At 45.6% G+C, this 139335-nt stretch overlaps 51 non-coding genes across 51 annotated transcripts; 12 read left to right on the plus strand and 39 right to left on the minus strand.

The window, feature by feature from the left end:
• Positions 1-1075: 1075 nt before the first annotated feature.
• trnag-gcc (transfer RNA glycine (anticodon GCC)) lies at positions 1076-1146 on the plus strand. Its single transcript has one exon. It is a non-coding gene; the product is annotated as a tRNA-Gly (tRNA).
• A 1183-nt stretch (positions 1147-2329) lies between these two features.
• trnap-agg (transfer RNA proline (anticodon AGG)) lies at positions 2330-2401 on the minus strand. The gene has a single exon. It is a non-coding gene; the product is annotated as a tRNA-Pro (tRNA).
• A 1958-nt stretch (positions 2402-4359) lies between these two features.
• Positions 4360-4430, plus strand: trnag-gcc (transfer RNA glycine (anticodon GCC)). Its single transcript has one exon. It is a non-coding gene; the product is annotated as a tRNA-Gly (tRNA).
• A 1191-nt stretch (positions 4431-5621) lies between these two features.
• On the minus strand, positions 5622-5693 carry trnap-ugg (transfer RNA proline (anticodon UGG)). The gene has a single exon. It is a non-coding gene; the product is annotated as a tRNA-Pro (tRNA).
• A 3404-nt stretch (positions 5694-9097) lies between these two features.
• Positions 9098-9169, minus strand: trnap-ugg (transfer RNA proline (anticodon UGG)). The gene has a single exon. It is a non-coding gene; the product is annotated as a tRNA-Pro (tRNA).
• Positions 9170-12591: 3422 nt separating this feature from the next.
• Positions 12592-12663, minus strand: trnap-ugg (transfer RNA proline (anticodon UGG)). The gene has a single exon. It is a non-coding gene; the product is annotated as a tRNA-Pro (tRNA).
• Positions 12664-14821: 2158 nt separating this feature from the next.
• trnag-gcc (transfer RNA glycine (anticodon GCC)) lies at positions 14822-14892 on the plus strand. The gene has a single exon. It is a non-coding gene; the product is annotated as a tRNA-Gly (tRNA).
• A 1183-nt stretch (positions 14893-16075) lies between these two features.
• Positions 16076-16147, minus strand: trnap-agg (transfer RNA proline (anticodon AGG)). The gene has a single exon. It is a non-coding gene; the product is annotated as a tRNA-Pro (tRNA).
• A 3277-nt stretch (positions 16148-19424) lies between these two features.
• trnap-agg (transfer RNA proline (anticodon AGG)) lies at positions 19425-19496 on the minus strand. Its single transcript has one exon. It is a non-coding gene; the product is annotated as a tRNA-Pro (tRNA).
• A 1954-nt stretch (positions 19497-21450) lies between these two features.
• Positions 21451-21521, plus strand: trnag-gcc (transfer RNA glycine (anticodon GCC)). Its single transcript has one exon. It is a non-coding gene; the product is annotated as a tRNA-Gly (tRNA).
• A 1192-nt stretch (positions 21522-22713) lies between these two features.
• Positions 22714-22785, minus strand: trnap-ugg (transfer RNA proline (anticodon UGG)). The gene has a single exon. It is a non-coding gene; the product is annotated as a tRNA-Pro (tRNA).
• A 3412-nt stretch (positions 22786-26197) lies between these two features.
• Positions 26198-26269, minus strand: trnap-ugg (transfer RNA proline (anticodon UGG)). Its single transcript has one exon. It is a non-coding gene; the product is annotated as a tRNA-Pro (tRNA).
• Positions 26270-29691: 3422 nt separating this feature from the next.
• On the minus strand, positions 29692-29763 carry trnap-ugg (transfer RNA proline (anticodon UGG)). Its single transcript has one exon. It is a non-coding gene; the product is annotated as a tRNA-Pro (tRNA).
• Positions 29764-31921: 2158 nt separating this feature from the next.
• On the plus strand, positions 31922-31992 carry trnag-gcc (transfer RNA glycine (anticodon GCC)). The gene has a single exon. It is a non-coding gene; the product is annotated as a tRNA-Gly (tRNA).
• A 1183-nt stretch (positions 31993-33175) lies between these two features.
• Positions 33176-33247, minus strand: trnap-agg (transfer RNA proline (anticodon AGG)). Its single transcript has one exon. It is a non-coding gene; the product is annotated as a tRNA-Pro (tRNA).
• A 3277-nt stretch (positions 33248-36524) lies between these two features.
• trnap-agg (transfer RNA proline (anticodon AGG)) lies at positions 36525-36596 on the minus strand. Its single transcript has one exon. It is a non-coding gene; the product is annotated as a tRNA-Pro (tRNA).
• A 1954-nt stretch (positions 36597-38550) lies between these two features.
• On the plus strand, positions 38551-38621 carry trnag-gcc (transfer RNA glycine (anticodon GCC)). Its single transcript has one exon. It is a non-coding gene; the product is annotated as a tRNA-Gly (tRNA).
• Positions 38622-39813: 1192 nt separating this feature from the next.
• On the minus strand, positions 39814-39885 carry trnap-ugg (transfer RNA proline (anticodon UGG)). The gene has a single exon. It is a non-coding gene; the product is annotated as a tRNA-Pro (tRNA).
• A 3418-nt stretch (positions 39886-43303) lies between these two features.
• trnap-ugg (transfer RNA proline (anticodon UGG)) lies at positions 43304-43375 on the minus strand. The gene has a single exon. It is a non-coding gene; the product is annotated as a tRNA-Pro (tRNA).
• A 2039-nt stretch (positions 43376-45414) lies between these two features.
• Positions 45415-45485, plus strand: trnag-gcc (transfer RNA glycine (anticodon GCC)). The gene has a single exon. It is a non-coding gene; the product is annotated as a tRNA-Gly (tRNA).
• Positions 45486-46668: 1183 nt separating this feature from the next.
• On the minus strand, positions 46669-46740 carry trnap-agg (transfer RNA proline (anticodon AGG)). The gene has a single exon. It is a non-coding gene; the product is annotated as a tRNA-Pro (tRNA).
• A 3293-nt stretch (positions 46741-50033) lies between these two features.
• On the minus strand, positions 50034-50105 carry trnap-ugg (transfer RNA proline (anticodon UGG)). Its single transcript has one exon. It is a non-coding gene; the product is annotated as a tRNA-Pro (tRNA).
• Positions 50106-53513: 3408 nt separating this feature from the next.
• Positions 53514-53585, minus strand: trnap-ugg (transfer RNA proline (anticodon UGG)). Its single transcript has one exon. It is a non-coding gene; the product is annotated as a tRNA-Pro (tRNA).
• A 2027-nt stretch (positions 53586-55612) lies between these two features.
• Positions 55613-55683, plus strand: trnag-gcc (transfer RNA glycine (anticodon GCC)). Its single transcript has one exon. It is a non-coding gene; the product is annotated as a tRNA-Gly (tRNA).
• A 1183-nt stretch (positions 55684-56866) lies between these two features.
• trnap-agg (transfer RNA proline (anticodon AGG)) lies at positions 56867-56938 on the minus strand. Its single transcript has one exon. It is a non-coding gene; the product is annotated as a tRNA-Pro (tRNA).
• A 3285-nt stretch (positions 56939-60223) lies between these two features.
• trnap-agg (transfer RNA proline (anticodon AGG)) lies at positions 60224-60295 on the minus strand. The gene has a single exon. It is a non-coding gene; the product is annotated as a tRNA-Pro (tRNA).
• A 3298-nt stretch (positions 60296-63593) lies between these two features.
• Positions 63594-63665, minus strand: trnap-ugg (transfer RNA proline (anticodon UGG)). Its single transcript has one exon. It is a non-coding gene; the product is annotated as a tRNA-Pro (tRNA).
• Positions 63666-66856: 3191 nt separating this feature from the next.
• Positions 66857-66928, minus strand: trnap-ugg (transfer RNA proline (anticodon UGG)). Its single transcript has one exon. It is a non-coding gene; the product is annotated as a tRNA-Pro (tRNA).
• Positions 66929-69078: 2150 nt separating this feature from the next.
• On the plus strand, positions 69079-69149 carry trnag-gcc (transfer RNA glycine (anticodon GCC)). Its single transcript has one exon. It is a non-coding gene; the product is annotated as a tRNA-Gly (tRNA).
• Positions 69150-70332: 1183 nt separating this feature from the next.
• On the minus strand, positions 70333-70404 carry trnap-agg (transfer RNA proline (anticodon AGG)). Its single transcript has one exon. It is a non-coding gene; the product is annotated as a tRNA-Pro (tRNA).
• A 3294-nt stretch (positions 70405-73698) lies between these two features.
• trnap-ugg (transfer RNA proline (anticodon UGG)) lies at positions 73699-73770 on the minus strand. Its single transcript has one exon. It is a non-coding gene; the product is annotated as a tRNA-Pro (tRNA).
• A 3182-nt stretch (positions 73771-76952) lies between these two features.
• trnap-agg (transfer RNA proline (anticodon AGG)) lies at positions 76953-77024 on the minus strand. The gene has a single exon. It is a non-coding gene; the product is annotated as a tRNA-Pro (tRNA).
• Positions 77025-78978: 1954 nt separating this feature from the next.
• trnag-gcc (transfer RNA glycine (anticodon GCC)) lies at positions 78979-79049 on the plus strand. Its single transcript has one exon. It is a non-coding gene; the product is annotated as a tRNA-Gly (tRNA).
• Positions 79050-80241: 1192 nt separating this feature from the next.
• On the minus strand, positions 80242-80313 carry trnap-ugg (transfer RNA proline (anticodon UGG)). Its single transcript has one exon. It is a non-coding gene; the product is annotated as a tRNA-Pro (tRNA).
• Positions 80314-83737: 3424 nt separating this feature from the next.
• On the minus strand, positions 83738-83809 carry trnap-ugg (transfer RNA proline (anticodon UGG)). Its single transcript has one exon. It is a non-coding gene; the product is annotated as a tRNA-Pro (tRNA).
• A 2043-nt stretch (positions 83810-85852) lies between these two features.
• On the plus strand, positions 85853-85923 carry trnag-gcc (transfer RNA glycine (anticodon GCC)). The gene has a single exon. It is a non-coding gene; the product is annotated as a tRNA-Gly (tRNA).
• Positions 85924-87115: 1192 nt separating this feature from the next.
• On the minus strand, positions 87116-87187 carry trnap-ugg (transfer RNA proline (anticodon UGG)). Its single transcript has one exon. It is a non-coding gene; the product is annotated as a tRNA-Pro (tRNA).
• A 6983-nt stretch (positions 87188-94170) lies between these two features.
• trnap-ugg (transfer RNA proline (anticodon UGG)) lies at positions 94171-94242 on the minus strand. Its single transcript has one exon. It is a non-coding gene; the product is annotated as a tRNA-Pro (tRNA).
• A 3286-nt stretch (positions 94243-97528) lies between these two features.
• Positions 97529-97600, minus strand: trnap-agg (transfer RNA proline (anticodon AGG)). Its single transcript has one exon. It is a non-coding gene; the product is annotated as a tRNA-Pro (tRNA).
• A 3292-nt stretch (positions 97601-100892) lies between these two features.
• On the minus strand, positions 100893-100964 carry trnap-ugg (transfer RNA proline (anticodon UGG)). Its single transcript has one exon. It is a non-coding gene; the product is annotated as a tRNA-Pro (tRNA).
• Positions 100965-104155: 3191 nt separating this feature from the next.
• trnap-ugg (transfer RNA proline (anticodon UGG)) lies at positions 104156-104227 on the minus strand. The gene has a single exon. It is a non-coding gene; the product is annotated as a tRNA-Pro (tRNA).
• A 2146-nt stretch (positions 104228-106373) lies between these two features.
• Positions 106374-106444, plus strand: trnag-gcc (transfer RNA glycine (anticodon GCC)). Its single transcript has one exon. It is a non-coding gene; the product is annotated as a tRNA-Gly (tRNA).
• Positions 106445-107627: 1183 nt separating this feature from the next.
• On the minus strand, positions 107628-107699 carry trnap-agg (transfer RNA proline (anticodon AGG)). The gene has a single exon. It is a non-coding gene; the product is annotated as a tRNA-Pro (tRNA).
• A 3296-nt stretch (positions 107700-110995) lies between these two features.
• trnap-ugg (transfer RNA proline (anticodon UGG)) lies at positions 110996-111067 on the minus strand. Its single transcript has one exon. It is a non-coding gene; the product is annotated as a tRNA-Pro (tRNA).
• A 3190-nt stretch (positions 111068-114257) lies between these two features.
• On the minus strand, positions 114258-114329 carry trnap-ugg (transfer RNA proline (anticodon UGG)). Its single transcript has one exon. It is a non-coding gene; the product is annotated as a tRNA-Pro (tRNA).
• Positions 114330-117520: 3191 nt separating this feature from the next.
• trnap-ugg (transfer RNA proline (anticodon UGG)) lies at positions 117521-117592 on the minus strand. The gene has a single exon. It is a non-coding gene; the product is annotated as a tRNA-Pro (tRNA).
• Positions 117593-120783: 3191 nt separating this feature from the next.
• trnap-ugg (transfer RNA proline (anticodon UGG)) lies at positions 120784-120855 on the minus strand. Its single transcript has one exon. It is a non-coding gene; the product is annotated as a tRNA-Pro (tRNA).
• Positions 120856-124046: 3191 nt separating this feature from the next.
• On the minus strand, positions 124047-124118 carry trnap-ugg (transfer RNA proline (anticodon UGG)). The gene has a single exon. It is a non-coding gene; the product is annotated as a tRNA-Pro (tRNA).
• Positions 124119-127309: 3191 nt separating this feature from the next.
• On the minus strand, positions 127310-127381 carry trnap-ugg (transfer RNA proline (anticodon UGG)). The gene has a single exon. It is a non-coding gene; the product is annotated as a tRNA-Pro (tRNA).
• Positions 127382-130565: 3184 nt separating this feature from the next.
• On the minus strand, positions 130566-130637 carry trnap-agg (transfer RNA proline (anticodon AGG)). The gene has a single exon. It is a non-coding gene; the product is annotated as a tRNA-Pro (tRNA).
• Positions 130638-137190: 6553 nt separating this feature from the next.
• Positions 137191-137262, minus strand: trnap-ugg (transfer RNA proline (anticodon UGG)). Its single transcript has one exon. It is a non-coding gene; the product is annotated as a tRNA-Pro (tRNA).
• Positions 137263-139335: the final 2073 nt, after the last annotated feature.

Here is a 139335-nt window from a genome sequence, read left to right on the forward strand (position 1 = left end):
AAGCCGAATAGGAGCACCTCTTCCGCCCGGGCAGGAGCGGAGCGTGAGGCTGTCAGTTATGAATGAATAAATATATAAATGAAGAATGCCACCTTTCATTTCACTGTCATGATCCGTGCCTGTCATGCCGCGTGTGTTTTTGTTTTTTCAGCTGTGTGGGCATTCCTCCAGCGATCGTCTCGCGCCATGCCGTCAGCTGCTGCGAGACGCGCTGATTACACTGACTATATTGTGATTATAATAAATATCTTTGTATCACCACCTTTTTTCCCGTGTCTGCGTTTGGAGAGTCCTGCTCAACCCTCCAGCTCTGCTGGAGGATCATAACATTCACAGGGCACACCGGACGGCGTACCAGCAGGTAAAAGTCGAAGTAATTAAATAAATACAAAAAGAAGTAATTGAATAAATACGAAAATAATGGCTGGGGAATAAAAAATAAGTTTTAATAATAATTTGTTTTTTTTTGTTATAACATGAATTTCACACTCTCTCTCTCTACCCATATATATATATATATATATATATATATATATATATTTATTTATTTATTTTTAAGCATTTTTGAAGGTGCGCCGCTACTTCGCGGATTTTCAGTTTTCGCGGGTGGTCTCGGTCCCCATTAACCGCGATAACCGGGGTATTACTGTATACCCGTAGTCCAACAAGCCAAAGTGCTTGCCACAAAGTATCGAAATCAGTTAACTTTATTGATTGTAGTCATAATTAATGTCAAGTGGTGGTGTTCCAACTATCAGAATCGCCACAGCTTAGTCTCATAATACTCAAATTTGGTATCTCACTGTAACATTATCAAACGTAATTAGGGTTTTCTCAATGTATTAATACAGGCGCGTATTATCGCAATGTATTGTTGGGGATCGTTCGTGCATCTTCCAGTATTTAATCGTTTCTGCAGAGTGATCTTACCGTTAAAGAAATGTATCGTTCACTTGATGCATTGCATACATGGCAAGAACGCTACATTTTAAGAAGGAAAAAACATGCATTATCAGGGCCAGATAAAACGTTTTCTATGGTGGACGTCTCTATTCTATTGGACAAGAACTATTAAGCATTGGTTGTTCAGTGGTAGAATTCTCGCTTGCCATGCGTGAGGCCCGAGTTCAATTCCCGGCCAATGCAATATGTTAGGCTGCGTGGTTACGCGTCAATTGCTATCATAATGTGTTGTCAGGCAGCGCCATCCCTGGTCTGTTCTCACCTGCGAATATGCCTTGTGTCATAACAACTATGTCTGCGGTCACCCTCATTATTGGGGGCGGGCATACAAAACTGTCTACCAGTTTTTAGAATATCAATAACATCCCATTTTCTAATGTGGAGACCCTAGGCTATTTGTCAGAACCTGCTGATGTTTTTACAAATCCGCTTTTTGGCCTAATTTTAGCAATTGCTTTTAATCAGGAGGTTTTTTCTTTTTAGTTGCAGTAAATTATTGCAAGTTCTGTTAATGGGACTGATCAAATACAAGGTTGGACGTGCTTTAAAAGGATACTGATGGACGGGGACGCAGGACGATTATTCTATAAAGTAGAAAGTATGCAGATCGGGGATTTTCATTTAATTCTGATGAAAAGGAGAGAGTGGATGACACCCCGAGTCTTAACCTGACCAGAGGTGGAAACTGAGGTATTGTCAAGTGTCATGGGAAAAACTGTCACTTTTGGCTTGAGAGGACTTGGTACCTATCTGTAGGATTTCAGTTTTATCATTGTTAAGTTGCAGAAAATTGGATGAGAACCAATAATAAATTTCGGGGAAGCAGTCAATAAATGGAGGAACCCGGAATAATGGCAGTTGATTATGTGGAGAGGTAGAGCTGAGTGTCATCTGCATAACAGTGGGAGTGTAGGTTTAGTTTGTGAAATATCTTGACAAGAGGTAGGGTATAGATAAAGAATGTCATGGAGTCTGTTCAGGAGGATGGTTTTAGAAATTGTATCGCAAGCTGCTATCAGATCAAAGAGGGTGAGAATGGTGATTAGGCCAGAGTCGGTTGCCGGTGATTTTGATCAGTGTTGTTTCTGTACTGTGGAGGGGTGGAAACTAGAGTAGAAATGTTCTAAGAGGTTGTAGGAGCTGATTTTGGACTGTAGCTAGGTAGCTAATGTCATTTCCAAGATTTTTGAAAAAAATGCGCGATTGGACCTAGGTTATTGAAATTATAAGGAACTCAAGCATTTTTTTGGGAGTACTCGGGGTACAGTCTCAGTTTTGTTGTTTCATGTTAGTTTTTCCACCATCTCCCTGTATAGATTTGCATCAAAATTATGAGTTGACTAAGCGACGATACCGACACTGAGATGGGCTCGTCCGGGATTTGAACCCGGGACCTCTCGCACCCTAAGCGAGAATCATACCCCTAGACCAACGAGCCACGTTTAGCTGGGTAACTGACTGTTGGCCGCAAGCCTTCATCGACACTAAGACCCCGGATTTGAACCTGGAACCTCTCCCAACCAACCCTGAATTTACACTTAGAACCTGTTTGGATTTGAACGAGAAACCACTCACAACCATACCCAGAGCCCAATGAGCCACCTCCAATTGATGACATGCTCGTACCAGCGAAGAACCATTCCTATCAGTACGGAAGATTCAGGTGAACTCAAAGTAATCCAGTGTAATGATGGTCTTGTTTTGGATTTGAAAGAGGGTCCTCAGTGAGAATTACAGTAATACCCCGCTACTTCGCGGTTCACCTTTCGCGGCTTCAGTGCTTCGCGGGTCTAAAAAATATTCGGAGGCATTGTAGTTTCGCCGAGCGGCACGAGGGGGCGCTGGAGCGGTTAGACGGCCGGCGTGCGCCGAAGAGGAGAGTGGACGAAGAAGAGAGTGGACGAAGAAGAGAGTGGACGAAGAAGAGCAAGTTCCCCCGGACACGATTGGTGGCGACGTTTCGCGCGGTTCGGACCGTACCAGAGTTCCGGCCGGCGTGCGTGGCAGTTAAGCCGTAGAGGAGCACCTTCCCCGAGCACGGGCGGTGTCAATCGGCCCCTAAGTTTAACCGAATGGAAGCTCCGGAGGAGGAGGGCATGCTCGCGTCACAGTAAGCCGTAGTGGAGCACCTTCCCCGGGCACGGGCGGTGTCAAGCGGCCCCTAAGTTTAACCGAATGGAAGCTCCGGAGGAGGAGGGCATGCTCGCGTCACAGCAAGCCGAAGAGGAGCACCGTCCCCGGGCACGGGCGGTTCCAAGCGGCCCCTAAGTTTAACCGAATGGAAGCTCCGGAGGAGGAGCGCATGCTCGCGTCACAGTAAGCCGAATAGGAGCACCTCTTCCGCCCGGGCAGGAGCGGAGCGTGAGGCTGTCAGTTATGAATGAATAAATATATAAATGAAGAATGCCACCTTTCATTTCACTGTCATGATCCGTGCCTGTCATGCCGCGTGTGATTTTGTTTTTTCAGCTGTGTGGGCGTTCCTCCAGCGATCTTCTCGCGCCATGCCGTCAGCTGCTGCGAGACGCGCTGATTACACTGACTATATTGTGATTATAATAAATATCTTTCTATCACCACCTTTTTTCCCGTGTCTGCGTTTGGAGAGTCCTGCTCAATCCTCCAGCTCTGCTGGAGGATCATAACATTCACAGGGCACACCGGATGGCGTACCAGCAGGTAAAAGTCGAAGTAATTAAATAAATACAAAAAGAAGTAATTGAATAAATACGAAAATAATGGCTGGGGAATAAAAAAGAAGTTTTAATAATAATTTGTTTTTTTTTTGTTATAACATGAATTTCACTCTCTCTCTCTCTACCCATATATATATATATATATATATATATATATTTATTTATTTTATTTTTTTTATTTAAGCATTTTTGAAGGTGCGCCGCTACTTCGCGGATTTTCAGTTTTCGCGGGTGGTCTCGGTCCCCATTAACCGCGATAACCGGGGTATTACTGTATACCCGTAGTCCAACGAGCCAAAGTGCTTGCCACAAAGTATCGAAATCAGTTAACTTTATTGATTGTAGTCATAATTAAAGTCAAGTGGTGGTGTTCCAACTATCAGAATCGCCACAGCTTAGTCTCATAATACTCAAATTTGGTATCTCACTGTAACATTATCAAACGTAATTAGGGTTTTCTCAATGTATTAATACAGGCGCGTATTATCGCAATGTATTGTTGGGGATCGTTCGTGCATCTTCCAGTATTTAATCGTTTCTGCAGAGTGATCTTACCGTTAAAGAAATGTATCGTTCACTTGATGCATTGCATACATGGCAAGAACGCTACATTTTAAGAAGGAAAAAACATGCATTATCAGGGCCAGATAAAACGTTTTCTATGGTGGACGTCTCTATTCTATTGGACAAGAAGTACTAAGCATTGGTTGTTCAGTGGTAGAATTCTCGCTTGCCATGCGTGAGGCCCGAGTTCAATTCCCGGCCAATGCAATATGTTAGGCTGCGTGGTTACGTGTCAATTGCTATCATAATGTGTTGTCAGGCAGCGCCATCCCTGGTCTGTTCTCACCTGCGAATATGCCTTGTGTCATAACAACTATGTCTGCGGTCACCCTCATTAATGGGGACGGGGATACAAAACTGTCTACCAGTTTTTAGAATATCAATAACATTCCATTTTCTCATGTGGAGACCCTAGGCTATTTGTCAGAACCTGCTGATGTTTTTACAAATCCGCTTTTTGGCCTAATTTTAGCAATTGCTTTTAATCAGGAGGTTTTTTCTTTTTAGTTGCAGTAAATTATTGCAAGTTCTGTTAATGGGACTGATCAAATACAAGGTTGGACGTGCTTTAAAAAGATACTGATGGACGGGGACGCAGGACGATTATTCTATAAAGTAGAAAGTATGCAGATCGGGGATTTTCATTTAATTCTGATGAAAAGGAGAGAGTGGATGACACCCCGAGTCTTAACCTGACCAGAGGGGGAAACTGAGGTATTGTCAAGTGTCATTGGAAAAACTGTCACTTTTGGCTTGAGTGGACTTGGTACCTATCTGTAGGATTTCAGTTTTATCATGGTTAAGTTGCAGAAAATTGGATGAGAACCAATAATACATTTCGGGGAAGCAGTCAATAAATGGAGGAACCCGGAATAATGGCAGTTGATTATGTGGAGAGGTAGAGCTGAGTGTCATCTGCATAACAGTGGGAGTGTAGGTTTAGTTTGTGAAATATCTTGACAAGAGGTAGGGTATAGATAACTTATGTCTAGGAGTCTGTTCAGGAGGATGGTTTTAGAAATTGTATCGCAAGCTGCTATCAGATCAAAGAGGGTGAGAATGGTGATTAGGCCAGAGTCGGTTGCCGGTGATTTTGATCAGTGTTGTTTCTGTACTGTGGAGGGGTGGAAACTAGAGTAGAAATGTTCTAAGAGGTTGTAGGAGCTGATTTTGGACTGTAGCTAGGTAGCTAATGTCATTTCCAAGATTTTTGAAAAAAATGCGCGATTGGACCAAGGTTATTGAAATTATAAGGAACTCAAGCATTTTTTTGGGAGTACTCGGGGTACAGTCTCAGTTTTGTTGTTTCATGTTAGTTTTTCCACCATCTTCCTGTATAGATTTGCATCAAAATTATAAGTTGACTAAGAGACTGGGCGACCATACCGACACTGAGATGGGCACGTCCGGGATTTGAACCCGGGACCTCTCGCACCCAAAGCGAGAATCATACCCCTAGACCAACGAGCCACGTTTAGCTGGGTAACTGACTGTTGGCCGCAAGCCTTCATCGACACTAAGACCCCGGATTTGAACCTGGAACCTCTCCCAACCAACCCTGAATTTACACTAAGAACCTGTTTGGATTTGAACGAGAAACCACTCACAACCATACCCAGAGCCAAATGAGCCACCTCCAATTGATGACATGCTCGTACCAGCGAAGAACCATTCCTATCAGTACGGAAGATTCAGGTGAACTCAAAGTAATCCAGTGTAATGATGGTCTTGTTTTGGATTTGAAAGAGGGTGCTCAGTGAGAATTACAGTAATACCCCGCTACTTCGCGGTTCACCTTTCGCGGCTTCAGTGCTTCGCGGGTCTAAAAAATATTCGGAGGCATTGTAGTATCGCCGAGCGGCACGAGGGGGCGCTGGAGCGGTTAGACGGCCGGCGTGCGCCGAAGAGGAGAGTGGACGAAGAAGAGAGTGGACGAAGAAGAGAGTGGACGAAGAAGAGCAAGTTCCCCCGGACACGATTGGTGGCGACGTTTCGCGCGGTTCGGACCGTACCAGTGTTCCGGCCGGCGTGAGTGGCAGTTAAGCCGTAGAGGAGCACCTTCCCCGAGCACGGGCGGTGTCAATCGGCCCCTAAGTTTAACCGAATGGAAGCTCCGGAGGAGGAGGGCACGCTCGCGTCACAGTAAGCCGTAGTGGAGCACCTTCCCCGGGCACGGGCGGTTCCAAGCGGCCCCTAAGTTTAACCGAATGGAAGCTCCGGAGGAGGAGGGCATGCTCGTGTCACAGTAAGCCGTAGAGGAGCACCTTCCCCGGGCACGGGCGGTTCCAAGCGGCCCCTAAGTTTAACCGAATGGAAGCTCCGGAGGAGGAGGGCATGCTCGCGTCACAGTAAGCCGAAGAGGAGTACCGTCCCCGGGCACGGGCGGTTCCAAGCGGCCACTAAGTTTAACCGAATGGAAGCTCCGGAGGAGGAGCGCATGCTCGCGTCACAGTAAGCCGAAGAGGAGCACCTTCCCCGGGAACGGGCGGTTCCAAGCGGCCCCTAAGTTTAACCGAATGGAAGCTCCGGAGGAGGAGGGCGGGCGTGTGTCACAGTTAAGCCGAATAGGAGCACCTCTTCCGCCCGGGCAGGAGCGGAGCGTGAGGCTGTCAGTTATGAATGAATACATAAATAAATGAAGAATGCCACCTTTCATTTCACTGTCATGATCCGTGCCTGTCATGCCGCGTGTGTTTTTGTTTTTTCAGATGTGTGGGCGTTCCTCCAGCGATCGTCTCGCGCCATGCCGTCAGCTGCTGCGAGACGCGCTGATTACACTGACTATATTGTGATTATAATAAATATCTTTGTATCACCACCTTTTTTCCCGTGTCTGCGTTTGGAGAGTCCTGCTCAACCCTCCAGCTCTGCTGGAGGATCATAACATTCACAGGGCACACCGGACGGCGTACCAGCAGGTAAAAGTCGAAGTAATTAAATAAATACAAAAAGAAGTAATTGAATAAATACGAAAATAATGGCTGGGGAATAAAAAATAAGTTTTAATAATAATTTGTTTTTTTTTGTTATAACATGAATTTCACACTCTCTCTCTCTACCCATATATATATATATATTTATTTATTTATTTTTAAGCATTTTTGAAGGTGCGCTGCTACTTCGCGGATTTTCAGTTTTCGCGGGTGGTCTCGGTCCCCATTAACCGCGATAACCGGGGTATTACTGTATACCCGTAGTCCAACGAGCCAAAGTGCTTGCCACAAAGTATCGAAATCAGTTAACTTTATAGATTGTAGTCATAATTAAAGTCAAGTGGTGGTGTTCCAACTATCAGAATCGCCACAGCTTAGTCTCATAATACTCAAATTTGGTATCTCACTGTAACATTATCAAACGTAATAAGGGTTTTCTCAATGTATTAATACAGGCGTGTATTATCGCAATGTATTGTTGGGGATCGTTCGTGCATCTTCCAGTATTTAATCGTTTCTGCAGAGTGATCTTACCGTTAAAGAAATGTATCGTTCACTTGATGCATTGCATACATGGCAAGAACGCTACATTTTAAGAAGGAAAAAACATGCATTATCAGGGCCAGATAAAACGTTTTCTATGGTGGACGTCTCTATTCTATTGGACAAGAAGTACTAATCATTGGTTGTTCAGTGGTAGAATTCTCGCTTGCCATCCGTGAGGCCCGAGTTCAATTCCCGGCCAATGCAATATGTTAGGCTGCGTGGTTACGCGTCAATTGCTATCATAATGTGTTGTCAGGCAGCGCCATCCCTGGTCTGTTCTCACCTGCGAATATGCCTTGTGTCATAACAACTATGTCTGCGGTCACCCTCATTAATGGGGACGGGGATACAAAACTGTCTACCAGTTTTTAGAATATCAATAACATTCCATTTTCTCATGTGGAGACCCTAGGCTATTTGTCAGAACCTGCTGATGTTTTTACAAATCCGCTTTTTGGCCTAATTTTAGCAATTGCTTTTAATCAGGAGGTTTTTTCTTTTTAGTTGCAGTAAATTATTGCAAGTTCTGTTAATGGGACTGATCAAATACAAGGTTGGACGTGCTTTAAAAAGATACTGATGGACGGGGACGCAGGACGATTATTCTATAAAGTAGAAAGTATGCAGATCGGGGATTTTCATTTAATTCTGATGAAAAGGAGAGAGTGGATGACACCCCGAGTCTTAACCTGACCAGAGGGGGAAACTGAGGTATTGTCAAGTGTCATGGGAAAAACTGTCACTTTTGGCTTGAGTGGACTTGGTACCTATCTGTAGGATTTCAGTTTTATCATGGTTAAGTTGCAGAAAATTGGATGAGAACCAATAATACATTTCGGGGAAGCAGTCAATAAATGGAGGAACCCGGAATAATGGCAGTTGATTATGTGGAGAGGTAGAGCTGAGTGTCATCTGCATAACAGTGGGAGTGTAGGTTTAGTTTGTGAAATATCTTGACAAGAGGTAGGGTATAGATAACTTATGTCTAGGAGTCTGTTCAGGAGGATGGTTTTAGAAATTGTATCGCAAGCTGCTATCAGATCAAAGAGGGTGAGAATGGTGATTAGGCCAGAGTCGGTTGCCGGTGATTTTGATCAGTGTTGTTTCTGTACTGTGGAGGGGTGGAAACTAGAGTAGAAATGTTCTAAGAGGTTGTAGGAGCTGATTTTGGACTGTAGCTAGGTAGCTAATGTCATTTCCAAGATTTTTGAAAAAAATGCGCGATTGGACCAAGGTTATTGAAATTATAAGGAACTCAAGCATTTTTTTGGGAGTACTCGGGGTACAGTCTCAGTTTTGTTGTTTCATGTTAGTTTTTCCACCATCTTCCTGTATAGATTTGCATCAAAATTATAAGTTGACTAAGAGACTGGGCGACCATACCGACACTGAGATGGGCACGTCCGGGATTTGAACCCGGGACCTCTCGCACCCAAAGCGAGAATCATACCCCTAGACCAACGAGCCACGTTTAGCTGGGTAACTGACTGTTGGCCGCAAGCCTTCATCGACACTAAGACCCCGGATTTGAACCTGGAACCTCTCCCAACCAACCCTGAATTTACACTAAGAACCTGTTTGGATTTGAACGAGAAACCACTCACAACCATACCCAGAGCCAAATGAGCCACCTCCAATTGATGACATGCTCGTACCAGCGAAGAACCATTCCTATCAGTACGGAAGATTCAGGTGAACTCAAAGTAATCCAGTGTAATGATGGTCTTGTTTTGGATTTGAAAGAGGGTGCTCAGTGAGAATTACAGTAATACCCCGCTACTTCGCGGTTCACCTTTCGCGGCTTCAGTGCTTCGCGGGTCTAAAAAATATTCGGAGGCATTGTAGTATCGCCGAGCGGCACGAGGGGGCGCTGGAGCGGTTAGACGGCCGGCGTGCGCCGAAGAGGAGAGTGGACGAAGAAGAGAGTGGACGAAGAAGAGAGTGGACGAAGAAGAGCAAGTTCCCCCGGACACGATTGGTGGCGACGTTTCGCGCGGTTCGGACCGTACCAGAGTTCCGGCCGGCGTGAGTGGCAGTTAAGCCGTAGAGGAGCACCTTCCCCGAGCACGGGCGGTGTCAATCGGCCCCTAAGTTTAACCGAATGGAAGCTCCGGAGGAGGAGGGCACGCTCGCGTCACAGTAAGCCGTAGTGGAGCACCTTCCCCGGGCACGGGCGGTTCCAAGCGGCCCCTAAGTTTAACCGAATGGAAGCTCCGGAGGAGGAGGGCATGCTCGTGTCACAGTAAGCCGTAGAGGAGCACCTTCCCCGGGCACGGGCGGTTCCAAGCGGCCCCTAAGTTTAACCGAATGGAAGCTCCGGAGGAGGAGGGCATGCTCGCGTCACAGTAAGCCGAAGAGGAGTACCGTCCCCGGGCACGGGCGGTTCCAAGCGGCCACTAAGTTTAACCGAATGGAAGCTCCGGAGGAGGAGCGCATGCTCGCGTCACAGTAAGCCGAAGAGGAGCACCTTCCCCGGGAACGGGCGGTTCCAAGCGGCCCCTAAGTTTAACCGAATGGAAGCTCCGGAGGAGGAGGGCGGGCGTGTGTCACAGTTAAGCCGAATAGGAGCACCTCTTCCGCCCGGGCAGGAGCGGAGCGTGAGGCTGTCAGTTATGAATGAATACATAAATAAATGAAGAATGCCACCTTTCATTTCACTGTCATGATCCGTGCCTGTCATGCCGCGTGTGTTTTTGTTTTTTCAGATGTGTGGGCGTTCCTCCAGCGATCGTCTCGCGCCATGCCGTCAGCTGCTGCGAGACGCGCTGATTACACTGACTATATTGTGATTATAATAAATATCTTTGTATCACCACCTTTTTTCCCGTGTCTGCGTTTGGAGAGTCCTGCTCAACCCTCCAGCTCTGCTGGAGGATCATAACATTCACAGGGCACACCGGACGGCGTACCAGCAGGTAAAAGTCGAAGTAATTAAATAAATACAAAAAGAAGTAATTGAATAAATACGAAAATAATGGCTGGGGAATAAAAAATAAGTTTTAATAATAATTTTTTTTTTTTTGTTATAACATGAATTTCACACTCTCTCTCTCTACCCATATATATATATATATATATATATATATATATATTTATTTATTTATTTTTAAGCATTTTTGAAGGTGCGCCGCTACTTCGCGGATTTTCAGTTTTCGCGGGTGGTCTCGGTCCCCATTAACCGCGATAACCGGGGTATTACTGTATACCCGTAGTCCAACGAGCCAAAGTGCTTGCCACAAAGTATCGAAATCAGTTAACTTTATAGATTGTAGTCATAATTAAAGTCAAGTGGTGGTGTTCCAACTATCAGAATCGCCACAGCTTATTCTCATAATACTCAAATTTGGTATCTCACTGTAACATTATCAAACTTAATAAGGGTTTTCTCAATGTATTAATACAGGCGTGTATTATCGCAATGTATTGTTGGGGATCGTTCGTGCATCTTCCAGTATTTAATCGTTTCTGCAGAGTGATCTTACCGTTAAAGAAATGTATCGTTCACTTGATGCATTGCATACATGGCAAGAACGCTACATTTTAAGAAGGAAAAAACATGCATTATCAGGGCCAGATAAAACGTTTTCTATGGTGGACGTCTCTATTCTATTGGACAAGAAGTACTAATCATTGTTTGTTCAGTGGTAGAATTCTCGCTTGCCATCCGTGAGGCCCGAGTTCAATTCCCGGCCAATGCAATATGTTAGGCTGCGTGGTTACGCGTCAATTGCTATCATAATGTGTTGTCAGGCAGCGCCATCCCTGGTCTGTTCTCACCTGCGAATATGCCTTGTGTCGTAACAACTATGTCTGCGGTCACCCTCATTATTGGGGGCGGGGATACAAAACTGTCTACCAGTTTTTGGAATATCAATAACATTCCATTTTCTAATGTGGAGCCCCGAGGCTATTTGTCAGAACCTGCTGATGTTTTTACAAATCCGCTTTTTGGCCTAATTTTAGCAATTGCTTTTAATCAGGAGGTTTTTTCTTTTTAGTTGCAGTAAATTATTGCAAGTTCTGTTAATGGGACTGATCAAATACAAGGTTGGACGTGCTTTAAAAGGATACTGATGGACGGGGACGCAGGACGATTATTCTATAAAGTAGAAAGTATGCAGATCGGGGATTTTCATTTAATTCTGATGAAAAGGAGAGAGTGGATGACACCCCGAGTCTTAACCTGACCAGAGGGGGAAACTGAGGTATTGTCAAGTGTCATGGGAAAAACTGTCACTTTTGGCTTGAGTGGACTTGGTACCTATCTGTAGGATTTCAGTTTTATCATGGTTAAGTTGCAGAAAATTGGATGAGAACCAATAATACATTTCGGGGAAGCAGTCAATAAATGGAGGAACCCGGAATAATGGCAGTTGATTATGTGGAGAGGTAGAGCTGAGTGTCATCTGCATAACAGTGGGAGTGTAGGTTTAGTTTGTGAAATATCTTGACAAGAGGTAGGGTATAGATAACTTATGTCTAGGAGTCTGTTCAGGAGGATGGTTTTAGAAATTGTATCGCAAGCTGCTATCAGATCAAAGAGGGTGAGAATGGTGATTAGGCCAGAGTCGGTTGCCGGTGATTTTGATCAGTGTTGTTTCTGTACTGTGGAGGGGTGGAAACTAGAGTAGAAATGTTCTAAGAGGTTGTAGGAGCTGATTTTGGACTGTAGCTAGGTAGCTAATGTCATTTCCAAGATTTTTGAAAAAAATGCGCGATTGGACCAAGGTTATTGAAATTATAAGGAACTCAAGCATTTTTTTGGGAGTACTCGGGGTACAGTCTCAGTTTTGTTGTTTCATGTTAGTTTTTCCACCATCTTCCTGTATAGATTTGCATCAAAATTATAAGTTGACTAAGAGACTGGGCGACCATACCGACACTGAGATGGGCACGTCCGGGATTTGAACCCGGGACCTCTCGCACCCAAAGCGAGAATCATACCCCTAGACCAACGAGCCACGTTTAGCTGGGTAACTGACTGTTGGCCGCAAGCCTTCATCGACACTAAGACCCCGGATTTGAACCTGGAACCTCTCCCAACCAACCCTGAATTTACACTAAGAACCTGTTTGGATTTGAACGAGAAACCACTCACAACCATACCCAGAGCCAAATGAGCCACCTCCAATTGATGACATGCTCGTACCAGCGAAGAACCATTCCTATCAGTACGGAAGATTCAGGTGAACTCAAAGTAATCCAGTGTAATGATGGTCTTGTTTTGGATTTGAAAGAGGGTGCTCAGTGAGAATTACAGTAATACCCCGCTACTTCGCGGTTCACCTTTCGCGGCTTCAGTGCTTCGCGGGTCTAAAAAATATTCGGAGGCATTGTAGTATCGCCGAGCGGCACGAGGGGGCGCTGGAGCGGTTAGACGGCCGGCGTGCGCCGAAGAGGAGAGTGGACGAAGAAGAGAGTGGACGAAGAAGAGAGTGGACGAAGAAGAGCAAGTTCCCCCGGACACGATTGGTGGCGACGTTTCGCGCGGTTCGGACCGTACCAGAGTTCCGGCCGGCGTGCGTGGCAGTTAAGCCGTAGAGGAGCACCTTCCCCGAGCACGGGCGGTGTCAATCGGCCCCTAAGTTTAACCGAATGGAAGCTCCGGAGGAGGAGGGCACGCTCGCGTCACAGTAAGCCGTAGTGGAGCACCTTCCCCGGGCACGGGCGGTTCCAAGCGGCCCCTAAGTTTAACCGAATGGAAGCTCCGGAGGAGGAGGGCATGCTCGTGTCACAGTAAGCCGTAGAGGAGCACCTTCCCCGGGCACGGGCGGTTCCAAGCGGCCCCTAAGTTTAACCGAATGGAAGCTCCGGAGGAGGAGGGCATGCTCGCGTCACAGTAAGCCGAAGAGGAGCACCGTCCCCGGGCACGGGCGGTTCCAAGCGGCCACTAAGTTTAACCGAATGGAAGCTCCGGAGGAGGAGCGCATGCTCGCGTCACAGTAAGCCGAAGAGGAGCACCTTCCCCGGGAACGGGCGGTTCCAAGCGGCCCCTAAGTTTAACCGAATGGAAGCTCCGGAGGAGGAGGGCGGGCGTGTGTCACAGTTAAGCCGAATAGGAGCACCTCTTCCGCCCGGGCAGGAGCGGAGCGTGAGGCTGTCAGTTATGAATGAATACATAAATAAATGAAGAATGCCACCTTTCATTTCACTGTCATGATCCGTGCCTGTCATGCCGCGTGTGTTTTTGTTTTTTCAGATGTGTGGGCGTTCCTCCAGCGATCGTCTCGCGCCATGCCGTCAGCTGCTGCGAGACGCGCTGATTACACTGACTATATTGTGATTATAATAAATATCTTTGTATCACCACCTTTTTTCCCGTGTCTGCGTTTGGAGAGTCCTGCTCAACCCTCCAGCTCTGCTGGAGGATCATAACATTCACAGGGCACACCGGACGGCGTACCAGCAGGTAAAAGTCGAAGTAATTAAATAAATACAAAAAGAAGTAATTGAATAAATACGAAAATAATGGCTGGGGAATAAAAAATAAGTTTTAATAATAATTTTTTTTTTTGTTATAACATGAATTTCACTCTCTCTCTCTCTACCCATATATATATATATATATATATATATATATTTATTTTATTTTTTTTATTTAAGCATTTTTGAAGGTGCGCCGCTACTTCGCGGATTTTCAGTTTTCGCGGGTGGTCTCGGTCCCCATTAACCGCGATAACCGGGGTATTACTGTATACCCGTAGTCCAACAAGCCAAAGTGCTTGCCACAAAGTATCGAAATCAGTTAACTTTATTGATTGTAGTCATAATTAATGTCAAGTGGTGGTGTTCCAACTATCAGAATCGCCACAGCTTAGTCTCATAATACTCAAATTTGGTATCTCACTGTAACATTATCAAACGTAATTAGGGTTTTCTCAATGTATTAATACAGGCGCGTATTATCGCAATGTATTGTTGGGGATCGTTCGTGCATCTTCCAGTATTTAATCGTTTCTGCAGAGTGATCTTACCGTTAAAGAAATGTATCGTTCACTTGATGCATTGCATACATGGCAAGAACGCTACATTTTAAGAAGGAAAAAACATGCATTATCAGGGCCAGATAAAACGTTTTCTATGGTGGACGTCTCTATTCTATTGGACAAGAACTATTAAGCATTGGTTGTTCAGTGGTAGAATTCTCGCTTGCCATGCGTGAGGCCCGAGTTCAATTCCCGGCCAATGCAATATGTTAGGCTGCGTGGTTACGCGTCAATTGCTATCATAATGTGTTGTCAGGCAGCGCCATCCCTGGTCTGTTCTCACCTGCGAATATGCCTTGTGTCATAACAACTATGTCTGCGGTCACCCTCATTATTGGGGGCGGGCATACAAAACTGTCTACCAGTTTTTAGAATATCAATAACATCCCATTTTCTAATGTGGAGACCCTAGGCTATTTGTCAGAACCTGCTGATGTTTTTACAAATCCGCTTTTTGGCCTAATTTTAGCAATTGCTTTTAATCAGGAGGTTTTTTCTTTTTAGTTGCAGTAAATTATTGCAAGTTCTGTTAATGGGACTGATCAAATACAAGGTTGGACGTGCTTTAAAAGGATACTGATGGACGGGGACGCAGGACGATTATTCTATAAAGTAGAAAGTATGCAGATCGGGGATTTTCATTTAATTCTGATGAAAAGGAGAGAGTGGATGACACCCCGAGTCTTAACCTGACCAGAGGTGGAAACTGAGGTATTGTCAAGTGTCATGGGAAAAACTGTCACTTTTGGTTTGAGAGGACTTGGTACCTATCTGTAGGATTTCAGTTTTATCATTGTTAAGTTGCAGAAAATTGGATGAGAACCAATAATAAATTTCGGGGAAGCAGTCAATAAATGGAGGAACCCGGAATAATGGCAGTTGATTATGTGGAGAGGTAGAGCTGAGTGTCATCTGCATAACAGTGGGAGTGTAGGTTTAGTTTGTGAAATATCTTGACAAGAGGTAGGGTATAGATAAAGAATGTCATGGAGTCTGTTCAGGAGGATGGTTTTAGAAATTGTATCGCAAGCTGCTATCAGATCAAAGAGGGTGAGAATGGTGATTAGGCCAGAGTCGGTTGCCGGTGATTTTGATCAGTGTTGTTTCTGTACTGTGGAGGGGTGGAAACTAGAGTAGAAATGTTCTAAGAGGTTGTAGGAGCTGATTTTGGACTGTAGCTAGGTAGCTAATGTCATTTCCAAGATTTTTGAAAAAAATGCGCGATTGGACCAAGGTTATTGAAATAATAAGGAACTCAAGCATTTTTTTGGGAGTGCTCGGGGTACAGTCTCAGTTTTGTTGTTTCATGTTAGTTTTTCCACCATCTCCCTGTATAGATTTGCATCAAAATTATGAGTTGACTAAGCGACCATACCGACTCTGAGATGGGCTCGTCCGGGATTTGAACCCGGGACCTCTCGCACCCTAAGCGAGAATCATACCCCTAGACCAACGAGCCACATTTAGCTGGGTAACTGACTGTTGGCCGCAAGCCTTCATCGACACTAAGACCCCGGATTTGAACCTGGAACCTCTCCCAACCAACCCTGAATTTACACTAAGAACCTGTTTGGATTTGAACGAGAAACCACTCACAACCATACCCAGAGCCAAATGAGCCACCTCCAATTGATGACATGCTCGTACCAGCGAAGAACCATTCCTATCAGTACGGAAGATTCAGGTGAACTCAAAGTAATCCAGTGTAATGATGGTCTTGTTTTGGATTTGAAAGAGGGTCCTCAGTGAGAATTACAGTAATACCCCGCTACTTCGCGGTTCACCTTTCGCGGCTTCAGTGCTTCGCGGGTCTAAAAAATATTCGGAGGCATTGTAGTTTCGCCGAGCGGCACGAGGGGGCGCTGGAGCGGTTAGACGGCCGGCGTGCGCCGAAGAGGAGAGTGGACGAAGAAGAGAGTGGACGAAGAAGAGCAAGTTCCCCCGGACACGATTGGTGGCGACGTTTCGCGCGGTTCGGACCGTACCAGAGTTCCGGCCGGCGTGCGTGGCAGTTAAGCCGTAGAGGAGCACCTTCCCCGAGCACGGGCGGTGTCAATCGGCCCCTAGGTTTAACCGAATGGAAGCTCCGGAGGAGGAGGGCATGCTCGCGTCACAGTAAGCCGTAGTGGAGCACCTTCCCCGGGCACGGGCGGTTCCAAGCGGCCCCTAAGTTTAACCGAATGGAAGCTCCGGAGGAGGAGGGCATGCTCGTGTCACAGTAAGCCGTAGAGGAGCACCTTCCCCGGGCACGGGCGGTTCCAAGCGGCCCCTAAGTTTAACCGAATGGAAGCTCCGGAGGAGGAGGGCATGCTCGCGTCACAGTAAGCCGAAGAGGAGCACCGTCCCCGGGCACGGGCGGTTCCAAGCGGCCCCTAAGTTTAACCGAATGGAAGCTCCGGAGGAGGAGGGCGGGCGTGTGTCACAGTTAAGCCGAATAGGAGCACCTCTTCCGCCCGGGCAGGAGCGGAGCGTGAGGCTGTCAGTTATGAATGAATAAATAAATAAATGAAGAATGCCACCTTTCATTTCACTGTCATGATCCGTGCCTGTCATGCCGCGTGTGTTTTTGTTTTTTCAGCTGTGTGGGCGTTCCTCCAGCGATCTTCTCGCGCCATGCCGTCAGCTGCTGCGAGACGCGCTGATTACACTGACTATATTGTGATTATAATAAATATCTTTCTATCACCACCTTTTTTCCCGTGTCTGCGTTTGGAGAGTCCTGCTCAACCCTCCAGCTCTGCTGGAGGATCATAACATTCACAGGCCACACCGGACGGCGTACCAGCAGGTAAAAGTCGAAGTAATTAAATAAATACAAAAAGAAGTAATTGAATAAATACGAAAATATTGGCTGGGGAATAAAAAATAAGTTTTAATAATAATTTGTTTTTTTTTGTTATAACATGAATTTCACACTCTCTCTCTCTACCCATATATATATATATATTTATTTATTTATTTTTAAGCATTTTTGAAGGTGCGCTGCTACTCCGCGGATTTTCAGTTTTCGCGGGTGGTCTCGGTCCCCATTAACCGCGATAACCGGGGTATTACTGTATACCCGTAGTCCAACGAGCCAAAGTGCTTGCCACAAAGTATCGAAATCAGTTAACTTTATAGATTGTAGTCATAATTAAAGTCAAGTGGTGGTGTTCCAACTATCAGAATCGCCACAGCTTAGTCTCATAATACTCAAATTTGGTATCTCACTGTAACATTATCAAACGTAATAAGGGTTTTCTCAATGTATTAATACAGGCGTGTATTATCGCAATGTATTGTTGGGGATCGTTCGTGCATCTTCCAGTATTTAATCGTTTCTGCAGAGTGATCTTACCGTTAAAGAAATGTATCGTTCACTTGATGCATTGCATACATGGCAAGAACGCTACATTTTAAGAAGGAAAAAACATGCATTATCAGGGCCAGATAAAACGTTTTCTATGGTGGACGTCTCTATTCTATTGGACAAGAAGTACTAATCATTGGTTGTTCAGTGGTAGAATTCTCGCTTGCCATCCGTGAGGCCCGAGTTCAATTCCCGGCCAATGCAATATGTTAGGCTGCGTGGTTACGCGTCAATTGCTATCATAATGTGTTGTCAGGCAGCGCCATCCCTGGTCTGTTCTCACCTGCGAATATGCCTTGTGTCGTAACAACTATGTCTGCGGTCACCCTCATTATTGGGGGCGGGGATACAAAACTGTCTACCAGTTTTTGGAATATCAATAACATTCCATTTTCTAATGTGGAGACCCTAGGCTATTTGTCAGAACCTGCTGATGTTTTTACAAATCCGCTTTTTGGCCAAATTTTAGCAATTGCTTTTAATCAGGAGGTTTTTTTTTTTTAGTTGCAGTAAATTATTGCAAGTTCTTTTAATGGGACTGATCAAATACAAGGTTGGACGTGCTTTAAAAGGATACTGATGGACGGGGACGCAGGACGATTATTCTATAAAGTAGAAAGTATGCAGATCGGGGATTTTCATTTAATTCTGATGAAAAGGAGAGAGTGGATGACACCCCGAGTCTTAACCTGACCAGAGGGGGAAACTGAGGTATTGTCAAGTGTTATGGGAAAAACTGTCACTTTTGGCTTGAGTGGACTTGGTACCTATCTGTAGGATTTCAGTTTTATCATGGTTAAGTTGCAGAAAATTGGATGAGAACCAATAATACATTTCGGGGAAGCAGTCAATAAATGGAGGAACCCGGAATAATGGCAGTTGATTATGTGGAGAGGTAGAGCTGAGTGTCATCTGCATAACAGTGGGAGTGTAGGTTTAGTTTGTGAAATATCTTGACAAGAGGTAGGGTATAGATAAAGAATGTCATGGAGTCTGTTCAGGAGGATGGTTTTAGAAATTGTATCGCAAGCTGCTATCAGATCAAAGAGGGTGAGAATGGTGATTAGGCCAGAGTCGGTTGCCGGTGATTTTGATCAGTGTTGTTTCTGTACTGTGGAGGGGTGGAAACTAGAGTAGAAATGTTCTAAGAGGTTGTAGGAGCTGATTTTGGACTGTAGCTAGGTAGCTAATGTCATTTCCAAGATTTTTGAAAAAAATGCGCGATTGGACCAAGGTTATTGAAATAATAAGGAACTCAAGCATTTTTTTGGGAGTGCTCGGGGTACAGTCTCAGTTTTGTTGTTTCATGTTAGTTTTTCCACCATCTCCCTGTATAGATTTGCATCAAAATTATGAGTTGACTAAGCGACCATACCGACTCTGAGATGGGCTCGTCCGGGATTTGAACCCGGGACCTCTCGCACCCTAAGCGAGAATCATACCCCTAGACCAACGAGCCACATTTAGCTGGGTAACTGACTGTTGGCCGCAAGCCTTCATCGACACTAAGACCCCGGATTTGAACCTGGAACCTCTCCCAACCAACCCTGAATTTACACTAAGAACCTGTTTGGATTTGAACGAGAAACCACTCACAACCATACCCAGAGCCAAATGAGCCACCTCCAATTGATGACATGCTCGTACCAGCGAAGAACCATTCCTATCAGTACGGAAGATTCAGGTGAACTCAAAGTAATCCAGTGTAATGATGGTCTTGTTTTGGATTTGAAAGAGGGTCCTCAGTGAGAATTACAGTAATACCCCACTACTTCGCGGTTCACCTTTCGCGGCTTCAGTGCTTCGCGGGTCTAAAAAATATTCGGAGGCATTGTAGTTTCGCCGAGCGGCACGAGGGAGCGCTGGAGCGGTTAGACGGCCGGCGTGCGCCGAAGAGGAGAGTGGACGAAGAAGAGAGTGGACGAAGAAGAGAGTGGACGAAGAAGAGCAAGTTCCCCCGGACACGATTGGTGGCGACGTTTTGCGCGGTTCGGACCGTACCAGAGTTCCGGCCGGCGTGCGTGGCAGTTAAGCCGTAGAGGAGCACCTTCCCCGAGCACGGGCGGTGTCAATCGGCCCCTAAGTTTAACCGAATGGAAGCTCCGGAGGAGGAGGGCATGCTCGCGTCACAGTAAGCCGTAGTGGAGCACCTTCCCCGGGCACGGGCGGTGTCAAGCGGCCCCTAAGTTTAACCGAATGGAAGCTCCGGAGGAGGAGGGCATGCTCGCGTCACAGTAAGCCGAAGAGGAGCACCGTCCCCGGGCACGGGCGGTTCCAAGCGGCCCCTAAGTTTAACCGAATGGAAGCTCCGGAGGAGGGGCGCATGCTCGCGTCACAGTAAGCCGAATAGGAGCACCTCTTCCGCCCGGGCAGGAGCGGAGCGTGAGGCTGTCAGTTATGAATGAATAAATATATAAATGAAGAATGCCACCTTTCATTTCACTGTCATGATCCGTGCCTGTCATGCCGCGTGTGATTTTGTTTTTTCAGCTGTGTGGGCGTTCCTCCAGCGATCTTCTCGCGCCATGCCGTCAGCTGCTGCGAGACGCGCTGATTACACTGACTATATTGTGATTATAATAAATATCTTTCTATCACCACCTTTTTTCCCGTGTCTGCGTTTGGAGAGTCCTGCTCAATCCTCCAGCTCTGCTGGAGGATCACAACATTCACAGGGCACACCGGATGGCGTACCAGCAGGTAAAAGTCGAAGTAATTAAATAAATACAAAAAGAAGTAATTGAATAAATACGAAAATAATGGCTGGGGAATAAAAAAGAAGTTTTAATAATAATTTGTTTTTTTTTTGTTATAACATGAATTTCACTCTCTCTCTCTCTACCCATATATATATATATATATATATATATATATTTATTTTATTTTTTTTATTTAAGCATTTTTGAAGGTGCGCCGCTACTTCGCGGATTTTCAGTTTTCGCGGGTGGTCTCGGTCCCCATTAACCGCGATAACCGGGGTATTACTGTATACCCGTAGTCCAACGAGCCAAAGTGCTTGCCACAAAGTATCGAAATCAGTTAACTTTATTGATTGTAGTCATAATTAAAGTCAAGTGGTGGTGTTCCAACTATCAGAATCGCCACAGCTTAGTCTCATAATACTCAAATTTGGTATCTCACTGTAACATTATCAAACGTAATTAGGGTTTTCTCAATGTATTAATACAGGCGCGTATTATCGCAATGTATTGTTGGGGATCGTTCGTGCATCTTCCAGTATTTAATCGTTTCTGCAGAGTGATCTTACCGTGAAAGAAATGTATCGTTCACTTGATGCATTGCATACATGGCAAGAACGCTACATTTTAAGAAGGAAAAAACATGCATTATCAGGGCCAGATAAAACGTTTTCTATGGTGGACGTCTCTATTCTATTGGACAAGAAGTACTAAGCATTGGTTGTTCAGTGGTAGAATTCTCGCTTGCCATGCGTGAGGCCCGAGTTCAATTCCCGGCCAATGCAATATGTTAGGCTGCGTGGTTAAGTGTCAATTGCTATCATAATGTGTTGTCAGGCAGCGCCATCCCTGGTCTGTTCTCACCTGCGAATATGCCTTGTGTCATAACAACTATGTCTGCGGTCACCCTCATTAATGGGGACGGGGATACAAAACTGTCTACCAGTTTTTAGAATATCAATAACATTCCATTTTCTAATGTGGAGACCCTAGGCTATTTGTCAGAACCTGCTGATGTTTTTACAAATCCGCTTTTTGGCCTAATTTTAGCAATTGCTTTTAATCAGGAGGTTTTTTTTTTTTTAGTTGCAGTAAATTATTGCAAGTTCTGTTAATGGGACTGATCAAATACAAGGTTGGACGTGCTTTAAAAAGATACTGATGGACGGGGACGCAGGACGATTATTCTATAAAGTAGAAAGTATGCAGATCGGGGATTTTCATTTAATTCTGATGAAAAGGAGAGAGTGGATGACACCCCGAGTCTTAACCTGACCAGAGGGGGAAACTGAGGTATTGTCAAGTGTCATGGGAAAAACTGTCACTTTTGGCTTGAGTGGACTTGGTACCTATCTGTAGGATTTCAGTTTTATCATGGTTAAGTTGCAGAAAATTGGATGAGAACCAATAATACATTTCGGGGAAGCAGTCAATAAATGGAGGAACCCGGAATAATGGCAGTTGATTATGTGGAGAGGTAGAGCTGAGTGTCATCTGCATAACAGTGGGAGTGTAGGTTTAGTTTGTGAAATATCTTGACAAGAGGTAGGGTATAGATAACTTATGTCTAGGAGTCTGTTCAGGAGGATGGTTTTAGAAATTGTATCGCAAGCTGCTATCAGATCAAAGAGGGTGAGAATGGTGATTAGGCCAGAGTCGGTTGCCGGTGATTTTGATCAGTGTTGTTTCTGTACTGTGGAGGGGTGGAAACTAGAGTAGAAATGTTCTAAGAGGTTGTAGGAGCTGATTTTGGACTGTAGCTAGGTAGCTAATGTCATTTCCAAGATTTTTGAAAAAAATGCGCGATTGGACCAAGGTTATTGAAATTATAAGGAACTCAAGCATTTTTTTGGGAGTACTCGGGGTACAGTCTCAGTTTTGTTGTTTCATGTTAGTTTTTCCACCATCTTCCTGTATAGATTTGCATCAAAATTATAAGTTGACTAAGAGACTGGGCGACCATACCGACACTGAGATGGGCACGTCCGGGATTTGAACCCGGGACCTCTCGCACCCAAAGCGAGAATCATACCCCTAGACCAACGAGCCACGTTTAGCTGGGTAACTGACTGTTGGCCGCAAGCCTTCATCGACACTAAGACCCCGGATTTGAACCTGGAACCTCTCCCAACCAACCCTGAATTTACACTAAGAACCTGTTTGGATTTGAACGAGAAACCACTCACAACCATACCCAGAGCCAAATGAGCCACCTCCAATTGATGACATGCTCGTACCAGCGAAGAACCATTCCTATCAGTACGGAAGATTCAGGTGAACTCAAAGTAATCCAGTGTAATGATGGTCTTGTTTTGGATTTGAAAGAGGGTGCTCAGTGAGAATTACAGTAATACCCCGCTACTTCGCGGTTCACCTTTCGCGGCTTCAGTGCTTCGCGGGTCTAAAAAATATTCGGAGGCATTGTAGTATCGCCGAGCGGCACGAGGGGGCGCTGGAGCGGTTAGACGGCCGGCGTGCGCCGAAGAGGAGAGTGGACGAAGAAGAGAGTGGACGAAGAAGAGAGTGGACGAAGAAGAGCAAGTTCCCCCGGACACGATTGGTGGCGACGTTTCGCGCGGTTCGGACCGTACCAGTGTTCCGGCCGGCGTGAGTGGCAGTTAAGCCGTAGAGGAGCACCTTCCCCGAGCACGGGCGGTGTCAATCGGCCCCTAAGTTTAACCGAATGGAAGCTCCGGAGGAGGAGGGCACGCTCGCGTCACAGTAAGCCGTAGTGGAGCACCTTCCCCGGGCACGGGCGGTTCCAAGCGGCCCCTAAGTTTAACCGAATGGAAGCTCCGGAGGAGGAGGGCATGCTCGTGTCACAGTAAGCCGTAGAGGAGCACCTTCCCCGGGCACGGGCGGTTCCAAGCGGCCCCTAAGTTTAACCGAATGGAAGCTCCGGAGGAGGAGGGCATGCTCGCGTCACAGTAAGCCGAAGAGGAGTACCGTCCCCGGGCACGGGCGGTTCCAAGCGGCCACTAAGTTTAACCGAATGGAAGCTCCGGAGGAGGAGCGCATGCTCGCGTCACAGTAAGCCGAAGAGGAGCACCTTCCCCGGGAACGGGCGGTTCCAAGCGGCCCCTAAGTTTAACCGAATGGAAGCTCCGGAGGAGGAGGGCGGGCGTGTGTCACAGTTAAGCCGAATAGGAGCACCTCTTCCGCCCGGGCAGGAGCGGAGCGTGAGGCTGTCAGTTATGAATGAATACATAAATAAATGAAGAATGCCACCTTTCATTTCACTGTCATGATCCGTGCCTGTCATGCCGCGTGTGTTTTTGTTTTTTCAGATGTGTGGGCGTTCCTCCAGCGATCGTCTCGCGCCATGCCGTCAGCTGCTGCGAGACGCGCTGATTACACTGACTATATTGTGATTATAATAAATATCTTTGTATCACCACCTTTTTTCCCGTGTCTGCGTTTGGAGAGTCCTGCTCAACCCTCCAGCTCTGCTGGAGGATCATAACATTCACAGGGCACACCGGACGGCGTACCAGCAGGTAAAAGTCGAAGTAATTAAATAAATACAAAAAGAAGTAATTGAATAAATACGAAAATAATGGCTGGGGAATAAAAAATAAGTTTTAATAATAATTTGTTTTTTTTTGTTATAACATGAATTTCACACTCTCTCTCTCTACCCATATATATATATATATATATATATTTATTTATTTATTTTTAAGCATTTTTGAAGGTGCGCTGCTACTTCGCGGATTTTCAGTTTTCGCGGGTGGTCTCGGTCCCCATTAACCGCGATAACCGGGGTATTACTGTATACCCGTAGTCCAACGAGCCAAAGTGCTTGCCACAAAGTATCGAAATCAGTTAACTTTATAGATTGTAGTCATAATTAAAGTCAAGTGGTGGTGTTCCAACTATCAGAATCGCCACAGCTTAGTCTCATAATACTCAAATTTGGTATCTCACTGTAACATTATCAAACGTAATAAGGGTTTTCTCAATGTATTAATACAGGCGTGTATTATCGCAATGTATTGTTGGGGATCGTTCGTGCATCTTCCAGTATTTAATCGTTTCTGCAGAGTGATCTTACCGTTAAAGAAATGTATCGTTCACTTGATGCATTGCATACATGGCAAGAACGCTACATTTTAAGAAGGAAAAAACATGCATTATCAGGGCCAGATAAAACGTTTTCTATGGTGGACGTCTCTATTCTATTGGACAAGAAGTACTAATCATTGGTTGTTCAGTGGTAGAATTCTCGCTTGCCATCCGTGAGGCCCGAGTTCAATTCCCGGCCAATGCAATATGTTAGGCTGCGTGGTTACGCGTCAATTGCTATCATAATGTGTTGTCAGGCAGCGCCATCCCTGGTCTGTTCTCACCTGCGAATATGCCTTGTGTCATAACAACTATGTCTGCGGTCACCCTCATTAATGGGGACGGGGATACAAAACTGTCTACCAGTTTTTAGAATATCAATAACATTCCATTTTCTCATGTGGAGACCCTAGGCTATTTGTCAGAACCTGCTGATGTTTTTACAAATCCGCTTTTTGGCCTAATTTTAGCAATTGCTTTTAATCAGGAGGTTTTTTCTTTTTAGTTGCAGTAAATTATTGCAAGTTCTGTTAATGGGACTGATCAAATACAAGGTTGGACGTGCTTTAAAAAGATACTGATGGACGGGGACGCAGGACGATTATTCTATAAAGTAGAAAGTATGCAGATCGGGGATTTTCATTTAATTCTGATGAAAAGGAGAGAGTGGATGACACCCCGAGTCTTAACCTGACCAGAGGGGGAAACTGAGGTATTGTCAAGTGTCATGGGAAAAACTGTCACTTTTGGCTTGAGTGGACTTGGTACCTATCTGTAGGATTTCAGTTTTATCATGGTTAAGTTGCAGAAAATTGGATGAGAACCAATAATACATTTCGGGGAAGCAGTCAATAAATGGAGGAACCCGGAATAATGGCAGTTGATTATGTGGAGAGGTAGAGCTGAGTGTCATCTGCATAACAGTGGGAGTGTAGGTTTAGTTTGTGAAATATCTTGACAAGAGGTAGGGTATAGATAACTTATGTCTAGGAGTCTGTTCAGGAGGATGGTTTTAGAAATTGTATCGCAAGCTGCTATCAGATCAAAGAGGGTGAGAATGGTGATTAGGCCAGAGTCGGTTGCCGGTGATTTTGATCAGTGTTGTTTCTGTACTGTGGAGGGGTGGAAACTAGAGTAGAAATGTTCTAAGAGGTTGTAGGAGCTGATTTTGGACTGTAGCTAGGTAGCTAATGTCATTTCCAAGATTTTTGAAAAAAATGCGCGATTGGACCAAGGTTATTGAAATTATAAGGAACTCAAGCATTTTTTTGGGAGTACTCGGGGTACAGTCTCAGTTTTGTTGTTTCATGTTAGTTTTTCCACCATCTTCCTGTATAGATTTGCATCAAAATTATAAGTTGACTAAGAGACTGGGCGACCATACCGACACTGAGATGGGCACGTCCGGGATTTGAACCCGGGACCTCTCGCACCCAAAGCGAGAATCATACCCCTAGACCAACGAGCCACGTTTAGCTGGGTAACTGACTGTTGGCCGCAAGCCTTCATCGACACTAAGACCCCGGATTTGAACCTGGAACCTCTCCCAACCAACCCTGAATTTACACTAAGAACCTGTTTGGATTTGAACGAGAAACCACTCACAACCATACCCAGAGCCAAATGAGCCACCTCCAATTGATGACATGCTCGTACCAGCGAAGAACCATTCCTATCAGTACGGAAGATTCAGGTGAACTCAAAGTAATCCAGTGTAATGATGGTCTTGTTTTGGATTTGAAAGAGGGTGCTCAGTGAGAATTACAGTAATACCCCGCTACTTCGCGGTTCACCTTTCGCGGCTTCAGTGCTTCGCGGGTCTAAAAAATATTCGGAGGCATTGTAGTATCGCCGAGCGGCACGAGGGGGCGCTGGAGCGGTTAGACGGCCGGCGTGCGCCGAAGAGGAGAGTGGACGAAGAAGAGAGTGGACGAAGAAGAGAGTGGACGAAGAAGAGCAAGTTCCCCCGGACACGATTGGTGGCGACGTTTCGCGCGGTTCGGACCGTACCAGAGTTCCGGCCGGCGTGAGTGGCAGTTAAGCCGTAGAGGAGCACCTTCCCCGAGCACGGGCGGTGTCAATCGGCCCCTAAGTTTAACCGAATGGAAGCTCCGGAGGAGGAGGGCACGCTCGCGTCACAGTAAGCCGTAGTGGAGCACCTTCCCCGGGCACGGGCGGTTCCAAGCGGCCCCTAAGTTTAACCGAATGGAAGCTCCGGAGGAGGAGGGCATGCTCGTGTCACAGTAAGCCGTAGAGGAGCACCTTCCCCGGGCACGGGCGGTTCCAAGCGGCCCCTAAGTTTAACCGAATGGAAGCTCCGGAGGAGGAGGGCATGCTCGCGTCACAGTAAGCCGAAGAGGAGTACCGTCCCCGGGCACGGGCGGTTCCAAGCGGCCACTAAGTTTAACCGAATGGAAGCTCCGGAGGAGGAGCGCATGCTCGCGTCACAGTAAGCCGAAGAGGAGCACCTTCCCCGGGAACGGGCGGTTCCAAGCGGCCCCTAAGTTTAACCGAATGGAAGCTCCGGAGGAGGAGGGCGGGCGTGTGTCACAGTTAAGCCGAATAGGAGCACCTCTTCCGCCCGGGCAGGAGCGGAGCGTGAGGCTGTCAGTTATGAATGAATACATAAATAAATGAAGAATGCCACCTTTCATTTCACTGTCATGATCCGTGCCTGTCATGCCGCGTGTGTTTTTGTTTTTTCAGATGTGTGGGCGTTCCTCCAGCGATCGTCTCGCGCCATGCCGTCAGCTGCTGCGAGACGCGCTGATTACACTGACTATATTGTGATTATAATAAATATCTTTGTATCACCACCTTTTTTCCCGTGTCTGCGTTTGGAGAGTCCTGCTCAACCCTCCAGCTCTGCTGGAGGATCATAACATTCACAGGGCACACCGGACGGCGTACCAGCAGGTAAAAGTCGAAGTAATTAAATAAATACAAAAAGAAGTAATTGAATAAATACGAAAATAATGGCTGGGGAATAAAAAATAAGTTTTAATAATAATTTTTTTTTTTTTGTTATAACATGAATTTCACACTCTCTCTCTCTACCCATATATATATATATATATATATATATATATATATTTATTTATTTATTTTTAAGCATTTTTGAAGGTGCGCCGCTACTTCGCGGATTTTCAGTTTTCGCGGGTGGTCTCGGTCCCCATTAACCGCGATAACCGGGGTATTACTGTATACCCGTAGTCCAACGAGCCAAAGTGCTTGCCACAAAGTATCGAAATCAGTTAACTTTATAGATTGTAGTCATAATTAAAGTCAAGTGGTGGTGTTCCAACTATCAGAATCGCCACAGCTTATTCTCATAATACTCAAATTTGGTATCTCACTGTAACATTATCAAACTTAATAAGGGTTTTCTCAATGTATTAATACAGGCGTGTATTATCGCAATGTATTGTTGGGGATCGTTCGTGCATCTTCCAGTATTTAATCGTTTCTGCAGAGTGATCTTACCGTTAAAGAAATGTATCGTTCACTTGATGCATTGCATACATGGCAAGAACGCTACATTTTAAGAAGGAAAAAACATGCATTATCAGGGCCAGATAAAACGTTTTCTATGGTGGACGTCTCTATTCTATTGGACAAGAAGTACTAATCATTGTTTGTTCAGTGGTAGAATTCTCGCTTGCCATCCGTGAGGCCCGAGTTCAATTCCCGGCCAATGCAATATGTTAGGCTGCGTGGTTACGCGTCAATTGCTATCATAATGTGTTGTCAGGCAGCGCCATCCCTGGTCTGTTCTCACCTGCGAATATGCCTTGTGTCGTAACAACTATGTCTGCGGTCACCCTCATTATTGGGGGCGGGGATACAAAACTGTCTACCAGTTTTTGGAATATCAATAACATTCCATTTTCTAATGTGGAGCCCCGAGGCTATTTGTCAGAACCTGCTGATGTTTTTACAAATCCGCTTTTTGGCCTAATTTTAGCAATTGCTTTTAATCAGGAGGTTTTTTCTTTTTAGTTGCAGTAAATTATTGCAAGTTCTGTTAATGGGACTGATCAAATACAAGGTTGGACGTGCTTTAAAAGGATACTGATGGACGGGGACGCAGGACGATTATTCTATAAAGTAGAAAGTATGCAGATCGGGGATTTTCATTTAATTCTGATGAAAAGGAGAGAGTGGATGACACCCCGAGTCTTAACCTGACCAGAGGGGGAAACTGAGGTATTGTCAAGTGTCATGGGAAAAACTGTCACTTTTGGCTTGAGTGGACTTGGTACCTATCTGTAGGATTTCAGTTTTATCATGGTTAAGTTGCAGAAAATTGGATGAGAACCAATAATACATTTCGGGGAAGCAGTCAATAAATGGAGGAACCCGGAATAATGGCAGTTGATTATGTGGAGAGGTAGAGCTGAGTGTCATCTGCATAACAGTGGGAGTGTAGGTTTAGTTTGTGAAATATCTTGACAAGAGGTAGGGTATAGATAACTTATGTCTAGGAGTCTGTTCAGGAGGATGGTTTTAGAAATTGTATCGCAAGCTGCTATCAGATCAAAGAGGGTGAGAATGGTGATTAGGCCAGAGTCGGTTGCCGGTGATTTTGATCAGTGTTGTTTCTGTACTGTGGAGGGGTGGAAACTAGAGTAGAAATGTTCTAAGAGGTTGTAGGAGCTGATTTTGGACTGTAGCTAGGTAGCTAATGTCATTTCCAAGATTTTTGAAAAAAATGCGCGATTGGACCAAGGTTATTGAAATTATAAGGAACTCAAGCATTTTTTTGGGAGTACTCGGGGTACAGTCTCAGTTTTGTTGTTTCATGTTAGTTTTTCCACCATCTTCCTGTATAGATTTGCATCAAAATTATAAGTTGACTAAGAGACTGGGCGACCATACCGACACTGAGATGGGCACGTCCGGGATTTGAACCCGGGACCTCTCGCACCCAAAGCGAGAATCATACCCCTAGACCAACGAGCCACGTTTAGCTGGGTAACTGACTGTTGGCCGCAAGCCTTCATCGACACTAAGACCCCGGATTTGAACCTGGAACCTCTCCCAACCAACCCTGAATTTACACTAAGAACCTGTTTGGATTTGAACGAGAAACCACTCACAACCATACCCAGAGCCAAATGAGCCACCTCCAATTGATGACATGCTCGTACCAGCGAAGAACCATTCCTATCAGTACGGAAGATTCAGGTGAACTCAAAGTAATCCAGTGTAATGATGGTCTTGTTTTGGATTTGAAAGAGGGTGCTCAGTGAGAATTACAGTAATACCCCGCTACTTCGCGGTTCACCTTTCGCGGCTTCAGTGCTTCGCGGGTCTAAAAAATATTCGGAGGCATTGTAGTATCGCCGAGCGGCACGAGGGGGCGCTGGAGCGGTTAGACGGCCGGCGTGCGCCGAAGAGGAGAGTGGACGAAGAAGAGAGTGGACGAAGAAGAGAGTGGACGAAGAAGAGCAAGTTCCCCCGGACACGATTGGTGGCGACGTTTCGCGCGGTTCGGACCGTACCAGAGTTCCGGCCGGCGTGCGTGGCAGTTAAGCCGTAGAGGAGCACCTTCCCCGAGCACGGGCGGTGTCAATCGGCCCCTAAGTTTAACCGAATGGAAGCTCCGGAGGAGGAGGGCACGCTCGCGTCACAGTAAGCCGTAGTGGAGCACCTTCCCCGGGCACGGGCGGTTCCAAGCGGCCCCTAAGTTTAACCGAATGGAAGCTCCGGAGGAGGAGGGCATGCTCGTGTCACAGTAAGCCGTAGAGGAGCACCTTCCCCGGGCACGGGCGGTTCCAAGCGGCCCCTAAGTTTAACCGAATGGAAGCTCCGGAGGAGGAGGGCATGCTCGCGTCACAGTAAGCCGAAGAGGAGCACCGTCCCCGGGCACGGGCGGTTCCAAGCGGCCACTAAGTTTAACCGAATGGAAGCTCCGGAGGAGGAGCGCATGCTCGCGTCACAGTAAGCCGAAGAGGAGCACCTTCCCCGGGAACGGGCGGTTCCAAGCGGCCCCTAAGTTTAACCGAATGGAAGCTCCGGAGGAGGAGGGCGGGCGTGTGTCACAGTTAAGCCGAATAGGAGCACCTCTTCCGCCCGGGCAGGAGCGGAGCGTGAGGCTGTCAGTTATGAATGAATACATAAATAAATGAAGAATGCCACCTTTCATTTCACTGTCATGATCCGTGCCTGTCATGCCGCGTGTGTTTTTGTTTTTTCAGATGTGTGGGCGTTCCTCCAGCGATCGTCTCGCGCCATGCCGTCAGCTGCTGCGAGACGCGCTGATTACACTGAATATATTGTGATTATAATAAATATCTTTGTATCACCACCTTTTTTCCCGTGTCTGCGTTTGGAGAGTCCTGCTCAACCCTCCAGCTCTGCTGGAGGATCATAACATTCACAGGGCACACCGGACGGCGTACCAGCAGGTAAAAGTCGAAGTAATTAAATAAATACAAAAAGAAGTAATTGAATAAATACGAAAATAATGGCTGGGGAATAAAAAATAAGTTTTAATAATAATTTTTTTTTTTGTTATAACATGAATTTCACTCTCTCTCTCTCTACCCATATATATATATATATATATATATATATATTTATTTTATTTTTTTTATTTAAGCATTTTTGAAGGTGCGCCGCTACTTCGCGGATTTTCAGTTTTCGCGGGTGGTCTCGGTCCCCATTAACCGCGATAACCGGGGTATTACTGTATACCCGTAGTCCAACAAGCCAAAGTGCTTGCCACAAAGTATCGAAATCAGTTAACTTTATTGATTGTAGTCATAATTAATGTCAAGTGGTGGTGTTCCAACTATCAGAATCGCCACAGCTTAGTCTCATAATACTCAAATTTGGTATCTCACTGTAACATTATCAAACGTAATTAGGGTTTTCTCAATGTATTAATACAGGCGCGTATTATCGCAATGTATTGTTGGGGATCGTTCGTGCATCTTCCAGTATTTAATCGTTTCTGCAGAGTGATCTTACCGTTAAAGAAATGTATCGTTCACTTGATGCATTGCATACATGGCAAGAACGCTACATTTTAAGAAGGAAAAAACATGCATTATCAGGGCCAGATAAAACGTTTTCTATGGTGGACGTCTCTATTCTATTGGACAAGAACTATTAAGCATTGGTTGTTCAGTGGTAGAATTCTCGCTTGCCATGCGTGAGGCCCGAGTTCAATTCCCGGCCAATGCAATATGTTAGGCTGCGTGGTTACGCGTCAATTGCTATCATAATGTGTTGTCAGGCAGCGCCATCCCTGGTCTGTTCTCACCTGCGAATATGCCTTGTGTCATAACAACTATGTCTGCGGTCACCCTCATTATTGGGGGCGGGCATACAAAACTGTCTACCAGTTTTTAGAATATCAATAACATCCCATTTTCTAATGTGGAGACCCTAGGCTATTTGTCAGAACCTGCTGATGTTTTTACAAATCCGCTTTTTGGCCTAATTTTAGCAATTGCTTTTAATCAGGAGGTTTTTTCTTTTTAGTTGCAGTAAATTATTGCAAGTTCTGTTAATGGGACTGATCAAATACAAGGTTGGACGTGCTTTAAAAGGATACTGATGGACGGGGACGCAGGACGATTATTCTATAAAGTAGAAAGTATGCAGATCGGGGATTTTCATTTAATTCTGATGAAAAGGAGAGAGTGGATGACACCCCGAGTCTTAACCTGACCAGAGGTGGAAACTGAGGTATTGTCAAGTGTCATGGGAAAAACTGTCACTTTTGGTTTGAGAGGACTTGGTACCTATCTGTAGGATTTCAGTTTTATCATTGTTAAGTTGCAGAAAATTGGATGAGAACCAATAATAAATTTCGGGGAAGCAGTCAATAAATGGAGGAACCCGGAATAATGGCAGTTGATTATGTGGAGAGGTAGAGCTGAGTGTCATCTGCATAACAGTGGGAGTGTAGGTTTAGTTTGTGAAATATCTTGACAAGAGGTAGGGTATAGATAAAGAATGTCATGGAGTCTGTTCAGGAGGATGGTTTTAGAAATTGTATCGCAAGCTGCTATCAGATCAAAGAGGGTGAGAATGGTGATTAGGCCAGAGTCGGTTGCCGGTGATTTTGATCAGTGTTGTTTCTGTACTGTGGAGGGGTGGAAACTAGAGTAGAAATGTTCTAAGAGGTTGTAGGAGCTGATTTTGGACTGTAGCTAGGTAGCTAATGTCATTTCCAAGATTTTTGAAAAAAATGCGCGATTGGACCAAGGTTATTGAAATAATAAGGAACTCAAGCATTTTTTTGGGAGTGCTCGGGGTACAGTCTCAGTTTTGTTGTTTCATGTTAGTTTTTCCACCATCTCCCTGTATAGATTTGCATCAAAATTATGAGTTGACTAAGCGACCATACCGACTCTGAGATGGGCTCGTCCGGGATTTGAACCCGGGACCTCTCGCACCCTAAGCGAGAATCATACCCCTAGACCAACGAGCCACATTTAGCTGGGTAACTGACTGTTGGCCGCAAGCCTTCATCGACACTAAGACCCCGGATTTGAACCTGGAACCTCTCCCAACCAACCCTGAATTTACACTAAGAACCTGTTTGGATTTGAACGAGAAACCACTCACAACCATACCCAGAGCCAAATGAGCCACCTCCAATTGATGACATGCTCGTACCAGCGAAGAACCATTCCTATCAGTACGGAAGATTCAGGTGAACTCAAAGTAATCCAGTGTAATGATGGTCTTGTTTTGGATTTGAAAGAGGGTCCTCAGTGAGAATTACAGTAATACCCCGCTACTTCGCGGTTCACCTTTCGCGGCTTCAGTGCTTCGCGGGTCTAAAAAATATTCGGAGGCATTGTAGTTTCGCCGAGCGGCACGAGGGGGCGCTGGAGCGGTTAGACGGCCGGCGTGCGCCGAAGAGGAGAGTGGACGAAGAAGAGAGTGGACGAAGAAGAGCAAGTTCCCCCGGACACGATTGGTGGCGACGTTTCGCGCGGTTCGGACCGTACCAGAGTTCCGGCCGGCGTGCGTGGCAGTTAAGCCGTAGAGGAGCACCTTCCCCGAGCACGGGCGGTGTCAATCGGCCCCTAGGTTTAACCGAATGGAAGCTCCGGAGGAGGAGGGCATGCTCGCGTCACAGTAAGCCGTAGTGGAGCACCTTCCCCGGGCACGGGCGGTTCCAAGCGGCCCCTAAGTTTAACCGAATGGAAGCTCCGGAGGAGGAGGGCATGCTCGTGTCACAGTAAGCCGTAGAGGAGCACCTTCCCCGGGCACGGGCGGTTCCAAGCGGCCCCTAAGTTTAACCGAATGGAAGCTCCGGAGGAGGAGGGCATGCTCGCGTCACAGTAAGCCGAAGAGGAGCACCGTCCCCGGGCACGGGCGGTTCCAAGCGGCCCCTAAGTTTAACCGAATGGAAGCTCCGGAGGAGGAGGGCGGGCGTGTGTCACAGTTAAGCCGAATAGGAGCACCTCTTCCGCCCGGGCAGGAGCGGAGCGTGAGGCTGTCAGTTATGAATGAATAAATAAATAAATGAAGAATGCCACCTTTCATTTCACTGTCATGATCCGTGCCTGTCATGCCGCGTGTGTTTTTGTTTTTTCAGCTGTGTGGGCGTTCCTCCAGCGATCTTCTCGCGCCATGCCGTCAGCTGCTGCGAGACGCGCTGATTACACTGACTATATTGTGATTATAATAAATATCTTTCTATCACCACCTTTTTTCCCGTGTCTGCGTTTGGAGAGTCCTGCTCAACCCTCCAGCTCTGCTGGAGGATCATAACATTCACAGGCCACACCGGACGGCGTACCAGCAGGTAAAAGTCGAAGTAATTAAATAAATACAAAAAGAAGTAATTGAATAAATACGAAAATATTGGCTGGGGAATAAAAAATAAGTTTTAATAATAATTTGTTTTTTTTTGTTATAACATGAATTTCACACTCTCTCTCTCTACCCATATATATATATATATTTATTTATTTATTTTTAAGCATTTTTGAAGGTGCGCTGCTACTCCGCGGATTTTCAGTTTTCGCGGGTGGTCTCGGTCCCCATTAACCGCGATAACCGGGGTATTACTGTATACCCGTAGTCCAACGAGCCAAAGTGCTTGCCACAAAGTATCGAAATCAGTTAACTTTATAGATTGTAGTCATAATTAAAGTCAAGTGGTGGTGTTCCAACTATCAGAATCGCCACAGCTTAGTCTCATAATACTCAAATTTGGTATCTCACTGTAACATTATCAAACGTAATAAGGGTTTTCTCAATGTATTAATACAGGCGTGTATTATCGCAATGTATTGTTGGGGATCGTTCGTGCATCTTCCAGTATTTAATCGTTTCTGCAGAGTGATCTTACCGTTAAAGAAATGTATCGTTCACTTGATGCATTGCATACATGGCAAGAACGCTACATTTTAAGAAGGAAAAAACATGCATTATCAGGGCCAGATAAAACGTTTTCTATGGTGGACGTCTCTATTCTATTGGACAAGAAGTACTAATCATTGGTTGTTCAGTGGTAGAATTCTCGCTTGCCATCCGTGAGGCCCGAGTTCAATTCCCGGCCAATGCAATATGTTAGGCTGCGTGGTTACGCGTCAATTGCTATCATAATGTGTTGTCAGGCAGCGCCATCCCTGGTCTGTTCTCACCTGCGAATATGCCTTGTGTCGTAACAACTATGTCTGCGGTCACCCTCATTATTGGGGGCGGGGATACAAAACTGTCTACCAGTTTTTGGAATATCAATAACATTCCATTTTCTAATGTGGAGACCCTAGGCTATTTGTCAGAACCTGCTGATGTTTTTACAAATCCGCTTTTTGGCCAAATTTTAGCAATTGCTTTTAATCAGGAGGTTTTTTTTTTTTAGTTGCAGTAAATTATTGCAAGTTCTTTTAATGGGACTGATCAAATACAAGGTTGGACGTGCTTTAAAAGGATACTGATGGACGGGGACGCAGGACGATTATTCTATAAAGTAGAAAGTATGCAGATCGGGGATTTTCATTTAATTCTGATGAAAAGGAGAGAGTGGATGACACCCCGAGTCTTAACCTGACCAGAGGGGGAAACTGAGGTATTGTCAAGTGTTATGGGAAAAACTGTCACTTTTGGCTTGAGTGGACTTGGTACCTATCTGTAGGATTTCAGTTTTATCATGGTTAAGTTGCAGAAAATTGGATGAGAACCAATAATACATTTCGGGGAAGCAGTCAATAAATGGAGGAACCCGGAATAATGGCAGTTGATTATGTGGAGAGGTAGAGCTGAGTGTCATCTGCATAACAGTGGGAGTGTAGGTTTAGTTTGTGAAATATCTTGACAAGAGGTAGGGTATAGATAAAGAATGTCATGGAGTCTGTTCAGGAGGATGGTTTTAGAAATTGTATCGCAAGCTGCTATCAGATCAAAGAGGGTGAGAATGGTGATTAGGCCAGAGTCGGTTGCCGGTGATTTTGATCAGTGTTGTTTCTGTACTGTGGAGGGGTGGAAACTAGAGTAGAAATGTTCTAAGAGGTTGTAGGAGCTGATTTTGGACTGTAGCTAGGTAGCTAATGTCATTTCCAAGATTTTTGAAAAAAATGCGCGATTGGACCAAGGTTATTGAAATAATAAGGAACTCAAGCATTTTTTTGGGAGTGCTCGGGGTACAGTCTCAGTTTTGTTGTTTCATGTTAGTTTTTCCACCATCTCCCTGTATAGATTTGCATCAAAATTATGAGTTGACTAAGCGACCATACCGACTCTGAGATGGGCTCGTCCGGGATTTGAACCCGGGACCTCTCGCACCCTAAGCGAGAATCATACCCCTAGACCAACGAGCCACATTTAGCTGGGTAACTGACTGTTGGCCGCAAGCCTTCATCGACACTAAGACCCCGGATTTGAACCTGGAACCTCTCCCAACCAACCCTGAATTTACACTAAGAACCTGTTTGGATTTGAACGAGAAACCACTCACAACCATACCCAGAGCCAAATGAGCCACCTCCAATTGATGACATGCTCGTACCAGCGAAGAACCATTCCTATCAGTACGGAAGATTCAGGTGAACTCAAAGTAATCCAGTGTAATGATGGTCTTGTTTTGGATTTGAAAGAGGGTCCTCAGTGAGAATTACAGTAATACCCCACTACTTCGCGGTTCACCTTTCGCGGCTTCAGTGCTTCGCGGGTCTAAAAAATATTCGGAGGCATTGTAGTTTCGCCGAGCGGCACGAGGGAGCGCTGGAGCGGTTAGACGGCCGGCGTGCGCCGAAGAGGAGAGTGGACGAAGAAGAGAGTGGACGAAGAAGAGAGTGGACGAAGAAGAGCAAGTTCCCCCGGACACGATTGGTGGCGACGTTTTGCGCGGTTCGGACCGTACCAGAGTTCCGGCCGGCGTGCGTGGCAGTTAAGCCGTAGAGGAGCACCTTCCCCGAGCACGGGCGGTGTCAATCGGCCCCTAAGTTTAACCGAATGGAAGCTCCGGAGGAGGAGGGCATGCTCGCGTCACAGTAAGCCGTAGTGGAGCACCTTCCCCGGGCACGGGCGGTGTCAAGCGGCCCCTAAGTTTAACCGAATGGAAGCTCCGGAGGAGGAGGGCATGCTCGCGTCACAGTAAGCCGAAGAGGAGCACCGTCCCCGGGCACGGGCGGTTCCAAGCGGCCCCTAAGTTTAACCGAATGGAAGCTCCGGAGGAGGGGCGCATGCTCGCGTCACAGTAAGCCGAATAGGAGCACCTCTTCCGCCCGGGCAGGAGCGGAGCGTGAGGCTGTCAGTTATGAATGAATAAATATATAAATGAAGAATGCCACCTTTCATTTCACTGTCATGATCCGTGCCTGTCATGCCGCGTGTGATTTTGTTTTTTCAGCTGTGTGGGCGTTCCTCCAGCGATCTTCTCGCGCCATGCCGTCAGCTGCTGCGAGACGCGCTGATTACACTGACTATATTGTGATTATAATAAATATCTTTCTATCACCACCTTTTTTCCCGTGTCTGCGTTTGGAGAGTCCTGCTCAATCCTCCAGCTCTGCTGGAGGATCACAACATTCACAGGGCACACCGGATGGCGTACCAGCAGGTAAAAGTCGAAGTAATTAAATAAATACAAAAAGAAGTAATTGAATAAATACGAAAATAATGGCTGGGGAATAAAAAAGAAGTTTTAATAATAATTTGTTTTTTTTTTGTTATAACATGAATTTCACTCTCTCTCTCTCTACCCATATATATATATATATATATATATATATATTTATTTTATTTTTTTTATTTAAGCATTTTTGAAGGTGCGCCGCTACTTCGCGGATTTTCAGTTTTCGCGGGTGGTCTCGGTCCCCATTAACCGCGATAACCGGGGTATTACTGTATACCCGTAGTCCAACGAGCCAAAGTGCTTGCCACAAAGTATCGAAATCAGTTAACTTTATTGATTGTAGTCATAATTAAAGTCAAGTGGTGGTGTTCCAACTATCAGAATCGCCACAGCTTAGTCTCATAATACTCAAATTTGGTATCTCACTGTAACATTATCAAACGTAATTAGGGTTTTCTCAATGTATTAATACAGGCGCGTATTATCGCAATGTATTGTTGGGGATCGTTCGTGCATCTTCCAGTATTTAATCGTTTCTGCAGAGTGATCTTACCGTGAAAGAAATGTATCGTTCACTTGATGCATTGCATACATGGCAAGAACGCTACATTTTAAGAAGGAAAAAACATGCATTATCAGGGCCAGATAAAACGTTTTCTATGGTGGACGTCTCTATTCTATTGGACAAGAAGTACTAAGCATTGGTTGTTCAGTGGTAGAATTCTCGCTTGCCATGCGTGAGGCCCGAGTTCAATTCCCGGCCAATGCAATATGTTAGGCTGCGTGGTTAAGTGTCAATTGCTATCATAATGTGTTGTCAGGCAGCGCCATCCCTGGTCTGTTCTCACCTGCGAATATGCCTTGTGTCATAACAACTATGTCTGCGGTCACCCTCATTAATGGGGACGGGGATACAAAACTGTCTACCAGTTTTTAGAATATCAATAACATTCCATTTTCTAATGTGGAGACCCTAGGCTATTTGTCAGAACCTGCTGATGTTTTTACAAATCCGCTTTTTGGCCTAATTTTAGCAATTGCTTTTAATCAGGAGGTTTTTTTTTTTTTAGTTGCAGTAAATTATTGCAAGTTCTGTTAATGGGACTGATCAAATACAAGGTTGGACGTGCTTTAAAAAGATACTGATGGACGGGGACGCAGGACGATTATTCTATAAAGTAGAAAGTATGCAGATCGGGGATTTTCATTTAATTCTGATGAAAAGGAGAGAGTGGATGACACCCCGAGTCTTAACCTGACCAGAGGGGGAAACTGAGGTATTGTCAAGTGTCATGGGAAAAACTGTCACTTTTGGCTTGAGTGGACTTGGTACCTATCTGTAGGATTTCAGTTTTATCATGGTTAAGTTGCAGAAAATTGGATGAGAACCAATAATACATTTCGGGGAAGCAGTCAATAAATGGAGGAACCCGGAATAATGGCAGTTGATTATGTGGAGAGGTAGAGCTGAGTGTCATCTGCATAACAGTGGGAGTGTAGGTTTAGTTTGTGAAATATCTTGACAAGAGGTAGGGTATAGATAACTTATGTCTAGGAGTCTGTTCAGGAGGATGGTTTTAGAAATTGTATCGCAAGCTGCTATCAGATCAAAGAGGGTGAGAATGGTGATTAGGCCAGAGTCGGTTGCCGGTGATTTTGATCAGTGTTGTTTCTGTACTGTGGAGGGGTGGAAACTAGAGTAGAAATGTTCTAAGAGGTTGTAGGAGCTGATTTTGGACTGTAGCTAGGTAGCTAATGTCATTTCCAAGATTTTTGAAAAAAATGCGCGATTGGACCAAGGTTATTGAAATTATAAGGAACTCAAGCATTTTTTTGGGAGTACTCGGGGTACAGTCTCAGTTTTGTTGTTTCATGTTAGTTTTTCCACCATCTTCCTGTATAGATTTGCATCAAAATTATAAGTTGACTAAGAGACTGGGCGACCATACCGACACTGAGATGGGCACGTCCGGGATTTGAACCCGGGACCTCTCGCACCCAAAGCGAGAATCATACCCCTAGACCAACGAGCCACGTTTAGCTGGGTAACTGACTGTTGGCCGCAAGCCTTCATCGACACTAAGACCCCGGATTTGAACCTGGAACCTCTCCCAACCAACCCTGAATTTACACTAAGAACCTGTTTGGATTTGAACGAGAAACCACTCACAACCATACCCAGAGCCAAATGAGCCACCTCCAATTGATGACATGCTCGTACCAGCGAAGAACCATTCCTATCAGTACGGAAGATTCAGGTGAACTCAAAGTAATCCAGTGTAATGATGGTCTTGTTTTGGATTTGAAAGAGGGTGCTCAGTGAGAATTACAGTAATACCCCGCTACTTCGCGGTTCACCTTTCGCGGCTTCAGTGCTTCGCGGGTCTAAAAAATATTCGGAGGCATTGTAGTATCGCCGAGCGGCACGAGGGGGCGCTGGAGCGGTTAGACGGCCGGCGTGCGCCGAAGAGGAGAGTGGACGAAGAAGAGAGTGGACGAAGAAGAGAGTGGACGAAGAAGAGCAAGTTCCCCCGGACACGATTGGTGGCGACGTTTCGCGCGGTTCGGACCGTACCAGAGTTCCGGCCGGCGTGCGTGGCAGTTAAGCCGTAGAGGAGCACCTTCCCCGAGCACGGGCGGTGTCAATCGGCCCCTAAGTTTAACCGAATGGAAGCTCCGGAGGAGGAGGGCACGCTCGCGTCACAGTAAGCCGTAGTGGAGCACCTTCCCCGGGCACGGGCGGTTCCAAGCGGCCCCTAAGTTTAACCGAATGGAAGCTCCGGAGGAGGAGGGCATGCTCGTGTCACAGTAAGCCGTAGAGGAGCACCTTCCCCGGGCACGGGCGGTTCCAAGCGGCCCCTAAGTTTAACCGAATGGAAGCTCCGGAGGAGGAGGGCATGCTCGCGTCACAGTAAGCCGAAGAGGAGCACCGTCCCCGGGCACGGGCGGTTCCAAGCGGCCACTAAGTTTAACCGAATGGAAGCTCCGGAGGAGGAGCGCATGCTCGCGTCACAGTAAGCCGAAGAGGAGCACCTTCCCCGGGAACGGGCGGTTCCAAGCGGCCCCTAAGTTTAACCGAATGGAAGCTCCGGAGGAGGAGGGCGGGCGTGTGTCACAGTTAAGCCGAATAGGAGCACCTCTTCCGCCCGGGCAGGAGCGGAGCGTGAGGCTGTCAGTTATGAATGAATACATAAATAAATGAAGAATGCCACCTTTCATTTCACTGTCATGATCCGTGCCTGTCATGCCGCGTGTGTTTTTGTTTTTTCAGATGTGTGGGCGTTCCTCCAGCGATCGTCTCGCGCCATGCCGTCAGCTGCTGCGAGACGCGCTGATTACACTGACTATATTGTGATTATAATAAATATCTTTGTATCACCACCTTTTTTCCCGTGTCTGCGTTTGGAGAGTCCTGCTCAACCCTCCAGCTCTGCTGGAGGATCATAACATTCACAGGGCACACCGGACGGCGTACCAGCAGGTAAAAGTCGAAGTAATTAAATAAATACAAAAAGAAGTAATTGAATAAATACGAAAATAATGGCTGGGGAATAAAAAATAAGTTTTAATAATAATTTTTTTTTTTTCGTTATAACATGAATTTCACACTCTCTCTCTCTACCCATATATATATATATATATATATATATATATTTATTTATTTATTTTTAAGCATTTTTGAAGGTGCGCCGCTACTTCGCGGATTTTCAGTTTTCGCGGGTGGTCTCGGTCCCCATTAACCGCGATAACCGGGGTATTACTGTATACCCGTAGTCCAACGAGCCAAAGTGCTTGCCACAAAGTATCGAAATCAGTTAACTTTATAGATTGTAGTCATAATTAAAGTCAAGTGGTGGTGTTCCAACTATCAGAATCGCCACAGCTTATTCTCATAATACTCAAATTTGGTATCTCACTGTAACATTATCAAACGTAATAAGGGTTTTCTCAATGTATTAATACAGGCGTGTATTATCGCAATGTATTGTTGGGGATCGTTCGTGCATCTTCCAGTATTTAATCGTTTCTGCAGAGGGATCTTACCGTTAAAGAAATGTATCGTTCACTTGATGCATTGCATACATGGCAAGAACGCTACATTTTAAGAAGGAAAAAACATGCATTATCAGGGCCAGATAAAACGTTTTCTATGGTGGACGTCTCTATTCTATTGGACAAGAAGTACTAATCATTGTTTGTTCAGTGGTAGAATTCTCGCTTGCCATCCGTGAGGCCCGAGTTCAATTCCCGGCCAATGCAATATGTTAGGCTGCGTGGTTACGCGTCAATTGCTATCATAATGTGTTGTCAGGCAGCGCCATCCCTGGTCTGTTCTCACCTGCGAATATGCCTTGTGTCGTAACAACTATGTCTGCGGTCACCCTCATTATTGGGGGCGGGGATACAAAACTGTCTACCAGTTTTTGGAATATCAATAACATTCCATTTTCTAATGTGGAGCCCCGAGGCTATTTGTCAGAACCTGCTGATGTTTTTACAAATCCGCTTTTTGGCCTAATTTTAGCAATTGCTTTTAATCAGGAGGTTTTTTCTTTTTAGTTGCAGTAAATTATTGCAAGTTCTGTTAATGGGACTGATCAAATACAAGGTTGGACGTGCTTTAAAAGGATACTGATGGACGGGGACGCAGGACGATTATTCTATAAAGTAGAAAGTATGCAGATCGGGGATTTTCATTTAATTCTGATGAAAAGGAGAGAGTGGATGACACCCCGAGTCTTAACCTGACCAGAGGGGGAAACTGAGGTATTGTCAAGTGTCATGGGAAAAACTGTCACTTTTGGCTTGAGTGGACTTGGTACCTATCTGTAGGATTTCAGTTTTATCATGGTTAAGTTGCAGAAAATTGGATGAGAACCAATAATACATTTCGGGGAAGCAGTCAATAAATGGAGGAACCCGGAATAATGGCAGTTGATTATGTGGAGAGGTAGAGCTGAGTGTCATCTGCATAACAGTGGGAGTGTAGGTTTAGTTTGTGAAATATCTTGACAAGAGGTAGGGTATAGATAAAGAATGTCATGGAGTCTGTTCAGGAGGATGGTTTTAGAAATTGTATCGCAAGCTGCTATCAGATCAAAGAGGGTGAGAATGGTGATTAGGCCAGAGTCGGTTGCCGGTGATTTTGATCAGTGTTGTTTCTGTACTGTGGAGGGGTGGAAACTAGAGTAGAAATGTTCTAAGAGGTTGTAGGAGCTGATTTTGGACTGTAGCTAGGTAGCTAATGTCATTTCCAAGATTTTTTAAAAAAATGTGCGATTGGACCAAGGTTATTGAAATTATAAGGAACTCAAGCATTTTTTGGGGAGTATTCAGGGTACAGTCTCAGTTTTGTTGTTTCATGTTAGTTTTTCCAGCATCTCCCTGTATAGATTTGCATCAAAATTATAAGTTGACTAAGAGACTGGGCGACCATACCGACACTGAGATGGGCTCGTCCGGGATTTGAACCCCGGACCTCTCGCACCCAAAGCGAGAATCATACCCCTAGACCAACGAGCCACGTTTAACTAGTTAACTGCCTGTTGGCCGCAAGCCTTCATCGACACTAAGACCCCGGATTTGAACCTGGAACCTCTCCCAACCAACCCTGAATTTACACTAAGAACCTGTTTGGATTTGAACGAGAAACCACTCACAACCATACCCAGAGCCCAATGAGCCACCTCCAATTGATGACATGCTCGTACCAGCGAAGAACCATTCCTATCAGTACGGAAGATTCAGGTGAACTCAAAGTAATCCAGTGTAATGATGGTCTTGTTTTGGATTTGAAAAAGGGTCCTCAGTGAGAATTATAGTAATACCCCGCTACTTCGCGGTTCACCTTTCGCGGCTTCAGTGCTTCGCGGGTCTAAAAAATATTCGGGGGCATTGTAGTCTCGCCGAGCGGTACGAGAGGGCGCTGGAGCGGTTATACGGCCGGCGTGCGCCGAAGAGGAGAGTGGACGAAGAAGAGAGTGGACGAACAAGAGCAAGTTCCCCCGGACACGATTGGTGGCGACGTTTCGCGCGGTTCGGACCGTACCAGAGTTCCGGCCGGCGTGCGTGGCAGTTAAGCCGTAGAGGAGCACCTTCCCCGAGCACGGGCGGTGTCAATCGGCCCCTAAGTTTAACCGAATGGAAGCTCCGGAGGAGGAGTGCATGCTCGCGTCACAGTAAGCCGTAGAGGAGCACCTTCCCCGGGCACAGGCGGTTCCAAGCGGCCCCTAAGTTTAATCGAATGGAAGCTCCGGAGGAGGAGGGCATGCTCGCGTCACAGTAAGCCGTAGAGGAGCACCTTCCCCGGGCACGGGCGGTTCCAAGCGGCCCCTAAGTTTAACCGAATGGAAGCTCCGGAGTCGGAGGGCATGCTCGCGTCACAGTAAGCCGAAGAGGAGCACCTTGCCCGGGCACGGGCGGTTCCAAGCGGCCCCTAAGTTTAACCGAACGGAAGCTCCGGAGGAGGAGGGCAGGCGTGTGTCACAGTTAAGCCGAATAGGAGCACCTCTTCCGCCCGGGCAGGAGCGGAGCGTGAGGCTGTCAGTTATGAATGAATAAATAAATAAATGAATAATGCCACATTTCATTTCACTGTCATGATCCGTGCCTGTCATGCCGCGTGTGTTTTTGTTTTTTCAGCTGTGTGGGCGTTCCTCCAGCGGTCGTCTCGCGCCATGCCGTCAGCTGCTGCGAGACGCGCTGATTACACTGACTATATTGTGATTATAATAAATATCTTTGTATAACCACCTTTTTTCCCGTGTCTGCGTTTGGAGAGTCCTGCTCATTCCTCCAGCTCTGCTGGAGGATCATAACATTCACAGGGCACACCGGACGGTGTACCAGCAGGTAAAAGTCGAAGTAATTAAATAAATACAAAAAGAAGTAATTGAATAAATACGAAAATAATGGCTGGGGAATAAAAAATAAGTTTTAATAATAATTTTTTTTTTTGTTATAACATGAATTTCACTCTCTCTCTCTCTACCCATATATATATATATATATATATATATATATTTATTTTATTTTTTTTATTTAAGCATTTTTGAAGGTGCGCCGCTACTTCGCGGATTTTCAGTTTTCGCGGGTGGTCTCGGTCCCCATTAACCGCGATAACCGGGGTATTACTGTATACCCGTAGTCCAACAAGCCAAAGTGCTTGCCACAAAGTATCGAAATCAGTTAACTTTATTGATTGTAGTCATAATTAATGTCAAGTGGTGGTGTTCCAACTATCAGAATCGCCACAGCTTAGTCTCATAATACTCAAATTTGGTATCTCACTGTAACATTATCAAACGTAATTAGGGTTTTCTCAATGTATTAATACAGGCGCGTATTATCGCAATGTATTGTTGGGGATCGTTCGTGCATCTTCCAGTATTTAATCGTTTCTGCAGAGTGATCTTACCGTTAAAGAAATGTATCGTTCACTTGATGCATTGCATACATGGCAAGAACGCTACATTTTAAGAAGGAAAAAACATGCATTATCAGGGCCAGATAAAACGTTTTCTATGGTGGACGTCTCTATTCTATTGGACAAGAACTATTAAGCATTGGTTGTTCAGTGGTAGAATTCTCGCTTGCCATGCGTGAGGCCCGAGTTCAATTCCCGGCCAATGCAATATGTTAGGCTGCGTGGTTACGCGTCAATTGCTATCATAATGTGTTGTCAGGCAGCGCCATCCCTGGTCTGTTCTCACCTGCGAATATGCCTTGTGTCATAACAACTATGTCTGCGGTCACCCTCATTATTGGGGGCGGGCATACAAAACTGTCTACCAGTTTTTAGAATATCAATAACATCCCATTTTCTAATGTGGAGACCCTAGGCTATTTGTCAGAACCTGCTGATGTTTTTACAAATCCGCTTTTTGGCCTAATTTTAGCAATTGCTTTTAATCAGGAGGTTTTTTCTTTTTAGTTGCAGTAAATTATTGCAAGTTCTGTTAATGGGACTGATCAAATACAAGGTTGGACGTGCTTTAAAAGGATACTGATGGACGGGGACGCAGGACGATTATTCTATAAAGTAGAAAGTATGCAGATCGGGGATTTTCAATTAATTCTGATGAAAAGGAGAGAGTGGATGACACCCCGAGTCTTAACCTGACCAGAGGGGGAAACTGAGGTATTGTCAAGTGTCATGGGAAAAACTGTCACTTTTGGCTTGAGTGGACTTGGTACCTATCTGTAGGATTTCAGTTTTATCATGGTTAAGTTGCAGAAAATTGGATGAGAACCAATAATAAATTTCGGGGAAGCAGTCAATAAATGGAGGAACCCGGAATAATGGCAGTTGATTATGTGGAGAGGTAGAGCTGAGTGTCATCTGCATAACAGTGGGAGTGTAGGTTTAGTTTGTGAAATATCTTGACAAGAGGTAGGGTATAGATAAAGAATGTCATGGAGTCTGTTCAGGAGGATGGTTTTAGAAATTGTATCGCAAGCTGCTATCAGATCAAAGAGGGTGAGAATGGTGATTAGGCCAGAGTCGGTTGCCGGTGATTTTGATCAGTGTTGTTTCTGTACTGTGGAGGGGTGGAAACTAGAGTAGAAATGTTCTAAGAGGTTGTAGGAGCTGATTTTGGACTGTAGCTAGGTAGCTAATGTCATTTCCAAGATTTTTGAAAAAAATGCGCGATTGGACCAAGGTTATTGAAATAATAAGGAACTCAAGCATTTTTTTGGGAGTGCTCGGGGTACAGTCTCAGTTTTGTTGTTTCATGTTAGTTTTTCCACCATCTCCCTGTATAGATTTGCATCAAAATTATGAGTTGACTAAGCGACCATACCGACTCTGAGATGGGCTCGTCCGGGATTTGAACCCGGGACCTCTCGCACCCTAAGCGAGAATCATACCCCTAGACCAACGAGCCACATTTAGCTGGGTAACTGACTGTTGGCCGCAAGCCTTCATCGACACTAAGACCCCGGATTTGAACCTGGAACCTCTCCCAACCAACCCTGAATTTACACTAAGAACCTGTTTGGATTTGAACGAGAAACCACTCACAACCATACCCAGAGCCAAATGAGCCACCTCCAATTGATGACATGCTCGTACCAGCGAAGAACCATTCCTATCAGTACGGAAGATTCAGGTGAACTCAAAGTAATCCAGTGTAATGATGGTCTTGTTTTGGATTTGAAAGAGGGTCCTCAGTGAGAATTACAGTAATACCCCGCTACTTCGCGGTTCACCTTTCGCGGCTTCAGTGCTTCGCGGGTCTAAAAAATATTCGGAGGCATTGTAGTTTCGCCGAGCGGCACGAGGGGGCGCTGGAGCGGTTAGACGGCCGGCGTGCGCCGAAGAGGAGAGTGGACGAAGAAGAGAGTGGACGAAGAAGAGCAAGTTCCCCCGGACACGATTGGTGGCGACGTTTCGCGCGGTTCGGACCGTACCAGAGTTCCGGCCGGCGTGCGTGGCAGTTAAGCCGTAGAGGAGCACCTTCCCCGAGCACGGGCGGTGTCAATCGGCCCCTAGGTTTAACCGAATGGAAGCTCCGGAGGAGGAGGGCATGCTCGCGTCACAGTAAGCCGTAGTGGAGCACCTTCCCCGGGCACGGGCGGTTCCAAGCGGCCCCTAAGTTTAACCGAATGGAAGCTCCGGAGGAGGAGGGCATGCTCGTGTCACAGTAAGCCGTAGAGGAGCACCTTCCCCGGGCACGGGCGGTTCCAAGCGGCCCCTAAGTTTAACCGAATGGAAGCTCCGGAGGAGGAGGGCATGCTCGCGTCACAGTAAGCCGAAGAGGAGCACCGTCCCCGGGCACGGGCGGTTCCAAGCGGCCCCTAAGTTTAACCGAATGGAAGCTCCGGAGGAGGAGGGCGGGCGTGTGTCACAGTTAAGCCGAATAGGAGCACCTCTTCCGCCCGGGCAGGAGCGGAGCGTGAGGCTGTCAGTTATGAATGAATAAATAAATAAATGAAGAATGCCACCTTTCATTTCACTGTCATGATCCGTGCCTGTCATGCCGCGTGTGTTTTTGTTTTTTCAGCTGTGTGGGCGTTCCTCCAGCGATCTTCTCGCGCCATGCCGTCAGCTGCTGCGAGACGCGCTGATTACACTGACTATATTGTGATTATAATAAATATCTTTCTATCACCACCTTTTTTCCCGTGTCTGCGTTTGGAGAGTCCTGCTCAACCCTCCAGCTCTGCTGGAGGATCATAACATTCACAGGCCACACCGGACGGCGTACCAGCAGGTAAAAGTCGAAGTAATTAAATAAATACAAAAAGAAGTAATTGAATAAATACGAAAATATTGGCTGGGGAATAAAAAATAAGTTTTAATAATAATTTGGTTTTTTTTGTTATAACATGAATTTCACACTCTCTCTCTCTACCCATATATATATATATATATATATATTTATTTATTTATTTTTAAGCATTTTTGAAGGTGCGCTGCTACTTCGCGGATTTTCAGTTTTCGCGGGTGGTCTCGGTCCCCATTAACCGCGATAACCGGGGTATTACTGTATACCCGTAGTCCAACGAGCCAAAGTGCTTGCCACAAAGTATCGAAATCAGTTAACTTTATAGATTGTAGTCATAATTAAAGTCAAGTGGTGGTGTTCCAACTATCAGAATCGCCACAGCTTAGTCTCATAATACTCAAATTTGGTATCTCACTGTAACATTATCAAACGTAATAAGGGTTTTCTCAATGTATTAATACAGGCGTGTATTATCGCAATGTATTGTTGGGGATCGTTCGTGCATCTTCCAGTATTTAATCGTTTCTGCAGAGTGATCTTACCGTTAAAGAAATGTATCGTTCACTTGATGCATTGCATACATGGCAAGAACGCTACATTTTAAGAAGGAAAAAACATGCATTATCAGGGCCAGATAAAACGTTTTCTATGGTGGACGTCTCTATTCTATTGGACAAGAAGTACTAATCATTGGTTGTTCAGTGGTAGAATTCTCGCTTGCCATCCGTGAGGCCCGAGTTCAATTCCCGGCCAATGCAATATGTTAGGCTGCGTGGTTACGCGTCAATTGCTATCATAATGTGTTGTCAGGCAGCGCCATCCCTGGTCTGTTCTCACCTGCGAATATGCCTTGTGTCGTAACAACTATGTCTGCGGTCACCCTCATTATTGGGGGCGGGGATACAAAACTGTCTACCAGTTTTTGGAATATCAATAACATTCCATTTTCTAATGTGGAGACCCTAGGCTATTTGTCAGAACCTGCTGATGTTTTTACAAATCCGCTTTTTGGCCAAATTTTAGCAATTGCTTTTAATCAGGAGGTTTTTTTTTTTTAGTTGCAGTAAATTATTGCAAGTTCTTTTAATGGGACTGATCAAATACAAGGTTGGACGTGCTTTAAAAGGATACTGATGGACGGGGACGCAGGACGATTATTCTATAAAGTAGAAAGTATGCAGATCGGGGATTTTCATTTAATTCTGATGAAAAGGAGAGAGTGGATGACACCCCGAGTCTTAACCTGACCAGAGGGGGAAACTGAGGTATTGTCAAGTGTTATGGGAAAAACTGTCACTTTTGGCTTGAGTGGACTTGGTACCTATCTGTAGGATTTCAGTTTTATCATGGTTAAGTTGCAGAAAATTGGATGAGAACCAATAATACATTTCGGGGAAGCAGTCAATAAATGGAGGAACCCGGAATAATGGCAGTTGATTATGTGGAGAGGTAGAGCTGAGTGTCATCTGCATAACAGTGGGAGTGTAGGTTTAGTTTGTGAAATATCTTGACAAGAGGTAGGGTATAGATAACTTATGTCTAGGAGTCTGTTCAGGAGGATGGTTTTAGAAATTGTATCGCAAGCTGCTATCAGATCAAAGAGGGTGAGAATGGTGATTAGGCCAGAGTCGGTTGCCGGTGATTTTGATCAGTGTTGTTTCTGTACTGTGGAGGGGTGGAAACTAGAGTAGAAATGTTCTAAGAGGTTGTAGGAGCTGATTTTGGACTGTAGCTAGGTAGCTAATGTCATTTCCAAGATTTTTGAAAAAAATGCGCGATTGGACCAAGGTTATTGAAATTATAAGGAACTCAAGCATTTTTTTGGGAGTACTCGGGGTACAGTCTCAGTTTTGTTGTTTCATGTTAGTTTTTCCACCATCTTCCTGTATAGATTTGCATCAAAATTATAAGTTGACTAAGAGACTGGGCGACCATACCGACACTGAGATGGGCACGTCCGGGATTTGAACCCGGGACCTCTCGCACCCAAAGCGAGAATCATACCCCTAGACCAACGAGCCACGTTTAGCTGGGTAACTGACTGTTGGCCGCAAGCCTTCATCGACACTAAGACCCCGGATTTGAACCTGGAACCTCTCCCAACCAACCCTGAATTTACACTAAGAACCTGTTTGGATTTGAACGAGAAACCACTCACAACCATACCCAGAGCCAAATGAGCCACCTCCAATTGATGACATGCTCGTACCAGCGAAGAACCATTCCTATCAGTACGGAAGATTCAGGTGAACTCAAAGTAATCCAGTGTAATGATGGTCTTGTTTTGGATTTGAAAGAGGGTGCTCAGTGAGAATTACAGTAATACCCCGCTACTTCGCGGTTCACCTTTCGCGGCTTCAGTGCTTCGCGGGTCTAAAAAATATTCGGAGGCATTGTAGTATCGCCGAGCGGCACGAGGGGGCGCTGGAGCGGTTAGACGGCCGGCGTGCGCCGAAGAGGAGAGTGGACGAAGAAGAGAGTGGACGAAGAAGAGAGTGGACGAAGAAGAGCAAGTTCCCCCGGACACGATTGGTGGCGACGTTTCGCGCGGTTCGGACCGTACCAGAGTTCCGGCCGGCGTGCGTGGCAGTTAAGCCGTAGAGGAGCACCTTCCCCGAGCACGGGCGGTGTCAATCGGCCCCTAAGTTTAACCGAATGGAAGCTCCGGAGGAGGAGGGCACGCTCGCGTCACAGTAAGCCGTAGTGGAGCACCTTCCCCGGGCACGGGCGGTTCCAAGCGGCCCCTAAGTTTAACCGAATGGAAGCTCCGGAGGAGGAGGGCATGCTCGTGTCACAGTAAGCCGTAGAGGAGCACCTTCCCCGGGCACGGGCGGTTCCAAGCGGCCCCTAAGTTTAACCGAATGGAAGCTCCGGAGGAGGAGGGCATGCTCGCGTCACAGTAAGCCGAAGAGGAGCACCGTCCCCGGGCACGGGCGGTTCCAAGCGGCCACTAAGTTTAACCGAATGGAAGCTCCGGAGGAGGAGCGCATGCTCGCGTCACAGTAAGCCGAAGAGGAGCACCTTCCCCGGGAACGGGCGGTTCCAAGCGGCCCCTAAGTTTAACCGAATGGAAGCTCCGGAGGAGGAGGGCGGGCGTGTGTCACAGTTAAGCCGAATAGGAGCACCTCTTCCGCCCGGGCAGGAGCGGAGCGTGAGGCTGTCAGTTATGAATGAATACATAAATAAATGAAGAATGCCACCTTTCATTTCACTGTCATGATCCGTGCCTGTCATGCCGCGTGTGTTTTTGTTTTTTCAGATGTGTGGGCGTTCCTCCAGCGATCGTCTCGCGCCATGCCGTCAGCTGCTGCGAGACGCGCTGATTACACTGACTATATTGTGATTATAATAAATATCTTTGTATCACCACCTTTTTTCCCGTGTCTGCGTTTGGAGAGTCCTGCTCAACCCTCCAGCTCTGCTGGAGGATCATAACATTCACAGGGCACACCGGACGGCGTACCAGCAGGTAAAAGTCGAAGTAATTAAATAAATACAAAAAGAAGTAATTGAATAAATACGAAAATAATGGCTGGGGAATAAAAAATAAGTTTTAATAATAATTTTTTTTTTTTTGTTATAACATGAATTTCACACTCTCTCTCTCTACCCATATATATATATATATATATTTATTTATTTATTTTTAAGCATTTTTGAAGGTGCGCCGCTACTTCGCGGATTTTCAGTTTTCGCGGGTGGTCTCGGTCCCCATTAACCGCGATAACCGGGGTATTACTGTATACCCGTAGTCCAACGAGCCAAAGTGCTTGCCACAAAGTATCGAAATCAGTTAACTTTATAGATTGTAGTCATAATTAAAGTCAAGTGGTGGTGTTCCAACTATCAGAATCGCCACAGCTTATTCTCATAATACTCAAATTTGGTATCTCACTGTAACATTATCAAACGTAATAAGGGTTTTCTCAATGTATTAATACAGGCGTGTATTATCGCAATGTATTGTTGGGGATCGTTCGTGCATCTTCCAGTATTTAATCGTTTCTGCAGAGGGATCTTACCGTTAAAGAAATGTATCGTTCACTTGATGCATTGCATACATGGCAAGAACGCTACATTTTAAGAAGGAAAAAACATGCATTATCAGGGCCAGATAAAACGTTTTCTATGGTGGACGTCTCTATTCTATTGGACAAGAAGTACTAATCATTGTTTGTTCAGTGGTAGAATTCTCGCTTGCCATCCGTGAGGCCCGAGTTCAATTCCCGGCCAATGCAATATGTTAGGCTGCGTGGTTACGCGTCAATTGCTATCATAATGTGTTGTCAGGCAGCGCCATCCCTGGTCTGTTCTCACCTGCGAATATGCCTTGTGTCGTAACAACTATGTCTGCGGTCACCCTCATTATTGGGGGCGGGGATACAAAACTGTCTACCAGTTTTTGGAATATCAATAACATTCCATTTTCTAATGTGGAGCCCCGAGGCTATTTGTCAGAACCTGCTGATGTTTTTACAAATCCGCTTTTTGGCCTAATTTTAGCAATTGCTTTTAATCAGGAGGTTTTTTCTTTTTAGTTGCAGTAAATTATTGCAAGTTCTGTTAATGGGACTGATCAAATACAAGGTTGGACGTGCTTTAAAAGGATACTGATGGACGGGGACGCAGGACGATTATTCTATAAAGTAGAAAGTATGCAGATCGGGGATTTTCATTTAATTCTGATGAAAAGGAGAGAGTGGATGACACCCCGAGTCTTAACCTGACCAGAGGGGGAAACTGAGGTATTGTCAAGTGTCATGGGAAAAACTGTCACTTTTGGCTTGAGTGGACTTGGTACCTATCTGTAGGATTTCAGTTTTATCATGGTTAAGTTGCAGAAAATTGGATGAGAACCAATAATACATTTCGGGGAAGCAGTCAATAAATGGAGGAACCCGGAATAATGGCAGTTGATTATGTGGAGAGGTAGAGCTGAGTGTCATCTGCATAACAGTGGGAGTGTAGGTTTAGTTTGTGAAATATCTTGACAAGAGGTAGGGTATAGATAAAGAATGTCATGGAGTCTGTTCAGGAGGATGGTTTTAGAAATTGTATCGCAAGCTGCTATCAGATCAAAGAGGGTGAGAATGGTGATTAGGCCAGAGTCGGTTGCCGGTGATTTTGATCAGTGTTGTTTCTGTACTGTGGAGGGGTGGAAACTAGAGTAGAAATGTTCTAAGAGGTTGTAGGAGCTGATTTTGGACTGTAGCTAGGTAGCTAATGTCATTTCCAAGATTTTTTAAAAAAATGTGCGATTGGACCAAGGTTATTGAAATTATAAGGAACTCAAGCATTTTTTGGGGAGTATTCAGGGTACAGTCTCAGTTTTGTTGTTTCATGTTAGTTTTTCCAGCATCTCCCTGTATAGATTTGCATCAAAATTATAAGTTGACTAAGAGACTGGGCGACCATACCGACACTGAGATGGGCTCGTCCGGGATTTGAACCCCGGACCTCTCGCACCCAAAGCGAGAATCATACCCCTAGACCAACGAGCCACGTTTAACTAGTTAACTGCCTGTTGGCCGCAAGCCTTCATCGACACTAAGACCCCGGATTTGAACCTGGAACCTCTCCCAACCAACCCTGAATTTACACTAAGAACCTGTTTGGATTTGAACGAGAAACCACTCACAACCATACCCAGAGCCCAATGAGCCACCTCCAATTGATGACATGCTCGTACCAGCGAAGAACCATTCCTATCAGTACGGAAGATTCAGGTGAACTCAAAGTAATCCAGTGTAATGATGGTCTTGTTTTGGATTTGAAAAAGGGTCCTCAGTGAGAATTATAGTAATACCCCGCTACTTCGCGGTTCACCTTTCGCGGCTTCAGTGCTTCGCGGGTCTAAAAAATATTCGGGGGCATTGTAGTCTCGCCGAGCGGTACGAGAGGGCGCTGGAGCGGTTATACGGCCGGCGTGCGCCGAAGAGGAGAGTGGACGAAGAAGAGAGTGGACGAACAAGAGCAAGTTCCCCCGGACACGATTGGTGGCGACGTTTCGCGCGGTTCGGACCGTACCAGAGTTCCGGCCGGCGTGCGTGGCAGTTAAGCCGTAGAGGAGCACCTTCCCCGAGCACGGGCGGTGTCAATCGGCCCCTAAGTTTAACCGAATGGAAGCTCCGGAGGAGGAGTGCATGCTCGCGTCACAGTAAGCCGTAGAGGAGCACCTTCCCCGGGCACAGGCGGTTCCAAGCGGCCCCTAAGTTTAATCGAATGGAAGCTCCGGAGGAGGAGGGCATGCTCGCGTCACAGTAAGCCGTAGAGGAGCACCTTCCCCGGGCACGGGCGGTTCCAAGCGGCCCCTAAGTTTAACCGAATGGAAGCTCCGGAGTCGGAGGGCATGCTCGCGTCACAGTAAGCCGAAGAGGAGCACCTTGCCCGGGCACGGGCGGTTCCAAGCGGCCCCTAAGTTTAACCGAACGGAAGCTCCGGAGGAGGAGGGCAGGCGTGTGTCACAGTTAAGCCGAATAGGAGCACCTCTTCCGCCCGGGCAGGAGCGGAGCGTGAGGCTGTCAGTTATGAATGAATAAATAAATAAATGAAGAATGCCACCTTTCATTTCACTGTCATGATCCGTGCCTGTCATGCCGCGTGTGTTTTTGTTTTTTCAGCTGTGTGGGCGTTCCTCCAGCGGTCGTCTCGCGCCATGCCGTCAGCTGCTGCGAGACGCGCTGATTACACTGACTATATTGTGATTATAATAAATATCTTTGTATAACCACCTTTTTTCCCGTGTCTGCGTTTGGAGAGTCCTGCTCATTCCTCCCGCTCTGCTGGAGGATCATAACATTCACAGGGCACACCGGACGGTGTACCAGCAGGTAAAAGTCGAAGTAATTAAATAAATACAAAAAGAAGTAATTGAATAAATACGAAAATAATGGCTGGGGAATAAAAAATAAGTTTTAATAATAATTTTTTTTTTTGTTATAACATGAATTTCACTCTCTCTCTCTCTACCCATATATATATATATATATTTATTTTATTTTTTTTATTTAAGCATTTTTGAAGGTGCGCCGCTACTTCGCGGATTTTCAGTTTTCGCGGGTGGTCTCGGTCCCCATTAACCGCGATAACCGGGGTATTACTGTATACCCGTAGTCCAACAAGCCAAAGTGCTTGCCACAAAGTATCGAAATCAGTTAACTTTATTGATTGTAGTCATAATTAATGTCAAGTGGTGGTGTTCCAACTATCAGAATCGCCACAGCTTAGTCTCATAATACTCAAATTTGGTATCTCACTGTAACATTATCAAACGTAATTAGGGTTTTCTCAATGTATTAATACAGGCGCGTATTATCGCAATGTATTGTTGGGGATCGTTCGTGCATCTTCCAGTATTTAATCGTTTCTGCAGAGTGATCTTACCGTTAAAGAAATGTATCGTTCACTTGATGCATTGCATACATGGCAAGAACGCTACATTTTAAGAAGGAAAAAACATGCATTATCAGGGCCAGATAAAACGTTTTCTATGGTGGACGTCTCTATTCTATTGGACAAGAACTATTAAGCATTGGTTGTTCAGTGGTAGAATTCTCGCTTGCCATGCGTGAGGCCCGAGTTCAATTCCCGGCCAATGCAATATGTTAGGCTGCGTGGTTACGCGTCAATTGCTATCATAATGTGTTGTCAGGCAGCGCCATCCCTGGTCTGTTCTCACCTGCGAATATGCCTTGTGTCATAACAACTATGTCTGCGGTCACCCTCATTATTGGGGGCGGGCATACAAAACTGTCTACCAGTTTTTAGAATATCAATAACATCCCATTTTCTAATGTGGAGACCCTAGGCTATTTGTCAGAACCTGCTGATGTTTTTACAAATCCGCTTTTTGGCCTAATTTTAGCAATTGCTTTTAATCAGGAGGTTTTTTCTTTTTAGTTGCAGTAAATTATTGCAAGTTCTGTTAATGGGACTGATCAAATACAAGGTTGGACGTGCTTTAAAAGGATACTGATGGACGGGGACGCAGGACGATTATTCTATAAAGTAGAAAGTATGCAGATCGGGGATTTTCATTTAATTCTGATGAAAAGGAGAGAGTGGATGACACCCCGAGTCTTAACCTGACCAGAGGTGGAAACTGAGGTATTGTCAAGTGTCATGGGAAAAACTGTCACTTTTGGTTTGAGAGGACTTGGTACCTATCTGTAGGATTTCAGTTTTATCATTGTTAAGTTGCAGAAAATTGGATGAGAACCAATAATAAATTTCGGGGAAGCAGTCAATAAATGGAGGAACCCGGAATAATGGCAGTTGATTATGTGGAGAGGTAGAGCTGAGTGTCATCTGCATAACAGTGGGAGTGTAGGTTTAGTTTGTGAAATATCTTGACAAGAGGTAGGGTATAGATAAAGAATGTCATGGAGTCTGTTCAGGAGGATGGTTTTAGAAATTGTATCGCAAGCTGCTATCAGATCAAAGAGGGTGAGAATGGTGATTAGGCCAGAGTCGGTTGCCGGTGATTTTGATCAGTGTTGTTTCTGTACTGTGGAGGGGTGGAAACTAGAGTAGAAATGTTCTAAGAGGTTGTAGGAGCTGATTTTGGACTGTAGCTAGGTAGCTAATGTCATTTCCAAGATTTTTGAAAAAAATGCGCGATTGGACCAAGGTTATTGAAATAATAAGGAACTCAAGCATTTTTTTGGGAGTGCTCGGGGTACAGTCTCAGTTTTGTTGTTTCATGTTAGTTTTTCCACCATCTCCCTGTATAGATTTGCATCAAAATTATGAGTTGACTAAGCGACCATACCGACTCTGAGATGGGCTCGTCCGGGATTTGAACCCGGGACCTCTCGCACCCTAAGCGAGAATCATACCCCTAGACCAACGAGCCACATTTAGCTGGGTAACTGACTGTTGGCCGCAAGCCTTCATCGACACTAAGACCCCGGATTTGAACCTGGAACCTCTCCCAACCAACCCTGAATTTACACTAAGAACCTGTTTGGATTTGAACGAGAAACCACTCACAACCATACCCAGAGCCAAATGAGCCACCTCCAATTGATGACATGCTCGTACCAGCGAAGAACCATTCCTATCAGTACGGAAGATTCAGGTGAACTCAAAGTAATCCAGTGTAATGATGGTCTTGTTTTGGATTTGAAAGAGGGTCCTCAGTGAGAATTACAGTAATACCCCGCTACTTCGCGGTTCACCTTTCGCGGCTTCAGTGCTTCGCGGGTCTAAAAAATATTCGGAGGCATTGTAGTTTCGCCGAGCGGCACGAGGGGGCGCTGGAGCGGTTAGACGACCGGCGTGCGCCGAAGAGGAGAGTGGACGAAGAAGAGAGTGGACGAAGAAGAGCAAGTTCCCCCGGACACGATTGGTGGCGACGTTTCGCGCGGTTCGGACCGTACCAGAGTTCCGGCCGGCGTGCGTGGCAGTTAAGCCGTAGAGGAGCACCTTCCCCGAGCACGGGCGGTGTCAATCGGCCCCTAGGTTTAACCGAATGGAAGCTCCGGAGGAGGAGGGCATGCTCGCGTCACAGTAAGCCGTAGTGGAGCACCTTCCCCGGGCACGGGCGGTTCCAAGCGGCCCCTAAGTTTAACCGAATGGAAGCTCCGGAGGAGGAGGGCATGCTCGTGTCACAGTAAGCCGTAGAGGAGCACCTTCCCCGGGCACGGGCGGTTCCAAGCGGCCCCTAAGTTTAACCGAATGGAAGCTCCGGAGGAGGAGGGCATGCTCGCGTCACAGTAAGCCGAAGAGGAGCACCGTCCCCGGGCACGGGCGGTTCCAAGCGGCCCCTAAGTTTAACCGAATGGAAGCTCCGGAGGAGGAGGGCGGGCGTGTGTCACAGTTAAGCCGAATAGGAGCACCTCTTCCGCCCGGGCAGGAGCGGAGCGTGAGGCTGTCAGTTATGAATGAATAAATAAATAAATGAAGAATGCCACCTTTCATTTCACTGTCATGATCCGTGCCTGTCATGCCGCGTGTGTTTTTGTTTTTTCAGCTGTGTGGGCGTTCCTCCAGCGATCTTCTCGCGCCATGCCGTCAGCTGCTGCGAGACGCGCTGATTACACTGACTATATTGTGATTATAATAAATATCTTTCTATCACCACCTTTTTTCCCGTGTCTGCGTTTGGAGAGTCCTGCTCAACCCTCCAGCTCTGCTGGAGGATCATAACATTCACAGGCCACACCGGACGGCGTACCAGCAGGTAAAAGTCGAAGTAATTAAATAAATACAAAAAGAAGTAATTGAATAAATACGAAAATATTGGCTGGGGAATAAAAAATAAGTTTTAATAATAATTTGTTTTTTTTTGTTATAACATGAATTTCACACTCTCTCTCTCTACCCATATATATATATATATATATATATTTATTTATTTATTTTTAAGCATTTTTGAAGGTGCGCTGCTACTTCGCGGATTTTCAGTTTTCGCGGGTGGTCTCGGTCCCCATTAACCGCGATAACCGGGGTATTACTGTATACCCGTAGTCCAACGAGCCAAAGTGCTTGCCACAAAGTATCGAAATCAGTTAACTTTATAGATTGTAGTCATAATTAAAGTCAAGTGGTGGTGTTCCAACTATCAGAATCGCCACAGCTTAGTCTCATAATACTCAAATTTGGTATCTCACTGTAACATTATCAAACGTAATAAGGGTTTTCTCAATGTATTAATACAGGCGTGTATTATCGCAATGTATTGTTGGGGATCGTTCGTGCATCTTCCAGTATTTAATCGTTTCTGCAGAGTGATCTTACCGTTAAAGAAATGTATCGTTCACTTGATGCATTGCATACATGGCAAGAACGCTACATTTTAAGAAGGAAAAAACATGCATTATCAGGGCCAGATAAAACGTTTTCTATGGTGGACGTCTCTATTCTATTGGACAAGAAGTACTAATCATTGGTTGTTCAGTGGTAGAATTCTCGCTTGCCATCCGTGAGGCCCGAGTTCAATTCCCGGCCAATGCAATATGTTAGGCTGCGTGGTTACGCGTCAATTGCTATCATAATGTGTTGTCAGGCAGCGCCATCCCTGGTCTGTTCTCACCTGCGAATATGCCTTGTGTCGTAACAACTATGTCTGCGGTCACCCTCATTATTGGGGGCGGGGATACAAAACTGTCTACCAGTTTTTGGAATATCAATAACATTCCATTTTCTAATGTGGAGACCCTAGGCTATTTGTCAGAACCTGCTGATGTTTTTACAAATCCGCTTTTTGGCCAAATTTTAGCAATTGCTTTTAATCAGGAGGTTTTTTTTTTTTAGTTGCAGTAAATTATTGCAAGTTCTTTTAATGGGACTGATCAAATACAAGGTTGGACGTGCTTTAAAAGGATACTGATGGACGGGGACGCAGGACGATTATTCTATAAAGTAGAAAGTATGCAGATCGGGGATTTTCATTTAATTCTGATGAAAAGGAGAGAGTGGATGACACCCCGAGTCTTAACCTGACCAGAGGGGGAAACTGAGGTATTGTCAAGTGTTATGGGAAAAACTGTCACTTTTGGCTTGAGTGGACTTGGTACCTATCTGTAGGATTTCAGTTTTATCATGGTTAAGTTGCAGAAAATTGGATGAGAACCAATAATACATTTCGGGGAAGCAGTCAATAAATGGAGGAACCCGGAATAATGGCAGTTGATTATGTGGAGAGGTAGAGCTGAGTGTCATCTGCATAACAGTGGGAGTGTAGGTTTAGTTTGTGAAATATCTTGACAAGAGGTAGGGTATAGATAAAGAATGTCATGGAGTCTGTTCAGGAGGATGGTTTTAGAAATTGTATCGCAAGCTGCTATCAGATCAAAGAGGGTGAGAATGGTGATTAGGCCAGAGTCGGTTGCCGGTGATTTTGATCAGTGTTGTTTCTGTACTGTGGAGGGGTGGAAACTAGAGTAGAAATGTTCTAAGAGGTTGTAGGAGCTGATTTTGGACTGTAGCTAGGTAGCTAATGTCATTTCCAAGATTTTTGAAAAAAATGCGCGATTGGACCAAGGTTATTGAAATAATAAGGAACTCAAGCATTTTTTTGGGAGTGCTCGGGGTACAGTCTCAGTTTTGTTGTTTCATGTTAGTTTTTCCACCATCTCCCTGTATAGATTTGCATCAAAATTATGAGTTGACTAAGCGACCATACCGACTCTGAGATGGGCTCGTCCGGGATTTGAACCCGGGACCTCTCGCACCCTAAGCGAGAATCATACCCCTAGACCAACGAGCCACATTTAGCTGGGTAACTGACTGTTGGCCGCAAGCCTTCATCGACACTAAGACCCCGGATTTGAACCTGGAACCTCTCCCAACCAACCCTGAATTTACACTAAGAACCTGTTTGGATTTGAACGAGAAACCACTCACAACCATACCCAGAGCCAAATGAGCCACCTCCAATTGATGACATGCTCGTACCAGCGAAGAACCATTCCTATCAGTACGGAAGATTCAGGTGAACTCAAAGTAATCCAGTGTAATGATGGTCTTGTTTTGGATTTGAAAGAGGGTCCTCAGTGAGAATTACAGTAATACCCCGCTACTTCGCGGTTCACCTTTCGCGGCTTCAGTGCTTCGCGGGTCTAAAAAATATTCGGAGGCATTGTAGTTTCGCCGAGCGGCACGAGGGGGCGCTGGAGCGGTTAGACGGCCGGCGTGCGCCGAAGAGGAGAGTGGACGAAGAAGAGAGTGGACGAAGAAGAGCAAGTTCCCCCGGACACGATTGGTGGCGACGTTTCGCGCGGTTCGGACCGTACCAGAGTTCCGGCCGGCGTGCGTGGCAGTTAAGCCGTAGAGGAGCACCTTCCCCGAGCACGGGCGGTGTCAATCGGCCCCTAGGTTTAACCGAATGGAAGCTCCGGAGGAGGAGGGCATGCTCGCGTCACAGTAAGCCGTAGTGGAGCACCTTCCCCGGGCACGGGCGGTTCCAAGCGGCCCCTAAGTTTAACCGAATGGAAGCTCCGGAGGGGGAGGGCATGCTCGTGTCACAGTAAGCCGTAGAGGAGCACCTTCCCCGGGCACGGGCGGTTCCAAGCGGCCCCTAAGTTTAACCGAATGGAAGCTCCGGAGGAGGAGGGCATGCTCGCGTCACAGTAAGCCGAAGAGGAGCACCGTCCCCGGGCACGGGCGGTTCCAAGCGGCCCCTAAGTTTAACCGAATGGAAGCTCCGGAGGAGGAGGGCGGGCGTGTGTCACAGTTAAGCCGAATAGGAGCACCTCTTCCGCCCGGGCAGGAGCGGAGCGTGAGGCTGTCAGTTATGAATGAATAAATAAATAAATGAAGAATGCCACCTTTCATTTCACTGTCATGATCCGTGCCTGTCATGCCGCGTGTGTTTTTGTTTTTTCAGCTGTGTGGGCGTTCCTCCAGCGATCTTCTCGCGCCATGCCGTCAGCTGCTGCGAGACGCGCTGATTACACTGACTATATTGTGATTATAATAAATATCTTTCTATCACCACCTTTTTTCCCGTGTCTGCGTTTGGAGAGTCCTGCTCAACCCTCCAGCTCTGCTGGAGGATCATAACATTCACAGGCCACACCGGACGGCGTACCAGCAGGTAAAAGTCGAAGTAATTAAATAAATACAAAAAGAAGTAATTGAATAAATACGAAAATATTGGCTGGGGAATAAAAAATAAGTTTTAATAATAATTTGGTTTTTTTTGTTATAACATGAATTTCACACTCTCTCTCTCTACCCATATATATATATATATATATATATATATATTTATTTATTTATTTTTAAGCATTTTTGAAGGTGCGCTGCTACTTCGCGGATTTTCAGTTTTCGCGGGTGGTCTCGGTCCCCATTAACCGCGATAACCGGGGTATTACTGTATACCCGTAGTCCAACGAGCCAAAGTGCTTGCCACAAAGTATCGAAATCAGTTAACTTTATAGATTGTAGTCATAATTAAAGTCAAGTGGTGGTGTTCCAACTATCAGAATCGCCACAGCTTAGTCTCATAATACTCAAATTTGGTATCTCACTGTAACATTATCAAACGTAATAAGGGTTTTCTCAATGTATTAATACAGGCGTGTATTATCGCAATGTATTGTTGGGGATCGTTCGTGCATCTTCCAGTATTTAATCGTTTCTGCAGAGTGATCTTACCGTTAAAGAAATGTATCGTTCACTTGATGCATTGCATACATGGCAAGAACGCTACATTTTAAGAAGGAAAAAACATGCATTATCAGGGCCAGATAAAACGTTTTCTATGGTGGACGTCTCTATTCTATTGGACAAGAAGTACTAATCATTGGTTGTTCAGTGGTAGAATTCTCGCTTGCCATCCGTGAGGCCCGAGTTCAAATCCCGGCCAATGCAATATGTTAGGCTGCGTGGTTACGCGTCAATTGCTATCATAATGTGTTGTCAGGCAGCGCCATCCCTGGTCTGTTCTCACCTGCGAATATGCCTTGTGTCGTAACAACTATGTCTGCGGTCACCCTCATTATTGGGGGCGGGGATACAAAACTGTCTACCAGTTTTTGGAATATCAATAACATTCCATTTTCTAATGTGGAGACCCTAGGCTATTTGTCAGAACCTGCTGATGTTTTTACAAATCCGCTTTTTGGCCAAATTTTAGCAATTGCTTTTAATCAGGAGGTTTTTTTTTTTAGTTGCAGTAAATTATTGCAAGTTCTGTTAATGGGACTGATCAAATACAAGGTTGGACGTGCTTTAAAAGGATACTGATGGACGGGGACGCAGGACGATTATTCTATAAAGTAGAAAGTATGCAGATCGGGGATTTTCATTTAATTCTGATGAAAAGGAGAGAGTGGATGACACCCCGAGTCTTAACCTGACCAGAGGGGGAAACTGAGGTATTGTCAAGTGTCATGGGAAAAACTGTCACTTTTGGCTTGAGTGGACTTGGTACCTATCTGTAGGATTTCAGTTTTATCATGGTTAAGTTGCAGAAAATTGGATGAGAACCAATAATACATTTCGGGGAAGCAGTCAATAAATGGAGGAACCCGGAATAATGGCAGTTGATTATGTGGAGAGGTAGAGCTGAGTGTCATCTGCATAACAGTGGGAGTGTAGGTTTAGTTTGTGAAATATCTTGACAAGAGGTAGGGTATAGATAAAGAATGTCATGGAGTCTGTTCAGGAGGATGGTTTTTGAAATTGTATCGCAAGCTGCTATCAGATCAAAGAGGGTGAGAATGGTGATTAGGCCAGAGTCGGTTGCCGGTGATTTTGATCTGTGTTGTTTCTGTACTGTGGAGGGGTGGAAACTAGAGTAGAAATGTTCTAAGAGGTTGTAGGAGCTGATTTTGGACTGTAGCTAGGTAGCTAATGTAATTTCCAAGATTTTTGAAAAAAATGTGCGATTGGACCAAGGTTATTGAAATTATAAGGAACTCAAGCATTTTTTTGGGAGTATTCAGGGTACAGTCTCAGTTTTGTTGTTTCATGTTAGTTTTTCCAGCATCTCCCTGTATAGATTTGCATCAAAATTATAAGCTGACTAAGAGACTGGGCGACCATACCGACACTGAGATGGGCTCGTCCAGGATTTGAACCCGGGACCTCTCGCACCCAAAGCGAGAATCATACCCCTAGACCAACGAGCCACGTTTAGCTGGCTAACTGACTGTTGGCCGCAAGCCTTCATCGACACTAAGACCCCGGAATTGAACCTGGAACCTCTCCCAACCAACCCTGAATTTACACTAAGAACCTGTTTGGATTTGAACGAGAAACCACTCACAACCATACCCAGAGCCAAATGAGCCACCTCCAATTGATGACATGCTCGTACCAGCGAAGAACCATTCCTATCAGTACGGAAGATTCAGGTGAACTCAAAGTAATCCAGTGTAATGATGGTCTTGTTTTGGATTTGAAAGAGGGTCCTCAGTGAGAATTACAGTAATACCCCGCTACTTCGCGGTTCACCTTTCGCGGCTTCAGTGCTTCGCGGGTCTAAAAAATATTCGGAGGCATTGTAGTTTCGCCGAGCGGCACGAGGGGGCGCTGGAGCGGTTAGACGGCCGGCGTGCGCCGAAGAGGAGAGTGGACGAAGAAGAGAGTGGACGAAGAAGAGCAAGTTCCCCCGGACACGATTGGTGGCGACGTTTCGCGCGGTTCGGACCGTACCAGAGTTCCGGCCGGCGTGCGTGGCAGTTAAGCCGTAGAGGAGCACCTTCCCCGAGCACGGGCGGTGTCAATCGGCCCCTAAGTTTAACCGAATGGAAGCTCCGGAGGAGGAGGGCATGCTCGCGTCACAGTAAGCCGTAGTGGAGCACCTTCCCCGGGCACGGGCGGTGTCAAGCGGCCCCTAAGTTTAACCGAATGGAAGCTCCGGAGGAGGAGGGCATGCTCGCGTCACAGTAAGCCGAAGAGGAGCACCGTCCCCGGGCACGGGCGGTTCCAAGCGGCCCCTAAGTTTAACCGAATGGAAGCTCCGGAGGAGGAGCGCATGCTCGCGTCACAGTAAGCCGAATAGGAGCACCTCTTCCGCCCGGGCAGGAGCGGAGCGTGAGGCTGTCAGTTATGAATGAATAAATATATAAATGAAGAATGCCACCTTTCATTTCACTGTCATGATCCGTGCCTGTCATGCCGCGTGTGTTTTTGTTTTTTCAGCTGTGTGGGCGTTCCTCCAGCGATCTTCTCGCGCCATGCCGTCAGCTGCTGCGAGACGCGCTGATTACACTGACTATATTGTGATTATAATAAATATCTTTCTATCACCACCTTTTTCCCCGTGTCTGCGTTTGGAGAGTCCTGCTCAATCCTCCAGCTCTGCTGGAGGATCATAACATTCACAGGGCACACCGGATGGCATACCAGCAGGTAAAAGTCGAAGTAATTAAATAAATACAAAAAGAAGTAATTGAATAAATACGAAAATAATGGCTGGGGAATAAAAAATAAGTTTTAATAATAATTTGTTTTTTTTTTGTTATAACATGAATTTCACTCTCTCTCTCTCTACCCATATATATATATATATATATATTTATTTTATTTTTTTTATTTAAGCATTTTTGAAGGTGCGCCGCTACTTCGCGGATTTTCAGTTTTCGCGGGTGGTCTCGGTCCCCATTAACCGCGATAACCGGGGTATTACTGTATACCCGTAGTCCAACGAGCCAAAGTGCTTGCCACAAAGTATCGAAATCAGTTAACTTTATAGATTGTAGTCATAATTAAAGTCAAGTGGTGGTGTTCCAACTATCAGAATCGCCACAGCTTAGTCTCATAATACTCAAATTTGGTATCTCACTGTAACATTATCAAACGTAATTAGGGTTTTCTCAATGTATTAATACAGGCGTGTATTATCGCAATGTATTGTTGGGGATCGTTCGTGCATCTTCCAGTATTTAATCGTTTCTGCAGAGTGATCTTACCGTTAAAGAAATGTATCGTTCACTTGATGCATTGCATACATGGCAAGAACGCTACATTTTAAGAAGGAAAAAACATGCATTATCAGGGCCAGATAAAACGTTTTCTATGGTGGACGTCTCTATTCTATTGGACAAGAAGTACTAATCATTGGTTGTTCAGTGGTAGAATTCTCGCTTGCAATGCGTGAGGCCCGAGTTCAATTCCCGGCCAATGCAATATGTTAGGCTGCGTGGTTACGCGTCAATTGCTATCATAATGTGTTGTCAGGCAGCGCCATCCCTGGTCTGTTCTCACCTGCGAATATTCCTTGTGTCATAACAACTATGTCTGCGGTCACCCTCATTATTGGGGGTGGGGATACAAAACTGTCTACCAGTTTTTGGAATATCAATAACATTCCATTTTCTAATGTGGAGACCCTAGGCTATTTGTCAGAACCTGCTGATGTTTTTACAAATCCGCTTTTTGGCCAAATTTTAGCAATTGCTTTTAATCAGGAGGTTTTTTTTTTTAGTTGCAGTAAATTATTGCAAGTTCTGTTAATGGGACTGATCAAATACAAGGTTGGACGTGCTTTAAAAGAATACTGATGGACGGGGACGCAGGACGATTATTCTATAAAGTAGAAAGTATGCAGATCGGGGATTTTCATTTAATTCTAATGAAAAGGAGAGAGTGGATGACACCCCGAGTCTTAACCTGACCAGAGGGGGAAACTGAGGTATTGTCAAGTGTCATGGGAAAAACTGTCACTTTTGGCTTGAGTGGACTTGGTACCTATCTGTAGGATTTCAGTTTTATCATGGTGAAGTTGCAGAAAATTGGATGAGAACCAATAATACATTTCGGGGAAGCAGTCAATAAATGGAGGAACCCGGAATAATGGCAGTTGATTATGTGGAGAGGTAGAGCTGAGTGTCATCTGCATAACAGTGGGAGTGTAGGTTTAGTTTGTGAAATATCTTGACAAGAGGTAGGGTATAGATAAAGAATGTCATGGAGTCTGTTCAGGAGGATGGTTTTAGAAATTGTATCGCAAGCTGCTATCAGATCAAAGAGGGTGAGAATGGTGATTAGGCCAGAGTTGGTTGCCGGTGATTTTGATCAGTGTTGTTTCTGTACTGTGGAGGGGTGGAAACTAGAGTAGAAATGTTCTAAGAGGTTGTAGGAGCTGATTTTGGACTGTAGCTAGGTAGCTAATGTCATTTCCAAGATTTTTGAAAAAAATGTGCGATTGGACCAAGGTTATTGAAATTATAAGGAACTCAATTATTTTTTTGGGAGTATTCAGGGTACAGTCTCAGTTTTGTTGTTTCATGTTAGTTTTTCAAGGATCTCCCTGTATAGATTTGCATCAAAATTATAAGTTGACTAAGAGACTGGGCGACCATACCGACACTGAGATGGGCTCGTCCGGGATTTGAACCCGGGATCTCTCGCACCCAAAGCGAGAATCATACCCCTAGACCAACGAGCCACGTTTAACTGGTTAACTGCCTGTTGGCCGCAAGCCTTCATCGACACTAAGACCCCGGATTTGAACCTGGAACCTCTCCCAACCAACCCTGAATTTACACTAAGAACCTGTTTGGATTTGAACGAGAAACCACTCACAACCATACCCAGAGCCCAATGAGCCACCTCCAATTGATGACACGCTCGTACCAGCGAAGAACCATTCCTATCAGTACGGAAGATTCAGGTGAACTCAAAATAATCCAGTGTAATGATGGTCTTGTTTTGGATTTGAAAGAGGGTCCTCAGTGAGAATTACAGTAATACCCCACTACTTCGCGGTTCACCTTTCGCGGCTTCAGTGCTTCGCGGGTCTAAAAAATATTCGGAGGCATTGTAGTTTCGCCGAGCGGCACGAGGGGGCGCTGGAGCGGTTAGACGGCCGGCGTGCGCCGAAGAGGAGAGTGGACGAAGAAGAGAGTGGACGAAGAATAGCAAGTTCCCCCGGACACGATTGTTGGCGACGTTTCGCGCGGTTCGGACCGTACCAGAGTTCCGGCCGGCGTGCGTGGCAGTTAAGCCGTAGAGGAGCACCTTCCCCGAGCACGGGCGGTGTCAATCGGCCCCTAAGTTTAACCGAATGGAAGCTCCGGAGGAGGAGGGCATGCTCGCGTCACATTAAGCCGTAGAGGAGCACCTTTCCCGGGCACGGGCGGTGTCAATCGGCCCCTAAGTTTAACCGAATGGAAGCTCCGGAGGAGGAGGGCATGCTCGCGTCACAGTAAGCCGTAGAGGAGCACCTTTCCCGGGCACGGGCGGTTCCAAGCGGCCCCTAAGTTTAACCGAACGGAAGCTCCGGAGGAGGAGGGCATGCTCGCGTCACAGTAAGCCGTAGAGGAGCACCTTCCCCGGGCACGGGCGGTTCCAAGCGGCCCCTAAGTTTAACCGAATGGAAGCTCCGGAGGCGGAGGGCATGCTCGCGTCACAGTAAGCCGAAGAGGAGCACCTTCCCCGGGCACGGGCGGTTCCAAGCGGCCCCTAAGTTTAACCGAACGGAAGCTCCGGAGGAGGAGGGCAGGCGTGTGTCACAGTTAAGCCGAATAGGAGCACCTCTTCCGCCCGGGCAGGAGCGGAGCGTGAGGCTGTCAGTTATGAATGAATAAATAAATAAATGAATAATGCCACATTTCATTTCACTGTCATGATCCGTGCCTGTCATGCCGCGTGTGTTTTTGTTTTTTCAGCTGTGTGGGCGTTCCTCCAGCGGTCGTCTCGCGCCATGCCTTCAGCTGCTGCGAGACGCGCTGATTACACTGACTATATTGTGATTATAATAAATATCTTTGTATAACCACCTTTTTTCCCGTGTCTGCGTTTGGAGAGTCCTGCTCATTCCTCCAGCTCTGCTGGAGGATCATAACATTCACAGGGCACACCGGACGGTGTACCAGCAGGTAAAAGTCGAAGTAATTAAATAAATACAAAAAGAAGTAATTGAATAAATACGAAAATAATGGCTGGGGAATAAAAAATAAGTTTTAATAATATTTTTTTTTTTTGTTATAACATGAATTTCACTCTCTCTCTCTCTACCCATATATATATATATATATATATATATATATATATATATTTTTTTTTTTTTTTTTATTTAAGCATTTTTGAAGGTGCGCCGCTACTTCGCGGATTTTCAGTTTTCGCGGGTGGTCTCGGTCCCCATTAACCGCGATAACCGGGGTATTACTGTATACCCGTAGTCCAACAAGCCAAAGTGCTTGCCACAAAATATCGAAATCAGTTAACTTCATTGATTGTAGTCATAATTAATGTCAAGTGGTGGTGTTCCAACTATCAGAATCGCCACAGCTTAGTCTCATAATACTCAAATTTGGTATCTCACTGTAACATTATCAAACGTAATTAGGGTTTTCTCAATGTATTAATACAGGCGCGTATTATCGCAATGTATTGTTGGGGATCGTTCGTGCATCTTCCAGTATTTAATCGTTTCTGCAGAGTGATCTTACCGTTAAAGAAATGTATCGTTCACTTGATGCATTGCATACATGGCAAGAACGCTACATTTTAAGAAGGAAAAAACATGCATTATCAGGGCCAGATAAAACGTTTTCTATGGTGGACGTCTCTATTCTATTGGACAAGAACTATTAAGCATTGGTTGTTCAGTGGTAGAATTCTCGCTTGCCATGCGTGAGGCCCGAGTTCAATTCCCGGCCAATGCAATATGTTAGGCTGCGTGGTTACGCGTCAATTGCTATCATAATGTGTTGTCAGGCAGCGCCATCCCTGGTCTGTTCTCACCTGCGAATATGCCTTGTGTCATAACAACTATGTCTGCGGTCACCCTCATTATTGGGGGCGGGCATACAAAACTGTCTACCAGTTTTTAGAATATCAATAACATCCCATTTTCTAATGTGGAGACCCTAGGCTATTTGTCAGAACCTGCTGATGTTTTTACAAATCCGCTTTTTGGCCTAATTTTAGCAATTGCTTTTAATCAGGAGGTTTTTTCTTTTTAGTTGCAGTAAATTATTGCAAGTTCTGTTAATGGGACTGATCAAATACAAGGTTGGACGTGCTTTAAAAGGATACTGATGGACGGGGACGCAGGACGATTATTCTATAAAGTAGAAAGTATGCAGATCGGGGATTTTCATTTAATTCTGATGAAAAGGAGAGAGTGGATGACACCCCGAGTCTTAACCTGACCAGAGGTGGAAACTGAGGTATTGTCAAGTGTCATGGGAAAAACTGTCACTTTTGGTTTGAGAGGACTTGGTACCTATCTGTAGGATTTCAGTTTTATCATTGTTAAGTTGCAGAAAATTGGATGAGAACCAATAATAAATTTCGGGGAAGCAGTCAATAAATGGAGGAACCCGGAATAATGGCAGTTGATTATGTGGAGAGGTAGAGCTGAGTGTCATCTGCATAACAGTGGGAGTGTAGGTTTAGTTTGTGAAATATCTTGACAAGAGGTAGGGTATAGATAAAGAATGTCATGGAGTCTGTTCAGGAGGATGGTTTTAGAAATTGTATCGCAAGCTGCTATCAGATCAAAGAGGGTGAGAATGGTGATTAGGCCAGAGTCGGTTGCCGGTGATTTTGATCAGTGTTGTTTCTGTACTGTGGAGGGGTGGAAACTAGAGTAGAAATGTTCTAAGAGGTTGTAGGAGCTGATTTTGGACTGTAGCTAGGTAGCTAATGTCATTTCCAAGATTTTTGAAAAAAATGCGCGATTGGACCAAGGTTATTGAAATAATAAGGAACTCAAGCATTTTTTTGGGAGTGCTCGGGGTACAGTCTCAGTTTTGTTGTTTCATGTTAGTTTTTCCACCATCTCCCTGTATAGATTTGCATCAAAATTATGAGTTGACTAAGCGACCATACCGACTCTGAGATGGGCTCGTCCGGGATTTGAACCCGGGACCTCTCGCACCCTAAGCGAGAATCATACCCCTAGACCAACGAGCCACATTTAGCTGGGTAACTGACTGTTGGCCGCAAGCCTTCATCGACACTAAGACCCCGGATTTGAACCTGGAACCTCTCCCAACCAACCCTGAATTTACACTAAGAACCTGTTTGGATTTGAACGAGAAACCACTCACAACCATACCCAGAGCCAAATGAGCCACCTCCAATTGATGACATGCTCGTACCAGCGAAGAACCATTCCTATCAGTACGGAAGATTCAGGTGAACTCAAAGTAATCCAGTGTAATGATGGTCTTGTTTTGGATTTGAAAGAGGGTCCTCAGTGAGAATTACAGTAATACCCCGCTACTTCGCGGTTCACCTTTCGCGGCTTCAGTGCTTCGCGGGTCTAAAAAATATTCGGAGGCATTGTAGTTTCGCCGAGCGGCACGAGGGGGCGCTGGAGCGGTTAGACGGCCGGCGTGCGCCGAAGAGGAGAGTGGACGAAGAAGAGAGTGGACGAAGAAGAGCAAGTTCCCCCGGACACGATTGGTGGCGACGTTTCGCGCGGTTCGGACCGTACCAGAGTTCCGGCCGGCGTGCGTGGCAGTTAAGCCGTAGAGGAGCACCTTCCCCGAGCACGGGCGGTGTCAATCGGCCCCTAGGTTTAACCGAATGGAAGCTCCGGAGGAGGAGGGCATGCTCGCGTCACAGTAAGCCGTAGTGGAGCACCTTCCCCGGGCACGGGCGGTTCCAAGCGGCCCCTAAGTTTAACCGAATGGAAGCTCCGGAGGAGGAGGGCATGCTCGTGTCACAGTAAGCCGTAGAGGAGCACCTTCCCCGGGCACGGGCGGTTCCAAGCGGCCCCTAAGTTTAACCGAATGGAAGCTCCGGAGGAGGAGGGCATGCTCGCGTCACAGTAAGCCGAAGAGGAGCACCGTCCCCGGGCACGGGCGGTTCCAAGCGGCCCCTAAGTTTAACCGAATGGAAGCTCCGGAGGAGGAGGGCGGGCGTGTGTCACAGTAAAGCCGAATAGGAGCACCTCTTCCGCCCGGGCAGGAGCGGAGCGTGAGGCTGTCAGTTATGAATGAATAAATAAATAAATGAAGAATGCCACCTTTCATTTCACTGTCATGATCCGTGCCTGTCATGCCGCGTGTGTTTTTGTTTTTTCAGCTGTGTGGGCGTTCCTCCAGCGATCTTCTCGCGCCATGCCGTCAGCTGCTGCGAGACGCGCTGATTACACTGACTATATTGTGATTATAATAAATATCTTTCTATCACCACCTTTTTTCCCGTGTCTGCGTTTGGAGAGTCCTGCTCAACCCTCCAGCTCTGCTGGAGGATCATAACATTCACAGGCCACACCGGACGGCGTACCAGCAGGTAAAAGTCGAAGTAATTAAATAAATACAAAAAGAAATAATTGAATAAATACGAAAATATTGGCTGGGGAATAAAAAATAAGTTTTAATAATAATTTGGTTTTTTTTGTTATAACATGAATTTCACACTCTCTCTCTCTACCCATATATATATATATATATATATTTATTTATTTATTTATTTTTAAGCATTTTTGAAGGTGCGCTGCTACTTCGCGGATTTTCAGTTTTCGCGGGTGGTCTCGGTCCCCATTAACCGCGATAACCGGGGTATTACTGTATACCCGTAGTCCAACGAGCCAAAGTGCTTGCCACAAAGTATCGAAATCAGTTAACTTTATAGATTGTAGTCATAATTAAAGTCAAGTGGTGGTGTTCCAACTATCAGAATCGCCACAGCTTAGTCTCATAATACTCAAATTTGGTATCTCACTGTAACATTATCAAACGTAATAAGGGTTTTCTCAATGTATTAATACAGGCGTGTATTATCGCAATGTATTGTTGGGGATCGTTCGTGTATCTTCCAGTGTTTAATCGTTTCTGCAGAGTGATCTTACCGTTAAAGAAATGTATCGTTCACTTGATGCATTGCATACATCGCAAGAACGCTACATTTTAAGAAGGAAAAAACATGCATTATCAGGGCCAGATAAAACGTTTTCTATGGTGGACGTCTCTATTCTATTGGACAAGAAGTACTAATCATTGGTTGTTCAGTGGTAGAATTCTCGCTTGCCATGCGTGAGGCCTGAGTTCAATTCCCGGCCAATGCAATATGTTAGGCTGCGTGGTTACGTGTCAATTGCTATCACAATGTGTTGTCAGGCAGCGCCATCCCTGGTCTGTTCTCACCTGCGAATATGCCTTGTGTCATAACAACTATGTCTGCGGTCACCCTCATTATTGGGGGCGGGGATACAAAACTGTCTACCAGTTTTTAGAATATCAATAACATTCCATTTTCTAATGTGGAGACCCTAGGCTATTTGTCAGAACCTGCTGATGTTTTTACAAATCCGCTTTTTGGCCAAATTTTAGCAATTGCTTTTAATCAGGAGGTTTTTTTTTTTAGTTGCAGTAAATTATTGCAAGTTCTGTTAATGGGACTGATCAAATACAAGGTTGGACGTGCTTTAAAAGGATACTGATGGACGGGGACGCAGGACGATTATTCTATAAAGTAGAAAGTATGCAGATCGGGGATTTTCATTTAATTCTGATGAAAAGGAGAGAGTGGATGACACCCCGAGTCTTAACCTGACCAGAGGGGGAAACTGAGGTATTGTCAAGTGTCATGGGAAAAACTGTCACTTTTGGCTTGAGTGGACTTGGTACCTATCTGTAGGATTTCAGTTTTATCATGGTTAAGTTGCAGAAAATTGGATGAGAACCAATAATACATTTCGGGGAAGCAGTCAATAAATGGAGGAACCCGGAATAATGGCAGTTGATTATGTGGAGAGGTAGAGCTGAGTGTCATCTGCATAACAGTGGGAGTGTAGGTTTAGTTTGTGAAATATCTTGACAAGAGGTAGGGTATAGATAAAGAATGTCATGGAGTCTGTTCAGGAGGATGGTTTTAGAAATTGTATCGCAAGCTGCTATCAGATCAAAGAGGGTGAGAATGGTGATTAGGCCAGAGTCGGTTGCCGGTGATTTTGATCTGTGTTGTTTCTGTACTGTGGAGGGGTGGAAACTAGAGTAGAAATGTTCTAAGAGGTTGTAGGAGCTGATTTTGGACTGTAGCTAGGTAGCTAATGTAATTTCCAAGATTTTTGAAAAAAATGTGCGATTGGACCAAGGTTATTGAAATTATAAGGAACTCAAGCATTTTTTTGGGAGTATTCAGGGTACAGTCTCAGTTTTGTTGTTTCATGTTAGTTTTTCCAGCATCTCCCTGTATAGATTTGCATCAAAATTATAAGCTGACTAAGAGACTGGGCGACCATACCGACACTGAGACGGGCTCGTCCAGGATTTGAACCCGGGACCTCTCGCACCCAAAGCGAGAATCATACCCCTAGACCAACGAGCCACGTTTAGCTGGCTAACTGACTGTTGGCCGCAAGCCTTCATCGACACTAAGACCCCGGATTTGAACCTGGAACCTCTCCCAACCAACCCTGAATTTACACTAAGAACCTGTTTGGATTTGAACGAGAAACCACTCACAACCATACCCAGAGCCAAATGAGCCACCTCCAATTGATGACATGCTCGTACCAGCGAAGAACCATTCCTATCAGTACGGAAGATTCAGGTGAACTCAAAGTAATCCAGTGTAATGATGGTCTTGTTTTGGATTTGAAAGAGGGTCCTCAGTGAGAATTACAGTAATACCCCGCTACTTCGCGGTTCACCTTTCGCGGCTTCAGTGCTTCGCGGGTCTAAAAAATATTCGGAGGCATTGTAGTTTCGCCGAGCGGCACGAGGGGGCGCTGGAGCGGTTAGACGGCCGGCGTGCGCCGAAGAGGAGAGTGGACGAAGAAGAGAGTGGACGAAGAAGAGCAAGTTCCCCCGGACACGATTGGTGGCGACGTTTCGCGCGGTTCGGACCGTACCAGAGTTCCGGCCGGCGTGCGTGGCAGTTAAGCCGTAGAGGAGCACCTTCCCCGAGCACGGGCGGTGTCAATCGGCCCCTAAGTTTAACCGAATGGAAGCTCCGGAGGAGGAGGGCATGCTCGCGTCACAGTAAGCCGTAGTGGAGCACCTTCCCCGGGCACGGGCGGTGTCAAGCGGCCCCTAAGTTTAACCGAATGGAAGCTCCGGAGGAGGAGGGCATGCTCGCGTCACAGTAAGCCGAAGAGGAGCACCGTCCCCGGGCACGGGCGGTTCCAAGCGGCCCCTAAGTTTAACCGAATGGAAGCTCCGGAGGAGGAGCGCATGCTCGCGTCACAGTAAGCCGAATAGGAGCACCTCTTCCGCCCGGGCAGGAGCGGAGCGTGAGGCTGTCAGTTATGAATGAATAAATATATAAATGAAGAATGCCACCTTTCATTTCACTGTCATGATCCGTGCCTGTCATGCCGCGTGTGTTTTTGTTTTTTCAGCTGTGTGGGCGTTCCTCCAGCGATCTTCTCGCGCCATGCCGTCAGCTGCTGCGAGACGCGCTGATTACACTGACTATATTGTGATTATAATAAATATCTTTCTATCACCACCTTTTTTCCCGTGTCTGCGTTTGGAGAGTCCTGCTCAACCCTCCAGCTCTGCTGGAGGATCATAACATTCACAGGGCACACCGGACGGCGTACCAGCAGGTAAAAGTCGAAGTAATTAAATAAATACAAAAATAAGTAATTGAATAAATACGAAAATAATGGCTGGGGAATAAAAAATAAGTTTTAATAATAATTTGTTTTTTTTTGTTATAACATGAATTTCACACTCTCTCTCTCTACCCATATATATATATATATATATATATATTTATTTATTTATTTTTAAGCATTTTTGAAGGTGCGCCGCTACTTCGCGGATTTTCAGTTTTCGCGGGTGGTCTCGGTCCCCATTAACCGCTATAACCGGGGTATTACTGTATACCCGTAGTCCAACGAGCCAAAGTGCTTGCCACAAAGTATCGAAATCAGTTAACTTTATTGATTGTAGTCATAATTAAAGTCAAGTGGTGGTGTTCCAACTATCAGAATCGCCACAGTTTAGTCTCATAATAATCAAATTTGGTATCTCACTGTAACATTATCAAACGTAATTAGGGTTTTCTCAATGTATTAATACAGGCGCGTATTATCGCAATGTATTGTTGGGGATCGTTCGTGCATCTTCCAGTATTTAATCGTTTCTGCAGAGTGATCTTACCGTTAAAGAAATGTATCGTTCACTTGATGCATTGCATACATGGCAAGAACGCTACATTTTAAGAAGGAAAAAACATGCATTATCAGGGCCAGATAAAACGTTTTCTATGGTGGACGTCTCTATTCTATTGGACAAGAAGTACTAAACATTGGTTGTTCAGTGGTAGAATTCTCGCTTGCCTTGCGTGAGGCCCGAGTTCAATTCCCGGCCAATGCAATATGTTAGGCTGCGTGGTTACGCGTCAATTGCTATCATAATGTGTTGTCAGGCAGCGCCATCCCTGGTCTGTTCTCACCTGCGAATATGCCTTGTGTCGTAACAACTATGTCTGCGGTCACCCTCATTATTGGGGGCGGGGATACAAAACTGTCTACCAGTTTTTGGAATATCAATAACATTCCATTTTCTAATGTGGAGACCCTAGGCTATTTGTCAGAACCTGCTGATGTTTTTACAAATCCGCTTTTTGGCCTAATTTTAGCAATTGCTTTTAATCAGGAGGTTTTTTTTTTTAGTTGCAGTAAATTATTGCAAGTTCTGTTAATGGGACTGATCAAATACAAGGTTGGACGTGCTTTAAAAGGATACTGATGGACGGGGACGCAGGACGATTATTCTATAAAGTAGAAAGTATGCAGATCGGGGATTTTCATTTAATTCTGATGAAAAGGAGAGAGTGGATGACACCCCGAGTCTTAACCTGACCAGAGGGGGAAACTGAGGTATTGTCAAGTGTCATGGGAAAAACTGTCACTTTTGGCTTGAGTGGACTTGGTACCGATCTGTAGGATTTCAGTTTTATCATGGTTAAGTTGCAGAAAATTGGATGAGAACCAATAATACATTTCGGGGAAGCAGTCAATAAATGGAGGAACCCGGAATAATGGCAGTTGATTATGTGGAGAGGTAGAGCTGAGTGTCATCTGCATAACAGTGGGAGTGTAGGTTTAGTTTGTGAAATATCTTGACAAGAGGTAGGGTATAGATAAAGAATGTCTTGGAGTCTGTTCAGGAGGATGGTTTTAGAAATTGTATCGCAAGCTGCTATCAGATCAAAGAGGGTGAGAATGGTGATTAGGCCAGAGTCGGTTGCCGGTGATTTTGATCAGTGTTGTTTCTGTACTGTGGAGGGGTGGAAACTAGAGTAGAAATGTTCTAAGAGGTTGTAGGAGCTGATTTTGGACTGTAGCTAGGTAGCTAATGTCATTTCCAAGATTTTTGAAAAAAATGCGCGATTGGACCTAGGTTATTGAAATTATAAGGAACTCAAGCATTTTTTTGGGAGTACTCGGGTTACAGTCTCAGTTTTGTTGTTTCATGTTAGTTTTTCCACCATCTCCCTGTATAGATTTGCATCAAAATTATGAGTTGACTAAGCGACCATACCGACACTGAGATGGGCTCGTCCGGGATTTGAACCCGGGACCTCTCGCACCCTAAGCGAGAATCATACCCCTAGACCAACGAGCCACGTTTAGCTGGGTAACTGACTGTTGGCCGCAAGCCTTCATCGACACTAAGACCCCGGATCTGAACCTGGAACCTCTCCCAACCAACCCTGAATTTACACTTAGAACCTGTTTGGATTTGAACGAGAAACCACTCACAACCATACCCAGAGCCCAATGAGCCACCTCCAATTGATGACATGCTCGTACCAGCGAAGAACCATTCCTATCAGTACGGAAGATTCAGGTGAACTCAAAGTAATCCAGTGTAATGATGGTCTTGTTTTGGATTTGAAAGAGGGTCCTCAGTGAGAATTACAGTAATACCCCGCTACTTCGCGGTTCACCTTTCGCGGCTTCAGTGCTTCGCGGGTCTAAAAAATATTCGGAGGCATTGTAGTTTCGCCGAGCGGCACGAGGGGGCGCTGGAGCGGTTAGACGGCCGGCGTGCGCCGAAGAGGAGAGTGGACGAAGAAGAGAGTGGACGAAGAAGAGAGTGGACGAAGAAGAGCAAGTTCCCCCGGACACGATTGGTGGCGACGTTTTGCGCGGTTCGGACCGTACCAGAGTTCCGGCCGGCGTGCGTGGCAGTTAAGCCGTAGAGGAGCACCTTCCCCGAGCACGGGCGGTGTCAATCGGCCCCTAAGTTTAACCGAATGGAAGCTCCGGAGGAGGAGGGCATGCTCGCGTCACAGTAAGCCGTAGTGGAGCACCTTCCCCGGGCACGGGCGGTGTCAAGCGGCCCCTAAGTTTAACCGAATGGAAGCTCCGGAGGAGGAGGGCATGCTCGCGTCACAGTAAGCCGAAGAGGAGCACCGTCCCCGGGCACGGGCGGTTCCAAGCGGCCCCTAAGTTTAACCGAATGGAAGCTCCGGAGGAGGAGCGCATGCTCGCGTCACAGTAAGCCGAATAGGAGCACCTCTTCCGCCCGGGCAGGAGCGGAGCGTGAGGCTGTCAGTTATGAATGAATAAATATATAAATGAAGAATGCCACCTTTCATTTCACTGTCATGATCCGTGCCTGTCATGCCGCGTGTGATTTTGTTTTTTCAGCTGTGTGGGCGTTCCTCCAGCGATCTTCTCGCGCCATGCCGTCAGCTGCTGCGAGACGCGCTGATTACACTGACTATATTGTGATTATAATAAATATCTTTCTATCACCACCTTTTTTCCCGTGTCTGCGTTTGGAGAGTCCTGCTCAATCCTCCAGCTCTGCTGGAGGATCACAACATTCACAGGGCACACCGGATGGCGTACCAGCAGGTAAAAGTCGAAGTAATTAAATAAATACAAAAAGAAGTAATTGAATAAATACGAAAATAATGGCTGGGGAATAAAAAAGAAGTTTTAATAATAATTTGTTTTTTTTTTGTTATAACATGAATTTCACTCTCTCTCTCTCTACCCATATATATATATATATATATATATATATATTTATTTTATTTTTTTTATTTAAGCATTTTTGAAGGTGCGCCGCTACTTCGCGGATTTTCAGTTTTCGCGGGTGGTCTCGGTCCCCATTAACCGCGATAACCGGGGTATTACTGTATACCCGTAGTCCAACGAGCCAAAGTGCTTGCCACAAAGTATCGAAATCAGTTAACTTTATTGATTGTAGTCATAATTAAAGTCAAGTGGTGGTGTTCCAACTATCAGAATCGCCACAGCTTAGTCTCATAATACTCAAATTTGGTATCTCACTGTAACATTATCAAACGTAATTAGGGTTTTCTCAATGTATTAATACAGGCGCGTATTATCGCAATGTATTGTTGGGGATCGTTCGTGCATCTTCCAGTATTTAATCGTTTCTGCAGAGTGATCTTACCGTTAAAGAAATGTATCGTTCACTTGATGCATTGCATACATGGCAAGAACGCTACATTTTAAGAAGGAAAAAACATGCATTATCAGGGCCAGATAAAACGTTTTCTATGGTGGACGTCTCTATTCTATTGGACAAGAAGTACTAAGCATTGGTTGTTCAGTGGTAGAATTCTCGCTTGCCATGCGTGAGGCCCGAGTTCAATTCCCGGCCAATGCAATATGTTAGGCTGCGTGGTTAAGTGTCAATTGCTATCATAATGTGTTGTCAGGCAGCGCCATCCCTGGTCTGTTCTCACCTGCGAATATGCCTTGTGTCATAACAACTATGTCTGCGGTCACCCTCATTAATGGGGACGGGGATACAAAACTGTCTACCAGTTTTTAGAATATCAATAACATTCCATTTTCTAATGTGGAGACCCTAGGCTATTTGTCAGAACCTGCTGATGTTTTTACAAATCCGCTTTTTGGCCTAATTTTAGCAATTGCTTTTAATCAGGAGGTTTTTTTTTTTTTAGTTGCAGTAAATTATTGCAAGTTCTGTTAATGGGACTGATCAAATACAAGGTTGGACGTGCTTTAAAAAGATACTGATGGACGGGGACGCAGGACGATTATTCTATAAAGTAGAAAGTATGCAGATCGGGGATTTTCATTTAATTCTGATGAAAAGGAGAGAGTGGATGACACCCCGAGTCTTAACCTGACCAGAGGGGGAAACTGAGGTATTGTCAAGTGTCATGGGAAAAACTGTCACTTTTGGCTTGAGTGGACTTGGTACCTATCTGTAGGATTTCAGTTTTATCATGGTTAAGTTGCAGAAAATTGGATGAGAACCAATAATACATTTCGGGGAAGCAGTCAATAAATGGAGGAACCCGGAATAATGGCAGTTGATTATGTGGAGAGGTAGAGCTGAGTGTCATCTGCATAACAGTGGGAGTGTAGGTTTAGTTTGTGAAATATCTTGACAAGAGGTAGGGTATAGATAACTTATGTCTAGGAGTCTGTTCAGGAGGATGGTTTTAGAAATTGTATCGCAAGCTGCTATCAGATCAAAGAGGGTGAGAATGGTGATTAGGCCAGAGTCGGTTGCCGGTGATTTTGATCAGTGTTGTTTCTGTACTGTGGAGGGGTGGAAACTAGAGTAGAAATGTTCTAAGAGGTTGTAGAAGCTGATTTTGGACTGTAGCTAGGTAGCTAATGTCATTTCCAAGATTTTTGAAAAAAATGCGCGATTGGACCAAGGTTATTGAAATTATAAGGAACTCAAGCATTTTTTTGGGAGTACTCGGGGTACAGTCTCAGTTTTGTTGTTTCATGTTAGTTTTTCCACCATCTTCCTGTATAGATTTGCATCAAAATTATAAGTTGACTAAGAGACTGGGCGACCATACCGACACTGAGATGGGCACGTCCGGGATTTGAACCCGGGACCTCTCGCACCCAAAGCGAGAATCATACCCCTAGACCAACGAGCCACGTTTAGCTGGGTAACTGACTGTTGGCCGCAAGCCTTCATCGACACTAAGACCCCGGATTTGAACCTGGAACCTCTCCCAACCAACCCTGAATTTACACTAAGAACCTGTTTGGATTTGAACGAGAAACCACTCACAACCATACCCAGAGCCAAATGAGCCACCTCCAATTGATGACATGCTCGTACCAGCGAAGAACCATTCCTATCAGTACGGAAGATTCAGGTGAACTCAAAGTAATCCAGTGTAATGATGGTCTTGTTTTGGATTTGAAAGAGGGTGCTCAGTGAGAATTACAGTAATACCCCGCTACTTCGCGGTTCACCTTTCGCGGCTTCAGTGCTTCGCGGGTCTAAAAAATATTCGGAGGCATTGTAGTATCGCCGAGCGGCACGAGGGGGCGCTGGAGCGGTTAGACGGCCGGCGTGCGCCGAAGAGGAGAGTGGACGAAGAAGAGAGTGGACGAAGAAGAGAGTGGACGAAGAAGAGCAAGTTCCCCCGGACACGATTGGTGGCGACGTTTCGCGCGGTTCGGACCGTACCAGAGTTCCGGCCGGCGTGCGTGGCAGTTAAGCCGTAGAGGAGCACCTTCCCCAAGCACGGGCGGTGTCAATCGGCCCCTAAGTTTAACCGAATGGAAGCTCCGGAGGAGGAGGGCACGCTCGCGTCACAGTAAGCCGTAGTGGAGCACCTTCCCCGGGCACGGGCGGTTCCAAGCGGCCCCTAAGTTTAACCGAATGGAAGCTCCGGAGGAGGAGGGCATGCTCGTGTCACAGTAAGCCGTAGAGGAGCACCTTCCCCGGGCACGGGCGGTTCCAAGCGGCCCCTAAGTTTAACCGAATGGAAGCTCCGGAGGAGGAGGGCATGCTCGCGTCACAGTAAGCCGAAGAGGAGCACCGTCCCCGGGCACGGGCGGTTCCAAGCGGCCACTAAGTTTAACCGAATGGAAGCTCCGGAGGAGGAGCGCATGCTCGCGTCACAGTAAGCCGAAGAGGAGCACCTTCCCCGGGAACGGGCGGTTCCAAGCGGCCCCTAAGTTTAACCGAATGGAAGCTCCGGAGGAGGAGGGCGGGCGTGTGTCACAGTTAAGCCGAATAGGAGCACCTCTTCCGCCCGGGCAGGAGCGGAGCGTGAGGCTGTCAGTTATGAATGAATACATAAATAAATGAAGAATGCCACCTTTCATTTCACTGTCATGATCCGTGCCTGTCATGCCGCGTGTGTTTTTGTTTTTTCAGATGTGTGGGCGTTCCTCCAGCGATCGTCTCGCGCCATGCCGTCAGCTGCTGCGAGACGCGCTGATTACACTGACTATATTGTGATTATAATAAATATCTTTGTATCACCACCTTTTTTCCCGTGTCTGCGTTTGGAGAGTCCTGCTCAACCCTCCAGCTCTGCTGGAGGATCATAACATTCACAGGGCACACCGGACGGCGTACCAGCAGGTAAAAGTCGAAGTAATTAAATAAATACAAAAAGAAGTAATTGAATAAATACGAAAATAATGGCTGGGGAATAAAAAATAAGTTTTAATAATAATTTTTTTTTTTTTGTTATAACATGAATTTCACACTCTCTCTCTCTACCCATATATATATATATATATATATATATATATATATATTTATTTATTTATTTTTAAGCATTTTTGAAGGTGCGCCGCTACTTCGCGGATTTTCAGTTTTCGCGGGTGGTCTCGGTCCCCATTAACCGCGATAACCGGGGTATTACTGTATACCCGTAGTCCAACGAGCCAAAGTGCTTGCCACAAAGTATCGAAATCAGTTAACTTTATAGATTGTAGTCATAATTAAAGTCAAGTGGTGGTGTTCCAACTATCAGAATCGCCACAGCTTATTCTCATAATACTCAAATTTGGTATCTCACTGTAACATTATCAAACGTAATAAGGGTTTTCTCAATGTATTAATACAGGCGTGTATTATCGCAATGTATTGTTGGGGATCGTTCGTGCATCTTCCAGTATTTAATCGTTTCTGCAGAGGGATCTTACCGTTAAAGAAATGTATCGTTCACTTGATGCATTGCATACATGGCAAGAACGCTACATTTTAAGAAGGAAAAAACATGCATTATCAGGGCCAGATAAAACGTTTTCTATGGTGGACGTCTCTATTCTATTGGACAAGAAGTACTAATCATTGTTTGTTCAGTGGTAGAATTCTCGCTTGCCATCCGTGAGGCCCGAGTTCAATTCCCGGCCAATGCAATATGTTAGGCTGCGTGGTTACGCGTCAATTGCTATCATAATGTGTTGTCAGGCAGCGCCATCCCTGGTCTGTTCTCACCTGCGAATATGCCTTGTGTCGTAACAACTATGTCTGCGGTCACCCTCATTATTGGGGGCGGGGATACAAAACTGTCTACCAGTTTTTGGAATATCAATAACATTCCATTTTCTAATGTGGAGCCCCGAGGCTATTTGTCAGAACCTGCTGATGTTTTTACAAATCCGCTTTTTGGCCTAATTTTAGCAATTGCTTTTAATCAGGAGGTTTTTTCTTTTTAGTTGCAGTAAATTATTGCAAGTTCTGTTAATGGGACTGATCAAATACAAGGTTGGACGTGCTTTAAAAGGATACTGATGGACGGGGACGCAGGACGATTATTCTATAAAGTAGAAAGTATGCAGATCGGGGATTTTCATTTAATTCTGATGAAAAGGAGAGAGTGGATGACACCCCGAGTCTTAACCTGACCAGAGGGGGAAACTGAGGTATTGTCAAGTGTCATGGGAAAAACTGTCACTTTTGGCTTGAGTGGACTTGGTACCTATCTGTAGGATTTCAGTTTTATCATGGTTAAGTTGCAGAAAATTGGATGAGAACCAATAATACATTTCGGGGAAGCAGTCAATAAATGGAGGAACCCGGAATAATGGCAGTTGATTATGTGGAGAGGTAGAGCTGAGTGTCATCTGCATAACAGTGGGAGTGTAGGTTTAGTTTGTGAAATATCTTGACAAGAGGTAGGGTATAGATAAAGAATGTCATGGAGTCTGTTCAGGAGGATGGTTTTAGAAATTGTATCGCAAGCTGCTATCAGATCAAAGAGGGTGAGAATGGTGATTAGGCCAGAGTCGGTTGCCGGTGATTTTGATCAGTGTTGTTTCTGTACTGTGGAGGGGTGGAAACTAGAGTAGAAATGTTCTAAGAGGTTGTAGGAGCTGATTTTGGACTGTAGCTAGGTAGCTAATGTCATTTCCAAGATTTTTTAAAAAAATGTGCGATTGGACCAAGGTTATTGAAATTATAAGGAACTCAAGCATTTTTTGGGGAGTATTCAGGGTACAGTCTCAGTTTTGTTGTTTCATGTTAGTTTTTCCAGCATCTCCCTGTATAGATTTGCATCAAAATTATAAGTTGACTAAGAGACTGGGCGACCATACCGACACTGAGATGGGCTCGTCCGGGATTTGAACCCCGGACCTCTCGCACCCAAAGCGAGAATCATACCCCTAGACCAACGAGCCACGTTTAACTAGTTAACTGCCTGTTGGCCGCAAGCCTTCATCGACACTAAGACCCCGGATTTGAACCTGGAACCTCTTCCAACCAACCCTGAATTTACACTAAGAACCTGTTTGGATTTGAACGAGAAACCACTCACAACCATACCCAGAGCCAAATGAGCCACCTCCAATTGATGACATGCTCGTACCAGCGAAGAACCATTCCTATCAGTACGGAAGATTCAGGTGAACTCAAAGTAATCCAGTGTAATGATGGTCTTGTTTTGGATTTGAAAGAGGGTCCTCAGTGAGAATTACAGTAATACCCCGCTACTTCGCGGTTCACCTTTCGCGGCTTCAGTGCTTCGCGGGTCTAAAAAATATTCGGAGGCATTGTAGTTTCGCCGAGCGGCACGAGGGGGCGCTGGAGCGGTTAGACGGCCGGCGTGCGCCGAAGAGGAGAGTGGACGAAGAAGAGAGTGGACGAAGAAGAGCAAGTTCCCCCGGACACGATTGGTGGCGACGTTTCGCGCGGTTCGGACCGTACCAGAGTTCCGGCCGGCGTGCGTGGCAGTTAAGCCGTAGAGGAGCACCTTCCCCGAGCACGGGCGGTGTCAATCGGCCCCTAGGTTTAACCGAATGGAAGCTCCGGAGGAGGAGGGCATGCTCGCGTCACAGTAAGCCGTAGTGGAGCACCTTCCCCGGGCACGGGCGGTTCCAAGCGGCCCCTAAGTTTAACCGAATGGAAGCTCCGGAGGAGGAGGGCATGCTCGTGTCACAGTAAGCCGTAGAGGAGCACCTTCCCCGGGCACGGGCGGTTCCAAGCGGCCCCTAAGTTTAACCGAATGGAAGCTCCGGAGGAGGAGGGCATGCTCGCGTCACAGTAAGCCGAAGAGGAGCACCGTCCCCGGGCACGGGCGGTTCCAAGCGGCCCCTAAGTTTAACCGAATGGAAGCTCCGGAGGAGGAGCGCATGCTCGCGTCACAGTAAGCCGAATAGGAGCACCTCTTCCGCCCGGGCAGGAGCGGAGCGTGAGGCTGTCAGTTATGAATGAATAAATATATAAATGAAGAATGCCACCTTTCATTTCACTGTCATGATCCGTGCCTGTCATGCCGCGTGTGATTTTGTTTTTTCAGCTGTGTGGGCGTTCCTCCAGCGATCTTCTCGCGCCATGCCGTCAGCTGCTGCGAGACGCGCTGATTACACTGACTATATTGTGATTATAATAAATATCTTTCTATCACCACCTTTTTTCCCGTGTCTGCGTTTGGAGAGTCCTGCTCAATCCTCCAGCTCTGCTGGAGGATCACAACATTCACAGGGCACACCGGATGGCGTACCAGCAGGTAAAAGTCGAAGTAATTAAATAAATACAAAAAGAAGTAATTGAATAAATACGAAAATAATGGCTGGGGAATAAAAAAGAAGTTTTAATAATAATTTGGTTTTTTTTTGTTATAACATGAATTTCACTCTCTCTCTCTCTACCCATATATATATATATATATATATATATATATATTTATTTTATTTTTTTTATTTAAGCATTTTTGAAGGTGCGCCGCTACTTCGCGGATTTTCAGTTTTCGCGGGTGGTCTCGGTCCCCATTAACCGCGATAACCGGGGTATTACTGTATACCCGTAGTCCAACGAGCCAAAGTGCTTGCCACAAAGTATCGAAATCAGTTAACTTTATTGATTGTAGTCATAATTAAAGTCAAGTGGTGGTGTTCCAACTATCAGAATCGCCACAGCTTAGTCTCATAATACTCAAATTTGGTATCTCACTGTAACATTATCAAACGTAATTAGGGTTTTCTCAATGTATTAATACAGGCGCGTATTATCGCAATGTATTGTTGGGGATCGTTCGTGCATCTTCCAGTATTTAATCGTTTCTGCAGAGTGATCTTACCGTGAAAGAAATGTATCGTTCACTTGATGCATTGCATACATGGCAAGAACGCTACATTTTAAGAAGGAAAAAACATGCATTATCAGGGCCAGATAAAACGTTTTCTATGGTGGACGTCTCTATTCTATTGGACAAGAAGTACTAAGCATTGGTTGTTCAGTGGTAGAATTCTCGCTTGCCATGCGTGAGGCCCGAGTTCAATTCCCGGCCAATGCAATATGTTAGGCTGCGTGGTTAAGTGTCAATTGCTATCATAATGTGTTGTCAGGCAGCGCCATCCCTGGTCTGTTCTCACCTGCGAATATGCCTTGTGTCATAACAACCATGTCTGCGGTCACCCTCATAAATGGGGACGGGGATACAAAACTGTCTACCAGTTTTTAGAATATCAATAACATTCCATTTTCTAATGTGGAGACCCTAGGCTATTTGTCAGAACCTGCTGATGTTTTTACAAATCCGCTTTTTGGCCTAATTTTAGCAATTGCTTTTAATCAGGAGGTTTTTTTTTTTTTAGTTGCAGTAAATTATTGCAAGTTCTGTTAATGGGACTGATCAAATACAAGGTTGGACGTGCTTTAAAAAGATACTGATGGACGGGGACGCAGGACGATTATTCTATAAAGTAGAAAGTATGCAGATCGGGGATTTTCATTTAATTCTGATGAAAAGGAGAGAGTGGATGACACCCCGAGTCTTAACCTGACCAGAGGGGGAAACTGAGGTATTGTCAAGTGTCATGGGAAAAACTGTCACTTTTGGCTTGAGTGGACTTGGTACCTATCTGTAGGATTTCAGTTTTATCATGGTTAAGTTGCAGAAAATTGGATGAGAACCAATAATACATTTCGGGGAAGCAGTCAATAAATGGAGGAACCCGGAATAATGGCAGTTGATTATGTGGAGAGGTAGAGCTGAGTGTCATCTGCATAACAGTGGGAGTGTAGGTTTAGTTTGTGAAATATCTTGACAAGAGGTAGGGTATAGATAACTTATGTCTAGGAGTCTGTTCAGGAGGATGGTTTTAGAAATTGTATCGCAAGCTGCTATCAGATCAAAGAGGGTGAGAATGGTGATTAGGCCAGAGTCGGTTGCCGGTGATTTTGATCAGTGTTGTTTCTGTACTGTGGAGGGGTGGAAACTAGAGTAGAAATGTTCTAAGAGGTTGTAGGAGCTGATTTTGGACTGTAGCTAGGTAGCTAATGTCATTTCCAAGATTTTTGAAAAAAATGCGCGATTGGACCAAGGTTATTGAAATTATAAGGAACTCAAGCATTTTTTTGGGAGTACTCGGGGTACAGTCTCAGTTTTGTTGTTTCATGTTAGTTTTTCCACCATCTTCCTGTATAGATTTGTATCAAAATTATAAGTTGACTAAGAGACTGGGCGACCATACCGACACTGAGATGGGCACGTCCGGGATTTGAACCCGGGACCTCTCGCACCCAAAGCGAGAATCATACCCCTAGACCAACGAGCCACGTTTAGCTGGGTAACTGACTGTTGGCCGCAAGCCTTCATCGACACTAAGACCCCGGATTTGAACCTGGAACCTCTCCCAACCAACCCTGAATTTACACTAAGAACCTGTTTGGATTTGAACGAGAAACCACTCACAACCATACCCAGAGCCAAATGAGCCACCTCCAATTGATGACATGCTCGTACCAGCGAAGAACCATTCCTATCAGTACGGAAGATTCAGGTGAACTCAAAGTAATCCAGTGTAATGATGGTCTTGTTTTGGATTTGAAAGAGGGTGCTCAGTGAGAATTACAGTAATACCCCGCTACTTCGCGGTTCACCTTTCGCGGCTTCAGTGCTTCGCGGGTCTAAAAAATATTCGGAGGCATTGTAGTATCGCCGAGCGGCACGAGGGGGCGCTGGAGCGGTTAGACGGCCGGCGTGCGCCGAAGAGGAGAGTGGACGAAGAAGAGAGTGGACGAAGAAGAGAGTGGACGAAGAAGAGCAAGTTCCCCCGGACACGATTGGTGGCGACGTTTCGCGCGGTTCGGACCGTACCAGAGTTCCGGCCGGCGTGCGTGGCAGTTAAGCCGTAGAGGAGCACCTTCCCCGAGCACGGGCGGTGTCAATCGGCCCCTAAGTTTAACCGAATGGAAGCTCCGGAGGAGGAGGGCACGCTCGCGTCACAGTAAGCCGTAGTGGAGCACCTTCCCCGGGCACGGGCGGTTCCAAGCGGCCCCTAAGTTTAACCGAATGGAAGCTCCGGAGGAGGAGGGCATGCTCGTGTCACAGTAAGCCGTAGAGGAGCACCTTCCCCGGGCACGGGCGGTTCCAAGCGGCCCCTAAGTTTAACCGAATGGAAGCTCCGGAGGAGGAGGGCATGCTCGCGTCACAGTAAGCCGAAGAGGAGCACCGTCCCCGGGCACGGGCGGTTCCAAGCGGCCACTAAGTTTAACCGAATGGAAGCTCCGGAGGAGGAGCGCATGCTCGCGTCACAGTAAGCCGAAGAGGAGCACCTTCCCCGGGAACGGGCGGTTCCAAGCGGCCCCTAAGTTTAACCGAATGGAAGCTCCGGAGGAGGAGGGCGGGCGTGTGTCACAGTTAAGCCGAATAGGAGCACCTCTTCCGCCCGGGCAGGAGCGGAGCGTGAGGCTGTCAGTTATGAATGAATACATAAATAAATGAAGAATGCCACCTTTCATTTCACTGTCATGATCCGTGCCTGTCATGCCGCGTGTGTTTTTGTTTTTTCAGATGTGTGGGCGTTCCTCCAGCGATCGTCTCGCGCCATGCCGTCAGCTGCTGCGAGACGCGCTGATTACACTGACTATATTGTGATTATAATAAATATCTTTGTATCACCACCTTTTTTCCCGTGTCTGCGTTTGGAGAGTCCTGCTCAACCCTCCAGCTCTGCTGGAGGATCATAACATTCACAGGGCACACCGGACGGCGTACCAGCAGGTAAAAGTCGAAGTAATTAAATAAATACAAAAAGAAGTAATTGAATAAATACGAAAATAATGGCTGGGGAATAAAAAATAAGTTTTAATAATAATTTTTTTTTTTTTGTTATAACATGAATTTCACACTCTCTCTCTCTACCCATATATATATATATATATATTTATTTATTTATTTTTAAGCATTTTTGAAGGTGCGCCGCTACTTCGCGGATTTTCAGTTTTCGCGGGTGGTCTCGGTCCCCATTAACCGCGATAACCGGGGTATTACTGTATACCCGTAGTCCAACGAGCCAAAGTGCTTGCCACAAAGTATCGAAATCAGTTAACTTTATAGATTGTAGTCATAATTAAAGTCAAGTGGTGGTGTTCCAACTATCAGAATCGCCACAGCTTATTCTCATAATACTCAAATTTGGTATCTCACTGTAACATTATCAAACGTAATAAGGGTTTTCTCAATGTATTAATACAGGCGTGTATTATCGCAATGTATTGTTGGGGATCGTTCGTGCATCTTCCAGTATTTAATCGTTTCTGCAGAGGGATCTTACCGTTAAAGAAATGTATCGTTCACTTGATGCATTGCATACATGGCAAGAACGCTACATTTTAAGAAGGAAAAAACATGCATTATCAGGGCCAGATAAAACGTTTTCTATGGTGGACGTCTCTATTCTATTGGACAAGAAGTACTAATCATTGTTTGTTCAGTGGTAGAATTCTCGCTTGCCATCCGTGAGGCCCGAGTTCAATTCCCGGCCAATGCAATATGTTAGGCTGCGTGGTTACGCGTCAATTGCTATCATAATGTGTTGTCAGGCAGCGCCATCCCTGGTCTGTTCTCACCTGCGAATATGCCTTGTGTCGTAACAACTATGTCTGCGGTCACCCTCATTATTGGGGGCGGGGATACAAAACTGTCTACCAGTTTTTGGAATATCAATAACATTCCATTTTCTAATGTGGAGCCCCGAGGCTATTTGTCAGAACCTGCTGATGTTTTTACAAATCCGCTTTTTGGCCTAATTTTAGCAATTGCTTTTAATCAGGAGGTTTTTTCTTTTTAGTTGCAGTAAATTATTGCAAGTTCTGTTAATGGGACTGATCAAATACAAGGTTGGACGTGCTTTAAAAGGATACTGATGGACGGGGACGCAGGACGATTATTCTATAAAGTAGAAAGTATGCAGATCGGGGATTTTCAATTAATTCTGATGAAAAGGAGAGAGTGGATGACACCCCGAGTCTTAACCTGACCAGAGGGGGAAACTGAGGTATTGTCAAGTGTCATGGGAAAAACTGTCACTTTTGGCTTGAGTGGACTTGGTACCTATCTGTAGGATTTCAGTTTTATCATGGTTAAGTTGCAGAAAATTGGATGAGAACCAATAATACATTTCGGGGAAGCAGTCAATAAATGGAGGAACCCGGAATAATGGCAGTTGATTATGTGGAGAGGTAGAGCTGAGTGTCATCTGCATAACAGTGGGAGTGTAGGTTTAGTTTGTGAAATATCTTGACAAGAGGTAGGGTATAGATAAAGAATGTCATGGAGTCTGTTCAGGAGGATGGTTTTAGAAATTGTATCGCAAGCTGCTATCAGATCAAAGAGGGTGAGAATGGTGATTAGGCCAGAGTCGGTTGCCGGTGATTTTGATCAGTGTTGTTTCTGTACTGTGGAGGGGTGGAAACTAGAGTAGAAATGTTCTAAGAGGTTGTAGGAGCTGATTTTGGACTGTAGCTAGGTAGCTAATGTCATTTCCAAGATTTTTTAAAAAAATGTGCGATTGGACCAAGGTTATTGAAATTATAAGGAACTCAAGCATTTTTTGGGGAGTATTCAGGGTACAGTCTCAGTTTTGTTGTTTCATGTTAGTTTTTCCAGCATCTCCCTGTATAGATTTGCATCAAAATTATAAGTTGACTAAGAGACTGGGCGACCATACCGACACTGAGATGGGCTCGTCCGGGATTTGAACCCCGGACCTCTCGCACCCAAAGCGAGAATCACACCCCTAGACCAACGAGCCACGTTTAACTAGTTAACTGCCTGTTGGCCGCAAGCCTTCATCGACACTAAGACCCCGGATTTGAACCTGGAACCTCTCCCAACCAACCCTGAATTTACACTAAGAACCTGTTTGGATTTGAACGAGAAACCACTCACAACCATACCCAGAGCCCAATGAGCCACCTCCAATTGATGACATGCTCGTACCAGCGAAGAACCATTCCTATCAGTACGGAAGATTCAGGTGAACTCAAAGTAATCCAGTGTAATGATGGTCTTGTTTTGGATTTGAAAAAGGGTCCTCAGTGAGAATTATAGTAATACCCCGCTACTTCGCGGTTCACCTTTCGCGGCTTCAGTGCTTCGCGGGTCTAAAAAATATTCGGGGGCATTGTAGTCTCGCCGAGCGGTACGAGAGGGCGCTGGAGCGGTTATACGGCCGGCGTGCGCCGAAGAGGAGAGTGGACGAAGAAGAGAGTGGACGAACAAGAGCAAGTTCCCCCGGACACGATTGGTGGCGACGTTTCGCGCGGTTCGGACCGTACCAGAGTTCCGGCCGGCGTGCGTGGCAGTTAAGCCGTAGAGGAGCACCTTCCCCGAGCACGGGCGGTGTCAATCGGCCCCTAAGTTTAACCGAATGGAAGCTCCGGAGGAGGAGTGCATGCTCGCGTCACAGTAAGCCGTAGAGGAGCACCTTCCCCGGGCACAGGCGGTTCCAAGCGGCCCCTAAGTTTAATCGAATGGAAGCTCCGGAGGAGGAGGGCATGCTCGCGTCACAGTAAGCCGTAGAGGAGCACCTTCCCCGGGCACGGGCGGTTCCAAGCGGCCCCTAAGTTTAACCGAATGGAAGCTCCGGAGGAGGAGGGCATGCTCGTGTCACAGTAAGCCGTAGAGGAGCACCTTCCCCGGGCACGGGCGGTTCCAAGCGGCCCCTAAGTTTAACCGAATGGAAGCTCCGGAGGAGGAGGGCATGCTCGCGTCACAGTAAGCCGAAGAGGAGCACCGTCCCCGGGCACGGGCGGTTCCAAGCGGCCACTAAGTTTAACCGAATGGAAGCTCCGGAGGAGGAGCGCATGCTCGCGTCACAGTAAGCCGAAGAGGAGCACCTTCCCCGGGAACGGGCGGTTCCAAGCGGCCCCTAAGTTTAACCGAATGGAAGCTCCGGAGGAGGAGGGCGGGCGTGTGTCACAGTTAAGCCGAATAGGAGCACCTCTTCCGCCCGGGCAGGAGCGGAGCGTGAGGCTGTCAGTTATGAATGAATACATAAATAAATGAAGAATGCCACCTTTCATTTCACTGTCATGATCCGTGCCTGTCATGCCGCGTGTGTTTTTGTTTTTTCAGATGTGTGGGCGTTCCTCCAGCGATCGTCTCGCGCCATGCCGTCAGCTGCTGCGAGACGCGCTGATTACACTGACTATATTGTGATTATAATAAATATCTTTGTATCACCACCTTTTTTCCCGTGTCTGCGTTTGGAGAGTCCTGCTCAACCCTCCAGCTCTGCTGGAGGATCATAACATTCACAGGGCACACCGGACGGCGTACCAGCAGGTAAAAGTCGAAGTAATTAAATAAATACAAAAAGAAGTAATTGAATAAATACGAAAATAATGGCTGGGGAATAAAAAATAAGTTTTAATAATAATTTTTTTTTTTTTGTTATAACATGAATTTCACACTCTCTCTCTCTACCCATATATATATATATATATATATATATATTTATTTATTTATTTTTAAGCATTTTTGAAGGTGCGCCGCTACTTCGCGGATTTTCAGTTTTCGCGGGTGGTCTCGGTCCCCATTAACCGCGATAACCGGGGTATTACTGTATACCCGTAGTCCAACGAGCCAAAGTGCTTGCCACAAAGTATCGAAATCAGTTAACTTTATAGATTGTAGTCATAATTAAAGTCAAGTGGTGGTGTTCCAACTATCAGAATCGCCACAGCTTATTCTCATAATACTCAAATTTGGTATCTCACTGTAACATTATCAAACGTAATAAGGGTTTTCTCAATGTATTAATACAGGCGTGTATTATCGCAATGTATTGTTGGGGATCGTTCGTGCATCTTCCAGTATTTAATCGTTTCTGCAGAGGGATCTTACCGTTAAAGAAATGTATCGTTCACTTGATGCATTGCATACATGGCAAGAACGCTACATTTTAAGAAGGAAAAAACATGCATTATCAGGGCCAGATAAAACGTTTTCTATGGTGGACGTCTCTATTCTATTGGACAAGAAGTACTAATCATTGTTTGTTCAGTGGTAGAATTCTCGCTTGCCATCCGTGAGGCCCGAGTTCAATTCCCGGCCAATGCAATATGTTAGGCTGCGTGGTTACGCGTCAATTGCTATCATAATGTGTTGTCAGGCAGCGCCATCCCTGGTCTGTTCTCACCTGCGAATATGCCTTGTGTCGTAACAACTATGTCTGCGGTCACCCTCATTATTGGGGGCGGGGATACAAAACTGTCTACCAGTTTTTGGAATATCAATAACATTCCATTTTCTAATGTGGAGCCCCGAGGCTATTTGTCAGAACCTGCTGATGTTTTTACAAATCCGCTTTTTGGCCTAATTTTAGCAATTGCTTTTAATCAGGAGGTTTTTTCTTTTTAGTTGCAGTAAATTATTGCAAGTTCTGTTAATGGGACTGATCAAATACAAGGTTGGACGTGCTTTAAAAGGATACTGATGGACGGGGACGCAGGACGATTATTCTATAAAGTAGAAAGTATGCAGATCGGGGATTTTCAATTAATTCTGATGAAAAGGAGAGAGTGGATGACACCCCGAGTCTTAACCTGACCAGAGGGGGAAACTGAGGTATTGTCAAGTGTCATGGGAAAAACTGTCACTTTTGGCTTGAGTGGACTTGGTACCTATCTGTAGGATTTCAGTTTTATCATGGTTAAGTTGCAGAAAATTGGATGAGAACCAATAATACATTTCGGGGAAGCAGTCAATAAATGGAGGAACCCGGAATAATGGCAGTTGATTATGTGGAGAGGTAGAGCTGAGTGTCATCTGCATAACAGTGGGAGTGTAGGTTTAGTTTGTGAAATATCTTGACAAGAGGTAGGGTATAGATAAAGAATGTCATGGAGTCTGTTCAGGAGGATGGTTTTAGAAATTGTATCGCAAGCTGCTATCAGATCAAAGAGGGTGAGAATGGTGATTAGGCCAGAGTCGGTTGCCGGTGATTTTGATCAGTGTTGTTTCTGTACTGTGGAGGGGTGGAAACTAGAGTAGAAATGTTCTAAGAGGTTGTAGGAGCTGATTTTGGACTGTAGCTAGGTAGCTAATGTCATTTCCAAGATTTTTTAAAAAAATGTGCGATTGGACCAAGGTTATTGAAATTATAAGGAACTCAAGCATTTTTTGGGGAGTATTCAGGGTACAGTCTCAGTTTTGTTGTTTCATGTTAGTTTTTCCAGCATCTCCCTGTATAGATTTGCATCAAAATTATAAGTTGACTAAGAGACTGGGCGACCATACCGACACTGAGATGGGCTCGTCCGGGATTTGAACCCCGGACCTCTCGCACCCAAAGCGAGAATCATACCCCTAGACCAACGAGCCACGTTTAACTAGTTAACTGCCTGTTGGCCGCAAGCCTTCATCGACACTAAGACCCCGGATTTGAACCTGGAACCTCTCCCAACCAACCCTGAATTTACACTAAGAACCTGTTTGGATTTGAACGAGAAACCACTCACAACCATACCCAGAGCCCAATGAGCCACCTCCAATTGATGACATGCTCGTACCAGCGAAGAACCATTCCTATCAGTACGGAAGATTCAGGTGAACTCAAAGTAATCCAGTGTAATGATGGTCTTGTTTTGGATTTGAAAAAGGGTCCTCAGTGAGAATTATAGTAATACCCCGCTACTTCGCGGTTCACCTTTCGCGGCTTCAGTGCTTCGCGGGTCTAAAAAATATTCGGGGGCATTGTAGTCTCGCCGAGCGGTACGAGAGGGCGCTGGAGCGGTTATACGGCCGGCGTGCGCCGAAGAGGAGAGTGGACGAAGAAGAGAGTGGACGAACAAGAGCAAGTTCCCCCGGACACGATTGGTGGCGACGTTTCGCGCGGTTCGGACCGTACCAGAGTTCCGGCCGGCGTGCGTGGCAGTTAAGCCGTAGAGGAGCACCTTCCCCGAGCACGGGCGGTGTCAATCGGCCCCTAAGTTTAACCGAATGGAAGCTCCGGAGGAGGAGTGCATGCTCGCGTCACAGTAAGCCGTAGAGGAGCACCTTCCCCGGGCACAGGCGGTTCCAAGCGGCCCCTAAGTTTAATCGAATGGAAGCTCCGGAGGAGGAGGGCATGCTCGCGTCACAGTAAGCCGTAGAGGAGCACCTTCCCCGGGCACGGGCGGTTCCAAGCGGCCCCTAAGTTTAACCGAATGGAAGCTCCGGAGTCGGAGGGCATGCTCGCGTCACAGTAAGCCGAAGAGGAGCACCTTGCCCGGGCACGGGCGGTTCCAAGCGGCCCCTAAGTTTAACCGAACGGAAGCTCCGGAGGAGGAGGGCAGGCGTGTGTCACAGTTAAGCCGAATAGGAGCACCTCTTCCGCCCGGGCAGGAGCGGAGCGTGAGGCTGTCAGTTATGAATGAATAAATAAATAAATGAATAATGCCACATTTCATTTCACTGTCATGATCCGTGCCTGTCATGCCGCGTGTGTTTTTGTTTTTTCAGCTGTGTGGGCGTTCCTCCAGCGGTCGTCTCGCGCCATGCCGTCAGCTGCTGCGAGACGCGCTGATTACACTGACTATATTGTGATTATAATAAATATCTTTCTATCACCACCTTTTTTCCCGTGTCTGCGTTTGGAGAGTCCTGCTCAACCCTCCAGCTCTGCTGGAGGATCATAACATTCACAGGCCACACCGGACGGCGTACCAGCAGGTAAAAGTCGAAGTAATTAAATAAATACAAAAAGAAGTAATTGAATAAATACGAAAATATTGGCTGGGGAATAAAAAATAAGTTTTAATAATAATTTGTTTTTTTTTGTTATAACATGAATTTCACACTCTCTCTCTCTACCCATATATATATATATATATATATATTTATTTATTTATTTTTAAGCATTTTTGAAGGTGCGCTGCTACTTCGCGGATTTTCAGTTTTCGCGGGTGGTCTCGGTCCCCATTAACCGCGATAACCGGGGTATTACTGTATACCCGTAGTCCAACGAGCCAAAGTGCTTGCCACAAAGTATCGAAATCAGTTAACTTTATAGATTGTAGTCATAATTAAAGTCAAGTGGTGGTGTTCCAACTATCAGAATCGCCACAGCTTAGTCTCATAATACTCAAATTTGGTATCTCACTGTAACATTATCAAACGTAATAAGGGTTTTCTCAATGTATTAATACAGGCGTGTATTATCGCAATGTATTGTTGGGGATCGTTCGTGCATCTTCCAGTATTTAATCGTTTCTGCAGAGTGATCTTACCGTTAAAGAAATGTATCGTTCACTTGATGCATTGCATACATGGCAAGAACGCTACATTTTAAGAAGGAAAAAACATGCATTATCAGGGCCAGATAAAACGTTTTCTATGGTGGACGTCTCTATTCTATTGGACAAGAAGTACTAATCATTGGTTGTTCAGTGGTAGAATTCTCGCTTGCCATGCGTGAGGCCCGAGTTCAATTCCCGGCCAATGCAATATGTTAGGCTGCGTGGTTACGCGTCAATTGCTATCATAATGTGTTGTCAGGCAGCGCCATCCCTGGTCTGTTCTCACCTGCGAATATGCCTTGTGTCATAACAACTATGTCTGCGGTCACCCTCATTATTGGGGGCGGGCATACAAAACTGTCTACCAGTTTTTAGAATATCAATAACATCCCATTTTCTAATGTGGAGACCCTAGGCTATTTGTCAGAACCTGCTGATGTTTTTACAAATCCGCTTTTTGGCCTAATTTTAGCAATTGCTTTTAATCAGGAGGTTTTTTCTTTTTAGTTGCAGTAAATTATTGCAAGTTCTGTTAATGGGACTGATCAAATACAAGGTTGGACGTGCTTTAAAAGGATACTGATGGACGGGGACGCAGGACGATTATTCTATAAAGTAGAAAGTATGCAGATCGGGGATTTTCATTTAATTCTGATGAAAAGGAGAGAGTGGATGACACCCCGAGTCTTAACCTGACCAGAGGTGGAAACTGAGGTATTGTCAAGTGTCATGGGAAAAACTGTCACTTTTGGTTTGAGAGGACTTGGTACCTATCTGTAGGATTTCAGTTTTATCATTGTTAAGTTGCAGAAAATTGGATGAGAACCAATAATAAATTTCGGGGAAGCAGTCAATAAATGGAGGAACCCGGAATAATGGCAGTTGATTATGTGGAGAGGTAGAGCTGAGTGTCATCTGCATAACAGTGGGAGTGTAGGTTTAGTTTGTGAAATATCTTGACAAGAAGGTAGGGTATAGATAAAGAATGTCATGGAGTCTGTTCAGGAGGATGGTTTTAGAAATTGTATCGCAAGCTGCTATCAGATCAAAGAGGGTGAGAATGGTGATTAGGCCAGAGTCGGTTGCCGGTGATTTTGATCAGTGTTGTTTCTGTACTGTGGAGGGGTGGAAACTAGAGTAGAAATGTTCTAAGAGGTTGTAGGAGCTGATTTTGGACTGTAGCTAGGTAGCTAATGTCATTTCCAAGATTTTTGAAAAAAATGCGCGATTGGACCAAGGTTATTGAAATAATAAGGAACTCAAGCATTTTTTTGGGAGTGCTCGGGGTACAGTCTCAGTTTTGTTGTTTCATGTTAGTTTTTCCACCATCTCCCTGTATAGATTTGCATCAAAATTATGAGTTGACTAAGCAACCATACCGACTCTGAGATGGGCTCGTCCGGGATTTGAACCCGGGACCTCTCGCACCCTAAGCGAGAATCATACCCCTAGACCAACGAGCCACATTTAGCTGGGTAACTGACTGTTGGCCGCAAGCCTTCATCGACACTAAGACCCCGGATTTGAACCTGGAACCTCTCCCAACCAACCCTGAATTTACACTAAGAACCTGTTTGGATTTGAACGAGAAACCACTCACAACCATACCCAGAGCCAAATGAGCCACCTCCAATTGATGACATGCTCGTACCAGCGAAGAACCATTCCTATCAGTACGGAAGATTCAGGTGAACTCAAAGTAATCCAGTGTAATGATGGTCTTGTTTTGGATTTGAAAGAGGGTCCTCAGTGAGAATTACAGTAATACCCCGCTACTTCGCGGTTCACCTTTCGCGGCTTCAGTGCTTCGCGGGTCTAAAAAATATTCGGAGGCATTGTAGTTTCGCCGAGCGGCACGAGGGGGCGCTGGAGCGGTTAGACGGCCGGCGTGCGCCGAAGAGGAGAGTGGACGAAGAAGAGAGTGGACGAAGAAGAGCAAGTTCCCCCGGACACGATTGGTGGCGACGTTTCGCGCGGTTCGGACCGTACCAGAGTTCCGGCCGGCGTGCGTGGCAGTTAAGCCGTAGAGGAGCACCTTCCCCGAGCACGGGCGGTGTCAATCGGCCCCTAGGTTTAACCGAATGGAAGCTCCGGAGGAGGAGGGCATGCTCGCGTCACAGTAAGCCGTAGTGGAGCACCTTCCCCGGGCACGGGCGGTTCCAAGCGGCCCCTAAGTTTAACCGAATGGAAGCTCCGGAGGAGGAGGGCATGCTCGTGTCACAGTAAGCCGTAGAGGAGCACCTTCCCCGGGCACGGGCGGTTCCAAGCGGCCCCTAAGTTTAACCGAATGGAAGCTCCGGAGGAGGAGGGCATGCTCGCGTCACAGTAAGCCGAAGAGGAGCACCGTCCCCGGGCACGGGCGGTTCCAAGCGGCCCCTAAGTTTAACCGAATGGAAGCTCCGGAGGAGGAGGGCGGGCGTGTGTCACAGTTAAGCCGAATAGGAGCACCTCTTCCGCCCGGGCAGGAGCGGAGCGTGAGGCTGTCAGTTATGAATGAATAAATAAATAAATGAAGAATGCCACCTTTCATTTCACTGTCATGATCCGTGCCTGTCATGCCGCGTGTGTTTTTGTTTTTTCAGCTGTGTGGGCGTTCCTCCAGCGATCTTCTCGCGCCATGCCGTCAGCTGCTGCGAGACGCGCTGATTACACTGACTATATTGTGATTATAATAAATATCTTTCTATCACCACCTTTTTTCCCGTGTCTGCGTTTGGAGAGTCCTGCTCAACCCTCCAACTCTGCTGGAGGATCATAACATTCACAGGCCACACCGGACGGCGTACCAGCAGGTAAAAGTCGAAGTAATTAAATAAATACAAAAAGAAGTAATTGAATAAATACGAAAATATTGGCTGGGGAATAAAAAATAAGTTTTAATAATAATTTGTTTTTTTTTGTTATAACATGAATTTCACACTCTCTCTCTCTACCCATATATATATATATATATATATATTTATTTATTTATTTTTAAGCATTTTTGAAGGTGCGCTGCTACTTCGCGGATTTTCAGTTTTCGCGGGTGGTCTCGGTCCCCATTAACCGCGATAACCGGGGTATTACTGTATACCCGTAGTCCAACGAGCCAAAGTGCTTGCCACAAAGTATCGAAATCAGTTAACTTTATAGATTGTAGTCATAATTAAAGTCAAGTGGTGGTGTTCCAACTATCAGAATCGCCACAGCTTAGTCTCATAATACTCAAATTTGGTATCTCACTGTAACATTATCAAACGTAATAAGGGTTTTCTCAATGTATTAATACAGGCGTGTATTATCGCAATGTATTGTTGGGGATCGTTCGTGCATCTTCCAGTATTTAATCGTTTCTGCAGAGTGATCTTACCGTTAAAGAAATGTATCGTTCACTTGATGCATTGCATACATGGCAAGAACGCTACATTTTAAGAAGGAAAAAACATGCATTATCAGGGCCAGATAAAACGTTTTCTATGGTGGACGTCTCTATTCTATTGGACAAGAAGTACTAATCATTGGTTGTTCAGTGGTAGAATTCTCGCTTGCCATCCGTGAGGCCCGAGTTCAATTCCCGGCCAATGCAATATGTTAGGCTGCGTGGTTACGCGTCAATTGCTATCATAATGTGTTGTCAGGCAGCGCCATCCCTGGTCTGTTCTCACCTGCGAATATGCCTTGTGTCGTAACAACTATGTCTGCGGTCACCCTCATTATTGGGGGCGGGGATACAAAACTGTCTACCAGTTTTTGGAATATCAATAACATTCCATTTTCTAATGTGGAGACCCTAGGCTATTTGTCAGAACCTGCTGATGTTTTTACAAATCCGCTTTTTGGCCAAATTTTAGCAATTGCTTTTAATCAGGAGGTTTTTTTTTTTAGTTGCAGTAAATTATTGCAAGTTCTGTTAATGGGACTGATCAAATACAAGGTTGGACGTGCTTTAAAAGGATACTGATGGACGGGGACGCAGGACGATTATTCTATAAAGTAGAAAGTATGCAGATCGGGGATTTTCATTTAATTCTGATGAAAAGGAGAGAGTGGATGACACCCCGAGTCTTAACCTGACCAGAGGGGGAAACTGAGGTATTGTCAAGTGTCATGGGAAAAACTGTCACTTTTGGCTTGAGTGGACTTGGTACCTATCTGTAGGATTTCAGTTTTATCATGGTTAAGTTGCAGAAAATTGGATGAGAACCAATAATACATTTCGGGGAAGCAGTCAATAAATGGAGGAACCCGGAATAATGGCAGTTGATTATGTGGAGAGGTAGAGCTGAGTGTCATCTGCATAACAGTGGGAGTGTAGGTTTAGTTTGTGAAATATCTTGACAAGAGGTAGGGTATAGATAAAGAATGTCATGGAGTCTGTTCAGGAGGATGGTTTTTGAAATTGTATCGCAAGCTGCTATCAGATCAAAGAGGGTGAGAATGGTGATTAGGCCAGAGTCGGTTGCCGGTGATTTTGATCTGTGTTGTTTCTGTACTGTGGAGGGGTGGAAACTAGAGTAGAAATGTTCTAAGAGGTTGTAGGAGCTGATTTTGGACTGTAGCTAGGTAGCTAATGTAATTTCCAAGATTTTTGAAAAAAATGTGCGATTGGACCAAGGTTATTGAAATTATAAGGAACTCAAGCATTTTTTTGGGAGTATTCAGGGTACAGTCTCAGTTTTGTTGTTTCATGTTAGTTTTTCCAGCATCTCCCTGTATAGATTTGCATCAAAATTATAAGCTGACTAAGAGACTGGGCGACCATACCGACACTGAGATGGGCTCGTCCAGGATTTGAACCCGGGACCTCTCGCACCCAAAGCGAGAATCATACCCCTAGACCAACGAGCCACGTTTAGCTGGCTAACTGACTGTTGGCCGCAAGCCTTCATCGACACTAAGACCCCGGATTTGAACCTGGAACCTCTCCCAACCAACCCTGAATTTACACTAAGAACCTGTTTGGATTTGAACGAGAAACCACTCACAACCATACCCAGAGCCAAATGAGCCACCTCCAATTGATGACATGCTCGTACCAGCGAAGAACCATTCCTATCAGTACGGAAGATTCAGGTGAACTCAAAGTAATCCAGTGTAATGATGGTCTTGTTTTGGATTTGAAAGAGGGTCCTCAGTGAGAATTACAGTAATACCCCGCTACTTCGCGGTTCACCTTTCGCGGCTTCAGTGCTTCGCGGGTCTAAAAAATATTCGGAGGCATTGTAGTTTCGCCGAGCGGCACGAGGGGGCGCTGGAGCGGTTAGACGGCCGGCGTGCGCCGAAGAGGAGAGTGGACGAAGAAGAGAGTGGACGAAGAAGAGCAAGTTCCCCCGGACACGATTGGTGGCGACGTTTCGCGCGGTTCGGACCGTACCAGAGTTCCGGCCGGCGTGCGTGGCAGTTAAGCCGTAGAGGAGCACCTTCCCCGAGCACGGGCGGTGTCAATCGGCCCCTAAGTTTAACCGAATGGAAGCTCCGGAGGAGGAGGGCATGCTCGCGTCACAGTAAGCCGTAGTGGAGCACCTTCCCCGGGCACGGGCGGTGTCAAGCGGCCCCTAAGTTTAACCGAATGGAAGCTCCGGAGGAGGAGGGCATGCTCGCGTCACAGTAAGCCGAAGAGGAGCACCGTCCCCGGGCACGGGCGGTTCCAAGCGGCCCCTAAGTTTAACCGAATGGAAGCTCCGGAGGAGGAGCGCATGCTCGCGTCACAGTAAGCCGAATAGGAGCACCTCTTCCGCCCGGGCAGGAGCGGAGCGTGAGGCTGTCAGTTATGAATGAATAAATATATAAATGAAGAATGCCACCTTTCATTTCACTGTCATGATCCGTGCCTGTCATGCCGCGTGTGTTTTTGTTTTTTCAGCTGTGTGGGCGTTCCTCCAGCGATCTTCTCGCGCCATGCCGTCAGCTGCTGCGAGACGCGCTGATTACACTGACTATATTGTGATTATAATAAATATCTTTCTATCACCACCTTTTTTCCCGTGTCTGCGTTTGGAGAGTCCTGCTCAATCCTCCAGCTCTGCTGGAGGATCATAACATTCACAGGGCACACCGGATGGCATACCAGCAGGTAAAAGTCGAAGTAATTAAATAAATACAAAAAGAAGTAATTGAATAAATACGAAAATAATGGCTGGGGAATAAAAAATAAGTTTTAATAATAATTTGTTTTTTTTTTGTTATAACATGAATTTCACTCTCTCTCTCTCTACCCATATATATATATATATATATATTTATTTTATTTTTTTTATTTAAGCATTTTTGAAGGTGCGCCGCTACTTCGCGGATTTTCAGTTTTCGCGGGTGGTCTCGGTCCCCATTAACCGCGATAACCGGGGTATTACTGTATACCCGTAGTCCAACGAGCCAAAGTGCTTGCCACAAAGTATCGAAATCAGTTAACTTTATAGATTGTAGTCATAATTAAAGTCAAGTGGTGGTGTTCCAACTATCAGAATCGCCACAGCTTAGTCTCATAATACTCAAATTTGGTATCTCACTGTAACATTATCAAACGTAATTAGGGTTTTCTCAATGTATTAATACAGGCGTGTATTATCGCAATGTATTGTTGGGGATCGTTCGTGCATCTTCCAGTATTTAATCGTTTCTGCAGAGTGATCTTACCGTTAAAGAAATGTATCGTTCACTTGATGCATTGCATACATGGCAAGAACGCTACATTTTAAGAAGGAAAAAACATGCATTATCAGGGCCAGATAAAACGTTTTCTATGGTGGACGTCTCTATTCTATTGGACAAGAAGTACTAATCATTGGTTGTTCAGTGGTAGAATTCTCGCTTGCAATGCGTGAGGCCCGAGTTCAATTCCCGGCCAATGCAATATGTTAGGCTGCGTGGTTACGCGTCAATTGCTATCATAATGTGTTGTCAGGCAGCGCCATCCCTGGTCTGTTCTCACCTGCGAATATTCCTTGTGTCATAACAACTATGTCTGCGGTCACCCTCATTATTGGGGGTGGGGATACAAAACTGTCTACCAGTTTTTGGAATATCAATAACATTCCATTTTCTAATGTGGAGACCCTAGGCTATTTGTCAGAACCTGCTGATGTTTTTACAAATCCGCTTTTTGGCCAAATTTTAGCAATTGCTTTTAATCAGGAGGTTTTTTTTTTTAGTTGCAGTAAATTATTGCAAGTTCTGTTAATGGGACTGATCAAATACAAGGTTGGACGTGCTTTAAAAGAATACTGATGGACGGGGACGCAGGACGATTATTCTATAAAGTAGAAAGTATGCAGATCGGGGATTTTCATTTAATTCTAATGAAAAGGAGAGAGTGGATGACACCCCGAGTCTTAACCTGACCAGAGGGGGAAACTGAGGTATTGTCAAGTGTCATGGGAAAAACTGTCACTTTTGGCTTGAGTGGACTTGGTACCTATCTGTAGGATTTCAGTTTTATCATGGTGAAGTTGCAGAAAATTGGATGAGAACCAATAATACATTTCGGGGAAGCAGTCAATAAATGGAGGAACCCGGAATAATGGCAGTTGATTATGTGGAGAGGTAGAGCTGAGTGTCATCTGCATAACAGTGGGAGTGTAGGTTTAGTTTGTGAAATATCTTGACAAGAGGTAGGGTATAGATAAAGAATGTCATGGAGTCTGTTCAGGAGGATGGTTTTAGAAATTGTATCGCAAGCTGCTATCAGATCAAAGAGGGTGAGAATGGTGATTAGGCCAGAGTTGGTTGCCGGTGATTTTGATCAGTGTTGTTTCTGTACTGTGGAGGGGTGGAAACTAGAGTATAAATGTTCTAAGAGGTTGTAGGAGCTGATTTTGGACTGTAGCTAGGTAGCTAATGTCATTTCCAAGATTTTTGAAAAAAATGTGCGATTGGACCAAGGTTATTGAAATTATAAGGAACTCAAGCATTTTTTTGGGAGTATTCAGGGTACAGTCTCAGTTTTGTTGTTTCATGTTAGTTTTTCAAGGATCTCCCTGTATAGATTTGCATCAAAATTATAAGTTGACTAAGAGACTGGGCGACCATACCGACACTGAGATGGGCTCGTCCGGGATTTGAACCCGGGACCTCTCGCACCCAAAGCGAGAATCATACCCCTAGACCAACGAGCCACGTTTAACTGGTTAACTGCCTGTTGGCCGCAAGCCTTCATCGACACTAAGACCCCGGATTTGAACCTGGAACCTCTCCCAACCAACCCTGAATTTACACTAAGAACCTGTTTGGATTTGAACGAGAAACCACTCACAACCATACCCAGAGCCCAATGAGCCACCTCCAATTGATGACACGCTCGTACCAGCGAAGAACCATTCCTATCAGTACGGAAGATTCAGGTGAACTCAAAATAATCCAGTGTAATGATGGTCTTGTTTTGGATTTGAAAGAGGGTCCTCAGTGAGAATTACAGTAATACCCCACTACTTCGCGGTTCACCTTTCGCGGCTTCAGTGCTTCGCGGGTCTAAAAAATATTCGGAGGCATTGTAGTTTCGCCGAGCGGCACGAGGGGGCGCTGGAGCGGTTAGACGGCCGGCGTGCGCCGAAGAGGAGAGTGGACGAAGAAGAGAGTGGACGAAGAAGAGCAAGTTCCCCCGGACACGATTGTTGGCGACGTTTCGCGCGGTTCGGACCGTACCAGAGTTCCGGCCGGCGTGCGTGGCAGTTAAGCCGTAGAGGAGCACCTTCCCCGAGCACGGGCGGTGTCAATCGGCCCCTAAGTTTAACCGAATGGAAGCTCCGGAGGAGGAGGGCATGCTCGCGTCACATTAAGCCGTAGAGGAGCACCTTTCCCGGGCACGGGCGGTGTCAATCGGCCCCTAAGTTTAACCGAATGGAAGCTCCGGAGGAGGAGGGCATGCTCGCGTCACAGTAAGCCGTAGAGGAGCACCTTTCCCGGGCACGGGCGGTTCCAAGCGGCCCCTAAGTTTAACCGAACGGAAGCTCCGGAGGAGGAGGGCATGCTCGCGTCACAGTAAGCCGTAGAGGAGCACCTTCCCCGGGCACGGGCGGTTCCAAGCGGCCCCTAAGTTTAACCGAATGGAAGCTCCGGAGGCGGAGGGCATGCTCGCGTCACAGTAAGCCGAAGAGGAGCACCTTCCCCGGGCACGGGCGGTTCCAAGCGGCCCCTAAGTTTAACCGAACGGAAGCTCCGGAGGAGGAGGGCAGGCGTGTGTCACAGTTAAGCCGAATAGGAGCACCTCTTCCGCCCGGGCAGGAGCGGAGCGTGAGGCTGTCAGTTATGAATGAATAAATAAATAAATGAATAATGCCACATTTCATTTCACTGTCATGATCCGTGCCTGTCATGCCGCGTGTGTTTTTGTTTTTTCAGCTGTGTGGGCGTTCCTCCAGCGGTCGTCTCGCGCCATGCCTTCAGCTGCTGCGAGACGCGCTGATTACACTGACTATATTGTGATTATAATAAATATCTTTGTATAACCACCTTTTTTCCCGTGTCTGCGTTTGGAGAGTCCTGCTCATTCCTCCAGCTCTGCTGGAGGATCATAACATTCACAGGGCACACCGGACGGTGTACCAGCAGGTAAAAGTCGAAGTAATTAAATAAATACAAAAAGAAGTAATTGAATAAATACGAAAATAATGGCTGGGGAATAAAAAATAAGTTTTAATAATATTTTTTTTTTTTGTTATAACATGAATTTCACTCTCTCTCTCTCTACCCATATATATATATATATATATATATATATATATATATTTTTTTTTTTTATTATTTAAGCATTTTTGAAGGTGCGCCGCTACTTCGCGGATTTTCAGTTTTCGCGGGTGGTCTCGGTCCCCATTAACCGCGATAACCGGGGTATTACTGTATACCCGTAGTCCAACAAGCCAAAGTGCTTGCCACAAAGTATCGAAATCAGTTAACTTTATTGATTGTAGTCATAATTAATGTCAAGTGGTGGTGTTCCAACTATCAGAATCGCCACAGCTTAGTCTCATAATACTCAAATTTGGTATCTCACTGTAACATTATCAAACGTAATTAGGGTTTTCTCAATGTATTAATACAGGCGCGTATTATCGCAATGTATTGTTGGGGATCGTTCGTGCATCTTCCAGTATTTAATCGTTTCTGCAGAGTGATCTTACCGTTAAAGAAATGTATCGTTCACTTGATGCATTGCATACATGGCAAGAACGCTACATTTTAAGAAGGAAAAAACATGCATTATCAGGGCCAGATAAAACGTTTTCTATGGTGGACGTCTCTATTCTATTGGACAAGAACTATTAAGCATTGGTTGTTCAGTGGTAGAATTCTCGCTTGCCATGCGTGAGGCCCGAGTTCAATTCCCGGCCAATGCAATATGTTAGGCTGCGTGGTTACGCGTCAATTGCTATCATAATGTGTTGTCAGGCAGCGCCATCCCTGGTCTGTTCTCACCTGCGAATATTCCTTGTGTCATAACAACTATGTCTGCGGTCACCCTCATTATTGGGGGCGGGCATACAAAACTGTCTACCAGTTTTTAGAATATCAATAACATCCCATTTTCTAATGTGGAGACCCTAGGCTATTTGTCAGAACCTGCTGATGTTTTTACAAATCCGCTTTTTGGCCTAATTTTAGCAATTGCTTTTAATCAGGAGGTTTTTTCTTTTTAGTTGCAGTAAATTATTGCAAGTTCTGTTAATGGGACTGATCAAATACAAGGTTGGACGTGCTTTAAAAGGATACTGATGGACGGGGACGCAGGACGATTATTCTATAAAGTAGAAAGTATGCAGATCGGGGATTTTCATTTAATTCTGATGAAAAGGAGAGAGTGGATGACACCCCGAGTCTTAACCTGACCAGAGGTGGAAACTGAGGTATTGTCAAGTGTCATGGGAAAAACTGTCACTTTTGGTTTGAGAGGACTTGGTACCTATCTGTAGGATTTCAGTTTTATCATTGTTAAGTTGCAGAAAATTGGATGAGAACCAATAATAAATTTCGGGGAAGCAGTCAATAAATGGAGGAACCCGGAATAATGGCAGTTGATTATGTGGAGAGGTAGAGCTGAGTGTCATCTGCATAACAGTGGGAGTGTAGGTTTAGTTTGTGAAATATCTTGACAAGAGGTAGGGTATAGATAAAGAATGTCATGGAGTCTGTTCAGGAGGATGGTTTTAGAAATTGTATCGCAAGCTGCTATCAGATCAAAGAGGGTGAGAATGGTGATTAGGCCAGAGTCGGTTGCCGGTGATTTTGATCAGTGTTGTTTCTGTACTGTGGAGGGGTGGAAACTAGAGTAGAAATGTTCTAAGAGGTTGTAGGAGCTGATTTTGGACTGTAGCTAGGTAGCTAATGTCATTTCCAAGATTTTTGAAAAAAATGCGCGATTGGACCAAGGTTATTGAAATAATAAGGAACTCAAGCATTTTTTTGGGAGTGCTCGGGGTACAGTCTCAGTTTTGTTGTTTCATGTTAGTTTTTCCACCATCTCCCTGTATAGATTTGCATCAAAATTATGAGTTGACTAAGCGACCATACCGACTCTGAGATGGGCTCGTCCGGGATTTGAACCCGGGACCTCTCGCACCCTAAGCGAGAATCATACCCCTAGACCAACGAGCCACATTTAGCTGGGTAACTGACTGTTGGCCGCAAGCCTTCATCGACACTAAGACCCCGGATTTGAACCTGGAACCTCTCCCAACCAACCCTGAATTTACACTAAGAACCTGTTTGGATTTGAACGAGAAACCACTCACAACCATACCCAGAGCCAAATGAGCCACCTCCAATTGATGACATGCTCGTACCAGCGAAGAACCATTCCTATCAGTACGGAAGATTCAGGTGAACTCAAAGTAATCCAGTGTAATGATGGTCTTGTTTTGGATTTGAAAGAGGGTCCTCAGTGAGAATTACAGTAATACCCCGCTACTTCGCGGTTCACCTTTCGCGGCTTCAGTGCTTCGCGGGTCTAAAAAATATTCGGAGGCATTGTAGTTTCGCCGAGCGGCACGAGGGGGCGCTGGAGCGGTTAGACGGCCGGCGTGCGCCGAAGAGGAGAGTGGACGAAGAAGAGAGTGGACGAAGAAGAGCAAGTTCCCCCGGACACGATTGGTGGCGACGTTTCGCGCGGTTCGGACCGTACCAGAGTTCCGGCCGGCGTGCGTGGCAGTTAAGCCGTAGAGGAGCACCTTCCCCGAGCACGGGCGGTGTCAATCGGCCCCTAGGTTTAACCGAATGGAAGCTCCGGAGGAGGAGGGCATGCTCGCGTCACAGTAAGCCGTAGTGGAGCACCTTCCCCGGGCACGGGCGGTTCCAAGCGGCCCCTAAGTTTAACCGAATGGAAGCTCCGGAGGAGGAGGGCATGCTCGTGTCACAGTAAGCCGTAGAGGAGCACCTTCCCCGGGCACGGGCGGTTCCAAGCGGCCCCTAAGTTTAACCGAATGGAAGCTCCGGAGGAGGAGGGCATGCTCGCGTCACAGTAAGCCGAAGAGGAGCACCGTCCCCGGGCACGGGCGGTTCCAAGCGGCCCCTAAGTTTAACCGAATGGAAGCTCCGGAGGAGGAGGGCGGGCGTGTGTCACAGTTAAGCCGAATAGGAGCACCTCTTCCGCCCGGGCAGGAGCGGAGCGTGAGGCTGTCAGTTATGAATGAATAAATAAATAAATGAAGAATGCCACCTTTCATTTCACTGTCATGATCCGTGCCTGTCATGCCGCGTGTGTTTTTGTTTTTTCAGCTGTGTGGGCGTTCCTCCAGCGATCTTCTCGCGCCATGCCGTCAGCTGCTGCGAGACGCGCTGATTACACTGACTATATTGTGATTATAATAAATATCTTTCTATCACCACCTTTTTTCCCGTGTCTGCGTTTGGAGAGTCCTGCTCAACCCTCCAGCTCTGCTGGAGGATCATAACATTCACAGGCCACACCGGACGGCGTACCAGCAGGTAAAAGTCGAAGTAATTAAATAAATACAAAAAGAAATAATTGAATAAATACGAAAATATTGGCTGGGGAATAAAAAATAAGTTTTAATAATAATTTGGTTTTTTTTGTTATAACATGAATTTCACACTCTCTCTCTCTACCCATATATATATATATATATATATATATATTTATTTATTTATTTTTAAGCATTTTTGAAGGTGCGCTGCTACTTCGCGGATTTTCAGTTTTCGCGGGTGGTCTCGGTCCCCATTAACCGCGATAACCGGGGTATTACTGTATACCCGTAGTCCAACGAGCCAAAGTGCTTGCCACAAAGTATCGAAATCAGTTAACTTTATAGATTGTAGTCATAATTAAAGTCAAGTGGTGGTGTTCCAACTATCAGAATCGCCACAGCTTAGTCTCATAATACTCAAATTTGGTATCTCACTGTAACATTATCAAACGTAATAAGGGTTTTCTCAATGTATTAATACAGGCGTGTATTATCGCAATGTATTGTTGGGGATCGTTCGTGCATCTTCCAGTATTTAATCGTTTCTGCAGAGTGATCTTACCGTTAAAGAAATGTATCGTTCACTTGATGCATTGCATACATGGCAAGAACGCTACATTTTAAGAAGGAAAAAACATGCATTATCAGGGCCAGATAAAACGTTTTCTATGGTGGACGTCTCTATTCTATTGGACAAGAAGTACTAATCATTGGTTGTTCAGTGGTAGAATTCTCGCTTGCCATGCGTGAGGCCCGAGTTCAATTCCCGGCCAATGCAATATGTTAGGCTGCGTGGTTACGCGTCAATTGCTATCATAATGTGTTGTCAGGCAGCGCCATCCTTGGTCTGTTCTCACCTGCGAATATGCCTTGTGTCGTAACAACTATGTCTGCGGTCACCCTCATTATTGGGGGCGGGGATACAAAACTGTCTACCAGTTTTTGGAATATCAATAACATTCCATTTTCTAATGTGGAGACCCTAGGCTATTTGTCAGAACCTGCTGATGTTTTTACAAATCCGCTTTTTGGCCAAATTTTAGCAATTGCTTTTAATCAGGAGGTTTTTTTTTTTAGTTGCAGTAAATTATTGCAAGTTCTGTTAATGGGACTGATCAAATACAAGGTTGGACGTGCTTTAAAAGGATACTGATGGACGGGGACGCAGGACGATTATTCTATAAAGTAGAAAGTATGCAGATCGGGGATTTTCATTTAATTCTGATGAAAAGGAGAGAGTGGATGACACCCCGAGTCTTAACCTGACCAGAGGGGGAAACTGAGGTATTGTCAAGTGTCATGGGAAAAACTGTCACTTTTGGCTTGAGTGGACTTGGTACCTATCTGTAGGATTTCAGTTTTATCATGGTTAAGTTGCAGAAAATTGGATGAGAACCAATAATACATTTCGGGGAAGCAGTCAATAAATGGAGGAACCCGGAATAATGGCAGTTGATTATGTGGAGAGGTAGAGCTGAGTGTCATCTGCATAACAGTGGGAGTGTAGGTTTAGTTTGTGAAATATCTTGACAAGAGGTAGGGTATAGATAAAGAATGTCATGGAGTCTGTTCAGGAGGATGGTTTTTGAAATTGTATCGCAAGCTGCTATCAGATCAAAGAGGGTGAGAATGGTGATTAGGCCAGAGTCGGTTGCCGGTGATTTTGATCTGTGTTGTTTCTGTACTGTGGAGGGGTGGAAACTAGAGTAGAAATGTTCTAAGAGGTTGTAGGAGCTGATTTTGGACTGTAGCTAGGTAGCTAATGTAATTTCCAAGATTTTTGAAAAAAATGTGCGATTGGACCAAGGTTATTGAAATTATAAGGAACTCAAGCATTTTTTTGGGAGTATTCAGGGTACAGTCTCAGTTTTGTTGTTTCATGTTAGTTTTTCCAGCATCTCCCTGTATAGATTTGCATCAAAATTATAAGCTGACTAAGAGACTGGGCGACCATACCGACACTGAGATGGGCTCGTCCAGGATTTGAACCCGGGACCTCTCGCACCCAAAGCGAGAATCATACCCCTAGACCAACGAGCCACGTTTAGCTGGCTAACTGACTGTTGGCCGCAAGCCTTCATCGACACTAAGACCCCGGATTTGAACCTGGAACCTCTCCCAACCAACCCTGAATTTACACTAAGAACCTGTTTGGATTTGAACGAGAAACCACTCACAACCATACCCAGAGCCAAATGAGCCACCTCCAATTGATGACATGCTCGTACCAGCGAAGAACCATTCCTATCAGTACGGAAGATTCAGGTGAACTCAAAGTAATCCAGTGTAATGATGGTCTTGTTTTGGATTTGAAAGAGGGTCCTCAGTGAGAATTACAGTAATACCCCGCTACTTCGCGGTTCACCTTTCGCGGCTTCAGTGCTTCGCGGGTCTAAAAAATATTCGGAGGCATTGTAGTTTCGCCGAGCGGCACGAGGGGGCGCTGGAGCGGTTAGACGGCCGGCGTGCGCCGAAGAGGAGAGTGGACGAAGAAGAGAGTGGACGAAGAAGAGCAAGTTCCCCCGGACACGATTGGTGGCGACGTTTCGCGCGGTTCGGACCGTACCAGAGTTCCGGCCGGCGTGCGTGGCAGTTAAGCCGTAGAGGAGCACCTTCCCCGAGCACGGGCGGTGTCAATCGGCCCCTAGGTTTAACCGAATGGAAGCTCCGGAGGAGGAGGGCATGCTCGCGTCACAGTAAGCCGTAGTGGAGCACCTTCCCCGGGCACGGGCGGTGTCAAGCGGCCCCTAAGTTTAACCGAATGGAAGCTCCGGAGGAGGAGGGCATGCTCGCGTCACAGTAAGCCGAAGAGGAGCACCGTCCCCGGGCACGGGCGGTTCCAAGCGGCCCCTAAGTTTAACCGAATGGAAGCTCCGGAGGAGGAGCGCATGCTCGCGTCACAGTAAGCCGAATAGGAGCACCTCTTCCGCCCGGGCAGGAGCGGAGCGTGAGGCTGTCAGTTATGAATGAATAAATATATAAATGAAGAATGCCACCTTTCATTTCACTGTCATGATCCGTGCCTGTCATGCCGCGTGTGTTTTTGTTTTTTCAGCTGTGTGGGCGTTCCTCCAGCGATCTTCTCGCGCCATGCCGTCAGCTGCTGCGAGACGCGCTGATTACACTGACTATATTGTGATTATAATAAATATCTTTGTATCACCACCTTTTTTCCCGTGTCTGCGTTTGGAGAGTCCTGCTCAACCCTCCAGCTCTGCTGGAGGATCATAACATTCACAGGGCACACCGGATGGCATACCAGCAGGTAAAAGTCGAAGTAATTAAATAAATACAAAAAGAAGTAATTGAATAAATACGAAAATAATGGCTGGGGAATAAAAAATAAGTTTTAATAATAATTTGTTTTTTTTTTGTTATAACATGAATTTCACTCTCTCTCTCTCTACCCATATATATATATATATATATATTTATTTTATTTTTTTTATTTAAGCATTTTTGAAGGTGCGCCGCTACTTCGCGGATTTTCAGTTTTCGCGGGTGGTCTCGGTCCCCATTAACCGCGATAACCGGGGTATTACTGTATACCCGTAGTCCAACGAGCCAAAGTGCTTGCCACAAAGTATCGAAATCAGTTAACTTTATAGATTGTAGTCATAATTAAAGTCAAGTGGTGGTGTTCCAACTATCAGAATCGCCACAGCTTAGTCTCATAATACTCAAATTTGGTATCTCACTGTAACATTATCAAACGTAATTAGGGTTTTCTCAATGTATTAATACAGGCGTGTATTATCGCAATGTATTGTTGGGGATCGTTCGTGCATCTTCCAGTATTTAATCGTTTCTGCAGAGTGATCTTACCGTTAAAGAAATGTATCGTTCACTTGATGCATTGTATACATGGCAAGAACGCTACATTTTAAGAAGGAAAAAACATGCATTATCAGGGCCAGATAAAACGTTTTCTATGGTGGACGTCTCTATTCTATTGGACAAGAAGTACTAATCATTGGTTGTTCAGTGGTAGAATTCTCGCTTGCAATGCGTGAGGCCCGAGTTCAATTCCCGGCCAATGCAATATGTTAGGCTGCGTGGTTACGCGTCAATTGCTATCATAATGTGTTGTCAGGCAGCGCCATCCCTGGTCTGTTCTCACCTGCGAATATGCCTTGTGTCATAACAACTATGTCTGCGGTCACCCTCATTATTGGGGGTGGGGATACAAAACTGTCTACCAGTTTTTGGAATATCAATAACATTCCATTTTCTAATGTGGAGACCCTAGGCTATTTGTCAGACCTGCTGATGTTTTTACAAATCCGCTTTTTGGCCAAATTTTAGCAATTGCTTTTAATCAGGAGGTTTTTTTTTTTAGTTGCAGTAAATTATTGCAAGTTCTGGTAATGGGACTGATCAAATACAAGGTTGGACGTGCTTTAAAAGAATACTGATGGACGGGGACGCAGGACGATTATTCTATAAAGTAGAAAGTATGCAGATCGGGGATTTTCATTTAATTCTAATGAAAAGGAGAGAGTGGATGACACCCCGAGTCTTAACCTGACCAGAGGGGGAAACTGAGGTATTGTCAAGTGTCATGGGAAAAACTGTCACTTTTGGCTTGAGTGGACTTGGTACCTATCTGTAGGATTTCAGTTTTATCATGGTTAAGTTGCAGAAAATTGGATGAGAACCAATAATACATTTCGGGGAAGCAGTCAATAAATGGAGGAACCCGGAATAATGGCAGTTGATTATGTGGAGAGGTAGAGCTGAGTGTCATCTGCATAACAGTGGGAGTGTAGGTTTAGTTTGTGAAATATCTTGACAAGAGGTAGGGTATAGATAAAGAATGTCATGGAGTCTGTTCAGGAGGATGGTTTTTGAAATTGTATCGCAAGCTGCTATCAGATCAAAGAGGGTGAGAATGGTGATTAGGCCAGAGTCGGTTGCCGGTGATTTTGATCAGTGTTGTTTCTGTACTGTGGAGGGGTGGAAACTAGAGTAGAAATGTTCTAAGAGGTTGTAGGAGCTGATTTTGGACTGTAGCTAGGTAGCTAATGTCATTTCCAAGATTTTTTAAAAAAATGTGCGATTGGACCAAGGTTATTGAAATTATAAGGAACTCAAGCATTTTTTGGGGAGTATTCAGGGTACAGTCTCAGTTTTGTTGTTTCATGTTAGTTTTTCCAGCATCTCCCTGTATAGATTTGCATCAAAATTATAAGCTGACTAAGAGACTGGGCGACCATACCGACACTGAGATGGGCTCGTCCAGGATTTGAACCCGGGACCTCTCGCACCCAAAGCGAGAATCATACCCCTAGACCAACGAGCCACGTTTAGCTGGCTAACTGACTGTTGGCCGCAAGCCTTCATCGACACTAAGACCCCGGATTTGAACCTGGAACCTCTCCCAACCAACCCTGAATTTACACTAAGAACCTGTTTGGATTTGAACGAGAAACCACTCACAACCATACCCAGAGCCAAATGAGCCACCTCCAATTGATGACATGCTCGTACCAGCGAAGAACCATTCCTATCAGTACGGAAGATTCAGGTGAACTCAAAGTAATCCAGTGTAATGATGGTCTTGTTTTGGATTTGAAAGAGGGTCCTCAGTGAGAATTACAGTAATACCCCGCTACTTCGCGGTTCACCTTTCGCGGCTTCAGTGCTTCGCGGGTCTAAAAAATATTCGGAGGCATTGTAGTTTCGCCGAGCGGCACGAGGGGGCGCTGGAGCGGTTAGACGGCCGGCGTGCGCCGAAGAGGAGAGTGGACGAAGAAGAGAGTGGACGAAGAAGAGCAAGTTCCCCCGGACACGATTGGTGGCGACGTTTCGCGCGGTTCGGACCGTACCAGAGTTCCGGCCGGCGTGCGTGGCAGTTAAGCCGTAGAGGAGCACCTTCCCCGAGCACGGGCGGTGTCAATCGGCCCCTAGGTTTAACCGAATGGAAGCTCCGGAGGAGGAGGGCATGCTCGCGTCACAGTAAGCCGTAGTGGAGCACCTTCCCCGGGCACGGGCGGTTCCAAGCGGCCCCTAAGTTTAACCGAATGGAAGCTCCGGAGGAGGAGGGCATGCTCGTGTCACAGTAAGCCGTAGAGGAGCACCTTCCCCGGGCACGGGCGGTTCCAAGCGGCCCCTAAGTTTAACCGAATGGAAGCTCCGGAGGAGGAGGGCGGGCGTGTGTCACAGTTAAGCCGAATAGGAGCACCTCTTCCGCCCGGGCAGGAGCGGAGCGTGAGGCTGTCAGTTATGAATGAATAAATAAATAAATGAAGAATGCCACCTTTCATTTCACTGTCATGATCCGTGCCTGTCATGCCGCGTGTGTTTTTGTTTTTTCAGCTGTGTGGGCGTTCCTCCAGCGATCTTCTCGCGCCATGCCGTCAGCTGCTGCGAGACGCGCTGATTACACTGACTATATTGTGATTATAATAAATATCTTTCTATCACCACCTTTTTTCCCGTGTCTGCGTTTGGAGAGTCCTGCTCAACCCTCCAGCTCTGCTGGAGGATCATAACATTCACAGGCCACACCGGACGGCGTACCAGCAGGTAAAAGTCGAAGTAATTAAATAAATACAAAAAGAAATAATTGAATAAATACGAAAATATTGGCTGGGGAATAAAAAATAAGTTTTAATAATAATTTGGTTTTTTTTGTTATAACATGAATTTCACACTCTCTCTCTCTACCCATATATATATATATATATATATATATTTATTTATTTATTTTTAAGCATTTTTGAAGGTGCGCTGCTACTTCGCGGATTTTCAGTTTTCGCGGGTGGTCTCGGTCCCCATTAACCGCGATAACCGGGGTATTACTGTATACCCGTAGTCCAACGAGCCAAAGTGCTTGCCACAAAGTATCGAAATCAGTTAACTTTATAGATTGTAGTCATAATTAAAGTCAAGTGGTGGTGTTCCAACTATCAGAATCGCCACAGCTTAGTCTCATAATACTCAAATTTGGTATCTCACTGTAACATTATCAAACGTAATAAGGGTTTTCTCAATGTATTAATACAGGCGTGTATTATCGCAATGTATTGTTGGGGATCGTTCGTGCATCTTCCAGTATTTAATCGTTTCTGCAGAGTGATCTTACCGTTAAAGAAATGTATCGTTCACTTGATGCATTGCATACATGGCAAGAACGCTACATTTTAAGAAGGAAAAAACATGCATTATCAGGGCCAGATAAAACGTTTTCTATGGTGGACGTCTCTATTCTATTGGACAAGAAGTACTAATCATTGGTTGTTCAGTGGTAGAATTCTCGCTTGCCATCCGTGAGGCCCGAGTTCAATTCCCGGCCAATGCAATATGTTAGGCTGCGTGGTTACGCGTCAATTGCTATCATAATGTGTTGTCAGGCAGCGCCATCCTTGGTCTGTTCTCACCTGCGAATATGCCTTGTGTCGTAACAACTATGTCTGCGGTCACCCTCATTATTGGGGGCGGGGATACAAAACTGTCTACCAGTTTTTGGAATATCAATAACATTCCATTTTCTAATGTGGAGACCCTAGGCTATTTGTCAGAACCTGCTGATGTTTTTACAAATCCGCTTTTTGGCCAAATTTTAGCAATTGCTTTTAATCAGGAGGTTTTTTTTTTTAGTTGCAGTAAATTATTGCAAGTTCTGTTAATGGGACTGATCAAATACAAGGTTGGACGTGCTTTAAAAGGATACTGATGGACGGGGACGCAGGACGATTATTCTATAAAGTAGAAAGTATGCAGATCGGGGATTTTCATTTAATTCTGATGAAAAGGAGAGAGTGGATGACACCCCGAGTCTTAACCTGACCAGAGGGGGAAACTGAGGTATTGTCAAGTGTCATGGGAAAAACTGTCACTTTTGGCTTGAGTGGACTTGGTACCTATCTGTAGGATTTCAGTTTTATCATGGTTAAGTTGCAGAAAATTGGATGAGAACCAATAATACATTTCGGGGAAGCAGTCAATAAATGGAGGAACCCGGAATAATGGCAGTTGATTATGTGGAGAGGTAGAGCTGAGTGTCATCTGCATAACAGTGGGAGTGTAGGTTTAGTTTGTGAAATATCTTGACAAGAGGTAGGGTATAGATAAAGAATGTCATGGAGTCTGTTCAGGAGGATGGTTTTTGAAATTGTATCGCAAGCTGCTATCAGATCAAAGAGGGTGAGAATGGTGATTAGGCCAGAGTCGGTTGCCGGTGATTTTGATCTGTGTTGTTTCTGTACTGTGGAGGGGTGGAAACTAGAGTAGAAATGTTCTAAGAGGTTGTAGGAGCTGATTTTGGACTGTAGCTAGGTAGCTAATGTAATTTCCAAGATTTTTGAAAAAAATGTGCGATTGGACCAAGGTTATTGAAATTATAAGGAACTCAAGCATTTTTTTGGGAGTATTCAGGGTACAGTCTCAGTTTTGTTGTTTCATGTTAGTTTTTCCAGCATCTCCCTGTATAGATTTGCATCAAAATTATAAGCTGACTAAGAGACTGGGCGACCATACCGACACTGAGATGGGCTCATCCAGGATTTGAACCCGGGACCTCTCGCACCCAAAGCGAGAATCATACCCCTAGACCAACGAGCCACGTTTAGCTGGCTAACTGACTGTTGGCCGCAAGCCTTCATCGACACTAAGACCCCGGATTTGAACCTGGAACCTCTCCCAACCAACCCTGAATTTACACTAAGAACCTGTTTGGATTTGAACGAGAAACCACTCACAACCATACCCAGAGCCAAATGAGCCACCTCCAATTGATGACATGCTCGTACCAGCGAAGAACCATTCCTATCAGTACGGAAGATTCAGGTGAACTCAAAGTAATCCAGTGTAATGATGGTCTTGTTTTGGATTTGAAAGAGGGTCCTCAGTGAGAATTTCAGTAATACCCCGCTACTTCGCGGTTCACCTTTCGCGGCTTCAGTGCTTCGCGGGTCTAAAAAATATTCGGAGGCATTGTAGTTTCGCCGAGCGGCACGAGGGGGCGCTGGAGCGGTTAGACGGCCGGCGTGCGCCGAAGAGGAGAGTGGACGAAGAAGAGAGTGGACGAAGAAGAGCAAGTTCCCCCGGACACGATTGGTGGCGACGTTTCGCGCGGTTCGGACCGTACCAGAGTTCCGGCCGGCGTGCGTGGCAGTTAAGCCGTAGAGGAGCACCTTCCCCGAGCACGGGCGGTGTCAATCGGCCCCTAAGTTTAACCGAATGGAAGCTCCGGAGGAGGAGGGCATGCTCGCGTCACAGTAAGCCGTAGTGGAGCACCTTCCCCGGGCACGGGCGGTGTCAAGCGGCCCCTAAGTTTAACCGAATGGAAGCTCCGGAGGAGGAGGGCATGCTCGCGTCACAGTAAGCCGAAGAGGAGCACCGTCCCCGGGCACGGGCGGTTCCAAGCGGCCCCTAAGTTTAACCGAATGGAAGCTCCGGAGGAGGAGCGCATGCTCGCGTCACAGTAAGCCGAATAGGAGCACCTCTTCCGCCCGGGCAGGAGCGGAGCGTGAGGCTGTCAGTTATGAATGAATAAATATATAAATGAAGAATGCCACCTTTCATTTCACTGTCATGATCCGTGCCTGTCATGCCGCGTGTGTTTTTGTTTTTTCAGCTGTGTGGGCGTTCCTCCAGCGATCTTCTCGCGCCATGCCGTCAGCTGCTGCGAGACGCGCTGATTACACTGACTATATTGTGATTATAATAAATATCTTTGTATCACCACCTTTTTTCCCGTGTCTGCGTTTGGAGAGTCCTGCTCAACCCTCCAGCTCTGCTGGAGGATCATAACATTCACAGGGCACACCGGATGGCATACCAGCAGGTAAAAGTCGAAGTAATTAAATAAATACAAAAAGAAGTAATTGAATAAATACGAAAATAATGGCTGGGGAATAAAAAATAAGTTTTAATAATAATTTGTTTTTTTTTTGTTATAACATGAATTTCACTCTCTCTCTCTCTACCCATATATATATATATATATATATTTATTTTATTTTTTTTATTTAAGCATTTTTGAAGGTGCGCCGCTACTTCGCGGATTTTCAGTTTTCGCGGGTGGTCTCGGTCCCCATTAACCGCGATAACCGGGGTATTACTGTATACCCGTAGTCCAACGAGCCAAAGTGCTTGCCACAAAGTATCGAAATCAGTTAACTTTATAGATTGTAGTCATAATTAAAGTCAAGTGGTGGTGTTCCAACTATCAGAATCGCCACAGCTTAGTCTCATAATACTCAAATTTGGTATCTCACTGTAACATTATCAAACGTAATTAGGGTTTTCTCAATGTATTAATACAGGCGTGTATTATCGCAATGTATTGTTGGGGATCGTTCGTGCATCTTCCAGTATTTAATCGTTTCTGCAGAGTGATCTTACCGTTAAAGAAATGTATCGTTCACTTGATGCATTGTATACATGGCAAGAACGCTACATTTTAAGAAGGAAAAAACATGCATTATCAGGGCCAGATAAAACGTTTTCTATGGTGGACGTCTCTATTCTATTGGACAAGAAGTACTAATCATTGGTTGTTCAGTGGTAGAATTCTCGCTTGCAATGCGTGAGGCCCGAGTTCAATTCCCGGCCAATGCAATATGTTAGGCTGCGTGGTTACGCGTCAATTGCTATCATAATGTGTTGTCAGGCAGCGCCATCCCTGGTCTGTTCTCACCTGCGAATATGCCTTGTGTCATAACAACTATGTCTGCGGTCACCCTCATTATTGGGGGTGGGGATACAAAACTGTCTACCAGTTTTTGGAATATCAATAACATTCCATTTTCTAATGTGGAGACCCTAGGCTATTTGTCAGAACCTGCTGATGTTTTTACAAATCCGCTTTTTGGCCAAATTTTAGCAATTGCTTTTAATCAGGAGGTTTTTTTTTTTAGTTGCAGTAAATTATTGCAAGTTCTGGTAATGGGACTGATCAAATACAAGGTTGGACGTGCTTTAAAAGAATACTGATGGACGGGGACGCAGGACGATTATTCTATAAAGTAGAAAGTATGCAGATCGGGGATTTTCATTTAATTCTAATGAAAAGGAGAGAGTGGATGACACCCCGAGTCTTAACCTGACCAGAGGGGGAAACTGAGGTATTGTCAAGTGTCATGGGAAAAACTGTCACTTTTGGCTTGAGTGGACTTGGTACCTATCTGTAGGATTTCAGTTTTATCATGGTGAAGTTGCAGAAAATTGGATGAGAACCAATAATACATTTCGGGGAAGCAGTCAATAAATGGAGGAACCCGGAATAATGGCAGTTGATTATGTGGAGAGGTAGAGCTGAGTGTCATCTGCATAACAGTGGGAGTGTAGGTTTAGTTTGTGAAATATCTTGACAAGAGGTAGGGTATAGATAAAGAATGTCATGGAGTCTGTTCAGAAGGATGGTTTTAGAAATTGTATCGCAAGCTGCTATCAGATCAAAGAGGGTGAGAATGGTGATTAGGCCAGAGTCGGTTGCCGGTGATTTTGATCAGTGTTGTTTCTGTACTGTGGAGGGGTGGAAACTAGAGTAGAAATGTTCTAAGAGGTTGTAGGAGCTGATTTTGGACTGTAGCTAGGTAGCTAATGTCATTTCCAAGATTTTTTTAAAAAATGTGCGATTGGACCAAGGTTATTGAAATTATAAGGAACTCAAGCATTTTTTGGGGAGTATTCAGGGTACAGTCTCAGTTTTGTTGTTTCATGTTAGTTTTTCCAGCATCTCCCTGTATAGATTTGCATCAAAATTATAAGCTGACTAAGAGACTGGGCGACCATAACGACACTGAGATGGGCTCGTCCAGGATTTGAACCCGGGACCTCTCGCACCCAAAGCGAGAATCATACCCCTAGACCAACGAGCCACGTTTAGCTGGCTAACTGACTGTTGGCCGCAAGCCTTCATCGACACTAAGACCCCGGATTTGAACCTGGAACCTCTCCCAACCAACCCTGAATTTACACTAAGAACCTGTTTGGATTTGAACGAGAAACCACTCACAACCATACCCAGAGCCAAATGAGCCACCTCCAATTGATGACATGCTCGTACCAGCGAAGAACCATTCCTATCAGTACGGAAGATTCAGGTGAACTCAAAGTAATCCAGTGTAATGATGGTCTTGTTTTGGATTTGAAAGAGGGTCCTCAGTGAGAATTACAGTAATACCCCGCTACTTCGCGGTTCACCTTTCGCGGCTTCAGTGCTTCGCGGGTCTAAAAAATATTCGGAGGCATTGTAGTTTCGCCGAGCGGCACGAGGGGGCGCTGGAGCGGTTAGACGGCCGGCGTGCGCCGAAGAGGAGAGTGGACGAAGAAGAGAGTGGACGAAGAAGAGCAAGTTCCCCCGGACACGATTGGTGGCGACGTTTCGCGCGGTTCGGACCGTACCAGAGTTCCGGCCGGCGTGCGTGGCAGTTAAGCCGTAGAGGAGCACCTTCCCCGAGCACGGGCGGTGTCAATCGGCCCCTAGGTTTAACCGAATGGAAGCTCCGGAGGAGGAGGGCATGCTCGCGTCACAGTAAGCCGTAGTGGAGCACCTTCCCCGGGCACGGGCGGTTCCAAGCGGCCCCTAAGTTTAACCGAATGGAAGCTCCGGAGGAGGAGGGCATGCTCGTGTCACAGTAAGCCGTAGAGGAGCACCTTCCCCGGGCACGGGCGGTTCCAAGCGGCCCCTAAGTTTAACCGAATGGAAGCTCCGGAGGAGGAGGGCGGGCGTGTGTCACAGTTAAGCCGAATAGGAGCACCTCTTCCGCCCGGGCAGGAGCGGAGCGTGAGGCTGTCAGTTATGAATGAATAAATAAATAAATGAAGAATGCCACCTTTCATTTCACTGTCATGATCCGTGCCTGTCATGCCGCGTGTGTTTTTGTTTTTTCAGCTGTGTGGGCGTTCCTCCAGCGATCTTCTCGCGCCATGCCGTCAGCTGCTGCGAGACGCGCTGATTACACTGACTATATTGTGATTATAATAAATATCTTTCTATCACCACCTTTTTTCCCGTGTCTGCGTTTGGAGAGTCCTGCTCAACCCTCCAGCTCTGCTGGAGGATCATAACATTCACAGGCCACACCGGACGGCGTACCAGCAGGTAAAAGTCGAAGTAATTAAATAAATACAAAAAGAAATAATTGAATAAATACGAAAATATTGGCTGGGGAATAAAAAATAAGTTTTAATAATAATTTGGTTTTTTTTGTTATAACATGAATTTCACACTCTCTCTCTCTACCCATATATATATATATATATATATATATTTATTTATTTATTTTTAAGCATTTTTGAAGGTGCGCTGCTACTTCGCGGATTTTCAGTTTTCGCGGGTGGTCTCGGTCCCCATTAACCGCGATAACCGGGGTATTACTGTATACCCGTAGTCCAACGAGCCAAAGTGCTTGCCACAAAGTATCGAAATCAGTTAACTTTATAGATTGTAGTCATAATTAAAGTCAAGTGGTGGTGTTCCAACTATCAGAATCGCCACAGCTTAGTCTCATAATACTCAAATTTGGTATCTCACTGTAACATTATCAAACGTAATAAGGGTTTTCTCAATGTATTAATACAGGCGTGTATTATCGCAATGTATTGTTGGGGATCGTTCGTGCATCTTCCAGTATTTAATCGTTTCTGCAGAGTGATCTTACCGTTAAAGAAATGTATCGTTCACTTGATGCATTGCATACATGGCAAGAACGCTACATTTTAAGAAGGAAAAAACATGCATTATCAGGGCCAGATAAAACGTTTTCTATGGTGGACGTCTCTATTCTATTGGACAAGAAGTACTAATCATTGGTTGTTCAGTGGTAGAATTCTCGCTTGCCATCCGTGAGGCCCGAGTTCAATTCCCGGCCAATGCAATATGTTAGGCTGCGTGGTTACGCGTCAATTGCTATCATAATGTGTTGTCAGGCAGCGCCATCCTTGGTCTGTTCTCACCTGCGAATATGCCTTGTGTCGTAACAACTATGTCTGCGGTCACCCTCATTATTGGGGGCGGGGATACAAAACTGTCTAACAGTTTTTGGAATATCAATAACATTCCATTTTCTAATGTGGAGACCCTAGGCTATTTGTCAGAACCTGCTGATGTTTTTACAAATCCGCTTTTTGGCCAAATTTTAGCAATTGCTTTTAATCAGGAGGTTTTTTTTTTTAGTTGCAGTAAATTATTGCAAGTTCTGTTAATGGGACTGATCAAATACAAGGTTGGACGTGCTTTAAAAGGATACTGATGGACGGGGACGCAGGACGATTATTCTATAAAGTAGAAAGTATGCAGATCGGGGATTTTCATTTAATTCTGATGAAAAGGAGAGAGTGGATGACACCCCGAGTCTTAACCTGACCAGAGGGGGAAACTGAGGTATTGTCAAGTGTCATGGGAAAAACTGTCACTTTTGGCTTGAGTGGACTTGGTACCTATCTGTAGGATTTCAGTTTTATCATGGTTAAGTTGCAGAAAATTGGATGAGAACCAATAATACATTTCGGGGAAGCAGTCAATAAATGGAGGAACCCGGAATAATGGCAGTTGATTATGTGGAGAGGTAGAGCTGAGTGTCATCTGCATAACAGTGGGAGTGTAGGTTTAGTTTGTGAAATATCTTGACAAGAGGTAGGGTATAGATAAAGAATGTCATGGAGTCTGTTCAGGAGGATGGTTTTTGAAATTGTATCGCAAGCTGCTATCAGATCAAAGAGGGTGAGAATGGTGATTAGGCCAGAGTCGGTTGCCGGTGATTTTGATCTGTGTTGTTTCTGTACTGTGGAGGGGTGGAAACTAGAGTAGAAATGTTCTAAGAGGTTGTAGGAGCTGATTTTGGACTGTAGCTAGGTAGCTAATGTAATTTCCAAGATTTTTGAAAAAAATGTGCGATTGGACCAAGGTTATTGAAATTATAAGGAACTCAAGCATTTTTTTGGGAGTATTCAGGGTACAGTCTCAGTTTTGTTGTTTCATGTTAGTTTTTCCAGCATCTCCCTGTATAGATTTGCATCAAAATTATAAGCTGACTAAGAGACTGGGCGACCATACCGACACTGAGATGGGCTCGTCCAGGATTTGAACCCGGGACCTCTCGCACCCAAAGCGAGAATCATACCCCTAGACCAACGAGCCACGTTTAGCTGGCTAACTGACTGTTGGCCGCAAGCCTTCATCGACACTAAGACCCCGGATTTGAACCTGGAACCTCTCCCAACCAACCCTGAATTTACACTAAGAACCTGTTTGGATTTGAACGAGAAACCACTCACAACCATACCCAGAGCCAAATGAGCCACCTCCAATTGATGACATGCTCGTACCAGCGAAGAACCATTCCTATCAGTACGGAAGATTCAGGTGAACTCAAAGTAATCCAGTGTAATGATGGTCTTGTTTTGGATTTGAAAGAGGGTCCTCAGTGAGAATTTCAGTAATACCCCGCTACTTCGCGGTTCACCTTTCGCGGCTTCAGTGCTTCGCGGGTCTAAAAAATATTCGGAGGCATTGTAGTTTCGCCGAGCGGCACGAGGGGGCGCTGGAGCGGTTAGACGGCCGGCGTGCGCCGAAGAGGAGAGTGGACGAAGAAGAGAGTGGACGAAGAAGAGCAAGTTCCCCCGGACACGATTGGTGGCGACGTTTCGCGCGGTTCGGACCGTACCAGAGTTCCGGCCGGCGTGCGTGGCAGTTAAGCCGTAGAGGAGCACCTTCCCCGAGCACGGGCGGTGTCAATCGGCCCCTAAGTTTAACCGAATGGAAGCTCCGGAGGAGGAGGGCATGCTCGCGTCACAGTAAGCCGTAGTGGAGCACCTTCCCCGGGCACGGGCGGTGTCAAGCGGCCCCTAAGTTTAACCGAATGGAAGCTCCGGAGGAGGAGGGCATGCTCGCGTCACAGTAAGCCGAAGAGGAGCACCGTCCCCGGGCACGGGCGGTTCCAAGCGGCCCCTAAGTTTAACCGAATGGAAGCTCCGGAGGAGGAGCGCATGCTCGCGTCACAGTAAGCCGAATAGGAGCACCTCTTCCGCCCGGGCAGGAGCGGAGCGTGAGGCTGTCAGTTATGAATGAATAAATATATAAATGAAGAATGCCACCTTTCATTTCACTGTCATGATCCGTGCCTGTCATGCCGCGTGTGTTTTTGTTTTTTCAGCTGTGTGGGCGTTCCTCCAGCGATCTTCTCGCGCCATGCCGTCAGCTGCTGCGAGACGCGCTGATTACACTGACTATATTGTGATTATAATAAATATCTTTGTATCACCACCTTTTTTCCCGTGTCTGCGTTTGGAGAGTCCTGCTCAACCCTCCAGCTCTGCTGGAGGATCATAACATTCACAGGGCACACCGGATGGCATACCAGCAGGTAAAAGTCGAAGTAATTAAATAAATACAAAAAGAAGTAATTGAATAAATACGAAAATAATGGCTGGGGAATAAAAAATAAGTTTTAATAATAATTTGTTTTTTTTTTGTTATAACATGAATTTCACTCTCTCTCTCTCTACCCATATATATATATATATATATATTTATTTTATTTTTTTTATTTAAGCATTTTTGAAGGTGCGCCGCTACTTCGCGGATTTTCAGTTTTCGCGGGTGGTCTCGGTCCCCATTAACCGCGATAACCGGGGTATTACTGTATACCCGTAGTCCAACGAGCCAAAGTGCTTGCCACAAAGTATCGAAATCAGTTAACTTTATAGATTGTAGTCATAATTAAAGTCAAGTGGTGGTGTTCCAACTATCAGAATCGCCACAGCTTAGTCTCATAATACTCAAATTTGGTATCTCACTGTAACATTATCAAACGTAATTAGGGTTTTCTCAATGTATTAATACAGGCGTGTATTATCGCAATGTATTGTTGGGGATCGTTCGTGCATCTTCCAGTATTTAATCGTTTCTGCAGAGTGATCTTACCGTTAAAGAAATGTATCGTTCACTTGATGCATTGTATACATGGCAAGAACGCTACATTTTAAGAAGGAAAAAACATGCATTATCAGGGCCAGATAAAACGTTTTCTATGGTGGACGTCTCTATTCTATTGGACAAGAAGTACTAATCATTGGTTGTTCAGTGGTAGAATTCTCGCTTGCAATGCGTGAGGCCCGAGTTCAATTCCCGGCCAATGCAATATGTTAGGCTGCGTGGTTACGCGTCAATTGCTATCATAATGTGTTGTCAGGCAGCGCCATCCCTGGTCTGTTCTCACCTGCGAATATGCCTTGTGTCATAACAACTATGTCTGCGGTCACCCTCATTATTGGGGGTGGGGATACAAAACTGTCTACCAGTTTTTGGAATATCAATAACATTCCATTTTCTAATGTGGAGACCCTAGGCTATTTGTCAGAACCTGCTGATGTTTTTACAAATCCGCTTTTTGGCCAAATTTTAGCAATTGCTTTTAATCAGGAGGTTTTTTTTTTTAGTTGCAGTAAATTATTGCAAGTTCTGGTAATGGGACTGATCAAATACAAGGTTGGACGTGCTTTAAAAGAATACTGATGGACGGGGACGCAGGACGATTATTCTATAAAGTAGAAAGTATGCAGATCGGGGATTTTCATTTAATTCTAATGAAAAGGAGAGAGTGGATGACACCCCGAGTCTTAACCTGACCAGAGGGGGAAACTGAGGTATTGTCAAGTGTCATGGGAAAAACTGTCACTTTTGGCTTGAGTGGACTTGGTACCTATCTGTAGGATTTCAGTTTTATCATGGTGAAGTTGCAGAAAATTGGATGAGAACCAATAATACATTTCGGGGAAGCAGTCAATAAATGGAGGAACCCGGAATAATGGCAGTTGATTATGTGGAGAGGTAGAGCTGAGTGTCATCTGCATAACAGTGGGAGTGTAGGTTTAGTTTGTGAAATATCTTGACAAGAGGTAGGGTATAGATAAAGAATGTCATGGAGTCTGTTCAGAAGGATGGTTTTAGAAATTGTATCGCAAGCTGCTATCAGATCAAAGAGGGTGAGAATGGTGATTAGGCCAGAGTCGGTTGCCGGTGATTTTGATCAGTGTTGTTTCTGTACTGTGGAGGGGTGGAAACTAGAGTAGAAATGTTCTAAGAGGTTGTAGGAGCTGATTTTGGACTGTAGCTAGGTAGCTAATGTCATTTCCAAGATTTTTTTAAAAAATGTGCGATTGGACCAAGGTTATTGAAATTATAAGGAACTCAAGCATTTTTTGGGGAGTATTCAGGGTACAGTCTCAGTTTTGTTGTTTCATGTTAGTTTTTCCAGCATCTCCCTGTATAGATTTGCATCAAAATTATAAGCTGACTAAGAGACTGGGCGACCATACCGACACTGAGATGGGCTCGTCCAGGATTTGAACCCGGGACCTCTCGCACCCAAAGCGAGAATCATACCCCTAGACCAACGAGCCACGTTTAGCTGGCTAACTGACTGTTGGCCGCAAGCCTTCATCGACACTAAGACCCCGGATTTGAACCTGGAACCTCTCCCAACCAACCCTGAATTTACACTAAGAACCTGTTTGCAATTTGAACGAGAAACCACTCACAACCATACCCAGAGCCAAATGAGCCACCTCCAATTGATGACATGCTCGTACCAGCGAAGAACCATTCCTATCAGTACGGAAGATTCAGGTGAACTCAAAGTAATCCAGTGTAATGATGGTCTTGTTTTGGATTTGAAAGAGGGTCCTCAGTGAGAATTACAGTAATACCCCGCTACTTCGCGGTTCACCTTTCGCGGCTTCAGTGCTTCGCGGGTCTAAAAAATATTCGGAGGCATTGTAGTTTCGCCGAGCGGCACGAGGGGGCGCTGGAGCGGTTAGACGGCCGGCGTGCGCCGAAGAGGAGAGTGGACGAAGAAGAGAGTGGACGAAGAAGAGCAAGTTCCCCCGGACACGATTGGTGGCGACGTTTCGCGCGGTTCGGACCGTACCAGAGTTCCGGCCGGCGTGCGTGGCAGTTAAGCCGTAGAGGAGCACCTTCCCCGAGCACGGGCGGTGTCAATCGGCCCCTAAGTTTAACCGAATGGAAGCTCCGGAGGAGGAGGGCATGCTCGCGTCACAGTAAGCCGTAGTGGAGCACCTTCCCCGGGCACGGGCGGTGTCAAGCGGCCCCTAAGTTTAACCGAATGGAAGCTCCGGAGGAGGAGGGCATGCTCGCGTCACAGTAAGCCGAAGAGGAGCACCGTCCCCGGGCACGGGCGGTTCCAAGCGGCCCCTAAGTTTAACCGAATGGAAGCTCCGGAGGAGGAGCGCATGCTCGCGTCACAGTAAGCCGAATAGGAGCACCTCTTCCGCCCGGGCAGGAGCGGAGCGTGAGGCTGTCAGTTATGAATGAATAAATATATAAATGAAGAATGCCACCTTTCATTTCACTGTCATGATCCGTGCCTGTCATGCCGCGTGTGTTTTTGTTTTTTCAGCTGTGTGGGCGTTCCTCCAGCGATCTTCTCGCGCCATGCCGTCAGCTGCTGCGAGACGCGCTGATTACACTGACTATATTGTGATTATAATAAATATCTTTCTATCACCACCTTTTTTCCCGTGTCTGCGTTTGGAGAGTCCTGCTCAATCCTCCAGCTCTGCTGGAGGATCATAACATTCACAGGGCACACCGGATGGCATACCAGCAGGTAAAAGTCGAAGTAATTAAATAAATACAAAAAGAAGTAATTGAATAAATACGAAAATAATGGCTGGGGAATAAAAAATAAGTTTTAATAATAATTTGTTTTTTTTTTGTTATAACATGAATTTCACTCTCTCTCTCTCTACCCATATATATATATATATATATATATTTTTTTTTTTATTATTTAAGCATTTTTGAAGGTGCGCCGCTACTTCGCGGATTTTCAGTTTTCGCGGGTGGTCTCGGTCCCCATTAACCGCGATAACCGGGGTATTACTGTATACCCGTAGTCCAACAAGCCAAAGTGCTTGCCACAAAGTATCGAAATCAGTTAACTTTATTGATTGTAGTCATAATTAATGTCAAGTGGTGGTGTTCCAACTATCAGAATCGCCACAGCTTAGTCTCATAATACTCAAATTTGGTATCTCACTGTAACATTATCAAACGTAATTAGGGTTTTCTCAATGTATTAATACAGGCGCGTATTATCGCAATGTATTGTTGGGGATCGTTCGTGCATCTTCCAGTATTTAATCGTTTCTGCAGAGTGATCTTACCGTTAAAGAAATGTATCGTTCACTTGATGCATTGCATACATGGCAAGAACGCTACATTTTAAGAAGGAAAAAACATGCATTATCAGGGCCAGATAAAACGTTTTCTATGGTGGACGTCTCTATTCTATTGGACAAGAACTATTAAGCATTGGTTGTTCAGTGGTAGAATTCTCGCTTGCCATGCGTGAGGCCTGAGTTCAATTCCCGGCCAATGCAATATGTTAGGCTGCGTGGTTACGCGTCAATTGCTATCATAATGTGTTGTCAGGCAGCGCCATCCCTGGTCTGTTCTCACCTGCGAATATGCCTTGTGTCATAACAACTATGTCTGCGGTCACCCTCATTATTGGGGGCGGGCATACAAAACTGTCTACCAGTTTTTAGAATATCAATAACAACCCATTTTCTAATGTGGAGACCCTAGGCTATTTGTCAGAACCTGCTGATGTTTTTACAAATCCGCTTTTTGGCCTAATTTTAGCAATTGCTTTTAATCAGGAGGTTTTTTCTTTTTAGTTGCAGTAAATTATTGCAAGTTCTGTTAATGGGACTGATCAAATACAAGGTTGGACGTGCTTTAAAAGGATACTGATGGACGGGGACGCAGGACGATTATTCTATAAAGTAGAAAGTATGCAGATCGGGGATTTTCATTTAATTCTGATGAAAAGGAGAGAGTGGATGACACCCCGAGTCTTAACCTGACCAGAGGTGGAAACTGAGGTATTGTCAAGTGTCATGGGAAAAACTGTCACTTTTGGTTTGAGAGGACTTGGTACCTATCTGTAGGATTTCAGTTTTATCATTGTTAAGTTGCAGAAAATTGGATGAGAACCAATAATAAATTTCGGGGAAGCAGTCAATAAATGGAGGAACCCGGAATAATGGCAGTTGATTATGTGGAGAGGTAGAGCTGAGTGTCATCTGCATAACAGTGGGAGTGTAGGTTTAGTTTGTGAAATATCTTGACAAGAGGTAGGGTATAGATAAAGAATGTCATGGAGTCTGTTCAGGAGGATGGTTTTAGAAATTGTATCGCAAGCTGCTATCAGATCAAAGAGGGTGAGAATGGTGATTAGGCCAGAGTCGGTTGCCGGTGATTTTGATCAGTGTTGTTTCTGTACTGTGGAGGGGTGGAAACTAGAGTAGAAATGTTCTAAGAGGTTGTAGGAGCTGATTTTGGACTGTAGCTAGGTAGCTAATGTCATTTCCAAGATTTTTGAAAAAAATGCGCGATTGGACCAAGGTTATTGAAATAATAAGGAACTCAAGCATTTTTTTGGGAGTGCTCGGGGTACAGTCTCAGTTTTGTTGTTTCATGTTAGTTTTTCCACCATCTCCCTGTATAGATTTGCATCAAAATTATGAGTTGACTAAGCGACCATACCGACTCTGAGATGGGCTCGTCCGGGATTTGAACCCGGGACCTCTCGCACCCTAAGCGAGAATCATACCCCTAGACCAACGAGCCACATTTAGCTGGGTAACTGACTGTTGGCCGCAAGCCTTCATCGACACTAAGACCCCGGATTTGAACCTGGAACCTCTCCCAACCAACCCTGAATTTACACTAAGAACCTGTTTGGATTTGAACGAGAAACCACTCACAACCATACCCAGAGCCAAATGAGCCACCTCCAATTGATGACATGCTCGTACCAGCGAAGAACCATTCCTATCAGTACGGAAGATTCAGGTGAACTCAAAGTAATCCAGTGTAATGATGGTCTTGTTTTGGATTTGAAAGAGGGTCCTCAGTGAGAATTACAGTAATACCCCGCTACTTCGCGGTTCACCTTTCGCGGCTTCAGTGCTTCGCGGGTCTAAAAAATATTCGGAGGCATTGTAGTTTCGCCGAGCGGCACGAGGGGGCGCTGGAGCGGTTAGACGGCCGGCGTGCGCCGAAGAGGAGAGTGGACGAAGAAGAGAGTGGACGAAGAAGAGCAAGTTCCCCCGGACACGATTGTTGGCGACGTTTCGCGCGGTTCGGACCGTACCAGAGTTCCGGCCGGCGTGCGTGGCAGTTAAGCCGTAGAGGAGCACCTTCCCCGAGCACGGGCGGTGTCAATCGGCCCCTAAGTTTAACCGAATGGAAGCTCCGGAGGAGGAGGGCATGCTCGCGTCACATTAAGCCGTAGAGGAGCACCTTTCCCGGGCACGGGCGGTGTCAATCGGCCCCTAAGTTTAACCGAATGGAAGCTCCGGAGGAGGAGGGCATGCTCGCGTCACAGTAAGCCGTAGAGGAGCACCTTTCCCGGGCACGGGCGGTTCCAAGCGGCCCCTAAGTTTAACCGAACGGAAGCTCCGGAGGAGGAGGGCATGCTCGCGTCACAGTAAGCCGTAGAGGAGCACCTTCCCCGGGCACGGGCGGTTCCAAGCGGCCCCTAAGTTTAACCGAATGGAAGCTCCGGAGGCGGAGGGCATGCTCGCGTCACAGTAAGCCGAAGAGGAGCACCTTCCCCGGGCAGGAGCGGAGCGTGAGGCTGTCAGTTATGAATGAATAAATAAATAAATGAAGAATGCCACCTTTCATTTCACTGTCATGATCCGTGCCTGTCATGCCGCGTGTGTTTTTGTTTTTTCAGCTGTGTGGGCGTTCCTCCAGCGATCTTCTCGCGCCATGCCGTCAGCTGCTGCGAGACGCGCTGATTACACTGACTATATTGTGATTATAATAAATATCTTTCTATCACCACCTTTTTTCCCGTGTCTGCGTTTGGAGAGTCCTGCTCAACCCTCCAGCTCTGCTGGAGGATCATAACATTCACAGGCCACACCGGACGGCGTACCAGCAGGTAAAAGTCGAAGTAATTAAATAAATACAAAAAGAAATAATTGAATAAATACGAAAATATTGGCTGGGGAATAAAAAATAAGTTTTAATAATAATTTGGTTTTTTTTGTTATAACATGAATTTCACACTCTCTCTCTCTACCCATATATATATATATATATATATATATATTTATTTATTTATTTTTAAGCATTTTTGAAGGTGCGCTGCTACTTCGCGGATTTTCAGTTTTCGCGGGTGGTCTCGGTCCCCATTAACCGCGATAACCGGGGTATTACTGTATACCCGTAGTCCAACGAGCCAAAGTGCTTGCCACAAAGTATCGAAATCAGTTAACTTTATAGATTGTAGTCATAATTAAAGTCAAGTGGTGGTGTTCCAACTATCAGAATCGCCACAGCTTAGTCTCATAATACTCAAATTTGGTATCTCACTGTAACATTATCAAACGTAATAAGGGTTTTCTCAATGTATTAATACAGGCGTGTATTATCGCAATGTATTGTTGGGGATCGTTCGTGCATCTTCCAGTATTTAATCGTTTCTGCAGAGTGATCTTACCGTTAAAGAAATGTATCGTTCACTTGATGCATTGCATACATGGCAAGAACGCTACATTTTAAGAAGGAAAAAACATGCATTATCAGGGCCAGATAAAACGTTTTCTATGGTGGACGTCTCTATTCTATTGGACAAGAAGTACTAATCATTGGTTGTTCAGTGGTAGAATTCTCGCTTGCCATCCGTGAGGCCCGAGTTCAATTCCCGGCCAATGCAATATGTTAGGCTGCGTGGTTACGCGTCAATTGCTATCATAATGTGTTGTCAGGCAGCGCCATCCTTGGTCTGTTCTCACCTGCGAATATGCCTTGTGTCGTAACAACTATGTCTGCGGTCACCCTCATTATTGGGGGCGGGGATACAAAACTGTCTACCAGTTTTTGGAATATCAATAACATTCCATTTTCTAATGTGGAGACCCTAGGCTATTTGTCAGAACCTGCTGATGTTTTTACAAATCCGCTTTTTGGCCAAATTTTAGCAATTGCTTTTAATCAGGAGGTTTTTTTTTTTAGTTGCAGTAAATTATTGCAAGTTCTGTTAATGGGACTGATCAAATACAAGGTTGGACGTGCTTTAAAAGGATACTGATGGACGGGGACGCAGGACGATTATTCTATAAAGTAGAAAGTATGCAGATCGGGGATTTTCATTTAATTCTGATGAAAAGGAGAGAGTGGATGACACCCCGAGTCTTAACCTGACCAGAGGGGGAAACTGAGGTATTGTCAAGTGTCATGGGAAAAACTGTCACTTTTGGCTTGAGTGGACTTGGTACCTATCTGTAGGATTTCAGTTTTATCATGGTTAAGTTGCAGAAAATTGGATGAGAACCAATAATACATTTCGGGGAAGCAGTCAATAAATGGAGGAACCCGGAATAATGGCAGTTGATTATGTGGAGAGGTAGAGCTGAGTGTCATCTGCATAACAGTGGGAGTGTAGGTTTAGTTTGTGAAATATCTTGACAAGAGGTAGGGTATAGATAAAGAATGTCATGGAGTCTGTTCAGGAGGATGGTTTTTGAAATTGTATCGCAAGCTGCTATCAGATCAAAGAGGGTGAGAATGGTGATTAGGCCAGAGTCGGTTGCCGGTGATTTTGATCTGTGTTGTTTCTGTACTGTGGAGGGGTGGAAACTAGAGTAGAAATGTTCTAAGAGGTTGTAGGAGCTGATTTTGGACTGTAGCTAGGTAGCTAATGTAATTTCCAAGATTTTTGAAAAAAATGTGCGATTGGACCAAGGTTATTGAAATTATAAGGAACTCAAGCATTTTTTTGGGAGTATTCAGGGTACAGTCTCAGTTTTGTTGTTTCATGTTAGTTTTTCCAGCATCTCCCTGTATAGATTTGCATCAAAATTATAAGCTGACTAAGAGACTGGGCGACCATACCGACACTGAGATGGGCTCGTCCAGGATTTGAATCCGGGACCTCTCGCACCCAAAGCGAGAATCATACCCCTAGACCAACGAGCCACGTTTAGCTGGCTAACTGACTGTTGGCCGCAAGCCTTCATCGACACTAAGACCCCGGATTTGAACCTGGAACCTCTCCCAACCAACCCTGAATTTACACTAAGAACCTGTTTGGATTTGAACGAGAAACCACTCACAACCATACCCAGAGCCAAATGAGCCACCTCCAATTGATGACATGCTCGTACCAGCGAAGAACCATTCCTATCAGTACGGAAGATTCAGGTGAACTCAAAGTAATCCAGTGTAATGATGGTCTTGTTTTGGATTTGAAAGAGGGTCCTCAGTGAGAATTACAGTAATACCCCGCTACTTCGCGGTTCACCTTTCGCGGCTTCAGTGCTTCGCGGGTCTAAAAAATATTCGGAGGCATTGTAGTTTCGCCGAGCGGCACGAGGGGGCGCTGGAGCGGTTAGACGGCCGGCGTGCGCCGAAGAGGAGAGTGGACGAAGAAGAGAGTGGACGAAGAAGAGCAAGTTCCCCCGGACACGATTGGTGGCGACGTTTCGCGCGGTTCGGACCGTACCAGAGTTCCGGCCGGCGTGCGTGGCAGTTAAGCCGTAGAGGAGCACCTTCCCCGAGCACGGGCGGTGTCAATCGGCCCCTAGGTTTAACCGAATGGAAGCTCCGGAGGAGGAGGGCATGCTCGCGTCACAGTAAGCCGTAGTGGAGCACCTTCCCCGGGCACGGGCGGTGTCAAGCGGCCCCTAAGTTTAACCGAATGGAAGCTCCGGAGGAGGAGGGCATGCTCGCGTCACAGTAAGCCGAAGAGGAGCACCGTCCCCGGGCACGGGCGGTTCCAAGCGGCCCCTAAGTTTAACCGAATGGAAGCTCCGGAGGAGGAGCGCATGCTCGCGTCACAGTAAGCCGAATAGGAGCACCTCTTCCGCCCGGGCAGGAGCGGAGCGTGAGGCTGTCAGTTATGAATGAATAAATATATAAATGAAGAATGCCACCTTTCATTTCACTGTCATGATCCGTGCCTGTCATGCCGCGTGTGTTTTTGTTTTTTCAGCTGTGTGGGCGTTCCTCCAGCGATCTTCTCGCGCCATGCCGTCAGCTGCTGCGAGACGCGCTGATTACACTGACTATATTGTGATTATAATAAATATCTTTGTATCACCACCTTTTTTCCCGTGTCTGCGTTTGGAGAGTCCTGCTCAACCCTCCAGCTCTGCTGGAGGATCATAACATTCACAGGGCACACCGGATGGCATACCAGCAGGTAAAAGTCGAAGTAATTAAATAAATACAAAAAGAAGTAATTGAATAAATACGAAAATAATGGCTGGGGAATAAAAAATAAGTTTTAATAATAATTTGTTTTTTTTTTGTTATAACATGAATTTCACTCTCTCTCTCTCTACCCATATATATATATATATATATATTTATTTTATTTTTTTTATTTAAGCATTTTTGAAGGTGCGCCGCTACTTCGCGGATTTTCAGTTTTCGCGGGTGGTCTCGGTCCCCATTAACCGCGATAACCGGGGTATTACTGTATACCCGTAGTCCAACGAGCCAAAGTGCTTGCCACAAAGTATCGAAATCAGTTAACTTTATAGATTGTAGTCATAATTAAAGTCAAGTGGTGGTGTTCCAACTATCAGAATCGCCACAGCTTAGTCTCATAATACTCAAATTTGGTATCTCACTGTAACATTATCAAACGTAATTAGGGTTTTCTCAATGTATTAATACAGGCGTGTATTATCGCAATGTATTGTTGGGGATCGTTCGTGCATCTTCCAGTATTTAATCGTTTCTGCAGAGTGATCTTACCGTTAAAGAAATGTATCGTTCACTTGATGCATTGTATACATGGCAAGAACGCTACATTTTAAGAAGGAAAAAACATGCATTATCAGGGCCAGATAAAACGTTTTCTATGGTGGACGTCTCTATTCTATTGGACAAGAAGTACTAATCATTGGTTGTTCAGTGGTAGAATTCTCGCTTGCAATGCGTGAGGCCCGAGTTCAATTCCCGGCCAATGCAATATGTTAGGCTGCGTGGTTACGCGTCAATTGCTATCATAATGTGTTGTCAGGCAGCGCCATCCCTGGTCTGTTCTCACCTGCGAATATGCCTTGTGTCATAACAACTATGTCTGCGGTCACCCTCATTATTGGGGGTGGGGATACAAAACTGTCTACCAGTTTTTGGAATATCAATAACATTCCATTTTCTAATGTGGAGACCCTAGGCTATTTGTCAGACCTGCTGATGTTTTTACAAATCCGCTTTTTGGCCAAATTTTAGCAATTGCTTTTAATCAGGAGGTTTTTTTTTTTAGTTGCAGTAAATTATTGCAAGTTCTGGTAATGGGACTGATCAAATACAAGGTTGGACGTGCTTTAAAAGAATACTGATGGACGGGGACGCAGGACGATTATTCTATAAAGTAGAAAGTATGCAGATCGGGGATTTTCATTTAATTCTAATGAAAAGGAGAGAGTGGATGACACCCCGAGTCTTAACCTGACCAGAGGGGGAAACTGAGGTATTGTCAAGTGTCATGGGAAAAACTGTCACTTTTGGCTTGAGTGGACTTGGTACCTATCTGTAGGATTTCAGTTTTATCATGGTTAAGTTGCAGAAAATTGGATGAGAACCAATAATACATTTCGGGGAAGCAGTCAATAAATGGAGGAACCCGGAATAATGGCAGTTGATTATGTGGAGAGGTAGAGCTGAGTGTCATCTGCATAACAGTGGGAGTGTAGGTTTAGTTTGTGAAATATCTTGACAAGAGGTAGGGTATAGATAAAGAATGTCATGGAGTCTGTTCAGGAGGATGGTTTTTGAAATTGTATCGCAAGCTGCTATCAGATCAAAGAGGGTGAGAATGGTGATTAGGCCAGAGTCGGTTGCCGGTGATTTTGATCAGTGTTGTTTCTGTACTGTGGAGGGGTGGAAACTAGAGTAGAAATGTTCTAAGAGGTTGTAGGAGCTGATTTTGGACTGTAGCTAGGTAGCTAATGTCATTTCCAAGATTTTTTAAAAAAATGTGCGATTGGACCAAGGTTATTGAAATTATAAGGAACTCAAGCATTTTTTGGGGAGTATTCAGGGTACAGTCTCAGTTTTGTTGTTTCATGTTAGTTTTTCCAGCATCTCCCTGTATAGATTTGCATCAAAATTATAAGCTGACTAAGAGACTGGGCGACCATACCGACACTGAGATGGGCTCGTCCAGGATTTGAACCCGGGACCTCTCGCACCCAAAGCGAGAATCATACCCCTAGACCAACGAGCCACGTTTAGCTGGCTAACTGACTGTTGGCCGCAAGCCTTCATCGACACTAAGACCCCGGATTTGAACCTGGAACCTCTCCCAACCAACCCTGAATTTACACTAAGAACCTGTTTGGATTTGAACGAGAAACCACTCACAACCATACCCAGAGCCAAATGAGCCACCTCCAATTGATGACATGCTCGTACCAGCGAAGAACCATTCCTATCAGTACGGAAGATTCAGGTGAACTCAAAGTAATCCAGTGTAATGATGGTCTTGTTTTGGATTTGAAAGAGGGTCCTCAGTGAGAATTACAGTAATACCCCGCTACTTCGCGGTTCACCTTTCGCGGCTTCAGTGCTTCGCGGGTCTAAAAAATATTCGGAGGCATTGTAGTTTCGCCGAGCGGCACGAGGGGGCGCTGGAGCGGTTAGACGGCCGGCGTGCGCCGAAGAGGAGAGTGGACGAAGAAGAGAGTGGACGAAGAAGAGCAAGTTCCCCCGGACACGATTGGTGGCGACGTTTCGCGCGGTTCGGACCGTACCAGAGTTCCGGCCGGCGTGCGTGGCAGTTAAGCCGTAGAGGAGCACCTTCCCCGAGCACGGGCGGTGTCAATCGGCCCCTAGGTTTAACCGAATGGAAGCTCCGGAGGAGGAGGGCATGCTCGCGTCACAGTAAGCCGTAGTGGAGCACCTTCCCCGGGCACGGGCGGTTCCAAGCGGCCCCTAAGTTTAACCGAATGGAAGCTCCGGAGGAGGAGGGCATGCTCGTGTCACAGTAAGCCGTAGAGGAGCACCTTCCCCGGGCACGGGCGGTTCCAAGCGGCCCCTAAGTTTAACCGAATGGAAGCTCCGGAGGAGGAGGGCATGCTCGCGTCACAGTAAGCCGAAGAGGAGCACCGTCCCCGGGCACGGGCGGTTCCAAGCGGCCCCTAAGTTTAACCGAATGGAAGCTCCGGAGGAGGAGGGCGGGCGTGTGTCACAGTTAAGCCGAATAGGAGCACCTCTTCCGCCCGGGCAGGAGCGGAGCGTGAGGCTGTCAGTTATGAATGAATAAATAAATAAATGAAGAATGCCACCTTTCATTTCACTGTCATGATCCGTGCCTGTCATGCCGCGTGTGTTTTTGTTTTTTCAGCTGTGTGGGCGTTCCTCCAGCGATCTTCTCGCGCCATGCCGTCAGCTGCTGCGAGACGCGCTGATTACACTGACTATATTGTGATTATAATAAATATCTTTCTATCACCACCTTTTTTCCCGTGTCTGCGTTTGGAGAGTCCTGCTCAACCCTCCAGCTCTGCTGGAGGATCATAACATTCACAGGCCACACCGGACGGCGTACCAGCAGGTAAAAGTCGAAGTAATTAAATAAATACAAAAAGAAATAATTGAATAAATACGAAAATATTGGCTGGGGAATAAAAAATAAGTTTTAATAATAATTTGGTTTTTTTTGTTATAACATGAATTTCACACTCTCTCTCTCTACCCATATATATATATATATATATATATATTTATTTATTTATTTTTAAGCATTTTTGAAGGTGCGCTGCTACTTCGCGGATTTTCAGTTTTCGCGGGTGGTCTCGGTCCCCATTAACCGCGATAACCGGGGTATTACTGTATACCCGTAGTCCAACGAGCCAAAGTGCTTGCCACAAAGTATCGAAATCAGTTAACTTTATAGATTGTAGTCATAATTAAAGTCAAGTGGTGGTGTTCCAACTATCAGAATCGCCACAGCTTAGTCTCATAATACTCAAATTTGGTATCTCACTGTAACATTATCAAACGTAATAAGGGTTTTCTCAATGTATTAATACAGGCGTGTATTATCGCAATGTATTGTTGGGGATCGTTCGTGCATCTTCCAGTATTTAATCGTTTCTGCAGAGTGATCTTACCGTTAAAGAAATGTATCGTTCACTTGATGCATTGCATACATGGCAAGAACGCTACATTTTAAGAAGGAAAAAACATGCATTATCAGGGCCAGATAAAACGTTTTCTATGGTGGACGTCTCTATTCTATTGGACAAGAAGTACTAATCATTGGTTGTTCAGTGGTAGAATTCTCGCTTGCCATCCG

Source organism: Idiotropiscis lumnitzeri, chromosome 12 (assembly GCF_059441095.1).
Source record: "Idiotropiscis lumnitzeri isolate Australia: NSW breed Sydney's pygmy pipehorse chromosome 12, RoL_Ilum_1.0, whole genome shotgun sequence".
In the NCBI taxonomy this organism is placed as follows: Eukaryota; Metazoa; Chordata; class Actinopteri; order Syngnathiformes; family Syngnathidae; genus Idiotropiscis; species Idiotropiscis lumnitzeri.